This window comes from Nesoenas mayeri, assembly GCF_963082525.1.
Source record: "Nesoenas mayeri genome assembly, chromosome: 9".
Lineage (NCBI taxonomy): Eukaryota > Metazoa > Chordata > Aves > Columbiformes > Columbidae > Nesoenas > Nesoenas mayeri.
Window position 1 is genome coordinate 961,282 of NC_137557.1, and position 144,179 is coordinate 1,105,460.

Below are 144,179 nucleotides of genomic sequence, written 5' to 3' on the forward strand. Positions count from 1 at the left end.
CAGTGGCTTTCTCTAGACCACGACCTGATCCCAGGTCTCTGCAAGTCCTGGATCGTGGCTCCTTGTTCTCATTCTCCCCACGTGCTGGGTTCTCTTTCTTGTATCTCCTTTCTGAAGTTCCAACTCAGGTCTCCCTCTGTGTGCTGGTTGGCAGCTCCGGCGCCGTCTGCCCGCCCGGGCGCTGCGCTCCCGCTCGCTGCTGCTCGCGCTGCGTCTCTTGAGCGCTCGCCAGCTCTGCGGCTCCCAACGCCAGCACTTCCAGGATCTGCTCTGCTGGGACTTTTTGCCTGTTCTATTTCTTCTCCTTTTTTAATATTTCTCATCACTTCTCTTTGGTCCTGCGTTGAGCTCTCTCTAGGCACAAGGAAAATCAGAATTGTTTTTACAACCTGACTTGGAGCACATTGGGTTCAGAAGAGCAGCACAGAGGTTTGTTCAAATAGGCTCCTGGAGGCCTTATTCAAATTGCAAGGGTCTCTCAGCTGCCCCTTCAAAGAGCAAGGTCTGCAAATAACCCAGAATGCAAAGTTTCAATATGCTGCAATGATAGATACATGCTAAACACGTGCGTTTGTTGTTGAGTTTCAGGAAGGGAAGAGACGTTATTGTGGCGTTTGCTCTTGCTCTTCGCTCTCCGGGCGTTCCCAGAGCCGCCGCTGTCCCAAAATCCTGAGGGCAGCATAGTGGGGAGGAGGCCTGGGAGCTTTTTCCATGCCAACACTTTGATAAGTGTTGCAAATTTGAAACAAGTATTTCAATTAAGGTGTTCACATCTGTACCTCCCTGCTAATGGCTCTTTTATTCTTGTTACAAAGACATTTCTAAGCCTTCCTTTAAGTTTACTGCTGTTCTGAAATTGTATTGCTGTTCTTGTGGTTCCAGTTTGTGTCAAATGGCTGTTTCACCTGTTTTTTTAATAGATAAAAAGAAATGATATGTCGATAACATAGAAAACAAACTTGCGGGTGTCCCTGCCCATGGAGGGGGTTGGGCCAGGTGACCTTCAGAGGTCCCTTCCAACCCAAATCGTTCTGTGATAAATGGTCACAGTTGCTGTCTCGTGCTCTTCCTTTGTCGCTGTTTTCCGTGGGAAACGGGCACACAGAGCCATTAGGACTGGATCTAGAAACCCACCTGTGCTCGCAGAAGAACTTGCAGGTCTGTCCGTGAACTGCTCCAGTCTGCATGAGGAGTCGGGCTCAGGCTTAGGAGCCAGACTAACCTTCGTTGCAGGCTTGGTTTTTAACCTGTAAGATTAAGGCAGTAACTTCTCATGTCATATTTGCCAATTATATCTTAATCATACACTGACATGTACAAATAGAGGGAAAGACTCATCTCATTCTTAGGCTGGAATATTGTGTTATTCATTAATCTATTTATACATTTGTATAAATAGGCCATATAGACATGTGATAATGAATGTTCTTTGCCGATTTAACCCCTTGTTTCTCCATGTACTAAGTCAGTCTTGACTTCTGCAAAGTATTTGCACTATTAGAAGAAACTCATGTGCTGGACTAAAAAATTAAGCCAAGGAGAAGCCATTAGTCCTTCCACTGAGCTGAGCTGGGTTGTATTCATATACAGCATAGATATATTTATAATCAGGTCTTTCTGTCTATGGACTTTCTGCATAATTTTGATCATATTGGTCACTAACGATAAATGACTGATCATGTAAGTCAGACATTACTTTTTATTTTTTACTTGATTAGGTCTTGATAACTCTTTTTATAGTAAAGTTACCCTCATCAAACTGCCTGGGTAAGGATGTGTGTGTGTGTATATATATATATATATATATAAAAATCTATGTTTGTGTGTGTATATTTTTGAAAACACAGATTCCATTCTACGTATGCAGTTTCTGTGCAGGCAGAAAAATACTGTTCACAGATCATTGATCTTTGGCTCAGCGCTCACAGAAACTAGAAGTCCAGTGAGAAACTGTGCACGTTCCTGTGTTGCAGCCTCTTGAGCACCCTCCCTGATTCAGTGTTTTTATAAATAACTGTTTTCTGTTACTTCCCCGAGTTCCAGTTGACAGCAGTGGCACTCGGCACAGCCTGTAATGTTTCTTATTAAAACCAGATGTTCATCACAGTGAAAACACTGCGGTGAATACCAAAGGAGTTCTGCCTGGAGTCTGACACGTGAATCTCAGCGCACTGTTCTCCAGTGCTTCACGTCAACTGGCTCTCATTTGTTTGCTCCCTAAATTCTTGTATTAAAGACACCCCAGTCTGTGAGTAGAGGTGTGGCTTAGCAAGGCTGACATGGAGAGCGCTGCTAAGGATCGCTGCTCATCGCAGCGTGGTGCCAGGCGCTGGGCTTTGCTGAAGGGGGAGTCTGAAGACGCCGTAGATGTTGTCGGAGGGTTTGCAGGCAGAGGCAGTAACGGCACCAGAGCCGCAGCGAGCGGTGCTAACCCTGCGCTGCGCACGGCGACGGGCGCAGGAGACGCGGCTCCCCCGTGTCTGCTGGCGCGGGAGCGAGCCCGGCACGGGCAGGCAGCAGGAGCTCAGGAGTCCGGGGCAAGGAGAGGAGAAGCAGCCTCTGGCGCGCAGGGTCAGCTGGTGTGTTTCAAATAACATGTGTTGCTTGTTGGATCTCTTTGAAGTAGTTGATCTCTTACAGGCCAATTTTTTGCACGTGATTTAATTGCTGGTTGGATGAATGCTTGTAACGGCACATCAGTCACTGTTTAAAGAGTTGTTGGCATTTTGCTCCCTCAAATATCTAGCATTAATTCTGGACCAGTATGGTTGGCAAGCTCACGTGTATATTATTCTGATCTGTAAATGAAAATAGCTATTAATTAATGTCCAATAGTGATTATCACAGCTCTGTTTTATGTAGGCAGAACTTAAATGGGATTGGGTCAGCAGTGATTTAGTCTGATGAAGAACGTGGGGTTTGGCCTCTTGGACGGAGCCTCATTGCTGCCCTGTGTGCGGATTTGAACGGGACGCGGGGCCGCTGCCCCGTCCCGTCCTGCCCTGCGGAGCGTCCGGAGGGCACAGGAGCCCTGCAGACCCAGACAGAGGCCTCATTTAGTGAAATGATTAAGTCATGTATTCATGTTCACTGACGGGGTCGCTGGCCTGTGAACACAGAATTTGGAACTGCCTGTTCTTCACTTGTTTTTCCATGTCTTGGACATTCTCACCCCGTCGTGTTTGTTCCATCTACGTCCTTTTCCCCATCAGAACAGTGTCTGTGAGCAGCGCCTTTAGGAGACAAATGAACCTCTAAGGCAGGGCACTTGTGCTTTCTGTCACCTTCAGTAGGTGTGGAAATGTACGAAATAATTCCTAGTTTTTTTAAGAATCATGGCATCTATCCCTCCTTTCCATGTTATTATTTTTTAAAAGGACTCTTTTACTAATTTTACTCTTTATTAAGAGAACACTCTTTAATAGCCTTTATCACAAATGCACATTTAAATCTATTCCGTTCCATTCTGGGGCATCAGAACAGTATTTTCATTTCTCCAAGGAAAAGGAGAATGGAGAAAACGTGAAGCACGTGTAAGTGAGATGATGGTGTATGGCCTGGGGGAGGAAAAAACCCTAAGTCTTGAACTCTGTCTCTGAATGGATTCCGAGCTGCCCGCTTCCTTGCTTGTTAATGCGGCTCTATTGTGGCTGCTGGCTCGGCCGCCTCTCTTTAGCTCTGAGAAGAGCTTTTCATGCTGTACTTTTTAAACACAGAACTCAAGCCATGCTGAGCTTTTCTGCTGCCCGACAAGAGCGTTTCTGTGTGCCCTGCCCGCCTTCCCTCGCCACCCTGTCCTGCCGCCCCGGGCAGAGCTCCGCGTGGACCAGGCGCAGCGCGGCCGTGCCGGCAGCACCTCCTGCAGCACACGGTTCGGGGTCCCTACTGGCCTGTGCTCCCTGCACAGAAATAAGAGCAATAAGAGCAATGGCTGTTCCTTCGGGAGGGACAGGGACAGTGGAAACTGGTCCCATCCGAGGAGACCTCGGAGCCTGTGTCAGGGAGGACTCAGCTGGGAATGTTGGGAACTGCCCGTGGCGGCTGAGGAACGTAACCTGTGACGGGGGTGCTAAGGCAGCTGTTCTACTGAGAAAGGAGCGCGTGAAGATGGGGGTACATACAGGGACAAGACTAAGGAAAATGAACACGCTAGAGGAGGAAGAGAACTTGCCGTAACCTTTACTTGCTCAGCAGTGTGGTTGGCAGCGTTTTGTTATCACGCGAGTGAGATGCCCAGAAAAAGATGGAGCCAAAGGCTCACAATTTATTAATAAAAACCATTTTAAAAAAGAACTAAAATAACAAAAATCCGATTTAATGTTTTGAATGGATTGAGGCCATACTTTTATTGTGCTTTCTGCCAAGGGCAAACAGAGCTGGAATTGCTCTGTGTGAAGCAGAGTGAGTGATGAGGTTGGAGGCGGCTCAGGGTGCTGTTCTCAAGCAGCCGTCATGTGGCGCAGGGGCAGAGGGGCTGCAGGCCAGGGCGCCGCTTTTCGGAACACTGGGCTATTAACTGAAATACGTTCTTCGTACGGGCTTTGCAAAAGCACGGTCTCGAGATGCATGGAACCAGAAAGAGGCTTTTCCTCATCGCTACCTTCTCCCCTCCCATATCCATTTCCTAGTCGTGCAGACCGTCACATAAGCAATGCAGATTCTTAAACTGAAGGTTTAATTTCCCTACTATGTTTGAACTGTGTGTATAGTGACATAAAATAGAAGAAAACTGAGAAACCCTGGGGTTTAATTGTTTGTTTTCCCCACAAACTGTTTGGTTCCAAACACAAATAGTGTATATAGTGCCAAATATGTGTATACTTAAAATCCCTCCAGGTGCAGTAAAGCGAGGAATTAATTAAAACAGGTATGGACCGTAGTTAAAATACAGTTTTCTTTCTGAAATCCTAACCACGACTTAAATCAGTTGGGTAATGATCAGAATTTGACTGTGCAAAGGGCAAAGAGAGGTTTCTAGTTCTATTGTCATTTCAATGCATCCTTCACTCGCAGCAGGACTCTGTGAGAAAGGCTATTTATAGATGTCTTTTGTTGGAATATAACGTGCTACTAATAAAACTCCTGCGTTTCCAAGATGAGCTTTCAGAACCTTTACGTCGCAGCAACTTGCTCTGTATGGAAGTTGGAACTTGCTCTGTTGGAAGTGTCTCTGTAGCCCCAGCCGTGGCTGGCCGCTTGCAGTGAGGTGCTTCAGTCCAAGAGCATCGGTGTGGTTTCTGTCATTGTGTCTGGGCTGTTCTGCTAATGGTTTACTTAAAACAAACCACGTCTTTGCCGTGCAGTTTGCTGGCCAGCCGTAACTATCTGGAGTATTTCAAATATTTCTAGGTTTCCCTGTCAGGGATAAGAGCATCTGCAGCTGGCGGCCCCTGCTGTGCCTCTTACTTCTGGCTTCAGTATTTCTCTTGCAGTTCCCAGGGGATTTGGGAATGGCTGTTTGAACTCGGGACCAGTGATTAGCGGCGGCTCGGCCCTCGCGGGCTGTTTGACTCAGACCGTGCAGAACGACTGCGCCGCAAAGCCCAGTAACACGCGGGAGGAGGCTGGGGCGCCTGCACGGGCTCATCCGCGCGGCCCCTCAGCTCCCGGTGCCAGAAAATCGTTCATTTCCAGCTCCTCGCAGAAGGTTTTGCTGATCGTTACCAACGTGCCACATTAGCAAGGGCCCTCTGGACTTTTTTACCATGCAGGGATCATGAACACAGCTGCCATTTGCAAAGGGCTCTTGGGAACGCAGCCGGATCCTGCCCTCGGGTTTATGATTTGGGGCATTTACGATTTGGGGCATTTACAGTTTGGGGCATTTTCGATTTGGAGCATTTATAGTCTGGGGCATTTATGACTTGGGGCAGCGCTCAATAACCCGCAGGGCAGGGAGCAGCGCGCTGTGGCTGGGTGTTTGCAGCCCCGGTGCCCTGGTGGTGCTGCAGACGGCTGTTCAGAATGCGGTTCCACGTGCTCTGCGGTGCCACCGTGGACGTTATCGTTAACAGAAATAGAGTTAAACATCGACAGCGAAGACAAGGGAATCAGGGAGCAAGGGAAGGATCATGTGTCTGGGTTGTTAAGGCACCTGCGTGTCTTTGTGTTCTGCAGAAAACTTTCATACATTTGTGTAGCGGTTTAATTTTTCTTCAGATCGTTAGCTCCTCTGGGAAGGTATTTGTTTGTATCCCACTGAAAGTGAAATTTTAAAAAAAGCTGTCATACTGTTCATGGTGGATGGTAGTTGATTTGCACTTGGCTGTTTCTCTAATGGGTTCAGTTCAGTGCTGACACTGCTGCAGGACTCCCCTCCACATCCCAGCTGTACACGGTGAACTGTAATTGTTATTGTATCCCCATTGGATGCACTTAAGTCTCTATAAAACTGGCATGTATAAGTTGAGCTTAAAAATTAATTCTAAATCAGTAAACTCATTTGGAGTGTTTACAAAGGAGTTTGGACAGCTCAACTGGATGCATCGTAACGAGTTGTGGGTTCCACAGCTGCCGGGGCGCGGATTGTGCCGCGGCTCAGCCGAAAGTCAGAGCTGGTTCTTTGCCAGGTCCCAGGAGTCTCTGCGGGTGGCGAGGGCAGCGCACAGTGCACAGCACACAGCGCACAGCACACAGCTCACAGCGCACGGCGCACAGCTCACAGCACACAGCGCACGGCGCACAGCTCACAGCGCACAGCACACAGCTCACAGCGCACAGCTCACAGCGCACAGCACACAGCGCACAGCACACAGCTCACAGCGCACAGCGCACGGCGCACAGCACACAGCTCACAGCGCACAGCTCACAGCGCACAGCACACAGCTCACAGCGCACAGCTCACAGCGCACAGCACACAGCGCACAGCACACAGCTCACAGCGCACAGCGCACGGCGCACAGCACACAGCTCACAGCGCACAGCTCACAGCGCACAGCATACAGCGCACGGCGCACAGCGCACAGCACACAGCTCACAGCGCACAGCACACAGCGCACAGCTCACAGCTCACAGCGCACAGCATACAGCGCACAGCTCACAGCGCACAGCACACAGCGCACAGCTCACAGTGCACAGCACACAGCGCACAGCGCACAGCACACAGCTCACAGCGCACAGCGCACAGCGCACAGCGCACAGCACCGTCCCGGCAGGCACTGCACCGGGAAGCGTCTCGCGGGACAAAAATGGACATTTTGTGCCATTCAGCACATGAGAGTTCACCACTTGCAAGCCTTTCTATCTGAATGTAACATCCCTGAGCTAGGTCTTAAAAACAATTGCTCTTACCAAAGAGCCGGTGTAACTCAAAGTGAGACGAATAAGATAGTGTATTTTGGTTATTTTGCTACCTGAAGATTTGATTAATTATGATACAGAACAAGTAGGAATCAGAGCAGGTAAACGGGCTTGTAACGTGTTCTTCTCTTTTCTCTTAGCGAGAAAAACATGTTCTCTATTTCCTTCTGGCTTCTGCCTTTTATCATGGAAAGAAGCCAGAACATCAAATGCATTGTAACCATGCCTGGGAGCGTTCCCAGCACTGCGGGGACCTCCCGTGAGGAGCAAACACCGATACTGGTGCCGACACTGACACACTGACATGGACACTGACACACTGACATTGACACTGACACACTGACTCGGACACTGACATGGACACTGACACGGACACTGACACGGACACTGACACACTGACTCGGACACTGACATGGACACTGACACGGACACTGACACACTGACTCGGACACTGACATGGACACTGACATGGACACTGACACATTGACATGGACACTGACACTGACACATTGACATGGACATGGACACACTGACACGGACATGGACACGGACACTGACACACTGACACGGACACTGACATGGACACTGACACACTGACAAGGACACGGACACTGACACGGACACTGACGCACTGACACACTGATAAGGACACGGACACTGACAGACTGACACACTGACAGACTGACACACTGACACGGACACTGACATGGACACTGACGCCACAGTGGTTGGTCAGAATGTCGGCCTGAGCAGTGCCAGCTCAACCCAGCACTGTAGGACAGAGGACACCAGCGCTTTAGTACCTGTTATTTGTCCAGTTTTTAAGGGAGAAAGGACATGCAGAAACAAGAACAGGAAGCACTTTACAGTATCACAGACAAACTGCTGCTTGCAGTTCTCCTTTTAGGTTTTCCAAGTAATGACACAAAGGCTGAAATTCTTTTATCTTGCTTTCAGGCTGCTTTTTGAAATATTTTCAGCCACTTTATTTGTCTTTCACCTCCTTAGAAACCTTGAATAAACCTGTAAAGACTTTGAAATCACACATGAATCCAGACACGTGGACTTAACAGCACAAAGCTCGCCAGGCAAAACTTGGTGAGAGTTCTGCAGTGACAGCCTTGCTCTGGTCCTGCACCTTACCTCCCACTCTTACCTTTTTCTTCTTCTATACCCCAGAAGAGCGTAATTCAACATTAAAAACATCGGTACAAAATGCATAATATCAGCCTGTAAAACTAAAACCCCAAAGCACGGTAGGCAAGACCGTGCACAAATACCAGCAGCGTTGGAACAGGAACCACAACCCACAGGCTCCTTCAGTTCACTCAGAAGCCCACAGCGCGTTGTCTCCTCGGCTGGAAAACCATCAGTAAATCTCAAATGACATTTTCCAGCTCCCTCCATCCGGTTGAAAACCAGCGCTGCTAGAGCTGCTGCTCGGCTTAATGGTCACGAACATGTCCCAGTGCATTTGGGGCAGCTCGTGTTTTGTCTCTGCAGCCAGCGAGTGCAACGTTCCTCTCCAGCTTCAGCTGCTGTAAGGCCTTCACAAACTCCATAGAACTCAGCTGAGTAAGTCCTTGTCCTTTGAGAAGGGCTCCCACTTACTAAAGCTCTTCCCAACTAGGTAAAGTATGTGGACTTGGAGCTGCCTGGGCAGTCTGCTCTTTGTTAGGCCAGGCTTAAGCACGCTGGCCAGCTGACCTGCTGCAGTAAGTAAGTTTGTGTGACTTTCATGCTACATTTTTTCAGAGTAACTTGAAAAGTATTTAAACTCTTTATTAACGTTAGTAAAACAGCTTTTCCTCCACGGCAGCTGTGCTGGGAAGGTTTCTGCTGATTGGGGGTGCAGCCCTGCCTGGCTGGAAGAATGCCTTTTTCAGGGTCTCGATCACCTTCAGCTTGATTTACGGGATAAAATTAGTTTGTGACTAATTTTGAAACCAGCTGAAAAGCAATAAAAATGTTTTGTCTGTGGGGGCTTGTTTCACAGATAAAATTACTAATCTCAGCCAGATTCGCCATTGGGCAGAGCGCGCTGTTCCCCGTCGGAGCCCGGCCCTTGGCACGCCGCCCCGTGTCTGGCCGCTGCTTTTCGTCCTGCCCTTTGAATCCCGAGTTCTCTTTGAGATTCTGCTCTGTTCTTGGCTCGGTCACTGAGCCAAAACCCCCATCTTCTCTCTCTCTGTAGTCTTGTTCAAGCGTGGTACAAATTCTCAGACTTCTCACGCTGCTGCTGACTTGCTGTTGTTTCAGCTGATGGTCTGGCTTTTCTTTCCTGCAATACTGAGTGTCACATACCCCCGTCCTTCTTGTCTTCCTCGTGACTGCACCTACCAGTTCTAGAATTTCAGTTGCCAGAACCACCATCTACAAACCGTGCAGTAAATGTGCTTTGTAAATTATTCTTTGGTAGCTCTTCATGGTGCTGAGCCCATGCAAGCACGTTACTGTCTGCGCTTTGCTGCTGCAGGACTGAGCCCCATGCAAGCACGTTACTGTCTGCGCTTTGCTGCTGCAGGACTGAGCCCCGTGCAAACATGTTACCATCTGCGCTTTGCTGCTGCAGGACTGAGACCCGTGCAAGCACGTTACCGTCTGCATTTGCTGCTGCAGGACGTGCCCGTTACAGCGGGAGCCGCAGCGCTGGTGGGGTGGTGTTTGAAAACCACCCCGGATTCTCTGCTGTCGGTTTGCTGATCACAGGCCATGGGAGGGCAGGTCTGCAGGGACCCAGAGGTGTGTGAACAGGAGACGCCGGGCTCTGGGAGGCTCCGGTGTGGCCAGCGGTGTTTGCGAGCGCAGCGGGGACGTGGCTGAACCGGGGCTGACGTGCAGGATCCTGAGCAGTCCCGCTCCACACCGGCACTGCTGGCGGTCAGGGGAGCGTCTCTTCTGTGTCCTGACCTGACAGGGGACGCTCCGGTGACAGCCCCAAGCTGGCCAGCCACCACCACAAGTAGTTTTAAGAGATACTGGAGTTGCTTAGTTGATGCTTGTGCTGTCAACGTAGAAATGCTGCCCCTGAGTGCTGACATGTGCTTTAGGGTTTTGTGTACTTGTTTTATGTACACACATGGACGGACATATATATATGCACATAGAACATGTAGAATTTAAGAATTCTTTTGGTAGATCTGTGCAGATTCTTGTGCATAACATATCTGCATTCACTATTATTAGGCTACTATCTTAATTAACATAAAGTTGAGAGAAATGAATTATGCAAATTATTTCAGAAGGGCTGAAGAAGAAAGATCATCAGCTCTGAAAATGATGGTGTAGGGGACGAGCAAATGGAAGGTTCGCTCTAGGATGAGCCTTTTCATTATGCTGAGAAGCAGGGATATAAATGAACTTTGAAGTTCTCTATGGTAGGTTAGGAAATAAGTCACAGTCGAGGTGAAGGGTGAAAAAAGGACTGAGATAATACAATAGGAGGTGTTTCCAAATGAAAACACTTCAGTGACTGCTGGAAAATACGAGCGTGAATCTGCCTGGAAAAGAGACAACTGCAGAAAAGCCGAGCTTAGAGAAACCACATAGCTGAATTTTGGCACACACACCAGACTAAATCCCACTAATTAAAATGTATTCTATGTAATTAGTGGGTTCAGCTTTGGATTAGGAACACTTCTAATAGCTTGAAAAGGAAAGATAATAAAAGAAGTGCCAATTTTTCAAAGTGTTGAGGAAAGGAACAATCTTAGTATACTGCTGTTGACCAAAAAACCTTATTACAGAAGGACTCCTTGCACATCATCTGGACACTGTTGTGCACAGGACACACAGGACACCGAGAAGGGCTGGGGTAACGCGAGAGCGGCCTCTCACTAAGCAGATCGGGGGATTCTGTCAGACTCACGGGTGTTCAGATCCAGTTAGTCCTATTGCAGCCGAAATCACGGTCCTGTTGCAGTAGCAGAACTGGCGCGGCGTGTCGCGGAGCCGGGTCTCGCCCGCCCGCGTGCCGAGGCAGAGTTTCCACTGCGGGAGCCGCGGCCCAGAGGCCGAGCGGAGCGAGGAGTCCCAGCGTGGAGGGACAGCCCTTGGCTTTAAGGAGGAACGGGGCACTGTGGAGCTTCAGCTGCTCGGACACAGACAGACAGACAGACAGACACACCAGTGCCTGTGCCTCACGCTCCGGATTTCCTCATCTGCTGATGCTGTCGCTATGGCATTTGTAAAACTCCAGCATTTTAATGCAGCAACAGAGAAATCTGGCGCATAACTGTGGGTTAATCAGTTGTCAGGTTGTTCAAAACTAAACCAGGTTTCACAAAATGAGCCCAGCTTAGGTGAGCCATTAAGAACAGGTGACTGTCCTGCTCCGGCTGCCCCGCGTGACAGCCCTGAGCCCAAGCTGTCCATGGGCCGCTGTCGTTAAGGCAGCGGATCAAAACCAGAGTGGTTCTCCGGATTTCTGGTCCATTTCTGCATGAGCAGAATGTTCATTCCTTAAAAAAAAATCCCCAGACTTGCAGAATAAGCAGCAGCTCTTTGGAGACGTGCCCAGAGTCACCTGGTGAGGCATTTTCTGTGCACATGCAGACAAAGAGTAAGGCGCGAGCGGAGCTCAACAGCATCCTTCAGCTGCCGGGACGCGCTCTGCAGGCCCCGAGCTCGCTTTGATTTCCAGTAGCAACCACAAAATGTCTTCAGCTCTGGCGAGCAAAGCTGCGGTCCTTTGGCAGGGAACGTTTGAAGTGCCCTATCTTCCTGCTTAACTGTTGAATAGCAGCATTTTATGAACTATAGTCATCAATTGAAAGAGTTCATACCTGCATTTTTCAGAGACTTTTCCTTAACTGTTCTCCCACAGAAAGGATGTTCTCACAATTACGGAGATGGAATTCACTGTCGGAATTTCGAACATGTAAGTGGAATCCTGAAACTGGACGAACAATGTACATAAATGAACTGGAGATGAAGGGACTCCGGTTTCCGTTTCACAAGTCTCCTGTAAAATTCAGATTCATTACACATTTGCAGAACAAAAATTAGAAGTAGATGTTACTTTTGGAAAGTTTGATAAACTTTTACAGAAATTACCTTCTTTAACAATAGGCCTAATCCTACTGGGCCTAATTATCTACATTGAAGCCTGTAGGAGTTTTATTAGTGAAAGTATTGCAGGTATAAACTTTTTTGTGAAATAAAACGTAACAGCAAAGGAGGACATATGATTCAAGCAAGACAGGAAATGATTTTCACATCCAAATTTAAAATCCCCCACATGCACACGGTTTGGTTGCTGCAGGTGATCTGGAGCCGCTCCTGCTGCGGTTGGTGCATGAGGAGCCGCTCCAGGAGAGGAACCCGGGTGGGCAGGAGCAGCGGCCGCGGTGCCAGTGACCCGGGGATCCCTCTGGTCTGCAGACACGGTGTCCCCAGCTCCCAGCGCGGGTCAGGAGCAGCGCTGCCTGGGCCTGCTGCTCAGGCGCTCTGTCCTCGGCTCGCGGTGACCGCTGGCACTGCCGTTGCAGGGGTTGGGTTTCTGTGAGACGCTAAGAGTCTTACTGCTCCGGGCACGCTAATGGTGAGACGGAGACTTGCGCTGATCTGCTGAGAGCAGCTGGCTCTTCCTCAGCTGCCTGTAAACAGACCGGCCCAGTCCTGACAAGAAGAGTTTAAAAAGAATGTTATTTATATTAATATTTCAGAGCTGCCAGTTAATAGAGCTGGGATGTACAGTCCATTTCTTTGCGGATTAAACAGCAGTGAGACAGTTCCCTGAGAGCCTCCAGCCCTTCTCTGCTCATGGGGACCCATGGGGACAGATGTTACACCCAATTCCAGGGTTCCTGGCCATCTCTAGGTGTTCAGCTGGAGCCCAGCACACAGCAGAGAGACAGCCCGGAGCTCCATGGTAGATTCTAAACATGTTTGACATTGAACATACAGTGTCCAGGTACTTCTGTTCCTCTTGTGGTGTTGGTCAGAAAGCACAGCTTCAACTCGGGAGTTTTTAGACATCTCCCGTAAATTACTGCATGAATGTTTCCATTTGATTTTTACATTGAGATCTTACAAAAAGGTACCTATTAAAACCTGTCAGGTTTCTAAAGCCGTGTTTAGCCTCGCTGACTGATACTTGTTGGCTTGTTACCATGAGACAATCTCTCATTTGTATCCAAGTGAGAACTGCAATTCTGCTGTACTGAGTTGGAGAGAAGAAAATGGTGTACTTAATATATCTAAAATACATAGAGTATGATAGTGATTAGACTGCCATGTATTAAGAATTCTCCTGCAGGACACATATGGTGACCACGGCATTTGGGGCTGTGAAGAACAGACGTTTAGTTCACAAATAAAGCCACAATCTCACTAATGTGTTTTCTCTTTGATTTCACAAAGAGGAAATGTATGCTTTAGGTTTGGATGTGTGGAAAAGGAGAATAATCCACCATTTTCCTAGTTCGATTTTCAAGAAATAACCACATTAACTGCTGAGGATACCTGCATCTCTTTTAGTCTGTCCCATGCTGGCTCTGCTAAGCGTGGTGCGGATGTGAAGGGAGGTCGGGGCCGGCAGGGACAGAGGTGCTTTCTGCTTTGGTGCGAATTCATAACACTGGCTTTTAGATCTTCTGTACTAGGTAGGAAATGGTGGATCGACTTAAGCCTCTCACTAGGAAATGCTCAAGGTCACTAACTGGATTGACCTGAGTGCAGCGGAGACCCGGCCGAGAGCTTTACACGTCTGGAAAATACCTCGGGGACTTAATACCGAGACCTTGCTCTGTGTGAGGTGTTAGTAACTGCGTTTCATTTCATTTCTTCTCTTAAAATATGTAGTTGATTTTGCTTTTCTTATGATGGCAATTTTATTGTAGTTATTTTTTAGTGTATATGAAATCGAACGACCAAGGTAGCTGTTCAGAAACATTGTTCTTGTAATTGCATCATACTTAATAAGTATGTGGAAGGGAATAATCTTGTAAAAGCTGATTAGCTCAGTTATTAATAATTAGGATTTACGAGTCAAGTAATATGCTGCAACTATATCCAATTCCTTGGCAATTTCATGTGGAAAGCCGAGAGATTATTTGAGAAATAATCCTGTGTGTGACTTTTCTTTACGACGAACGCGCAGGCTGTGGAACCCCGCGCCACGGCGGAACCTGCGCTCTGTGGCGCCCGCGGCCTCTGCTCGTGTGCGCGGCCGCTCGGGGCTGCTGCGCAGTCTCAGGTGTTGTCTCACTGGTGAGACATACAAATTTGTCAATTTTAATTCCATTGTACTTTGCTTAATTTTATTCTTAGTAAGACCTGTTTTGCCTGCATTCTTCCGGCAGAAGAGTTAATGCACCTGAAGTTCATGTGTGCACACCTATGGTTGGCTGTTCCTTACATTATTTTCTCTATTTTTTCTGATTGCTTACTACCTACTAAACAGGCTTAGCAGAAATAATATTTTTAGTATCTTTAAAAAGATAATAGAGCACTTTTAACCTACTGCATTTTTTCTGATTCAGTGATATATGAACTCTTGCAAGTCTGGAGGGAGCAGTTACAAATCACTGTGTTTTCTCTGCCCCTTGTCCCTTTGGGTTTAGGCAGGAGCTTGAGTGGGTGCCCAGCTCCAAATGAGCGAGTTACTGTGTTGAACGTGCGTTGGACAGTTTGCACTGTAGAAGTCGGGCTTGTGTTGATGCACCCGAGTGAATTCTTGCCCGTGAGGCTTCCCCTGGTCCTTCCTGCTCCCAGTCCGTGCTTACCTGTCTGTTGGGGCATCGCTTGGACAGCCCTTGCCATAGTTGCCAAATATTTAGCCCTTGCTAAATAGTTGCCATCAGGTCTGATGACAGCCCTTTTTTTGGTGATAGTTCTCTCCTCTGATTAAATTCCTTTCTTGCAACAAATGCAATCATCGCCTCAGCTTTCAGACTGCCTAGTTATCGCTTCAGGATTTGGCATCTGCCAGAGAGAAACCCAGTGGGGATTTTGGTTGAACAATGAAGTGTCCCCCTTGCTCCTGCCAGCCGTGGGGACTTGAGCAGCGCTACAGACCTCTGTGCTTTCCTGTCACAGCTGCTCGGCGCAGGGCTGCTCTGCACCCCAAAATCCCCCGCAGCCCCCGGCCGGGCTGCAGCGCTGGGGAGAGGCCTGGGGGGCTGCCAGGGGGCACCTGCCTGGTGCTGTGGTGCTGGTGGTGTCCCAGGCCCATTCTCCACATCAAAGCTTTGTGTGTTCCTTTCTTCCAGGTAAAATCTGTGGGGAAATCAAGCTGGCATCTTGCAGGTAATGAAAGCAAAGTGCCCTCTCAGCCAGGGGGAGGAAGCAGTTCAGCCTAACAAAGCCGGCCTGGCCCCAGCCGCTTCACGGCTTCCTGAAGCTCAGTTAGATGTAAATGACCTCAATGTTTCAGCACTAATTTGGGCGGCACAAAACTGCAGAGCAAAGGCCAAGATTATCAGGAATAGGGATGTCCTCTGGTGCCTCACTGTGCCGTCTCCAAGCCTCTGGATCGCAGAGTGGAGCATCCTCAAGTATTCGAGGTATTTCTGTTCTGCTGATCCGATCAGATGCATCACCCAGGAACAGCAATCGCACCTAGAGTGGATCTTCTATGCATTTGAGGGAAGCCTGACAAATAATTCAGTTTTGTGGTTCAATACTAGGAAAGCATTCTAAATGATTTTTGATGTATCCAATGTGACAATTAATAGCAGAGCTAAATAATTACTCATGCTAAATTGTCCACATATTGCGACAAGATGGCTTTGAAAATATTGGGAAAATTATGTTTTTACAACAGAAGTGGAGACAAATTTAACTGCAGAGAAGCAGATAGTGAAGTGAGCGCATGTTGTAATCATTACTAAATGTAATAGCACACGAAAAGCGTCTGTATGCTGAACTCAGGGCCGCGGCGGGGGCAGCGCTGGCCTTGGCGGGCGGCAGGACGGGGCCTTGGCAGAAACGCCAGCACGGCTTCTGTTGTACTTTTTAGAACCTACTCTGTTCTCCTTTTATCTGTTTATATAACGTACCCAAGTCACAGTTAAGTTTCAACGTTTTTACGGGCGCAGGCTTTTCAGGGTGATGTCATTTGTCAGAACCGACAGCAGATTCATGGTTTATGTCCTATTTTCTTACCAAAAGCTGCTCCTTTTCCCAGCTGTGCTTCATTAGCAAACAATACACCAGCCCTAGCTGGCCAAGTCCAGCACCTCGTTAGACTAAGGAGCAGGTGTGTGGGCACGGCTGAGGTGGCACATGGGATGGCATGGCCAGACACAACTCCTGTTCACGGGCACACGGCAAGTGTAAAATCAAACGTTGTCCTTGTGTGGAGGGTGCTGGTGCGTTCCCGCAGCGAGAAGCCCGGAGGGGTCATTATTCGGGACTGCAGGGGCTGGAAAAGGCCTGGAGGCCGCTGCGCTTCCCTGTGCGCCCCCACGGCTCCAGAGGTGGGTGCTGCCCGCGGCAGCCCACGCTGCACACGAGCGGCCGCTCTCGAGCTCAGCCGAGCTCAGCCGAGCTCAGCCTTGGCCGCGGCGCCTCCGGCCGCGGCGCTTCGCCCGGGCTGCGTTTCGCTGCGGCCGGGCGGGCCCAGCGCCGGCCCTGCCCGCGGCTCCGGCTCCTCCCGCCGCCCGCTACCTGCGCGCCCGGCGCTGCCCGCGCTGTGCGGGCGTTGGGGGCGGAGGGCAGGGGAGGGGCCGGCGGCGGGGCCGGGCCGGGCCGGGGCAGCACGGCGGTGGCCGCGGCCGCAGGGGCCGGTGGGGGCTGCGAGCGGGCTCGGCGCCGCAGGGGGCGCGGGGAGGCGGCCGTGCCCCCCTCCCCGGGGACGCTGCCATGAGGTGAGGCCCCGGGCGCTGCGGGCGGGACCGAGACCGGGAACGGGCCCTCCCCTCCCCTCCCCGCCGCCGGGCGGCCCCGCGCGGGCTCCCGGCAGGTGGGAGCGGCGGCCGCGGGAAGCGCGGCCCGGGCTGCTCTGCCCCGGCCCGGCCCGCCGCGGCCCTGCCGAGCGCTGCCGTTCGCTCCCCCCTCGCCGAACCGCAGGGAGCGGGCGGCGGAGAGCGGCGCCGGGCGGGAGGTGCTGCCGCCGCCCTGAGGTCGCGGCGGCGCCGGCAGCGGGCGATGGATGGGGGCGGCGAGGCGGATCTCCCCCAGCGCAGCGCGGCGCCGCGGTGGCAGCGGAGATCGACCCCCCGGCCGCAGCCCCGCGCCCGGAGCAAACCGCGGCCCCAGTCCTACCAGAGCCCCAGCGGACTGCTCGTCACCGACTTCCCCGTGGAGGACAGGTGCAGCTTCCCCGGCAGCCAGCCCGCCGGCACCGCCAGCGCCTGCCCGGGCAGCGGAGCGCTCCGGAGGCACCCCGCGTTTTTTGGTTCCAGCATGGGATCGGTGTCCAACGGGAAGGTGCGACCACCAGCCTGCAAAGCCGTGACCCCCGAGCTGTCTCCTGAGCGGCCCTCCCAGGTGCTGGCTCTGGTTTCCACCAGTTCCGTCGGTTTTACCGCCAACGGCACCGTTCCCTCCGCAGGCGGCCAGCCGGGCCCCCCGCGGGTCTGCAGTCAGCCAGCGCTCGCACCGCAGCGGGAGCGGGTTGTTTGTGCGGCCGGCCCGCAGCCCTCGCCCGCTGCCAACGCACCTTCCCCCAGGAACAGCACCGCACCAGCGCTGCCCTTGCAGGGCAGCTGCGTTTCCAAAATACCAGAGAAAGTGTCGCTGGGACCCTCCACGGTTTCCTCGGCGATGTCACCAGAACAAGGGCTGGCTCCCCAGCGGCCGGTGTCCCCTCCGGAGCAGCCCGCCGAGCAGCCCGTGGTCCTGAGCACCCACAGCCCCGCTGCGCTCAAGGTGGGCACGCAGCAGATCATCCCCAAGAGTTTGGCTTCGGAAACAAAGGTGACGAGCAAAGCCAACGGGCAGAATGCGGCGACGAGCAAGAGGGTGCTGAAGGTCCGCAGCATGGTGGAGAGCTTGAGCCTGCCCTTGGTGGGCGACGGCGAGGACGAGCCCGAGGGCGACCTGGACAGCCCGGGGGCGCTGAGGCGAGGCCTGCGGTCCACGTCCTACCGCAGGGCCGTGGTGAGCGGCGTGGACTTCGACAGCTCTTCGGATTTTAAGAAGAAAAACAGAATGTCCCAGCCCATACTCAAAGCGGTTGTTGAAGATAAAGAGAAATTTTCGAGCCTGGGGAGGATAAAGGTAAGTGGTGCTGGTTGGTGATGTGTTGATTTGAATGGTGTAGGCTACACAGGAGCGGGATTTTTTTCAGGTTTTTTTTGATGTTTTCAGTTTGCTTTTTGCTGCCACTAAACTTTCTGTAGGTATTGGTGGGTCTCGCAGATCACTTACAAGTGTGGTTTGTGAAGTGAAGTGGTGGAGGCTTCAAGAGTGGGATTCTGTGGAAATCAAGACTGTGCTGATGGCAGCCCCGCGTTTGCATTTCCTGCTGGATTTCCAGCACACCGAGGTTTTGCTTTCACAATCAAATTGACATTTTAAAACTTGCTTCCCAGAAAGTAGTAAACAGGAAAAAAAGAGGCGTTGGCCTAATGAAGTCTGCCCCATAGAGTAAACAGGCTGGCTAAACGATGAGCTGAGCTTCCTCCCTCCTTCCTCTATCTGCGACTTGACTTTGAAAGCACTTTTAAAAATCAGGGAGTGATTTTTAAGTTTATAGAGGCCACTGCGGGTATCTTTTTGTAGCTTCATTTTAATGCCTGCAAGCAGAAGCAGAATGCCTGTATTTATTTTTGATTGCAGTCCCTTAGGACTAGTAGGTTTATGCTGAATGTTAACATATTAAAATTATATTATGAAGACTTACTGAAAATATTATTTTACCTGAACATATTGTAATCTTCTATTTCCTTTTTTTAAAATATAATTTGTTACTTTTAAAAAAGTATATTAGTAGGTACTGCAGAGCGTTTGGAATTGTGTGATAAAGTGCTCCGGGCTGAGGGCTAATGCCGGAGCTGCTAAAATAATGAGCAGCTTTGTGACAATTTTCTGCCGAACTAGAAATGATGGTTATGGGAGCTTTTGTGGAAGCGCTCCAAGTGGTGAAGCAGCAGCAGCTGCGGCGGTGAGCTGCTGGGGAGGGGCGTTGTTTGGGTTTGTGGAGGCTCTAACAGTAAGTTATGTTTAAAACAGGAGGACGTGACATTGTCCTGTCTTTACACACACAGCTCTTTTTGCTACTAGCTTTTTTTTTTTAATACACTTCTTAGCTACTTGTTACACCAAAACAGCTGGTCTGTGTCACAGGTTTGGTTTGGCCTCGGAAGGCTGGTTACAGAATCCGAGCGGGCTGGTGTGGGTGCAGGGGCGGCGCGCGGTGCCGTGTGTCCCCGCCAGCGGTGCCGTGCGTCCCCGCCAGCGGTGCCGTGCGTCCCCGCCGGCGGTGCCGTGCTCTCGGGACACGGGAGCAGCGACACACTCGGACAAGTGCAGATAAACAATGCACAGGAGAGGGAAACCAGAGGAACTTTCACTGTCTGTGATGGAGCAATTGTTTTCATGAATACTTGTCCAACATCAGATGTTTATAGATTAGGGCCTGTTATTTGCTGCATAAATATCAAGTAAATAAAAGTTCTTGTTACTGTTGGTTATTTTGTGTTCTTCTAATGTGCATATATCTCTTTTCTGTTAAAATTGTCAGAAGAAAGTGCTGAAAGGACAAGGGACATTTGATGGGGAAGGTAAGTCCTGTTCTGTGCAAACTTTTATGCTCAGTCACAAGAGAAATTAACTTGAGGATCATTTTACATACACCTTTCATATGTAGTCCAGGACTAAGTACCTTGATTTCAGCCAACTGACTGAAATAGGGAGCCATAACTTTGGCCCTAGACATACTTTAGGGAATGTTTTAAAGATTACAGGATGTCAGGCTAAAAATGGGGTTTTGCTTGAAGGGCTTCTTTTAAACTTAAACCCCCTGTCCCTCCTAAAAGATGAGCTGGTGGGTGTCTCCATGGCAGGTCTGTGCGGTGCCACAGCCGAGGCTGTTCCTGCCCGTCCCTGCACTGTCCCCAGGTGCAGCTCGTGGCTTCTGTGGCTCAGCTTAGGGGTTTGGGCTCCTCACCTGCAGCAAACACGTGAATCGTTATTCTCCGAGTTCATGGTTCATGCAGCGATTTTTGCATTGCACATAATCAAGGGTGCTGGGATGAATTCCATGACTTTGTAATCCTTTTTTGGGCTTCAAGTTTAAGTGTCAGAAAAACATTGTCCATGTGTCTGCTCTTTTATGTTGCTCGTTAATTCGGGGCTTTGCCAACTTTGCTTCTTTTCCCACTATTCAACAACAACAACAAAAATCTTTCCTGGCTACAAGTCCATGGAAGTTTTATTATAATAACTGCTACTCTCTTGGCTTTTTTCTGCTTAATGCCTCCTTAAGGTCATCTCAGCTGCTCTATTACCTTCCTTTTCCTCTTGTTTCCATTTTTGAAACTTTCCACTTTGTTCTGTTTGCATCACCCCATCTTACTCTTTTCGTCTTTTCTCGCAGTCTCCTGATGACATTTTCTAGGTTCTCTTCCAACGGCTTCCCTTCGTCTGGGACTCATCCCAGCTAAAAACCTTGTGTAATGCCTCTCAGAATTCAGTTACTGTGCACAATTTTCTGTCTTAAAAGTGTATAAAGACACGTTCTAGAGAACAAACGCAGAAGGCCAGACCTTGTGTAATGGTCAGCCAGGGCTGTGTGTCCCAGTGGGTGGAACAGCCCCCAGCCCGGTCAGAGCCCGGGAGCCGCAGCTGGACCTCCGCAGCTGGACCTCCGCAGCTGGACCTCCGCAGCTGGACCTCCGCAGCTGGACCTCCGCCGCCTTCCCCGTGCGCTGCCGGGAGAGCTGGGGGCTCCCGGAGCCCGGCCCGTCTCACGCACCTCGTGGAGCTTGCTTTCTTACCCGCTTCAGCCAGCTGGGGGGTGTTCTGGTCTGAGCTTCTCTGTCCTTCTCTGTCTGCTTTTGAGAAGGGGGTGTGGTGGGGATGGTGGGAAATGGGAAGGCGTGCTCCACACCTGCCCTTCTTTGCCATTGGTATTGTTGAATTCATAGTGGCAGTACTGAACTATCTAAAGAGTGTATTTTGGTTTAAGGTTCATAGGCCTCACGCTTATTCTATTTGGAATAGTTCCGACCTCAAATTTCTGAAATTTGGATCGTTTCCTTGTTGAGTGAAGTGTGAAGACAGTATTTAGAGCTGGCAGAGTAGAAGTTGGCGTGGACAGTGGACTTAAAATGGTCTTGTAAATTGAAACAGCTAGAGCTCCCGATGAGTGACTCTGCGCTACTGACACGCGTGTTCCATTTCTAAATTGCTGGCTGATTATGAAACATTGCACAGCAAACAGAGGAAGAAAAAATTGTTTTCTGTTTTTTCTTGACAAAGGACACATCTGTTCCTTAATTCAGGCAGTGAGGATGGCTTTGGGAGCGGTACAGTGATCCGTTGTTCTGCACCGCGCCATTGTCCGTCCTAAACACGATACTATCTTTGTCTCTTGGAGTTTGTGAACGGCACAGTGACATTTTCCTTTCGTTCATTGTTTAAATGTTGCTTATGATTTTTGTGAAAGCAGCTAAGCTAACTTCCTAGCAATTAATGACATACTATTGTTGTTTTATAGAAAACGCTGTATTATATCAGAACTATAAAGAGAAAGCTCTGGACATAGATTCTGATGAAGAGACTGAGCCCCGAGAGCAGAAGTCGGATGACAAGGTTGTTTTCCACTATAAGCCCCTGAGGTCCACGTGGAGTCAACTGTCTGTTGTGAGTATTCGATAGCTCAATAGCCACACAAAGAGTAGCTACAAATGTACTGAGACGAGTCTCTTTACTTGCTGCTGGAGCTGTTGGCTGCAGTTTGTCATCTTCTTTGCCCTTACAAACTGTGAGTTATCTCCAAATATTTTTTTAATTGACAAGTTTGCAACTATTCAGACATTACTGATCCAAACGCAGATGGCTCAATTTAGCTTTTTTTTGTAGGTTTTATGTGAAGTAACTTCAACAGCTTAAAGAAAGTGTAAATCATGGGGTTTTGGTCAATTTTAGTAGGGATGGGCTGATGCTCCTGCCAGAATCAGTTCCCCTGCTTACCTGACACCTCCCTTTTTCTAACACAAGTGTTTGGAGGCTCCTGTGGCCCCATAACAGACTGGTGAGAGCAGCTGACTTGAAATCACCAAGGAAAAGAATTGGGTGTAGCTTAAGATGAAATGAAATACAACTTTGAAGTATGAAGGAATTACTGTTTCATAATTTTACACAGTAAGGTGCATTTCGGATGCGGGTCCCTGGAAGAGCTGCCGTCTGTGCCTGCTGTACGTTACTGTGTCTGCTCGCAATGCGGCACTATCAGAAAGCCCGAAAAGACAGATTTAATCCCCAGCACCTCTTAAACTCAAGAGTGAAATCTATACTTAAATAGGATTTAGTGCTGTTCATTTTTTCAGTAAGCTTTGTTTTTCATTTGACAAGAGCAACATGGAAGTCCTGATCAGTTGCTGGACTTTGTTTTACATAAACACAGTGCAGTTGCAAAAGTTCATTTTAGGGTCCTGCTTAATTATACGAAAGAAAAGCTTCAGTGAGTTACAAACAAATTTCTGCTGAATTGTTTTAAATCACTGCGAGCCAACTCTAAGTCGATTTGACTGCATATATTTAATCAAAACCATTTTAAAAGGTTTCAGATGGTGGTATTCTGTTACCCTGAGCACGGTCTGGGAAGCACCCGCAGGGGCTTTTTCTTAGTAGCTTTGTTAAAGAAAGTAGAATTGAGCTGTTTGAATCAGTCCTGTAACCCTGCTAGCACCCCTGCTAATAAGCTGACAAACTGATGATAGCAGTTGGTATTTCTCCAGGCTCTCCTGGTGCGTGTGCTTTCGGGACCAGAGGAACCATGAACGTTCTGTGTGTCTGGGGTGGATTTTGTCTTGGGATGGTTCCTGTGGGCTCTGGAGGGATATCCCTGCAAGGAAAGGCTTGGGATTTTTTTGGTTTTTGTTAGTGTGACTTGTACAGTGCTGTAGAACCTCATCTCTATATGTGGTGTAGGGGAGGATTATTGTTACGTGACATGATCACCTGGAGTATCTGGGCTGTTGGCTGCGTGTCCCTGTCAGCCGTTCAGCCTCAGCAAGGTCTCGTGAGGCTGTTCGTGTTGTGGGGCTACGAGAGCTCTTACAGCTGTTGGTGACCTTCTGCGCCTCCAAGTATTGAAATAGGAATCCTTCTGATTCAATAAGTATAAAGAAGGCGAGACAACGTGGTTTTGAAAATATTTGCTTTAGATTTTCTTTCATCAAGTCAAATACTGTAAATGTAATTAATGTGCTTCATGTTGCAGGAGAGTTTGTTTCTAATGAAGTCAAATTGGGTTTTTTCTGCTTTCTAGGCAAACTAGCAGTTAAATGTTCAGCCACTGAGGTACTTTGGAAGGAATGCTGTTCAGTAATAATAACAATAATTTCAATAACACTAATTTGTCAGGAGACTAAAACAGTATAAAGAACATCCCAGCAAGAGAACCATTCCTGTGCCATACTTAGAGATACAGAAACCAGCTCGGTTTTTATGATTTCTAGCACGGCAAACTTGTTCAATGTCTTTACTTGATTTACAGGGTTGGAAGTGAGGAGTGTATGGGAAAAGGTAGTGAACTGTGGAGACAAAGTATGAATCTCGTAGTGTCCGTGTTTATAACGCTGGAAAAGTTACGTGCTGTCAATGTGTATTACAAAGTGAGTATGGAATTGTAACAGGAGCTCAGCTGGAAAGTGTCAAAATAGTGGGTGTCAACATAGGTTAGGAAAGGAGAATAATATGTTAATGTCATTGATGAGCAGGGGCTGTGGTAGGAAATGGGGCGCAAGGCAGCAGCCGAACCTGCTCTTTCTGCAGGGTGGTCCTTGGGCCGCACGGGCCTGGCGGCTGCTGCAGCTCCGACCAGCCCTGCTGTTCGAGGGACGCGGTGACACCTGCCTGCGTGGGACTGTCAGATCCTCCCCAGGAAGGATAATTTGAACAGGGTGCTTCTGTCTCCTGTGGTGTCTGCATGCGTGAAATAAAGACTGAGATCTTCAGAGAATGTTTAAAGACTCTGGAATAGAGTGCTGTTGAAATCCAGTTCCTTTCAATCTCCTCTGCTCCTCCTTAGATTGCGCTTGCGGGTGAGGCAGCAGTAGGAAGCTGTGACCGGGTAAAGAGCTAGCTGAGCTCCTGCCTCTGTTCTCCCAGCCTTCAGCTGCTACGTCAAACATTTGATTTAGGGAGGATAACAGATTTTTCCAAGATAACAGTCCAAAAACATCTTCCCGTATTTGGCAGAATTTCCAGCAGATCACAGGCAGTGATCCTAACTTGTACACTGTATTAAATGAATTTACTTCCCAACAAATGCGGGCTCCAGCAGCAGTTAGGTTGGAAGGGACCTCTGGAGACGGTGCTGGTCAGAGCAGGCCCTCAGGGTGGTGTCCCTCAGGCCCTGCCGCGTCTCCCGCCTCCTGGCAATCTGTTGCTGCCTTTGACCGCAGCGTCCGGCGGGTGGACTTTGGATGGAAAGGTCTGTTTTTCCTTAGAGTTCAGCCTGCAGTGTATGGAGCGTGTTCACTTCTCATTAGGACTGTCAGTGCTTGAGATCTGGCACTGGAAGCAGATGTCCCGTAGCATAAGTAATGCTCACGATTGTTGAAGTATTTAATATTAAATGGGTGTTTTAGCATAGATTCTCCATTTCATGTCCTGTAGATTCAGTGTGTTTATGCAGTGGTGCTTTGAGATTGTCCATGTTCTCCAGACTGCTGTCTAGCCTGGAGCTCTTGCAAGCTTTAGCCATCTCGTGTTTCATTTTTCAATCGTGTCTTTCCCCAGTTTGGGACAAGCACGGTTGTGATCTTTCCTGTTGATTTAAAAACTGCCACAGGTTGATGTCTGAGCCTCTCCCACTGTCACCTTTCCCTGGCCACCTCTTGTCTGTGCTGTCAGACACCACCCACCTGGTGGTACTGTCGGGGATCTCTCGGGCTGGTCTCTGCATTGCCCCTCATTTCTCTCACCGTATCAAAGGGTTTCTGTTGGTTTGGTTTATGGTGCAGCCACTTACTGTATTTCTCAAAGGAATCTCTGTGCTCGGTTCCCCCTGCAGCATGTCTGTGCCTTGAGGAACTTGTAGGTAACCACAGCGCCAACCTGTCCCTCTGTCATTGTTCCTCCCCATCTCCGCGGTTGAATGAGTCAGAACTGCGTGGCTGGAGCAAAGCCGTCTGGTGGCACCATCGGACGTTAGTAGCTTATATTAAGTTTTTGGTTGCGTGGTATCACGTGTGTTTTCTAGGCTATTTCAGCTATATTATTTTGGATGCCTCACAAATAGGATGTATGCCGAAAATAGTCTCAATTTTTGGGCCTCTTTGTAAATGTTACCATGGATTAAGAATATAAGTTTGACCCAGTTGCATATGTGAGGATTTTCTCTGTGTATTTTGTATGTACACATCCATATATGACAAAATAATAATCACACAACACAGCTGCAGGTTTTTGACCGTGAATACGGCAGTTGCCACATGGACCTCATGGGGAATTTGCAGTCGCCGTATTAACGGGAAGCACAGAAATCTCTGGGATGTGTTCAGAGGCATTTCCTGCGTCAGTGTGTTCTCAGCAAAGTCCTCCACTGCATCCAGAAGAAAGTGACATGTGCTTCCCAGTGCGTGCTCTAAAACGTTCAGGTCGTTGATTGAAAGGTACTTTGGTAGCTTAGTAGAGAGGCATCTAATTGGTTCTTGTGTGGTATTTTGAAAAGTGTACTTGTGGTGATGTAGGAATCTGTTCAAAAGAATAGCTGCTCGAACACTGGATTATTTCATTTTTATAAATATGTGTATATAGTTGGATGTGCATGCAAACCAAAGTGCAGCGCTCCTTGATGTTCTGCCGTCGTTACTCTTGAGCCTGCTCTCCGGCTTTGTGGTGCCTGCTATGCAGGAATAATATATCCTCTAAAATTCCAGGGAGCAAGTGGAGTGAGAAGAGAAAGCTGTTGATGGCAGCGCCTTAGGAGCTTTCGCAGGAGATGGCAGAGGGACAGGAGGATGCAGCGTGTGTGCCGGGTGTCCCGTCCCGCGCTGCTGCTGCGGCAGAGCAGGGGCTGTTCCCCGGCTGTTCCCCTGGCTCCGCACCGGGGGAGCCTCCTCATCCCAGGTCCTGCGTTCAACACTCCTCTGGGAAATATAGAAACCCCTCCTTGGTGCTTCGCTTTCTGCTGTTTAGTGGTATTCCGTTCAATTACACAATGCATGTGATTTGCACCAGGAAAGAAGCAGCTTCAGGGGGCTCTGGTGTGGAAGGTGGGGGCTGAGTGTGTGGCTTGGGGCCGTGGAAGACACGGCGTGGCCGGGGTTTGTGCCGCTGTGTGTGCAGAGCTGGGCGAGCCTGGCTGGGCTGAGCGGCCCCGAGGGCGCGGAGTGGAAACAGGCGGCGTCGTAGGGCTGGGGATTGACATGTAGGGATATTTGCTCGGGACTTTGCTGTGTCTGGTAAGCGTGAAGCTCGAGCGCCTCTGGAATATTTTCTTGGCCAACAAACTGCCTGTCAGGGTTGTTTGTCTGCGCCTTTAGGTGTGTTTGACAAATGGAGATACTACGGTTCTTCATGCTGACTCAGCAAACAACCCTTGTGATGTAATCGTGTCCGTCAAGAAATTGAACTCAAGCGGAGAAAGCAGCTTTCGTGCTGCTGTGTGTTACAACAGCCAGGGAGGTTGTGCAGGGTGCCTGTGGGTCAAGTGTGCGTGCGTTTGCTGCAGTAGTTCTGCGTTTGTGTCTTGGGATAGTTTTTAATGAAACTACTTAGTTCTTTTTAATAAGTCACTGATTATTATTGACTTTTTTATTGCTTCTTGTTCGTTACTGTGTCTTTCTGAGCTGGATAGATTCTTTAGCTATGATTTGATTTAGCAATGATTTGATAGTCCTGTGGTGGTAGTTTTTAAATCACTTTTTTTTTTTTTACAAAAGATGCTAAAAATACTTCTTTTTTCAGGTAAAGAAGAACGGATTGTCAGAAGCGATCAGCCAGGAAGAAAGAAAAAGACAGGAGGTACTCTTTAAAGTAACACATGACTTTTCGTTGTTTGTTTAGGGATGCACTGCATGCCTGGTTTAATATCTGTGTGTGTTGATGAGGAGATAAGCCATCACAGCGCAGTGTCCTGGAGTGAGGTGTCTCCCCTCGCAGGGAGCATCGCTAAACCAAAGCTCTCTGGTGCTGCTGCGTGTCCTGCGGGTGCTGCTGGTCCCTGGGTGTCCCCTGGAAGCTGCAGGCGGTCCCGGCTCTGTGCTCTGTGGGCAAGGTGTCACATTCACCTGGCAGTTGGCACGTACATTTCTAAAGGCAGCAAGGAGCAAAGAGCAGCTTTGTACAATGCCACTTATTAGTTATAATTAATCCTGGGAACAATCCTGCAGGTGCAAGCGCTGTGGATCTGGTGTAAGCTTTTTCCTTTCACACTGAAATGGAGCAGGGGCATCCCTGCTGTCAGCAGGACACACAACAGCAGCAATTACTGATGTAGTTCTCTTATCTCCCTGTCCCTTTCCCCTTTGCTCCTTCTGTCATCTTATCCGCTTTCCTCTTTCCTCCTTTTGTCCGCTTGATCTGCTTTACCCTCCTTCTTACTTACAGGGCCTATATCAAAATGAATGAGAGGTGTTGAAAAGAATAGCCTGACCTAGCCAACTATATACCTGCAGTTCTTGAGGTATGTCCCTCAAAAGGAAAAAACAAACCACAACCAGGTCTTTTTTTGAATAGAAACACTGCTGTGGTAATGTGTTGCGGTATCATTTCGCTGCAGGACGTACCGCGGTGCGTGTGCCCACGTGAGCCCTGACGGGTGTTCTGTGAAGTTCACGGGTGTGTGTAGCAAACCTCAGATGTTCATGTAGCTGCACGACCTACAGCTGTTGTGTCCACACATGAAATACAGAAATATCTTCTATTGCATACGTGAGATTTGGACAACAGTTTGGCTGTTTTTATAATGCTGTTTGACGTTCTTTTGCATTTTGGGGAAGAGGCCGTGCAGCAGCTCTGGCCACGTGTTGTGCTTTTCGGCCTCCTCCTGCTGGGAAGCTTTTGAGGCACAAGGCATTTATTTCAGATGGATCCTTTAGGAGCCTTTAGTCATGTTTCCCGGAGTCACATTTACATCCCTTCAAAGAGAACAAGTTCTTTAGATGCTTCCTAAATGTAAAGGCTTTAGTATTACCCAAAAGGTTTTCAAGCCTGCGGGGCTTTTCATTTGAATGTTAGCTGGCCCATTCTTTCAGAGGGAGGCCAGATAAATATTCTTAAGATGTAGTTGTACTACCGAGTCGTGCTTTTGCTGTATTTCTTTTAAATTGCTATTTATCGATTATCTTTAATCTATTATTTCAATTGCTTTTTAGAGCACATGAGATTATTTTTGCCATCATAATATATTGTCACTGCAGAAAAATGGATTTTTTTGCTTCCTGCCTTGATGAAATGTTAATGCCATGCATGCGTACACATCCCATCTTCTAGAGCACATTAGTGAGATGGATCTGTGTGCATCTTTTGCCTAAAGAACATTTGTCATATAGACAGACTGATTTGAACTAAAGTAATTTTCAATAGGTCTTTCCTTGCAAGCTGGAAACTCTCCCTGCCTGTGTGTACAAACGGCAGCGTGCACAAGGGCTCGCGCAGGCGTTCCTGCCCGGCTCGGTTCCTGCCCGCGGGGATGCGGAGCCGCGCGGCTCGGTTCCTGCCCGTGGGGATGCAGCGCTGCTCAGCCCGGTTCCTGCCCGTGGGGATGCAGCGCTGCTCAGCCCGGTTCCTGCCCGCGGGGATGCGGAGCCGCCCGGCTCGGTTCCTGCCCGTGGGGATGCAGCGCTGCTCAGCCCGGTTCCTGCCCGCGGGGATGCGGAGCCGCCTGGCTCGGTTCCTGCCCGTGGGGATGCAGCGCTGCTCAACCCGGTTCCTGCCCGCGGGGATGCGGAGCCACCCGGCTCAGTTCCTGCCCGTGGGGATGCAGCGCTGCTCAACCCGGTTCCTGCCTGCGGGGATGCGGAGCCACCCGGCTCGGTTCTTGGCCACGGGGATGCAGCGCTGCTCAGCCCGGTTCCTGCTCGCGGGGATGCGGAGCCGCCCGGCTCGGTTCCTGCCCGTGGGGATGCAGCGCTGCTCAGCCCGGTTCCTGCCCGTGGGGATGCGCAGCCGCTCGGCTCGGTTCCTGCCCGCGGGATGCGGAGCCGCCCGGCTCGGTTCCTGCCCGTGGGGATGCGGAGCCGCCCGGCTCGGTTCCTGCCCGTGGGGAGGCAGCGCTGCTCAGCCCGGTTCCTGCCCGTGGGGATGCACAGCTGCTCGGCTCGGTTCCTGCCCGTGGGGATGCGGAGCCGCCCGGCTCGGTTCCTGCCCGTGGGGATGCAGCGCTGCTCAGCCCGGTTCCTGCCCTTGGGGATGCGCAGCCGCTCGGCTCGGTTCCTGCCCGTGGGGATGCGCAGCCGCTCGGCTCGGTTCCTGCCCGTGGGGATGCGGAGCCGCCCGGCTCGGTTCCTGCCTGCAGGGATGCAGCGCTGCTCAGCCCGGTTCCTGCAGGCGTTCCTGCCCGTGGGGATGCAGCGCTGCTCAGCCCGGTTCCTGCCCGTGGGGATGCAGCGCTGCTCAGCCCGGTTCCTGCCCGTGGGGATGCAGCGCTGCTCAGCCCGGTTCCTGCCCGTGGGGATGCAGCGCTGCTCAGCCCGGTTCCTGCCCGTGGGGATGCAGCGCTGCTCAGCCCGGTTCCTGCTCGTGGGGATGCAGCGCTGCTCAGCCTGGTTCCTGCAGGCACAGCTCAGTCTGGGCTCAGCTGTCACACAGAAACTGTCACAGGCACTGGGGAACACCTCCCAGCCCCTGAATGGGGGGAGTTACTGTAAGTCAAAGTCAAGGTTGTTTCTTAGTCCTTTTTTATTCTCCTAAATACATTTGGGTCATGGTAAAATGATATTCTCTCCCTTCCTTACACTGTAGAAGCACAGTATCTGCCTTTGCCCCATTTATTTCTGACTGTGCTAATAACTTTGTTACCAAACTAGAAGTCGTCCATGAGGGCCCTCAGTAAAAGCACAACAAAACTTCTCCAAAACAATAATAATAGTCATGTCTGGGTAGAAACTAATGAGCCGTGGAACTCTGGAGCAGTCCCTGCGTCAGTGCTCCCTTGGCGAGCGCAGCTGGGAGCAGCACACGCGCTGCGCTTTGCGGGCGCCGTTGGGCAGCAGGTCGCGTTGCCGCTGGGTTCCTGCCGTGTGTAGATGTTCTCTGGGTTGTGGCGGCTGGTGGAGTTGGCATGCGGGCTGTTGGACGCGGTTGTAAGCGTCACCTCTGCACGTGTCCTCGCACAGCAGGATCCGTTCTCGCGCGTCCCCTGCGTGGCGTGGCTGTTACCTCGCTGCTGGATCTCACCAGATCCCTTCAGCTTTTCAGGCAGCTCGTAGCATGGAGAGGCTGCTGATACGTAGATCAGACTTCCTTTCCTTCTAAGTATAATGGCCCTGTAGGTTTTCTGTGGAGCTGATAAGTCTTTGTATGGTATAAACCTTTGAGGCTTCAGCTAAGTAGATGTTTTGTTTTGTTCTGAGAAATCCAAAACTTGTTATTTTGTTGTGAAAATCTCAGTTCTTTGAGGAAGCCTTTTTAGATGGGCAAGAATAATTTTGGGAGCACAGTTTGGGAGCACTGAGATTCAGGCTGCCCAAGAGAAACTGTATTTGATCAAATGCTGATACCTTAGTAGCACCGGCAGAATTCACTGGACTTGAACTCTTGAACTCTTGAACTCTGGACTTGAATGCTGTCACTGCTCAGAGATCACTAAACCCGGCTTTGCCTCTGGGCCTGCTCCCAGGGCTTTCCAGAGCAGCCGCCGTCGCTGCGCAGAGATCGCTAGGCCCGGCGTTGCCCGGGGTTTAGCTGCTCCGCAGGTGCTTGGAAGCAGAGTTCTGGTGCCCAAGGAATCTTTCAAGTAAATAACTTAGCAGCTGCTGTTGGGAAAGAGCAGAAGCAAATACTGGCTGGTCAACAGTATGAGACTGATACGGGGCTTCCAGTCAGACCACAGGAACAGATGTGGTTTGGGTTTTTTAGATTTAAAAAACCCCAAACAAACCAAAAGCCGCTTCTCAGGACTGTGAATGGGGAGTGATCGCAGCTGGTGGTAAATGTTGTCTTCAAACTGTTGGCAGTTGTGTTGAAAAGGCATTTGAAAGAGTCTTCTTTTCTACTATTAAACCACTTATTTCTAAGTAAATAAAGCAACTAGCATGGAAAAGAATATTTATGTTATACTTACATTATGTTAGCTTACATTACATCCAGTAGCTTTTCTTTTTCCCCCCTCCACTTGTTTTAAAGCCCTCTCAACAGTCTGTTCTTTCCCTTCCCCTTCTCAGGCAATATTCGAGGTGATATCTTCCGAACATTCTTATTTGCTGAGCTTGGAGATTCTGATCCGGATGTTTAAAAACTCCAGGGAGCTGAGCGTCACGATGACCAAAACGGAGAGCCATCACCTCTTCTCCAACATCGCCGATGTTTATGAAGCAAGTAAGAAGTAAGTGTAACAATGCATTTCGCATTTTTTTTAATGTACCTTTTTTGTAAGTTACAAATTTTAAATTGAGTAATTATAGCTTTAAATTACTTACAATACTTTTTTTGAAATGATAAGTGAGGGCTGATTGCTGGTTGTCAAAATGTCTTTCAAACAGGTAATGAAATGCAGTGTACAAAATAGTGTCTGGTGTTGCCGCAAAGTAAAGGAACATCTGCAAGGTGGCAAAAATGTAGGCCTGGCAGTTGAAGAATGAGAAGTCAACTGTTGCATGTGGTAGTATGTGGAGTCTTAGTCTTTTTATAAGCTGCGAATAAATTAGAGTGGAATTTGATTCTCTGTTCTGTGAGAGTACCAAAACATGTGCCCTGCGGTGCTGAAGAATCATTTAATGTAGTGTAAACAGCAAAGGTTTTATTTTGCTAATCATAAGTTTTGGTTTTGTAAGCTGAGTAAGCCCGTGTTTATTTGGGTTCTGTTTTCCTTACACCCCTCCCGGCCTGTCCTGGGCTGGTGGTGCTGTGGTTAGTGCTGTGCTGTGGTTAGTGCTGTGCTGTGCTGTGCTGTGTGGTGGTGCCTGCGGGCCCTGCCTCTTCTCTCCGGCCTCTTGCTCGTGTTTGTCAGAATACTCCCTATTTTTGAAGTCGAGCAGTTGCCGACGTTTCTGGCCGTACTGATTTAGTACTACTGCAGGTGGGCTGAACTGGACGTGGCTGGTTATTCCTTTAATACCTGTTTGAACATAAAGCAGGTTCTTTATTGGAATCTGAAGGAACCGTTTGAGAGTGGGAACCATTTCTTCCAGAACTGTCACACCAGTTTAAGGTGGAAAACACAGAGAGCAGTGGACGTGCACATGAGTTTGGCTGACTCATCTCTCCGTTACGTTTGAGCTCGTATTTAATGGGATAGGCATGGGGTTAGTTCTATCTAAATCTGTAGGGAAGGAAAGAACATAGTGTATTTTAGTGGAATTAAGCATCCTTCAAATCCAAACAGTTGGGAAGCTAAGTGTTGGTACATTAAACATTCATACCTAATGTTGGCAGTCTGTCAGTTGGGCTTCGTGTGCCCTTACTAAATGTTGAACACGGGGCAGGAGTTTGATCCTTGCCCTGAGGAGCTCTGGCCAGGTTTGCTCCCTCGCGCGCACCCGTTTGCTGTCCCCGAGGGCTCGGTGCGCGGGGCCGGGTGACGGGCGTTGTTGTGTACGCAGCGCTGGCGTTGGCTCTGCACGCCGTGGCTCCTCGTGCCAGAGACCTGTATTTCTGATACAGAGAAGATCTGCTGTGCTTTAGAGGTTGGGTTTGCTTTTAAGTTTTTAATAAGTTTCTTCCATACAGATTCAATAAGAAAAAAAGACACAGTACGAATAGTGCGTAATGAAATGGAAATGCTGGCAGACCGTACATGACACAAATGCTGAAGAGGCTGGTTTGTGATTGCTGGTAACTATTTACATGGTACCTGTGTGTGTCTGTGCGCTCCTGCTGCTCTTCAGGGTTACGAATACTTCACACTCTATTTCAAAAAGTTGTGTAATGAGGCTTTGCTTTGTTATAATTTGTTTGTTATCCTAGCCCGGTTAATAGCAAGGTCAGCAGGTGAATTACTGTGATCTACATAACTCAGAAATAGTGTCTGTGCTTCTTAGACCTCATTTCTAGTTTGAGATGAAGCATAATGGCTGAAGGATGTTCATGGCCTAGTTAAGATACCAACTGATCTTAACTGTAGAGCTGTACAACTTTAAACAGGCCTGTGTTTCCCTGGGGAGCAGAATATCGGTCTCATTTCAGAAATGGGGCTAATGGCTGGATGCGGGACCTGTCAGGCCAGGACCGTTTCTGAACCAGTCCTTCCCACCCTTGCAGCTTTGGGTTTGTTCCCTTTTCTTTTGTCCCCTTTCTTTCCTTCTTGTAGAAACTGTGATGTTCTGAATTCTTTAGCATTAAACCTGCATTTACCTTTGTGGGACTCGTCAAGTTCCACGTTCCCAGTCATGGTCATGTCATTTCTCGGCTTCTTTCTTTGAAGCCTCATGCAGCCCGTGGAGTTTTCCACCTGTTGCGCAGCAGGTTGACTTTGTCTCCTGCAGTTTATGAAGGAATAAGGTTTTGTTTCACAGACCGTATGTGCGAGAGTCTTGGTGCGTTGTTGCTGATGTCCCAGACCCGTCGTGCACTGCAGGTGAATTGCCGTCTTTTCTGGAGAGCCGAATGGAAGTGCAGCGTTTCACCGCTGTTTGAGAGGTGTGGGCTCCACCTTTCCCTCTTGAATCAACCTGCCAGCTTGTTAAATCCACTTCTGAATTTCTCACTTGAAATGTTTAAAGCAGAGATGGGGCTGGGGAGAGCAATGTTTAGGGGAATTCTTCCAATCCTTCTGGTAACAGGCTGCAAGGGAAGTGGGGGGAGTAAGAAGGAATGGGAAAATACCACGCTAACCTAAAATTATAATGTTGTTTTCTCTCTGGAGAGTCTAATGGATTAAGAACTTGGTTTTTTGTAACTTGGAGTAAAAAACAAAATTTGAAACTCTTTTTTTAAACTTAAATGAAAACATATTTTGTTTCCTGGGTTGTGCAATGCTGTTAAACTATAACAAACTTTGGGCTGGCTTCCTACACCCTCCGTTGTGTAAATAGCGATTCCAGAACAGAAACCTCTGCCTCGCTCTCTCCAAACTATCGCTTCCCATTGTCAAGGTAGCAACCCCCATCCTGTTGTTATAAAATTGTAATTAAATACAGCATCTGTCCCATTGTACTATATTTTAAGCAGCCTTTCCTTAAAAATACACAGTCTGAATAGAAGTGTAGGAGTGTAGTTATCAGTGGGTTTGGTTGCTCAGGGAAAAGTTTGAGTTAAAGAACAAGAGCTGATAGAAATCCTGTCTCTAGTCAGAATAGCCCAGAGCTTGTATCGGGGCACGCTGAGTTGGACCCTGCTCAGTGCGGCTCCAGAGCCCCCGGCTGGGCCTGTCCTGCCCCCGGGGCCATTGCTGGAACAAAGGCGCCTCTGTTGGCAGCAGAACACAGACAGCAAGGGCCGTCTCTGCTCTCGGGAGCTCAGCGCAGCGTCTCTGGCAAAGACGAGCAGATTGGAATAATTTGCACAGCGTACAGTATGTTTGCTTACGAAGACATCTTGTAAGGTGCCTTCAGAAAGCTTCAGTCTTTTACTTTGCGTTTTCCCGTGTGTGTAACATGGGAGTTGGTAATGGAGAGAACGCGGGATGACACCGGTTGCCGCCGGGACGAGCTGTTCTGTGGCGGAGGCTCGTGGGGCCGCCCCGGGCGGCTGCTCCAGAACCCAAGGGCCGTGCAGCCTGCAGCGCCGCAGGGTCAGCCTGCGAGCGTCCCTGTGCCCAGCACTGCCCGGGGAATGGTGACACGTCCTCGGCAGCTGCTCCCACAGGTCCGGTCACCCCATTTAGAGCAGACAGGAAAGCTTGAGCGTTGCGTTTCTCTGCCAGTGGGGCAGCAAAAGGCAAAAAGCTTGTGGACTATCAGGAGATAAGTGTTAGCTGAAAAAGACACAACCAAAAACATTTTGACGGGTTCTTGCTGGTTTAAAACTGCGTCTTGATTTCAGCAGAGAAGCCTGTGTGGGTTTGGGAAGGAAGTTAATGGCTTATCTGAGGATCTTAATTTAATTTTGTATGTGTCACTATATATTGGGAACTGGGTAAACTTTCTCATAGCATTTCTTTGTAAATTAGATTAATGTTTCGCCTCTTTCCAACATACTTTAAATGATTCAGCTTCATCTTCATCTTTTTTCCATAGGAAAATGCAGTCTTAGTGTTTGGTAGAGAAGTGTGTGTACTGGATCGGTTAACCAGGCGTTAAAAACAGTACTAGTAGAGAATGCGGTTCTGTTGTTCAGTTTCTTTGGAGGGTCGAACACACCACCCCTACAACCTGCATATAGTACACATGTCAATAGTGTGAGTAGACCGTGAGTGATTCAGGTGAACTATAATGAAAGAGAATTATGTGTAAGTTATAGATCACTGATTTGATTTCCAGGTAAGACAGTGATAGAAGTCATTAACATCCTTTTCCCCTCTTTGGTCTAGACTGATAGTCTCTGTGTTTTATCCATTCTTACTGTTAGCAGTTTCTGATGAAAGCTGAGCAGTGTCCCGAGGGTGGTTACCCCGCTGGTGACACCGAGGGGCGAGCTGGGCAGAACTGGTGTGTTCAGAGAACACTTCATACTGGCCATTTCGAAGCAGATCAGCGGCTTCCTTGTCAGCGAGGCCGAGGGCTTGTGTTGGAAATGGTGACAGAGAGATGGGAACAAGAGGGAGAAGAGCCTCGCAGATGCTCTGGAGCAGGACGTGAGGACCGGTGGCGCTGTGACCTGCAGCAGGTGCTGGGAGCGCTCACACCGTGCTGGGGTTGGCTTTCCAGGTGTTGCAGAGCTGCTGAATCCACCCTTTGTGAGGTTCGTCCTTCTCGCAGCCTTGCTGCACAATCTGCTTTTCTGACCATCAGGCCTGTTCTGATAGTCGGGAGATCCCAGGGATTCTGGAGGACACAGAGCAGTGACTCCAAAATATGTTGGTAAGGGACGAAGCAGCAACTTTCCTTAGCTGAGACCAGGCGCAAGTCTTCCAGCGGTCCGTCTGGCTTCAGAGAACTGCCATTGCCCTTCTTGCATAGGAAGATGTGTAGCTTTGAAAAGGCACCAAGTTGTTAGTAAGCCTAGAAATATCTGTGTTTAGCAAGGCTGTCACGGCGGGAGGATTTGTGTGTGTTCCCTTGGCTGCTCTCAGGACTCGCTGGGTCAGTGCGCTTTGAGTGCGGTGTGAAGCTGGGGCTGCGGAGCGGGAGGCGCTGGGTGCAGACGCGCTGCAGGGCTCCGCTCTGGAGAGACCCCGCGTGGGCTGGGCAGCTCCGCCCGGGCGTGTTTCGTGTCCTGTGCATCGTGCTGTGATTCCTGCCCTGGATGTGGCTGGATCAGTGTGACAACCGTGTATACAGATGGGGCTTTTGAGCCTGGAGAAGCTGAGAGGGATGTGATCAATGGGATCGGTATGTCAGGGTGGGTGTCGGGATGGACCAGACTCTGTTCAGTGGTGCCCAATGCCAGAGTGAGGGGCAACGGGCACAGACTGAAACACAGGAGGTTCCATCTGACTATGAGGAGAAACTTGTTTGCTGGAGGTGGCAGAGCCTGGCCCAGGCTGCCCAGAGCGGCTGTGGAGTCTCCTGCGCTGAGACGTTCAGACCCTGCGTGATCTGCTCTGTGACCCCGCGTGAGCAGGTGGGGCTGGGGCTCTGCAGGGGCCCTGCAGCCAGCCGGGCTGGGGTGCTGGGATTTCATAGGAAAAGCAGGTCTATGTGCAGCATATAAAAACCCGCAGCTTTCTCCTGCCGTTCCGCGGGTGTGACGGTTTGCTGCCCCGGGTAACGTCACGTCGGTGCGCGGGGAAGGCCGAGGTGCCCGTGCTGACGCGCCGGGCAGCGCGGGGTCTGCGCCGTGCCGCCCTGGCCTCCCCCTGCTCCGCCCCGGCCGCCCGCGGGGCTGCGGGACAGCCTGCCTGCCGCTCACGCCTTGCACTTTGGACTTGTTTTCCATGCATTTTGACATTAGGCGGTTGCCAACTTGGCACTGGTGCCCATGTGACAAAGATTAACCTGGGAGTGCCGGTGTTCTCCCTCCAGTGGCCGTACCTGCTGGGCTCCCAGAGGGAGGGGATGGAGCCCTGGGGGGGGTTTTGTCATTTGAAATGAAATGACAAACTGCAGACTGCCTGTGGAGAATGTCCTGGGCACTCTCTAATCACTGATATTTCCGGGCTGTGGGGACAGTTGTCTGGCCCCTCCGTCAGGACTAAGCAATGCTTCATTTATGCTTTTCTGTGGTTCATATTTTTATATTAACAAAAATTTCTCCTCAGATATCAAGACTAGTTTGTTCTCTTGCATATAGTAACAAGATCAGCACTAACGCGTGGTAATGGCAAAGCTGGGGCTGGCAGGTGACAGCCCAGCTTTGTAGAGTGTGACACGAGTTCTGTGTCCGGTCGTTGTCCCTTCTCCAGGGTCTTCGTGTGCTGGGTGTGTTAGTTTGGCTGTTCTAGCAATCGTGTAACATGGTAACGGCCTCATCCCCATTGCTGGAAATGTTCACAGGATGATTTATAAATGTGTTGTTTGTGACATGCAAGAGATGGTTTTGTCCTGTGACAAACGAATGTGCAGGTAGGGTTGCAGGCCCGGGGAGCCAGACAGGAGCACCCGCTCTCCTTGGGGCATCACACTTTCCTCTCTTCAGCATTTGCAAGGGTTGCAAACGATGACTCCTGTTGCGATGTCTTCGTAACTTACCAAAAAGATTTACGCTTCCAGTGCCACAGAATGTTCTTTGTGGTTCATTTGTCAGTGGGTGTTAATTGGTGGAATCAAGATGGGTTTTTCTGGCCCATTGAGCTGGGTGCAGTGAGCACTGACACGCTGTCTCCAGGCCCCCCCGTAGCAGAAGGTGCGCAGGGTGCCCTGGGGCGCTGCCGGAGCTCTGGAAATGCTTGGGAAGGCAGGTGGTGCCCCGTAGGGGCGGCTCAGGTGAAGTGTAAAATGTTGTGAGAGAAAGTCTGCTGGTTTTGTTGGAAAAACAAGCAATTTCTTTTTTTTCTGCAGGTTCTTTAAGGAACTTGAAGAGAGACATCAGAACAACATCTTTATTGATGACATCAGTGATATAGTTGAGAAGCACGCTTCTTCAACCTTTGATCCCTACGTGAAATACTGCACCAACGAGGTCTATCAGCAGCGAACGCTGCAGAAATTGCTGTAAGGATGGATTTAAAGCAGGGTTTGTGGCGCTGGGGGTGAGCCCTGTGCTCCCCGGGAGTCGCGGTCACCGCTGGCTCCACGTGTGCGGGTGCTGGGGGCCCTGCGCTCCCCGGGAGCCGCGGTCACCGCTGGCTCCACGTGTGCGGGTGCTGGGGGCCCTGCGCTCCCCGGGAGTCGCGGTCACCGCTGGCTCCATGTGTGCGGGTGCTGGGGGCCCTGTGCTCCCCGGGAGTCGCGGTCACCGCTGGCTCCACGTGTGCGGGTGCTGGGGGCCCTGCGCTCCCCGGGAGCCGCGGTCACCGCTGGCTCCACGTGTGCGGGTGCTGGGGGCCCTGCGCTCCCCGGGAGCCGCGGTCACCGCTGGCTCCACGTGTGCGGGTGCTGGGGGCCCTGCGCTCCCCGGGAGTCGCGGTCACCGCTGGCTCCACGTGTGCGGGTGCTGGGGGCCCTGCGCTCCCCGGGAGCCGCGGTCACCGCTGGCTCCACGTGTGCGGGTGCTGGGGGCCCTGCGCTCCCCGGGAGCCGCGGTCACCGCTGGCTCCATGTGTGCGGGTGCTGGGGGCCCTGCGCTCCCCGGGAGCCGCTGTCACCGCTGGCTCCACGCGCGCGGCTCCCGCGGAGCAATGGACAGTGCGCGCGGCGTCCGGCTCCTTCCCTCCAATTATCCCAGTTTAATTAATGGCCGTCAGACGTACTTTCCCCGTGTGTTACATATGGGTCTGCTGGCACTCACCTTCATGTATCTGAGACAGGACTCTAGGTTTCTAAATGTCAGTACTGGTTTTGCACATCTAAATAAATAAAGCTGAAGGTTTAGTTGAGGTGACTTACTCAAATCACACTTTGCTATTAATAAAATCAAGATTTATTTAAAATATAGCAACTTTCACAATTCTTTAGTAAAACATACTGTTTAATTCTCTCTCCCTTTTTCCCCCCAAGAGCCACAAATCCAGCGTTTAAGGAGGCGTTATCACGGATCGAGTCCCACGAAGAGTGCCGGAATTTGCCGATGATCTCCTTCCTCATCCTGCCCATGCAGAGGGTCACTCGGCTGCCCTTACTGATGGATGTGAGAACAGTTATTTTTCTCTTTTTCCTTGATGCATATTCTTTTCACGTTAACATTCTTTGATAGTCGATTCCTAGTTCATTCCAGTTGCTTCATGTATTCTTGCACCAGGCTCCAGGCTGTAGATCCTGGTCTGTTGATTACGAAGTACTGTACAGTTTGATTGCTGTGATTGGTACCTCCCGATCCGCTATTCAGAAGTTAAATACTTAGACATTCTAATAGAAAAATTGGACAGTAAATGGTCAAAATGATTCTGAAACCAAAGAGGAACCTAGCACCAGAATTCTCTATAGTGTTAGGATTAGAACTGAACCCAAGAGGCTCACGTAGCTGAGCTGATGGGGGTCCTGCCGCAGTCGGTGTTTCAGGCCCCTGGGTGTGCAGGTGTCGGTGTGACCCCCAGCGCCCGCTGTGCTGATACGCTCGCGCTCCCCCCGGCGCGGGGTGCTGCGAGGCCTGACCTCGCCCCTTCGATTTTGATGAACATGCCTGTAAAACTCGGGATTTGCTGCAATCTGTGCTGCTCCGTCCTCTGAAGTAACTGACCTTCTGTTTCAGACTATTTGTCAGAAGACTCCGAAGGATTCATCCAAATATGAGAACTGTAAGCAAGCTCTGAAAGAAGTGAGCAAGGTATGTTCCTAAAAGCTTCATCTGGATACAGAATATTTTCTGCTTTGACCGTTTTCCTTCCCAGTGGCACCGGCTGCTTCCATCATTGCAGAAATCCGCGGGGAGCAGGGGCTGCTCCTGGCCTTTGTTAGTCATTGAGAATTCGTTTTCATGGTTATTGCTCATTTTGTTGACCTGTTTGATTGTGTAGTTGGGCAAACGTGCTGTTTGCTGCCAGTCATTGCAACAGAAAAGCCTACGGTGAACCACACGTACAAAAAAGCCAGCACACTGTCCTGACAGTACAAAGTCTGAGCATTCCAAGCAAACGTAAGCGTTGTTTCTACGTTTGGTGTAAGTTAACCACATCACCTGCTGTCAGTTGTTTTCTGCTCCCATAGTCATGCCTTTTTGCCAAAAATTGGTGGAGGAAGAAGAGCACAAATCCATTTCCTTGCAGAGATTATGAATTTGAACAGCACTTCCTTGTGTAGCAAATTTTGGTTCCTTCTATGTGAACCTGAGTTATCAGATCACCATTTTCTTTAATGGGTAGGAAATTCCAGTCTGTTTAATATTCTGGAAACAGAAAACTCTTTAAACAGAACATGGTGGTGTGAAAAGAAAACCTAAGGATCTAAGAGTGTGTATTTTTTTGCCTCCAAGATCTCAGAGTGTCAGGAACTCCGGTGCATGGCAGCCCCTTGGGAAACGCGCAGCACTGGGCATGCTTTATGGAAACAAGAGGCTTCTCTGTGCGTGGGGACTGGATGTCACCTTGGGCCTTGGGCGTTCTTGTCTGCGTTAAGGGAAAAATGGATGTTCTCCATGTGTAAATAACGCAAACGGGAAGAGCACTGAAGCATAAAAACTCTCAAATGTTTTATTTAGGAAAGGTGGCTAGGGATGGTTTTTAAGCCTAAATGACTGTTTATTCCCTGGGGACTCTCCTCCAGTGGCAGCGCGGGGGCTCTGGAGGCGCGGGGGCTGTGCGGTGTTTGGTTATGGAAGGGGCCGGGGGGTGGTTGGTGATGGGGACACGATGGTGCAGGGTCGGGGCAAATGCGTTTTCACGCCTTTCAGTCTCTGCCCCCGTTTTGATGTGCACAGGCTCAGTAAAGCGTAGCATGCTTGAAAATGGCATTTGAAAGGGGCGCTCAGGCCACGTTCAGTCCAGGCTTGAAAACATCGTGTGTGACCCGGCCTGAAAGCATCAGTTCCTTTCTAAGTGTTGTGTTTCCCCAGAAGTGCGTTTTAGAAACAAACCCAAGTTTGTATTCCAAGTCTTGAGTACATTAAATGTGTTAAATCAATGTCTGGTTTCCAGCTGGTGCGTTTGTGCAACGAAGGTGCTCGGAAGATGGAGAGGACAGAAATGATGTACACAATTAACTCCCAGCTGGAGTTTAAAATCAAGGTATGACGATGATATTTGACTGTGGATCATGTAGCATTTCAGTAGCTTTGACTGCATATGAAGTTTTGGTGGGTTTGTTGCCAGCACAAAGTAAATGATCATGGGCTGCAGGGCTGATGGGACTTTCCCATCCGGGAGGACAAGTCGATGCTCTGGGGCAGCTGAGGCCCTGGGAGCTCGGAGAGTAACCAGGGACTGGCACGTCTCACCGATGGATTCAGCACCAGTGTGAGGCCTTTGGGGACAGAGACTATTGGGATAGATACATTTTAAAGAGAATAAATCAATATTCATTACTGAAAAATGAGCTATGTCCAGACTCTGGGTTTGTCTTTGTGGAGTCGCCCCCATCCCTCTTGGAGTGACAGCACCCAGGATGTCACACACAACAGTTTTATGCAATGGTGTGCGTGCTGGTGCTGTCACCGCTCGCGCAGAATCGCACAGCGTGCGGGTGGTTAAATGGTTTGTAGGTGTTTCCTTCCCCCCGGCGCTGCCCCCCGCTGCCTTTGCTGTATTTTTATGTGTATTTTTTCCTTTGTGCATCTTGACAGAAGCCACGTAGAGGTTTGAGCCCTGTCTGCAGCGGCGAGCTGGCCAGCTGGCGTGGAAAGGCTGCTTTGGCCACGCTTCAATACATTTTTAAGTTCTGACAGCTTGTTTTCTATAGAGAGGAGATGGTATTACACACCATATACTCTTGGCAATTAAGGAAAAATTAATATTGAAATAAAACCAAGCTGCCTCTGGAATACAGGCCATTAGGCACATGTGGTGAACTCGCAGGACAGATTACAGGAGTTTTTAGTTCATAGTCAAATAGAAGTTTTTAAAGTACTTTTTGTCTGTAAAACCATCACCATGGTGCTCTAATTGTGTTTTCTATCCATTATAAATTAGGTAAACTATTTCTGTTCTTGCTCAACCTCACAGTGTTTTGGGGCTTTTGTTTTACTTTGTTCTTTTGTTCGATGTAACTGTGGAGTATTTAATGGGAATACAAGAGACGCTGCTCACATACTGTGTCACTTTTCTACATGGCCAATCTGTAGGATTTAATTTTTAATTAAGATTCAGAAGTTTTGGCACCAGAAGAGTTGTGGTGGTGTTTTGGGGGTTAGTGTTTGTCTGGGTGTGTTGTTGGTGTGTTCTGGGTGTGTTGGTGAGCGAGCTGCTGTGCGGCTGGTGCGGTCGGGACCGTCCCGCCCGCTGTCCCTGCTCTGCGGAGCCACAGGCAGCGGGACGGTGTCACCAACACACCTCACACCCCCGGAACCGCTGTCCTGTGCTTGTGCTCTTCGTGGCTGAGCCTCCGGTGTCCGGTCAGCCATTCTTCCCCAAATGTAGAGAACTCTGTTATCTGATTTATTTTTAAAAAAAAATTTCTACTTTTGAAGGATTACAATGTTATTTTCTTGCTTTGCAGCCGTTTCCCCTGGTTTCCTCTTCACGGTGGTTGGTGAAAAGAGGTGAATTAACAGCCTATGTAGAAGACACTGGACTGTTTTCTAAAAGGACTTCGAAGCAGCAGGTGTATTTCTTCCTCTTCAACGATGTCCTCATTATCACCAAGAAGAAGAGGTAAGAGCGGGACCATCGGAGGGTCCGTGTCCATTGTGTTCCTCACCCCGGGAAAGGAACACCCAGCTTCTGGCTCTGGAGTGACGAAGTTGGTCACATCCACAGCATTTCCATGTATTTTCTAGATATTTGTGTGTTTGAAAGATCGAAGGAGGTTCTGAGAGAAGTAAGTGGACCTGGTACCTTTGCAGCATAAACCAAGAGGAAACACGGACTAAACGTGTTTTCAGTCCAGCAAACATTTGCGAAGCCGTTTCTGTGTGGTAACGTGCTGTGTCTGAGACAGAGCAGCTGAATTCCGGAGTTAGTGGAGTTTCTCCTATTGCTCTGTCAGACTGCATTTAGAAATGAGAAATGACTCCTTGTCAACAGGTTTTATTTTTGGCAAATGCAATGGAAATTCTAAATTGTTAAAAAGTTCATCCTTAATACCTTACAAAGGGAGAAGTTTTGGAAGGATGGAGGAGGGGTAGTTTTCATCCTCCACGCTTTCCACAGGGCTTGGTGTTCACAGTGTGGTAATGGACACAACTTCTAGCAGCGTCCAGTTACAGTTTTATCACTACTTTATAGGGTAAGTTTAGAACAATCAAATTCAATCGCATTTACATCCTCTGCTTTTAGATGATACTTGATAGATAAACCTTATTCCTGTGGTTAAAAACTGTTTTGAAGACCAATTATTTTGCGTGTGGGTTGGCCACTTTAAAAGATACCCATCTGTGAAACTTCAAATCCATAGCTTAAATAAATTTGGAGGAACAAGGTATGGTGCAGAATGTGGGAAGAAAAGGCTAATGTTCAAGCAAAGAGAAACCGAAATGAAAATGGAGGGGGAAAATACTGAAGTGAAAGGGTTTTTGTAATGAATACGGGAAGAGAAGTGAACAGGTTTCTGCCAGCATGTTCCTGACGTGTTTCTGAGGTTCAGAGTTGTCGAAAGCTGGTGCTGAACCGCTGCTCTCCTGGTCCCAAGAAGTCACTGCAGGACATCCCAGTGGTGTCACCCTTTTTGAGTCAGCGTTTGAGCTGGGAAAACAGTGGGAAAATCTATTATCTGTGTTGTTACATTGTTTATTGGTTTCCTATGTGATGGCTTGTCCAGATTATAAAACAGATTTTTATAACAACGTATCTTATCCAAACTTCGGGGTTTGATGTATAACAGCTTCCAGCTGTTGGCAGCAAATGTTGCCGGGGGCCCAGAAGCCCCTCGGTGCCGGTCGCGCTGGGTGTCGCGCTCCAGGACCCCAGACGAGCGCACGGGCGACTCCACGGGCTCACAGAGAACACTGGAGCCGCTGGTGTGTGTGCTCCCACCCGCCGTGTTCCCATGGACACCGCAGCCCTGCTCCCAAATATTTGTTGCTAGTTGAGTTTAAATGTTTGTATTTTTACTTGAGCAGTTGCGTTTCAGAAGATTCTTAACATTGCACAAAATCACTCCTCGCTACTGTGCTAAAAATACTAATTACTTAGTGCTCCAGTCATGCTGTTTAATCTTCACCCCAAAGCGAATCCCCAGCTCTCCCGTCTGAGCAGTTTGCCATATATGCAGAACCTCAGGCACACAGCTGGGAACGGCTCAGTCCTGACCTAGTAAAGCCAGGCTTGGTGCCTGCCAGAGGAGCCACCGGTACCCGGTAACTGCGGCCAGCGCGGCCGGGCCCGCGTGCGGTGCCGCTCGCGGCCGCGGCGCCGGGGCCTTTCCAAACGCCACAATCGTCACCGAACAACCACATTGTAAATACGGAGTGAGCGCGTGTTCCAGGAGCCTTTTCCTAATGAGAACAGATACATTCTAGCTGTAAAAAGATCAAAGGAGCTCTCGTGTTGGTGGATGCCCAGGCGTGCTCCGGGCTTCTTATGGTGTAATTGTAATGAGGCTTCTTTCATCCTCATAATCTTCTTCAGCTACAAGTTCACCTCCTGATAGGAAATTGCAAGGTTTAACTGCTTTCTCTTGCTCATTAAGTAGGTTAAATGGAATTTAGATTTTTTCAATATGTCATTTAAAAAATAGGCTCTTTTAATAGCTCTAAAATGTGAATGCGTTGCCTTGGAGAGAACAGCGGTGCAGGTGTGTGTCGGGGTGGCAGACCCGGTGTCAGGGCCGGTTTGGCAGCGCGGTGCCCAGCTGTCGGTTCTGCCCCGACACGGGTGGCCGTGGCCGCCAAGCGCTGGGTCACATCCAGGCTGCTCCACGACCCCCAGCGTCGCCCGGGCAGGCCCTTGGGGCGCAGCGCCAAGGCCTCATCCAGCTCCACAAGAGCACCTGTCTGGTTGGTACGTGTGACTCATCTGCAAAGAGTGTAGCCTGACTCTAAGGAACCTGAACATCCATGTATTATTCTTTCAGCTTTGTAGTAGTTTTTTACCCTTCCATTTGATTCTCTTTACTCCTTTTCTGGCCTCTTCTCTTCTGTCACCGTTCTGGCCGTGCCATCCAGCACAGGAGCCTGTGCTGCCGCTGCCATTTGAAGGCAGCATTCTCAGATTAGGAGTAACACGCAATGTAAGTTCCACAAAGTATGATGAAGTTAGTGCTTAATTAGAACATAGAATACTTAGTACACATGCTACTTGTATGTTCATGTGCGTGTCCTCTTGCTGAGTTTGCTGGTGTCCCGTGTGGGAGCCGCGGTCTGGCTGTGGCACGCTGTGGCTGGCTCTGGACTCTGCCAAAGGCAAACGCTTCCCTCTGTTCCACAGCCCCTCCTGGGACCACAGAGATCTGGTTACACGTTTCAGTTGTTAATGTGGGCGAGCGCTGTGTTCTGCAGAGAACTCCACAATTAATAAAGGTCTGTTATATACAGCTGAGAAGCTGCTTTATCCAGGTGTTCAGAAAATCCACCAGGTTACATCCTGAGTGCTTTTAGAGGATCGCGGGTGAACTCCAGAGAGGCTTTTGTTTTTGAATGGGTGTCCATGTATTGAATATTCTGTTCTCCATCATCCCCTAAGGATACGGCTGGAACCCTGTCCGTTTTAGTGGCTCTGAGCCCTGTCAGACAGTGGAATGCAGCTGGAGTTCATACCACAAAGCGCCCCGAGGGCCAGTGCAGCTCGGAATGCTCCCTGTTCCCGGTGCTGGAGTTGTACCTGAAGGCACCCACACGCACGGGAGCTGCTGCGCAACACCCAGGATTTGGGAGCAGCGCAGCTGGAAGGAGGAAAGCACACAGGGAGACTGACCGTGTGCGCTCTGTTCCAGTGCAGGTGGCCTGGAACAGCTGCTATGGCACCCGTAGATACCTGATCTTCATCAAAGTGTCTTTGAAATGTGCAGGCATTCCCTGCAGAGTGTTCTAAAACAGTCCTGTTGTTTCATGTTCCAAACCTGAAATAAAACTTCAGCAAAGGAGATCAATTCTGAATTGAAAATGAAGTTGCCCTGCTGGATTAGCTGAGCACAGCAGTTTTAAAGAAGGTGTTAGTTGTCCTTCCCGTTACCCGCCGTGCCCGTGCTCAGCGCCTGCGTGTCTGGGAAGGGCAGAGCCGGGGGCATCATCACAGAGCAGGGGCCAAACCAGAACTGCGCGGCAGCCTCACGTCACACTGTGCTGTTGAATGGAAGAAGAAACAGGAAGGATTCGTAGAGGTTTTTGTCTGTTGATTAGTGAGTAAGGGCTTTGTTATTAGTTACGCAAGTGTATGGACTGGTTGCTCGGTAAGGAACGCAGCATGTATAGATGACTCTTCCTTTTCCCACAGAGCCCCAGCAGCCTCCCCGCCGGCTCTGCCCGCGGCCCAGCGCCGGGACTGCTCAGACTGCACCCCTGACTGACCAGAACCAGCCACCTACTCCACACCAAAACAACCCTTTCTGTTCCATATTATGTATAAGAGGGAGAGTCAGATAACTCTTAGACACAGAAGTTTTTTCTTCTACTGCAGCTGGCACTCAAAACCGCTGTTGTCAATGACCAGTAGCATCTCTGTACAGAAGTGAATTCATTTGAATCTGGAGCTGGATTCAGGGGACTCTGCTCCTGCCCCTCTTCAGACACCTCCACTTCTCTTTGAGAATGTACAAACCTGTACTGCACAACACCCCATTTCAGGTATTTAATTCACAGACCGAATGTAAAATCATCCCCTGCTGTTCAAACGAGAACTTTGTTTTTACACTAGATGCACAGCCAGAAACTATTAATGCCCAAAAATCCACAACTAAATATGATCTGTAAACCTGTTGCCAATTGACTAGAGAAATTCTTCCACTGCTGTATGAGTCATGGGAATCAGCAACAGCTCCTGGTTTCAGTCATAATGTCGCTCAGTTGTGTTTCAGCAATTCTTTTCTGAAGGATTAAACCCAAGAATTACAGAGACCATTATACCAGCTCCTGAGGTGTCTGCGGGTGTTTCCTTGACATATATATATCCCAACAGAGTGGAGTGCTCAGCTCCATTTCTCACGCCGTGGTCACCCACACGTGCAGCTGCCGGAACGGGGACCGTCCCGTCGGGGCCTCGGGAGCTTCAGCTCCAGGTGGTTGGGGTTTGGTTTCTCGCTCAGTGCTCAGCTTTCTGTGCACCTCTGGCACCAAAATTCATCTCCTCAAGTATTTTTTTCAATGTAAAGTATTTTCATGAACTGTAGCAATGTGAGGGTTTTGCATAGCTTTTCTTTGCTTGAGACTGGGCTATAAATGGATTTTAGCTTCAGGTGGAGTATGTGTAGTTGCACCTTAAAGTTGGATGTATTTGGTGTACTGCAAAATGTGACAAATGAGCAGGATTTGGGCAGGGTGGGGGAACTGCCTTTGTGCCCGTGTAAGCACGTTTCCTCTGTCTTCTTGTACCAGTGTAGGACACTAAATCTGAACAACTCTACAAGTGTGTGTGAAATGAAGTCATGGGGTGATTAGTTTATCGGTGTTCTAGGCGGCTGCTGTCACCTGGTAAAGTGCATGTAAGACAATTGTAGGAAATACCCTCACAAGTTTCAGTAGAATCAAAAGGCCTTTCCAGCTGGCTGCTCGTTCCTTCTCATCAGCTGCTAGTTCTTGATTAAGTGGTGTAAATTCTTGTAGTTGTTTCTTTGATGATGTTTCATGGCTTCAAGAGTTTGGAAACGCACGATGTTTATTAATATGCCTTAGAGCGGTGTGTTTATTTGCAGAGCGCTGTCTGCAAGGTGAGGTGTGCGGTGCGTTCGCCAGGCCCGTCGTGTGTGAGGAGCCTTCGCCCGCTTTTGAAATGCACAGTTAGCTCAGGTTGTGTTTCAGAATATTGTAAAATAGCTTCTGGACTAGACTGTGTACCCGCAGATGGACAGTGATTGTCCTGCATTTAAAATAGAATCAAGGGCGTTTGGAGGCAGTGTACGTACCTGGAGGCAGTGTACATACCTGGAGGCAGTGTACATACCTGGAGCTCACAGGCACAGGGAAAGGAAACTACTTTTTTTCCCTATAAAATTCTAAAATTAAGGTCAGTTGTTCATTTGAAGCTACAGAAGAAAAAAAAGAGCACAATTCTATACAACCACTGTGCCTGCTTTCAGATTTAATGGAGTGAAGTTGAACTGACACCCTGTCAAGGACACCAAAGTAATTTAACTGAGTCACTAAATGAAATTTTGCAGGCTTTAAAAACTGACATCATTTATATTTTGGAAAATTGGTAGCTTTGAAAACAAATGGAAAAGATGCAGATCTGAGGTGTCAGGAGAGTTGTGCCATGCTGCACAGTAAGAAGTGGGTTCTGCGACTCGAGTTTGCTTCCAGACGTACTTAGTGGAACATCAAACATTGACCTTTTTTCCTCCTGTCTTTGTTGCAGCGAGGACAGTTACAACGTCACGGACTACGCGCTGCGGGAGCAGCTGGCGGTGCAGGCGTGCGCCGAGGACGCGGCGCTGGCTCCGGCGCGGAACGCTGCGGCGCTGTCTCCGGCGCGGAACGTCCCGGCGCTGGCCCCGGCGCTGGCCCCGGCCGCGCTGTCCTCGGCCACGCGGCAGGGCCACGGCACGGCCCAGCTCTTCCGGCTGCTGGTGCGCAGCAACCACGCCGGGGACAGCGTGGAGCTACTCCTGGGCGCGGACACGCAGTGAGTGCACCCGACTGCTTCTCTGGCGCGGGAATGATGGAAAATTGAGCTGGTGTGCTGCAATTCTAGAAACTGGGGTATCTGTTACAATGTGCTACTATTTTGGCTCTTACGGCCAAGAATTGCAATGCCATAGAGATCGCCAGGCCCCCAATCGGGTTGCTGGATCCTCTCTGGTTGTTACTGGTGAGGCAAACAAGGGCTTCAGGACAGGTACTCAAGTGGTTTGGGTTTCTGGGGATTCCGAGGGGTTCTGGAAGGAACTCCATAGCGACCTGGGGCTGCACTGCAGTTCCCAGGTGTCTTAGACAAGTATTTAAAAGACATTGTATTCCTGCTACAACAAACCCCAGGGATGACTCAGATGCTCAGGTCTTTTTTGTAGTTCAGATTATCACTAAGAACCATCCATCTGGCAATAGGTCCTCGTTAGATTGTGTTTAACATGTGCGTTATGTGGCACAACTTTCATTTCCTTTATTTTTTTTAAACCATAATATCACTTAGGTTGTAAATGACTGAAATGCGATGGGGGTTCTGTGGTTCTGTGCTGGTTTGTTCCTCGTTGGTTTGAAGCATCTTGTTCTGATGGTCAGTTCTTTCAGCAGTTTGGGTTCACACCATGTTGTCTGTAGAGCGTGGGATCAGGAGGAAACAGGCAGAACGGTGGTAGCAGGCAAACGTTGTTGGGGTCTGGGTGCAGAATGCTCTTGTCCCGGAGCAGCCATTAGTGAGTTATTAATTAGAACAGGACGGTTGGACGGGGCAGGGTGGGAGCAGCCCTGACAAGCTGGGAGGTGCTGCGCGGGACAGACGTGCCCCCGGTGCTGGGACGGACGTGCCCCTGGTCCCGGTGCCGCTTGGAGCGCTCTGCGCTGGGAACAGCAACAACAGGCGTCTTGTTGTGGCGCTGCCCGTGCCCCAACTGAAAGGTTCTGTGTGTTGGGGTGCAGGACGCGGAGCAGAGTCCTCCAGACAGCCCAGCCTGGAAAAACTTAATGGTTTTGGGTTTGCTTTCAAAGTTTAGAATAACCCTGAAAGAAACTACAGATCATGAATGATTTCTATTAAAGATCTCGTTATAAAGCAAGATGATTCAGACTTGTTTGGAAATGCATTTTTATTGGGAAAAAATGCAGTGCATTTTTAGTTGTCTGGGCTTCTTATCAAAAGACAGTTTGTTCTGCAGATTTATTATTGATTTGCTCTATACTGTTTGTAATATAAATAGCAGTCTGGCAGATTGCCACTCAGAGGAACAGATCCGGAAAATGACTTTATTTGAAACTTACCTATTTGTATAGAGTATTCTTATTTACTATAGAGTATTATTTATTATCATTATTTATTATTTATAGAGTATTAGTCTAGCACAGTTTGCTGGTGTTTGTCACTTCACGTGCTGTGTGGTTCCCAAGGACAGAAGTCTCTGTGTTAGGCCAGGAGCCTTATATTGCCCTGTGAATAAGGCACAAAATGCATGCTATAAACAGATGATGAAGAAATATGTATTTAAACGTGGAGATGGTCTGGCCTTAGTCCGTTTTTCTTAGAGCTGTCTGAGAGAAATGTAGTTTTCCTGTTAAGAACGGTTGCAAGGAAAGGAAAAGAGGAGTCTAAATAACCTCGGTTCCTAACAAAAGGCCAGAAAGTCAAGCTCGTACAAAACTGTACATGGACTTTCTTGTTCTGGTTGAAGCACAAGTTTAGTACCACCCACTTTGAATGACCGAAATGTCTGAAGTAGCTCGTGTTGTAGTTCTGGCCGCTGGCAGGAGACAGCAGGTATCAGGTGTCGGGAGGATGGGCGGGTGTTTCATCTTGGAGAAAGAATATGTATTGGGGATTTTGTTTTTTTTAAACCCCATTTTCTCACTAAATGCCACTAAACTGTACATGTATTAGTACTCAGAGTAGTGCGTGGGACATTTCCCCTCGGATGCTCAGTGCCTGGTGCGGGCGGGCGATGACGCGTTGGAGCAGGACGCCACGGGCACCGTCCCATTCCCGAGGCGGCTGCAGCCCCCGCGGGCTGTTCCCAAACCGAACCTGCTGCTGCGTTCACGTGCTTCTGAATTTTGACAAAAAGGGGGCTCGGCACAATGCAGATGTTACTCTAGTTAAAAACTGAAGTTATCCAAAGATAGCAACAAACCTTTAGCTTCGGGAAGGGGAATCAAAGAATCCTACCCTGCAGCTCCCTCGTGTGATTCTGACGGTTCTGACAGCAAAGCCCTTCAGCAAACGTGAGAAAATCTGGGTTTTTTTCTGAAATGTTTGGGTTGGGAATCAAGTTCAAATTTTATTTGCAGGAATTCAAAGTTTCAGTCATTAACGTGTTACAGCTCAGCCATTTATAGGGGATCGAGGATTAGTTTTCTTTTTCCTTTAGCTTGTTCCACTCCCTCCCAAAATCAGTTGTCCGTGATTTGCACTCTGTGATTTATCATGTAGTGCTCAGAACCTCAGATGTGTGACAGTGCGGTGCGCCCGTGGTTTGCTTTGCCTGGTTCGTTTTGCTTTGGTGGTTTTTTCATGCTAAGTGCATGTTACAGGTTCTTACAGGCAGCCCGTGGTACTGTATATTACAATTGTTGTATTACATTTGTCAGATGCTTTGTACATTAGATGATAGGTTTGGGTTTTAATAAGGCTACTAAGAAGTATGAGTTACAGACACTAGTGGAGAAGTTTATCTGCGTTACTTAAAAATAATTAAAATTAAAGGTATATGAGCCATGAAGCTGGTAGATCCAATGCATATAAGCTTTGTTTTTTCCTAATTGACCATGTTTAAAATAGTTTAATATGTCTGAATAATCTATTACTAGAAGTAGTATCAAACTTCTGGGCATATTTTGAGAGAGGAGAAAGGAAGTTTTGGGTCGTCTGTATCCAAAGCAGGAAAAACTTCCATAATCTCAGCGGGGGAGCAGCCTGGAGCCGACGGAGAGCACGAGCTGGGGAGCTGAGCTGTGTGTTTGCTTTGCAGGAGCGACAGAGCGCGGTGGGTGACGGCGCTGGGGCAGGACCGGGCCGCGCCGGACACCAACAGGGACCGGGACCGCACCAGTAAGTGCCGGGGGCTGAGCGGGGCGGGCAGCGCGCGGGGGCTGTTCCGCACGCCCTTCGCAGCCTTTAACACCCGTTGTCGGTTGTTTCGGTCTGTTAACCAGAACTGCAAAGCCCGTTCCCTTGTGTTTATCCCATGTGTGTTTATCCTGTGTATGCTTATCCCGTGTATATTTATCTCATATATGTTTATCGCACATTTTCGTGTGATTATCAGGTATGGAGCCATTTGCATGATTTCCTGCATCCTTTGGGTTTTTTTGAGGGGTGTATATTCTAGAATGGAAATTTTTAGAATAAATGACATATATATTTTAATAAAAGCTAAGATGAATTGTTTAATTCAGCCTGGCTCGTTTCTCCCACAGCTTTGACTCAGGTGGAGATCATCAGAACTTACACAGCGAAGCAGTCCGATGAACTCTCTCTTCAAGTTGCGGACGTCGTTTTGGTTTATCAAAAAGTCAATGACGGTGAGTGGAAATTTTGCTGTTAATAACCATCTGTGAGCCCTGCGGGTGAATCCAGCTAGAAAAACATGCTTGCAAATGGCGCTGGCCATGCCATGAACAAAGGTTGAGTGCCAAGAAAAACCGAGCGTCTGTGTGGGGTTTGTGCGGGGCGGGCTCTGCCCCGGCCGCAGAGGGGCAGTCTCGCATCGCCTCTCAGGTGATACAATCCATACAGGTGAAGAGCTGCAGCAGGTGTGTGCTGGCTGCTTTGGCATGTGAATGTCCACAAATACGAAACTGAATTTTGCCTAAAAAACACAGAGCTCAGAGGTTTTAATAAGTTTGTCTGAGTAGGAGAAATGGACATAATTACCCATGTCCCGCACTGTGTCCCTGCCTGCTGAGTACGGGGCTGGCACACGGCTGTGCTCAAGTTTTCTACAGCAGCAGCTTCCCTGAGGTTAAAATGGTTTTCTGCCTGGACACACACATGATTTGACCGATACCTCCAGCCGCAGGGATGCTTGATGCACTAAGTCCTCTTTTACAATGTCAATTCTACATTGCAAATGAAATCAAAGATCCTGTCACCTGTGCTGCATGGCTTCCTGCAGATTGCAATTATATTATATTCTTTATATTATTTCAAACAATATATTTGAATTACAATACAAAAATGTATCACACTTGTTTCATATAGTATTTATTTTTTTGCATACTGTTTTGTTCTGGCCATATGAAAAACCAATCTGCTGAACCTTCCTTAATCTGGTACCTTGTTCACTACAGAGGTGAACGTAGCATGTACATGAGGACTAAGTGCACCGCACAGAGTTCTGACAAAGTACCTTTGCCATGACTTGAAAAGGTTTGTTACTCCGCTCTGTTCCCCTGCAGGCTGGTACGAAGGGGAACGGCTGCGGGATGGCGAAAGAGGCTGGTTTCCCATGGAGTGCGCTAAAGAAATCACGTGTCGGGCCACGCTTGACAAGAACATGGAACGGATGGGACGCTTACTGGGACTTGAAACCAACGTGTAGCCGCATCCTGCTCCTCCATCCTGCACCCCAGCATTTGCACCGACGGCTGGCAGCGGGCACGGCCGCCCGCACACAGCGCTCGCGGGGAGACCTGGGGCACCAGCGCGAAGAACCCAGTGGCAGAGCACTGATACTCACATACTCATCCTATCGTTTTGCATTTTGAGAGCTCTGAACTGAGACCTGGGCGCAACCAGCAGCAGATTTTAACCAGTTTCTTAGGCACTGTGTCAAAACCTGTGTGTAACCTGAGTGAGAATAGCCAAGCCTGTAACTGAGAAAGGCCTGCCTGTCCAGCACAGACCCAGGGCCACGCTTCATAAGAAGTAATCGGCTCTCTAACCCATGCCAGCCAAGCCGGCAGCAGCCGCAGAGTGGGGCGCAGAGCGGGGCCAGAGCGGGGCAGGACACAGAGCGGGGTGCAGAGCAGAGCAGGACACAGAGCAGGGCCAGAGTGGTGCCTCCCGTGGCGCTCCAGGACCGCGCCATTCCCATTCAGGCAGCTCCGACTTGTTCTCCTCTTTGTGCTGCAGCGTGAAAGGGTTTCTGAAAGCAAGAAAGAGGTACCCAACTCTGCAGAACAGGCAATGTTCATTAGCCCATTTTAAAATCCATTTCAGCAGAGGTATTTTAAAGGAGTATAACAGCTGGAAATGTGTCTATTTTGTTCCTGTTTCCCTTGTGTTTAACTAGGTCTTCATGTTAAGTCATTGCTTCAGAGCAAGAGTTTTGATGGGGCTGCAGAATACATGAAATACATTGTTCTGGGTTTTGTTCTTAGTGTCTCTGCTCTCCTGTACTAGAGGAGATTGATCACTTCCTTTCTGGAGCCAGAAGGTTCAACTGAACTGCAGTTCACCTCCATCTTCAGCAGCTGTTAGCATCGTGCTCCATCCACAGGAAAAATAAGGAGACGATTGAGCTGTAGATGTTGGTTAAGGTGCCAGGTGTTCTCAGCTGGAGCAGACAGCAGGCGATGGGACCAGTCCCGGCTGTGACAGCGCTGGGCCTCCCGCTGCCCCGCACGCTGCCATTCAGCTTTGCAATTCCACAGCAAAAAACAACCACTTAAGGTGTGAACACAACACACCCAACACAACGTAAATTTCAGTGCATCTTCTCTGTATACAGCTGTGACAGTCTGTATTCCAAACACCTTCCCCTTCCTAAGGACCAGCTGCCACCTCGGCAGGTAGAACACGTGTTCAGTGCAAGTGAGGGAAACACTTATACAAGACTCGGCTTTGTTCCATTCCCTGTCTTTTTTAAAGGGGCTGTATGTTTTATATACTGTAATATGTTGATTTGTGAATGAATTGGATGTTTATAAAGATCTATCTCTGTAACAATTTAAAAGATATTAGGATAGCAATAATTTTGTACCAAAGTACTTACCTTGGTGGTCTTGACAGTGGTTATACAGCCTTGTAAATTAATTTATAAGTGGACTGATAAAGTAGTAATGAGAGAAACTGTAAATTGAACAAAAACCTTATTTAACATAGTGAAAATACTGCTTATAAATTTTTAACAAATTTTATTGTACACAGGCAGATGTTTAACACAACTGAATGTATAAATCCAGAGATTGTTATTCAGATTTTTTTAATACATTGTATATATTTTTCATATCTAGTTTTTCCAAAAATGCTGTAATTTTTTTTAAAGGCATTTTCCAGTTTTCAGACACAGTTCTTCAGGGATTAAAGACTTCTATGATTTTATAGGACAACAATCAATAAAATACTTTTAAATCTTTACTAAAAAAAGCTTCAGTTTTTCTTTAACAAATACTGTTAAACTGCAAGTTGTGTCATTCTTGTCAGAGAAACCACATCTGTTCTGTAAAGACAAACAGCCCAATCCTCTGTCCACCTCGTCTGGTACATATACAGGTTACAGCAAAGCCCATGGAGCTGCAGCAATTGCACTGAACCCAGGCCGAGGAGAGCAGCTCGTGTCTCACACTAAACCAGCCAAGAACAAAAGGTTCTTCAAGATCTGTGCGTTGGAGTGGAGCTGTATGAACAGCTTCCCAAACCCCGGGGGTTTGCACAGTGTGGTTCGGTTTTGGTTTTGTAGCAACTCCACCATATTTTCATTACCAAAAATGTTTCAACTCTGAGTTGCTCCTAGACAAACAATTCTGCAGTGGGAATCGGCTGCAAAGCCCATCCCTTGCTGTCACTGACCAGCACACACTCGCTGTCCCTGCCGCCCGAGGACAACGAGGTGACACTAGTGCCTCCTTTCAATTAAACAGCCCAGCAGTGACAGAACAGAGCTGGGAGTTCGTTACTGGTAAATTAACTCTCATTTTTGCAGGGCTTGGAATGTGCACCCCTTCCTTACAGAACTTCTCTCATAGGTTTTGACAAGCTGACCAAAACTAAAAGGCTCTCAGTTCCCTGAACCAAAATTTAATTTTACATGCTGCAATTAAAGAGAGATTATTTAAGGTGTGCAGAAGCCATGCGGAGTCCAACATGTGTGTCTGGCAGCTAAAGCTGTGCAGATGAGAACCAGGAGCCCACCGAGACCCCTCCAGGAACCTGGTGCCCCCGGCCCGACCTGTCTCAGCACTGCCAAATGCTCACTCGACACCACTAAACAACAGGTATTAACACCGTACTTCTACTTCTTTATCTCATCCCTGCACCATAACAAATAGTACGTTTGTCTGCTGAACGCCTTTAAAAGTAATGTGATACTGCAGTGTTGTTCTTGACTTTCACATCAAAGAATACATTTGTTCTCCATTATGCAAAGCTAATGGGCTGCAAACAAACTAGCAGAAGTAGGATCACTTTAAACAACCTCCAGGCCATGAACCGCAGTCTTTGTGCAGCACCAAAATTACGTGCGCATACCTTAACTGTATCTATAGAATATATTCACATGACCTTTCTTTTCTTGCGTATCCTGTTTCTACACTTAGTCAAAACAAGCAGAGGGAACACAAGTGTTAGAAACAAGCCCAGAGTGAACTTTGATGCCAAGATTGAGGAAGAAGCCTTGTTTCCTCAAACGACAGAGACCGTTCTCAGTGGTGCTCTGTGCTCTGCAGAAGATCTTCAACAGCTGTATCGTAACAACCACATCACTTAGGCAAACTGGAAATAACACGATGGTCAGGAAGAATTAATTACCACCAACGATTTCTGTTTTATTCCATAACCTGGAGCTCCAGAAGATGCTAGAAACTAACACATGGACAGAAACAGCCTTTGTTAAGTGCACTATGAACTGTGGAGAGAAACATCCCTGATCTCTGGCCAGCGCATCCAAAGGGAAGTTGAAAGGCCTCACAGCAGCATCACCGCATAGACCGTGTGATAACCCGATGCTGTAGATTAAGCTGCTCGCATCATGGGAGGGGGAAGAGAATTGGAAGGGTAGAAGACAGAAAACTTGGGGTTCAGATAAAGACAGTTGAACAGGTAAAGAAAAAGCCATGCGCACAAGCAAAGCAAAATGAGGGATTTATGTTGAGCCGTCTCCAGGAAAACGGGCTCCACCACACACAGATGACTTGGGAAGACACCCGCAGCTCCACATGTCCCCCTTGTCCTGCAGCTCCGGCTGCCGAGCAGCACGGCTGCGGGGGACAACCCCTCTGCGCACCGGGGTCCCCCCTCACAGCACCCCGAACGGCCCCCTTATCCACTCTGTGCACCACAATGCCGGACCCGGCACAGGACCCGGCACAGGACCCGGCACAGGACCCGGCGGGACCGTAACTCCCCAGCCAAACCAGAACACCGAGAGCGGGAAACGGCTCATTTTCCAACTCAGGAACATGGAGGTTTTTGATACATTGATGCTTAAAAGGATTTGTTGAGCACAGTTGGGGAAAGTGTAACTAGTACCATTTTTTTTCACAACAGTCACATTATGATTAAGGCTGAGACCAAACCAGCCCGTGACCTTTTGTTCTGGTGGAGGCCTCAACGCCACAGCCCGATCCTCCACAATTCGGAGGGACGGCCGTCTGAAAGAACTGCCACCCATATTTAATTTGTTCCATCTATGCTGCTCCTGTTACCATTTCTTTCCACCCTCAGTGCTGTGCAGCAGAAATCCAGCCACAACTTAAGTACTGCAGAAAACCCAGAACAAAGAGTACGACTGGTATCGCTCGCCAGCCTTTACTTTCTTCCTGACTTTAACCCAACCCTGTTGTCTTCCAGACTTATAATCCAACCACCCTTCCCCAAAAACGGGCGTTTTGTGACGCGGAGCGGCCGCCCCCCCCATGTCCGACCGCCCCCAAACCTTGGCTCCGGGCGCCATCTTGTGTCCTCCCGCCCGCCGCACCTGTCCCAGCGCGCCGCCCTTTGTTCCAACGGCGCCACACCAAGCGACGTCACCGCCACACCAAGCGACGTCACCGCCATTTCCTCACACAGCGCCGCTCATCCCGCTTCTTTCCCGCCGCGCTGATTCCGGGCTCACCTGCAGCTCCCGCGCTCGCTCACCGCCGGTCGCGCGGCCCTGAGGTGGATGGAGCGGCCGCCTCCGCGCGTACCCGATCCCGCGGGGCCGGGGGGGGTCCCGCAGCCCCGGGGGGGATCCCGCAGCCCCGGTCCTTCCCGCACAACCGGGCCGGGCCGGGGCTCCAGCCGAGCGGTGTGGGCCGGTCCCGGTCCCGCGGGCGCGCACGATCCTGTGTCGCCGCCCCTCGTTAACGCAGCACAGCTGCGGCGAAGCCGTTAGGGACCGGGGGGAGGGCGCTGAACGACACGTGCCTGTTGCAGCTGTGCTGGGCAAATAACGAGCTCGGCGTCCTTGTTAGCCCACCGAAAGCTCAGAATAGCCACTAACGCTTATTTCTGCACAGGATAATTTCAACTGAGCAGTTCACAGCATTTCTCAAGCTAGTCACCTTACCTGAAATCCTAAACAATGTTCTTACAGAGCTGGAAGCATTCAAAGCGTTAACAACTAAGAACAGATGAAATAACACTGTAAATAAAAGACCTTTAATGTAATCCTATAACCCATACACGGCCTGCTTTAAAAGCCTGGGAAAGCAATGCAAGCTGGCAGCGTGTTCCAATACAACCTCTAACTGACCCCGGTTCCTGCAGCCTCAGATTTTTGTCGGTGTGATGATGGATGGGCGCAGAAAATGAACAAAAATTAACTGAAGGGGATGAAAGGCAGAAGAGGAGAATATTTCTGAAGATGATTGTTTCCTCCCACATACAAATTGGAAAAGTGTTTTCAAGTTTAGTTTAATTAAGCTGTAATTGCTTTCCGTGGAAGTGTTGGTGAGCAGACTGTGGCGCAGCTGGAATAACACACTAAGTATAACTATTCACCACCCCCAATTAAAAAAACCTTCTTTTGAGATGTTTCTACCAATAGCGAGAGCAGTTCAGGTGTTATTAAGCAGCATTTTAGCAGGTTTCTTTAATATTTGTTACCTGGTGGGTAAAAAACAAACAAACTACAGCAGGACAAGAACCGTACATCAACTGACACTGCTAGCATTGCGTCTTCCCTTGGAAAGCTACACTGAACACAGAACACCATGCATATACAGATATTACCGACTGGTTCAAAATAACTGGTCCTCAGCCTGAGGGCATGAGCAGCTTACCCTAGAAAAGTTTTTCCTTTAGCTAAATAAATGTTATAGAAAAAAAAACAAAACAAGAAACAAAACAAAAGAGGTGAAGATGTTGGTTTTATGGATCCAGAAGGAACTGTGTCAACTATAGCGCTCGCTCTGGAACCGCGGAGCATAGTTCCTGGCACTTTCGTTCTCCTGGGTTGTGATTAAGTCTATAATAGCTGTCAGCACTGCCGTGTCCCTGCATTTCACGTCATTCCAGTCCACGGGACGTGGGTTTTCTATTTTTTCCTGTAGAAGATCATCGAGCTCTTTTCTTAAATTCTGCAAAGAGTTTGTTGGAGTGAAGAAAAAAGAAAAAAAATATTAAAAAACAAAACCAAAAAAACACAACAACAAACAGAAAAGAGAAACGAGAAAAGAAAAAAGAAAAAAGAGAGAGGCCATTAGAGCAACACCCAGCATTACCATAGCACCTTCAAACCCCTTGGGTTCTCATCTTCACACCTGCTCTTCTATCGATTCATTGCAGCGTTGCTGTCTTTGGGATCAAAAGCTGCTTCTCAAAAATGATCAGTTTTACCTGTTATGGCAGGTGACAATCTCGGGATGCGATGGCCTTTAACAGGCTACATTACATGTCCCTTAGCTGGCTATTTCAGGATTAGGAATGTTTGACTTAAAAGAAGAATCAGATACGATTTCTAGGATCCAACATTACACAAAGCTCCAGGCAGCTCCTCCTGCACCGGGACTCATCAGCGCTGGCTGAGAAGCCCCAGCCTCACGTTTCCACACCCACGTGGACATCCCGTGGGCTGATCACAGAATCACAGATCAAGTAAACCTACAGCTCTTGCTATGGATGACTAGAGATTAAGCTCTTCAAATCTCTCACTGTAAAACATGTTTATAAATCCTTTAAATCCACCCCATGACTCTTCCCTGAAGCTTCTGCAGTTTTTCAATATTCCCATGAATTTTTCAGCAGAGGCTGCGCCGACTGAAGAACATCACAGCCACGTTTCTGATGCCTCAACAGGGACACGCCCTCATTAAATCAATTACATCAGATAAATAAATAAACCTGACTGCTCCTACGGGCAAACAGACGGGAGTACATTGCTGTCTGCTCCTGCCCAGTTCACCATGGGATACAGACTGTTCAGAATGTTATTTTTACTACTGTGTGTTAACTTGTGTTCATCTCCACACCTTCAGTAGGTCTCTCGTTTACTTTGTGTACTTAAACTGCTTATTGGGAATACATTTAAAACACTATTATCTCCCTACAGTGAAAACTCTGTAGGTAGACAGTAATTTCAATATGCAGATATCTCTAAGAAGAATCAGTGTTATGCCAAGCCTTCCATATACTTGATTACCACACACAGTCACCTTAACTAAGTTGGCTATTCTTGCTGGAGACTGGAAAACAATCCATTCATCCACAGCGATGGTGTCCTGATCTTTGTCCTTCTGAATGGATATATCTCCTCCGAAGAACAAGAGACAGTATGGAGACACCTCTGTACAGTCATACAAGTAAATCTGCAAGACAACAGAATTGCCCAGTCACCCTTCAAAACATCTGAAACGGCTTCAGTAACCCTTAATGGAACTCGTAAGTTTCAGAATGTCATTATTCAGAGTCATTCATAAATTTGCAAGACATATCTGAAGCAACTCCTAAGTTACATGAAATCAGATTAAACAGGAGCAAAAACGGCTCCGGATTCCACCACACAAGTGGTGAAATGAAACCAACTATTCTGTAACAGAGGGAAAAAAAGTTTCAGCATATTCAAAAGTACAACGCTGGATTGAAAAACATAATAATAATGAAAAAATGACACCTGTCATTGCCAGAACCTTTCAAACAAACATAAAAACCCCCACCCAACCAAAAACTCATAAGTTAATATAAATTATTTATGGAACAATACCACCAGTATGACAAAGAACAAAATGTGACGGCATGTAAAAGGAATGACCCGAGACAGGAAGAGTGCAGACGAAGGCACTGCTCACATCCCCCTCGAGCCCTGAGCCAACCTGCTCCAAGAGCTGCGGCAATACACTACACAAATACAAACATCCACGTACGCTGCTCGTTCTCATCTTCAAGTGGTACACAAGCCAGTTATAATGGAACTCTGTTTCTTCCACATTAACGGATTTCGGATGAATATTAACTGTTCCATCTGTCTTGGTGCAAACTTTCACCCTTAAGAGAAAAAAAAGCTTTTATTTTAGGATTAAGATCTTGGAAGTTTAGCACAATCATGCTCCAAATTCAAAACCATTCCAATTACCCACTAGTGTTCTAAACTCTGAAAGTACACAGATATTCAAAGAGACTTTAACTCCTTTCCCACAAGATTACAACTGAATCTACAGGATGAATTTTTAGACATCTCTCTCTGCATTGAAGAAGTTTGAATTCTTTGCCAAATTTACCCTCTTAATAAACCCTGTTGTTCTCTCAAGTAGAACAAATGAGTGGCGTTCTTCTTCCAAATGAGTGACTCTGAGTTACTGAATCTGGTGCCACACACCAAGTTTCAAGCAATGTCTTGCAAACACCACATAAGGAACCTGCCCATCTGAATTCTTTGCTGAGCGTGGAGCAGTGTCAGTGTGGAACAAGGGAGCAGTTCCACCCTGTCACCAGTCTGGACGGGGGTCTCTCTGTTGTACCATGTGCCTTGGAACAGATTTGACTCCAGGGACAACAATCAACCGCTTTGGTTATATTAATACTTCCTGCCCGAAATCACATTTCCCTTCTAACATTATAGTGTTGTCAGCCAAGAAAAAGCAGAACCCAAGTATAAATGCATGAAGCACAACCGTCGTTCTCCTTCCCACATTTCAGAGATGTGATCCTCTGGGTGCGGATCACTGAGTGCCTGCTCCCTATGTGCACAAGTGTTCTGCAAAACACGGAGTCCAGCGTTCTGAGAGAGACGCAGGGTGGGGAGAGCCCCTGCACCAAAGCGCTCAGTGTGACAAACCTCCCGTGTAGTGCATCATAAAACGGAGCCTTCCTGGGCAGCTTCACCTCAAACTACCCAATGTGAAACACACCTCCAACACAAACCAACATTATACCAAATCCTTACATTTTTCTCTTTTTGCTAAAGCTTGGACGGATCTTTGCAACTTTGGGATATAAACCAGCGCAGATGACCGCTTTGAGCAACTTCTCGTTATCTGTAGAAGACAGCAAATAACACAGTTCTTTAAACTCAGATTTCAGCTATCAGAGATTTCCCATTTCCTCCCACTGCTTGCCTGAGTTGGTATTAGATTTGGGATCCTTGGGGTCTCTGCTGTTCACAAATCCAGCCGCAAGGAGATGCTCAGCAAACTGTCCTTTCATGTTATGCAGCATCTAGGAAACAACAGAAGTTGTCCCAGAATGACGCTGTGCCAACAGCTTCCCCCCCTCCCCACAGACACGATCCTCTTCTAACCTGTCAGATCTTACCTGGAGGGTGTTTGACGACAGGAAATACTCCCAGCAATAGTCTTTCTCAGTTCGGAAACCACGACGCCGAGTCTCTTCCCAGCCCTAAAAATAAAAACCATAAAGACATTTTTAAATGAACACCTACTAAAAAATTAAGGACAACAAAAACTGGAGGCCAACAAACAATATAGTTCATTTTTTTTCTACAAGTGAGAAAGCAAATCCTTCGACCTCTTTGTATTATGCACACATAGCACAGAGCAGCAAAACGCAACTTCACATTTTGAATCAAAACCTTCTTTTTCTATGGTGAGGAATAAAATCCAGCTGAATTTTCCAGGACTCCATTTGCTGCTGTTAACAGACCTGGGCAGAAACTGCATTCCAGGCCATTGATTTCTTCCTCTTCTCGCTCCAACACTATCCAGCACCTGCAGTACTTCTGAAGTCAGCGTCAACCTCTTGGAGAGGCCAGAAGGACAACAATTAATGGCTTCAGCAAAGGAACTATAACACGGTTTTCTTGGTCTGCTCTTACAGGCCTGTCCTCAAGAAATTAGGTTAATGAGCCTGAAGACAAGACACCTCAACACTAAAAGAGTGAAAATTAATTTCGTTTTATGTTTCTGTAGAAGCCAAGATAAAAATATTTCCGAACATAAACTCATCAGTAATAAACCATATTACTCAAAATTCTAGAAGAAAAAAACCAAAAACCCAAACTTAAGCCATGCCTACCGTGAACGCATTCACCACAGTCAGATGATCGCTTTTAGTATTCTTCGACAGCTCCTTTCTTCTTGCATCTGCTACTTTCTCTTTGCCCTAAGAATAATTAGAACCTATAAAATAGTCACGACTGACACGTCAGTTCTCTTTCCCTAATTCAGGTACATATACAGAGCGGTATTTTGTATGCCACATACATGAAAATTAAAGCTACATGCACTATTCTGTAGGCAAAGACAATACCTTCATAGTATGCGAAGGCAATATGTCACTAATAAAAATGTAATTCATGTGAAAATAAGACTAAATGCTTTTGAACATCTCAATAAGTCCAACTATCCTTCTGAGCTTCTTAAACTCTTATGTGTAACTGTCCTCTGAGGAGCTTTACCAGCGGAATGACGAAGGGGTCCTTGAAGCTGAGGCTGGCTGCGATGGTCAGCACGGGGTCCAGGCAGCAGAACAAGGCTCCAAAGAGGATCATTTTTCCAATGTGCGGTTCGACTGGTAATCGTGCTAAGTGGACACCCAGTGGAGTCAGCTCTTCTTGTCTGTCCAAAGCATTCTGTCGGGAGAGGAAAGTTAAATAAAAGCAGTGTTTGGAATTCCTGGAAACAGGCACTATGGCTGAGAACAAGGGCAGCCCAGCGCGGCAGAGCACAGCCAGATGTAACGAGCCGCGGCAGGAAAACGACCAAGCAAGTTATGGAGAAAAAGAAACATTTAATTAGAGCCAAGAAAATGGCAATAAGCTTCAACTGTGTTTCAAGTGGTTTACTAGGGCTCAGGGTCTTTCTGGGTGACAGAAATACTTGAGTGTTTAACACTTAATTCTCCCGATCAAGACTATTTTTAGATTCACATCTTACCCACAATATCAATTCTGTTTTTGTTTACTCTACCCTTTGCCACTATACAGCACTGCCACAGAACACCAAGTGTATGGCTGAACTTCAGTTTTATCTAAACTTGTATAGAATCAGGCCAGTCTAAATATTACTCTTCACCTAAATCAGATGTTTCAATTTATTGCTACAATTGATTTGTACAAATAGTACCAGGGCAAGAAATCAGCAGTACAAAGTGTCACCAGTGTCTTCCCCAGCATGCAAAGGGGCGATGACATCCAAGATCCGTCTCCTTTATACTGATTTTTCCACGGAAAAGGCATCTCACCTCTCCACTGATCTGACTGTGGTAAGAAGGCTCGGTGGACGCAGCTACGAGCAGCAGAGTACAGAAGCAGTGAGGTAAATATCTGCAGGGGGAACTTAAATGCAAGCTGCAGGAACTACTCTATGCAGCTCATAAACATCATCTGTTATGTAAAATTATTTTCTCTGGTCAGTGAAGATATGTATCTATATATCTATAGCTATATATATACACACAAAGGGTCTGCCACAACAAGGAGTTGTCAGACCTGGACAGTCAGAACTGTCCGACACCAAAAAAGGGCAGTAACATGGTTCTCAACAGATTCTTTTTCCCGTGTACATCGAGCAATACTTTACCAGCTCCATTAGATGATTGATGGCCAACATTACAGCATCACGAGATGGGGGATCCATTAGTTTGCTCAGAAAATAAGCAATTCCACCAAGCTTTAGAATCTGAAAGAAAGAACAAAATCCTAGAGTAAGTGGAGAAAGATGGCCAACTAAAATCCATGGGCAGTGACCACATTCACTTTAAAAAGTGTGAGTAATTCACAGCTCGAGTTAGATTTTCATTAATTAAGAACTAATGGCAAAAATTTAAAAATGTATTAAAAATGAAATTTGAAACTAAGCACCTACTCTTCGTTCAGCAGGCATACCCATGTATTCCTTATGCGTACACAAGGAATTCAATACAAACTGCCAAAAAGGAAACTCACATCAGTTCTAAACCTACTTTTTAGTGAAATTATTTTAAGACACCCTGTCCCTCCACTCACTGGCATCACCCACGCTCCTCTGATTGAACAATATCTGGGGGCAGAGGGGAGGAAGCATGGTCTCAATTGTTGTTAATAGACTTGAGCTTTTATTTCTACCAGACAATCTTATTTTTCCTGGGTTTGTTGCATCTAGATACAAGTATGCATCTTGCAAAAGTTGCTGCAATGAGCTAAATATATTGTACTTCTGGGCTCACAGTTGCATTAACCTCATCTCTCAGTCTCTTACTGCAATGGAAAAGTAGATAACAGATGTGTTGGAAGGTTCCTATGTTTACCTTGATTTGTAAACAGAGCTCTTCCAGAGGCGTCCTCAGGATCTCCGGTAACTGATAATCGTCCAGAAGGCTTGCGCGCAGCCCGTTGTAGAGATGGTAACAGTGGCCTGGTTGAACTCTGGAATTATTTAAAGAAACAATTGTATTCTTTTTTGCCCTGTGAATTTATGATTGTGTTTGTTTATAAAGAGCTTTCCAAAACACCTCAAGGAATCAGAAATGAAGTGTATTCAATTGTTAAAGCCGTTTCAGCTTTCTGAAGCACAGGCCCGTCCACAGGAGCAAACGCACGCGGAGCACAGACCCCTCATCAACTGCCCAAATGAGTCATGAAGAGACCAGAGAAGAACTAAAGTCTGAACAGGAGAAAACAATTCCACAAGGTATTTTGAGAAGAGGGAGAGAAATTGTTAAAAAAACTGGTATCTAGCTTATGGATAATAACTTGCAGGCAGTTTTCACTGTAATGTACCATAGCCTCATAAATCAGGTGTGAAGGCAAGCACCACCAACAGAAATTTTTAAAAATATGGGACTTCTCCTATAAAAAAGCAGGAAACTCATGAGGTAAAGGCAGCACAAGTTGGTTTCCTAGGAAGACAAAGTAACCACTCTTTCCCTAAGGCAAGAGGGGCTGTGTCAGCATCTGCTTCTGGACATAAGAATAACAAAGTAGTATCTTTAGTATCTTTTCTGACTATGCCATTATTCTTACCTTCCTGCTCGGCCTTTCCTCTGCTTGGCGTTAGCTTTACTAACCCACTCTGCTGCCATTGTGCTAATGTTGTTCTGCGTGTCAAAGTGAGTTTCCTTGATTTTGCCACCGTCTATAACGAACACGACATCATCTATTGTGATGCTGTTTAAAAAAAGAGAGAAGAAACATTGCAACTCTTCACCTTTGCAAGCTTGACCTAGGATTTCAGAGCCTCTCTCTACCCCCATCCAAATTGGGAACCACAATTAAAAGAAATTGTTTGTAATTTCATGAAGAATTCCATTACCATGCAGTTCAGAAAAGAGCCTGATTTATCCTGCTAAGTCTGGCAAAAGTCAGCCCATGAGGTCCAAAGCCTGCAGGAGACAGGCAGCTCGCATTCCGCATGGACAACAAAGGCCAGTCTTTGTAGCAACATCCACCATGTTTTAATTGTTTAAAACAATGAAAGGAAAACTCCTGTTTAGTCTACAAAGATCTCTAAAGTGTTATAAATAAATGGTACAAATACAAAAGCAGATATTTTAGGTGTATAGTTTAGATTACCACTTTTGTTCACTTGGTTAACCACAGAGCTTTTCCAGTGGGCACAGCTAGCCGTTTACCTCGTCTCTGCAATGTTGGTAGCAATCACGATTTTCCGTACTCCTGGAGGGGTCTTCTTAAAAACCTGTAATTATCCATGGCCCGTTTATATGTTTGCCAAAACCAAACACATGCTTAATTCATTTTTTTGTAGTTGCAAAATGTTACTTTATCGCGTAACAACAAAAGAGGAGCATACCTGAGTCTGGTTAACAGTCGGCATCAATGAATGTAAAGGTATGATAATAAACCTATCTGAAAATTAAAAATCAGTAAAAGATATGGTGTAAGCACAGAAAATTTAATTTTACAGGAAAATCAAGTATGCAACTAAGTCTACTGTCTGACTCTGAATTCACATGTATATTTATTGTAATGGCAAATTCTAAAGTAACAAGCTATAAAGGGCTTTTTTTTAATTACACTATGATGACTTGACAAGAAGTTATGGATTTATGTACAATAATTTTTATTTCATTTTAAAACTCTCAAATTATTTAATTGCCGAGGTTCAACAAATAAACTGACACTCAATTTTTCAATAAATTGCAATTCTTTCTGGAATTTTTACAACATCAAGTACAAGACGACTATGTGAACAGCCAAGAGCACAGTCAGACACGTCAGCTGAAACTATCAGTGATGTAAACAGGACAGAATAAAGCGTATTGTATAGGCACAGAGTGTTTTAGTGTCCAATTAAAAAAGCTACGAGAAATAAACAGGCCATAAAGTAGCAGACAGCAGCAGACAGGGAAAGAGGAAATGAACACAGAGTGAAGAAAGAGATTAATCTGGGGTGGAAGTCACAGCTACATGAAAGGACACAAGGAAAAAGATGCAGGTCAGACTCTCAGCTGTTCACTCCTGCACTGAGGAAAATGAGTGATTATCATTAGCAGACGAAATGCAGAAAATGCAAAATACAGAAATACAGAAAGTGCTGAACACACAACAATCACCTCGAGAAACAAGAAGAGCCCCACAGTGTAACACCAGCAGCCACGTGCAAAAATTAAGAGTTTGCCACTAATGCCACTGACAGAACTTCCATGTAGAATTTTGGTCTTACCTGACTTGAACATGACTTGTGACATCAAGAGATCATGCAGAGTGCTGATATTGTCCCAGCCTGGAAGAAACACCAGAATTGCTCCCTCCTATACACAGAAGAGGCAGTGAAAGGAAAAGGGGTTAGAATAAGTTATATGCTATGAAAAGAACCAGCTACTTGCACACTAGTACAGGTATGCTGGACAGGTGATATTTGAAACCACAAAATTTGACTCAAATTTGGAGCAAAGTTTGTAAGATTGCTTTTTAGAAGAGTTAGCTACTTATATTTATCTGAACATAACAGATAAAAATTGGACTTTCAACATTTTTCCCCTGCAGTGTTTTAAACGTTGCCATGTCAACACTAGAGGAATTTGAGCTGCAAGTAAAACAGAGAGAAACTAACGTATAATTTTCAACACAGGAAGGACAAAATATGAAAAGAGCAACTCATGCTTGTTATCCGCAGCTTAATATCAACTTAAATATTATTTAGTATTTTCAATAGTAAAAATTCTCTTTAAGGAATCAGCCAATGTGTCAGCTTTTCCACAGATGTTTTTGAGCTCAGAAACAAATATATAGGTTATGACAATCTACATATGTTATGCCTATGGTAACAGACTGTTCTTCCTTCATCTTTGTCACTGCTTCGGGCGCAGGACCCTTCTGATATTAGTATTCTGTTAATGTTAGTAATAACTGACAAGGTAAGGCACATTTGGGGAGAACTATTACTGCAGCTGTAATTAACTACTCCTCTTGACAAGCTGAAAGCAGGAAGAGTCTCCAAGCTGCGTGCTTGGTAAATGGGACCGGATTTTGCTGGGCTGGATACAAACCCAGGCCCCACAGCATCCCAGTCATGTCTGGATCACCCAGGCACAAAACCCCTTAAAGCCAAGTGCACGGTGCAGGTATGAGGCCGTGAACATCAACTCCAACAACTGCTCTTCCCCTTCCCTCATCGCTGAGGAACTAAGAACAGACGTTCAGTTGTACACTGAAGAGGTTTTCAGACAGTTTCTACTGCAATTTCACAAAACGTTAACTATCACTGCACGCTACAAAGAATATCACCTTTGACAAACGTGCCATCACAGAAAGAACGACGAGTTAAAATTTCATTTGTAATTATATTACTTTCCATCAAATAACTAAGGTCTATAATTAACTTGAAAGTTTCTTTAAAAGCTTATTCAAAAGAAAAAGAAAATATAGCAATCTGAATCCGAACAGCACCCAAACCTTCAGATATCTGTCCTGTTTTATTTAGAAGACAGTCCCTACTGCCAGGGAAAGAATTCAGGCTCTTTTTTCCCCTTGCTCAGAAGGAACCACAAAGGAGTGTATGGATCACATCTGTAAGTTTTCCAGGTTTCCCCTGCACACAGCTCCCCTCAACGCCCACTCCCCTCTTCCAGAAACGCTTAGATGCATGCTCCCCTTTAAACGGGGATTCTATCCCATCACTTCAATAAACACAGGAGCTAACTACATTCTAAATTCAGGGCTTAAAGAGTAATTAGATATTTAAAGCTGTTAATGACTTCTCAAAAGAGCAAAAGAAAAAACTCTTCTTTGTATCATAAGCCGAAATAACTATCAGCTCCGATGTTCCCAACAGTCACAGACCACAATTCAGTCACATCATTAGAATACGGTGATAGGAGAGAGAAACCCACCTCTTCTTCCAAAACAATGTGCCTGATAAGTGCTGCTATAAGATCAAGGTCAACCTTGTCATCATCCATCATTTCCAAGGCATCTATGGTACTTGCTGAATACCTACAGCATTGAAAGCAAACACGTCGGTAAGTACTAACACCAAGTCATGCAGCCCCGTTTCTGTTACGAGGCTCTGCAATCATGCATCTACATAACCCACTGCTGTTCAACTTATTCTTTGTCCAGCTACACCTCCGATGTACTCTTTAGTTTAGAATGATTATCGTCAGTTTAGAACAGGAAGTTTAAGAAACACCATGTTATGACTGAACTGCATTTGAAGCATTTACACCATCTCTCTCCCCCTCATGAGTTATGTGGGACCTGAGCAATCTCAGTTTACCCTTCAATTTATCCCTCACAGCAAGTACAGGAGGCACCTCATCTGTTCAGCCTTTTGCTTTCACAGAAACCAACACTATGGAAAGAACTGCCAGTTGATTCAAAGGATGTGGTGGGAGCGGGCAGGAGTGCAAAGCAGGGAGCACAGCACAGGCCAGACAGACACAGCATCGAGGACTCTGCCCTTGGAAAAGGGAGATGCAACCAAGCCTACGTTCACTATTGTTGCCATATTATAGACAGTCCCAAAATGCAGAGGACAAATAAGACAGGAGGAAGAACAGGAAAATGTTGTTCCTGAAATGAATCAGCCAGGCTATCTAATTAATCATCTTGTCCAGATTACCAAACTAGTCAAATGCTGGCAATCAATAGAATGTTTCAAGTGGAAAATCTCTACTGGGTACCGAAGGGGCAAAATTATTTAGCTTGGTTTTAAATCACCACAGAGGAATATGAAACCATTCTGAGGAAAAGGTCGTGGTGGGGTTTTTTTGTTTTGTTGGGTTTTGTTTGTTTTTGGTTTGGGTTTGTTGTTTTATTGGGGTTTTGTTTGTTCTTTTAAAAACCAGCACATTTAAAATCCAGCATATTTAAAAACCAGCAATTCCAGCAACTATCACCTTCCACAGCAGCAACAATCACATTGTTAATAGAAACACGGTAGTATAATACAGCATTAACTTATGTTTCTCAGCTAAGACGTGTCTAAAAACTTAAAACAAAAGAGTAAGCTGAGAACAACCTGCCCCGTAGCTGCCGCAGGTACTCTGGCCACCGCTCCCGGTACAGCTCCTCTTTTTCTTCTTTCTCTGGTCTGCTAACATGTCCCTGCATGAAGCCTTTCTTCCACCGCGGGCGCCGATCGCTGCTCTCCGGGGTATACCTTTACATTTCAACAGCAAACATAACCACATTCGGAAACCAAAGTCATTTAAAGCCAGCTGCATGGCAGTTTTCACAGCTTGGGAAAACATGCAGCGCTTTAGCTATATGATGTAAGGTAGATACTTGAATTTCTTTTCTGTAAGAAATCTTACTTATAAAAATAGGTACCATTTCTAGCAAGCATGAGAATGCGTAGGAAGAAGTGACTAGCTTGATTTAGTAGCCTGAAAATTCACCACGCCAAAAGCAAAAAGAGACAAGTTTTCTTCCTCCTCAAGCCAACATTTCCAGTTCGCTATGTGCCATTTTTAATTACTGTTAAACTTACTAAACATCCCTTGAAGGTTTTCTGTTGCAAATGACAATTTTCCCACAGGTTATTCATACCAAGATAATATTTGAAAAGGCATTCTGTGCAAAACAAACAAAAAACCAACCATCTCTAAGGGTGTTCAGAACACACACTTACCTCAACTTCTCAATGACATCTTCAAGAAGGTATTCTACCACAGGGAACGTGAAGCCAGGTATGTGAATCATGGGACAGTTGTCTGTCAAGGAAGGCATAACTCACTTTTTAAACAGCAAATAAAATACTGAACTGAAATAACAGAGGCAATAAGCATTCTTCACTACTTTTGCAATACAGTTGCCAAGTCCATAGGGTTTTTCTGTTTCTTTTGAAATTATCGTGGAAGACGCCAAATTCAATTCCAAATAAAGTTGCTGAATAAAAAAATACAAAGGTAGCAAGCAGCATATTGTTCTCCAACATGTTCACCTTGTTGCAGCTACAGGATAAAGCTGGAAGACTGAACAACTAAAGGCTTCAATCTTGTTGTGCACTCACACCCAGACTTCTAAACCAGAGTAAATACTAGTAAATATTTAATATGAAAACACTGTCTGAAAAGCAGATACAGAAGCAATGTATGCTCATGATCAGACAAAACTAAGAGAACAGGCATCTCCAGCAGCTGGCAACTATTTGTAAAATTGAAGCCATCACCTCTTTCGATAAAAATCAATCCTAAAATTTGACTAATGCATTGCACTGTAGAGGCCTAAATTACTGAAGAAGAATATTCATAGGAAGCTTTTCACCTACCAAAATACTCCGAAAACTTCTCTGCATTTAAAGTAGCACTCATTAGTATGACTTTCAGATCCAAACGAATATTCAAAAGATCTTTAATAATGCTCATTAAAACATCTGACTGAAGATTCCTCTCGTGGATTTCATCAAGGACTACATGACTAATGCTGGACAAGTGCCTAAAATAGAAGAGCAGGAAGTTAAATATTCGGTATTAGCAAAATTAAAGAAACAGAGCCAAGACTGTTAGAAAGTAGTCATTTCATAATTGTATTCAGTCTCTTATTAAATAGGAAAACTTACTTATCTGACTGGAGCCACTGCAGGACAATTCCTGTGGTACAGTATAAGATGGAACCTTGTTTCCTCGGTAACCGGCTGCAAGAGATGCATTAAGAATGCCTCAGTTGTCTCCTGCATTTTCCAAGTACTCTAAAAACCTGAAGTGCAGACAGTCATTACAGACACTGTGAAGTGCCCCATGCTCCACCTGCCCACAGTTCAACGGGAGAAAAGAGACCAGGCACTGCTGCGGCATCTCTGCAGATGGGGAATGATCCACTGGTACCCTGACTTCCCAGACATCATTTGTACATTGATCTGCTGACCCCAAATTCTTGCAGCTACCTAAGCTCAGCACAGATGACACCTACATATACACCAGTATGACATTATTGATTAAATAGTATAGAAAAATAGAGCTGAGACTCTATAAACTCAAATTAAAATGCTGAAATTACTAAACTGTCATCTCTCACCAGCATTTTTATTTCAACGATAACTGAGATTCCATTATTTGCTGGTAACATCTCAGTTTTTTTTTTTTTAATTATAGATGACTCCAAACTTAACAGCTTTTGCTCTGCAGCACTAGGGCTACAGACTCTTGTCAGTGTCCCTAACTGTATTACCCGATTCCAGCAGGACTGATCAATACCTAAGTAGTAACAACTACATAGTGTTCCACAGAAACACAACTTACAGCATCTGCTCCTTTAACATTTCAATTTTTCCTTCAAATTCCTGATCAGGGACACCAGTTTTATCTCTATCTATAGTAGAACCTTTTAGAAGAGCTGAAAAAAGGACTTACTAGACAAAGGACATTCTGGTGCCAGCCATTGTTACACGCTGCATAAAACACAATAATGGCGCACAAACTTTTTGGTAAATTTCAAAAACCTTCTTCCCTACTCCAGTTACTCACAGGAATTCCTTCTGGAGAAATGATCAGAATGAAAGCAGTCTCCTATGTTAAGAAGTACTTTTTGAGTTTGCTTGCTTGACCACCAATAGATACTACTCTACATGAGCACACGACACCTGCCTCTCTTACCTCTGCAGCCGAATCTGGTATCCTGTGCTCTTGCCATTACCACAAGCTTCTGCCCTTTCTGCAGCAACTCTCTCAGCCACCTTAGAAAAAGAAATAAAAATCAAAACAGTGCAATAAAGACATTTTTTTAAAAATCCCACAAGGCTGATCTATGATTTAGACATCAGCATGGAATACCTAGAGCCAAGATGTTATGTCAACAAGGAACACCCTGAAAATCACTTTCTCCTGCACTAAGAACAGTGTTTCCTGTCAGCGACCCAAGCACAGGTTTGTGACCCAGGACATGTTTGAAAGGAACACAACCGTCCAGGCATTAGCAACACACTTCCCTTTGAGCAGGTGAGCTTTTCCTCATGGGAAGGAAGGCTCTATAATCATTTGATACGTAACTCTAAAGAAGAGTAATTACGGTGCACTTAAAAGCCAACTTCTTTCTTGCTCATTAATGTACCTCTAAAGAGTCTGACCCAACATTAATTCACATTTGCACTGCCTAAATCCATTAAAATCACAACATTAGCGTTTACCTTAATTCACATTTGCAGCGCTCAAACCCATTAAAATCACAGATAAAAGCCACGATTAAACTGAAGGAAGAATAAGACTTGCAGTGCTGGTATTCCACTAACGACCAGAACTTATGAAATATCGCATTAGTGTATATTATTAACACTATTGTTACTTGCAATAGAATCCAAAGTGACTGAAAACAAACACACAAAAAACCATCTTCACTGTCCACCACAGGCTGAACACTCATCTTGATCTCCCCATTTTGTGTGGCTACACGTGAGGGCAGAGCAGTTGAGAGATGCACAGCACCCATCTGCTCATTTGGTGGTTTTCCAGATCTTAATTTCATATAGTCTAGCAGACTGTCTACTCAGTTCATAAGCTCGCCTGTGGATCCTAGGCCCAGTAAATGTACATTTTCATTCCAGTATTTTAAGTAAGGCAGTAATTTTTCCTCAGTCTTACTGGGAATAAAGATAATCCCAAGAACTAAGTTACCATGTTTGTGAAAACGGCACTTACGGAGATAGCGCTGATCCTCCTGGGCTGCGTGCACACGATCCTGCACGTCGAGCCCTTCCCTCGCTCGATGTAATCATCCAAGATGAACTGTGTGACTTGCGTTGTCTTTCCACAACCGGTTTCACCACTTATCACAGTTACTCTGTTGTTGTTTATAAGGTTTACAAGTTCCTGTTTCCAAACAAAAAGAAAACATTTACTGTATTATTATTCAACACAGATTTCAGAAGGATTTTGACAATTCTCTGCTACTGTGCTGCAAACTTAGAAGATAATATCATAGCAACTAAAGAGACAGATACTTATCTGTTCCTCATAATACTAAAAGTTTAGCTTAAACCACACAGAAGTAATTTCTACACGTTTACATCTACAATCTGTAAGGTTTAAAACACGTAAAACCTGAATACTAGTTTTAAGTCTTTAAGATCCTATATGAAAACACAAAATAACTAAAATGAAAGCCTGAAATATGTTTTTTAACCTTCCTCCCTCTCACTTGCCTGCTGTGTATCTTTGGTGACTGCAAGCAAGCATTTTCTGTTGGACTGCAAGACTGTAATAACTGAACATTTTCAGTGCAACACTGTAATGTTTCTTATACCAATAGCGACAATTTTTTTACGCTTTAGAAAGGAAGCTCACTAAGCGTTCATTTAACCTACAAAAAACACCATAACAGAATACTCATATCACCTCTTTCATACTGGTGGCATCAAATGAAGAATTAACCTCCATTTATAATAACCTACACTGTCATTGATTTGATATTTGACTGAGAAATTAATGGCAGTAACAGCCAGCAGTACAGCCATAAAGTCCGTGATTAAAGAGGTCTAACCTGCGTTATATCCCATCCTAAATTGGGCAAACATTCAACAAACGGCCACAATTTTATATATATAAGAAAAAGAAAGCACGACAATTACTCTATATAATAAAGTCCAATAACTAGGAATGTTCTGTAAGTTTAACGGACAGAGAAAGAATAAAGGACCTACACTTAAAAAAAGAAGAAGAAAGTACTCAAACACGCATAGCATTCCACACCGCTTCCACCACCAGTGCTGCCCCTGCTGCCAGAGCCGCACGCAGCTCCGCAGGAACTCGGGCACATCATGAACCGGCGAACCTGAGCTACTTTCTGCAGAGAACCCAAAGCCAGGGTCAGAACCTGGGATGCTTCAGCACCTTCATAGAAGGCAACAAGGGTTTCCTGTCTGTCCCAGCTGTTTTATCCTGTTTTACAACAGGGCAACAGTAACACATGTTCTTTCCAATTAAATACATATTTACCTGTCTCATCCCGTATGAAGGAAGCTTCTCTCGGAATCTCTGGGGAAAAAGAAAGTAACAGTACATAACTTTAAACACCTTTACAGCAATGAAGTAATATACCTAGTTTAATCTATGACCTAAGCTAAACCAAGAAATAACACGACAAACTATTAGGTTAACACACAAACACGGGCCCACTAGAAATAAGTTAAATTCCATGCATGTTTTCAGTTTCATTTAATTTAGCAGAATTATTTTGAACCAACAGCCCCGTACGTGAAGAGGTACGTGTGTGCAGCTGCAAGACCAGGGCCTTGGATCAAAGAGAGAATGGTAAGACTGTTTTATTTGACAACTTTACATATAGCCATTAAACAACATAACTACATAACAACATAACTACATTAAACAACATAAACTACATTTTTTAGAGGCAATTCCTTCAGAGCCCATTTTTGGGCTGTTTTAGACATAAATGCAGGCAGATAATATGTTTAAAACAACCAAACAAAACACAAACAAAAACAACCAAAAACCCCCACAGAAACTAAACAATGTGTAAGCTTAAAACGTTAGATTTTATGGAATCAGAAGTTGTCACCGAAAGCCTGATTTTTAATCACTGTCCTACTGACAGATACGTATTTTATAAATTCTGAACATCATTTTTAGCCAAAATAGCATCATGACAACTTCCCAATATAAACCTCAAGAAGTTATGTTTTCTGGTTAGCTTAATTAAAACAAACCTCAACAAAATTGACAATCAAAAGCTTCCTACATAGCACATGGAAAAGTACCTGCATTTCAATGTATCTTGGATCAGATTTCTTCTTTCTTAAGTCTTCTTTAAGCTGCTCGTCTAAATCAGTATCTTGCTCATTTTTTTCAAAGAGATACTCCACATCCCGATCAAGGAATGTTTGCTCTACGACTGGTCTCTGTCTCACAGGAGCTTTTTCAGCCTCTGGTTTCACTTTTGCAGGCTCTTCTGGAGTGGGTCTGGAATGAGCACAGAGAACAGGAACTTCAAAGGTTATCCAAGAAGTGCTTGGCCACACTGACCCATTCACGGCAAACCTGAAATCTGCTTTTGAGACATGACACCCACAAGCTGCTTGATGGGAATACGGAGTATGTCACTAAAACAATTCAAGTCTGGAAACTAACAGCCACCGTAAGTTTTTCATCCGTATATAGAAATGTACCATGTTTTGTTAGCTTTGTATAATACAAAAGGACATCCCGAGACAACGATCACTTAACCCGCAGGCAGAACCGCTGCCCTGTAACGGGATCACTCAGCAGAATGGAATCCGGACACCTCATTTTAGTGGCCTCTGAGTAACAACCTGACTGCCCATTTCACTGCTATTTAAAATCCGTTACGTGCTCAGAATGGACCATAACTCACAGAGGCTGAGAAAACATTCCAAGACTGCACAACACCTGAAAAATGGAGTCGAATGCCACCTCTGGAAGAGTAATTCCACTTGCCAGGGGAGCTTAAAAGTTCTGTGTATCTACTTTAACAGGCCTGGAGTTCACTTACAGGATTGTACAATTTTAAGTAAAAATATAACACCCCAAACTCAACGATAATCTGGAACAGGGTTTTACAGCAACAGTTATAACCATTTCAGTATGACAATATATGGGGGAAAAACTGACTATATTTCTTAACCTAAATCACTTACTAAATGTAAATATTTCCTGATGTATCTTTCTGCCAGTCTGCGGGAAGTTTCTTCAACCCAAAGTAAATAAAAGTATTAGTAATTCTTTCTCCTTACCCTTCTTCATCCCCAGACCACCAGGACATGGCTTCTTGCTCTTTTTCGTTTTTGGTTTGGACAGTATTCAACAGCTGCACAATTTGCTCTTCCCTGCGTTCATCCATACGCACAACAGCTCTCTAGTTAAAATAAAAACCAGTTTTCATCAACACGTACTCAGCATACCTACAGATACGTTATTAACACTTAAATATCAAACTAGTGAGACTCTTTGGTATGATGAGGAACTTTTAAAGTTTCGCCTTAGAAGGCATTTCGACACGCAGAAACAAACATATGCAAATTCTGCTGGGTCTCTTTAGCTTGGAAGAGACTGAGGGTGACTCATTCCTGGGGATCAATATGGAAAGGGGGAGTGTCAGGAGGATGGAGCCAGGCTCTGCTGGTGACAACCAGGGACAGGACAAGGGGCAATGGGTGCAAACTGGAACACAGGAGGTTCCACTTAAATGTGAGAAGAAACTTGTTGGGGTGAGGGTGTCAGAGCCTGGCCCAGGCTGCCCAGGGGGTTGTGGAGTCTCCTTCTGTGCAGACATTCCAACCCGCCTGGACACCTTCCTGTGTAACCTCATCTGGGTGTTCCTGCTCCATGGGGGGATTGCACTGGATGAGCTTTCCAGGGCCCTTCAACCCCTGACCCTCTGGGATCCTGTGAAATTTCTCATCACAAAGTGCCCGTTTCTCGGAGCAGGGCAGCCCCGGGGAGCCCGTCAGAGGCGGCTCTGCCCCGCAACCGCTGCCCAGTTAACGGGATCCATTAGGCCGCAGACGGCCCCGGGCATCTCCAGCTCCCCTCCGCGCTGCCCCGGACGGATCGTGCCCGCGGGGAGCGGCCCGGGGGCGCTCAAAGGCCGGCCCGGGGGGCGCTCAAAGGCCGGCCCGGGGGCGCTCAAAGGCCGGCCCGGGGGCGCTCAAAGGCCGGCCCGGGGGGCGCTCAAAGGCCGGCCCGGGGGGCGCTCAAAGGCCGGCCCGGGGGGCGCTCAAAGGCCGGCCCGGGGGGCGCTCAAAGGCCGGCCCGGGGGCGCTCAAAGGCCGGCCCGGCCCCTCACCTGCTGCCGGTCCGTCTCCTTGCTCTTCTGGCCCTGCTTCCGCGCGTACCACAGCCCGATCTCGCGGCCCTTGAGGTGGCTGGGGTGGCGCCCCCGGCCGCCGCCGCGCCCCCCGTGTCCCCCCGCGGACGAGGAGGAGGCGGAGGAGCCGCCATCGCCGCCGCGGCCGCGGCCCCGCTCCCGGCGGTGCTCGTAGCTCATGGCCGCCCGGCAGCCGGCTCGCAGCGCCGCCGCCACCCGCCTCATCCGCCGCCTCACTTCCGCCCGCCGGCCCGCCCGCCCCTCCGCTCCGCGGGTTCGAGTCCCGCCCCGAGCAGCCCGGCCCGACGCCGCCCAGCACCGGGACACCGGCACGACCGCCACACACCCGCGAGTGAAGCGCGACAGACACTAAATAAGGAAATATATTCACCGCAGTATGCCACTGAAGTTCATCCTGCTCGAATCTCTCTCCTTGTTTCAATGTACAGATCTAGGTTCTGACGTCCCTTCCTGAGGCTGTGGATAAGATTTTGAGAAAACATGAAAAGCGGTCTCCAGCACTACGTACAGCGTTATTACCCATACTTCTGTGAACCAGATGGCTATTCCTATTGTTTCTTTTTAAAACAGAACATACATCTTCAAATACCTACCAGTCTGGGTCTGCTGGCTGCTGTATGGGGTGTTTACTTTGTCCAGCTTGTCTTGATTGTTAAATGAAACCTTTATAATTAGATAAAATAATTCACAGAATTCTTTGTCAACAGTTAATTGATGTTTTTTTTGTTTCTTTACCATTGTGCACCTAAAAATGCTTCTTCAATCTCATTTCTTGACATTTTCTTTTGCCTTTTCTTCTTCCCTGGTAAGATGTACACAAGTTTTGAAATTATTAGTGTTGAGATCTCTGAAATACAACGTTACACAGTGGTTTCCAAACTTCTTCCAGGCACAGGACTGCTTCTGTCAAAGGAAACCATCTTCTCTTTTCTCCTCTGCCGACAGTTCACCCAGTTAGCCCAACACCTCCCAGCCATGGGCTATGTAAAGAAATAAGAACTGGGTATTCAAGTCAAAGATCTGTGCATTTTCTTTCCTTTCCCCTCACAAAACACTTTATGCACCTGAGTAGTGCTTGTTTTGCTGCCAGGCTTATCCTTTGCCAGGGTATCTCAGAGGAGCTCGGATTTTAATTTGCATAAAAAGGAATAGAGAGCAAGATCTGAGACATCCAGAGCGCGAGCTGACCAGAGCAAAGAGGGAAACGAGGGGACCAAGAACAGAGAGAGCAGGGACCGGAGGATACGGGGATCACTGAAAGGCAGATGATGGGAAGGAGCGTGGCAGAAAATGAGAAATCCAGCAGGCAACGTCCTCCTGCCTTACACGTCCACATCCTGCACCCGTCATTCACGCAGCCTCGAGAAGGACACGCCAGGGCTGCTGCGAGATACACTCGCTAGCAACATTAGTACAGAAAATTCACATTTCAGCATCTGGCCGTATGTTTTATTTCAAGAAGCACAATCCTTGAAGGCATTTGGGATTCCTGGGCCTGGCCCTGCGCATTACAGATTTATTTTCCTATAGCTCTGCTAATGTAACGTTATTCTCAGTGTACGCAAGTGCCACTGGAAGGAAGCTCTGACCGCTGCATACACTGCTTACCAAACGTGATCTCACCAATTATTTTCCAGCTCCTTGCTTTCTGTCCTCGGCATCATCCAGCACCCCGTGTGCTGAGCAGGGAAGCCGCGGCGCTCACTCAAGTCACCTCTTCCAAGGGATTTTCTCAGCCAGCCGCCGTGGTGTCTGAGCACAATGAGTCTCTTTCAAGTCACCCCCAACACTTTGCTCCCAAATGTCAAGCTGCTGCTGAAACACATCAAAGGTCAGACGGGGAAAAACAACAGAAGCAGAAGAAATTTTTTTTTCCTTAAAAACTGCTATAACGGAATTGTTTCAAAAATCACGTCCAAATGCATTTCATCAAATGATGAATGCAGACAGCTTAATGCATGAATAAACAAGCCAGGAGCAAATTTCCTCAAACAGCGAGTTTTCCTGTACTTTGTGCAAGGAGCTGAAATCTAGTCAGTAACTACAACTTGGGTTTTCAGACACTTTAAATTGTTTAATGATGTGAGTCATTTAGAGCGAAAAGTAAAATCATCTGACATTTGTACATAATCAAATTTACAGATTCAATAAAAACGTATGTTCTACTACAGCAGCAAGACAACGCTCTACAATCAGGCCAAGCTCTGGGTCACAGCTACGCAGAATTTTAATGCCTCCAAATGTTAACTCTTTGTAAATATATCCATCAGAGATTAAACACATCAGCACATAACCCTGTTAACACCATCCAAATCATTCCCAGGAAAACAGAACAGCGACCACACTGCAGTTGTGACGGACAATATCCTCCACCACAGCTTTGCCACCCTGATCTGGACTGTGTCCCTTGCTATAAGGACACTTTCTGTGTTCCTTCTACAGAACATGAAAAAAAGCAAGATATTCAGAGCAAAACGCCTCTTTGCTGTCTGTGTATGGCTATAGATTTATTCCATCAACTTACCACTGACAGTTCCTTCTGCTGTAGGTTCCTGTTGAATCTGAAATGTAACAGCGTCTTAGTGGAACTAAGAGCCTTGAGGTGATCCCAGAGAGCCCGTTTCCACCTTGGCAAGGCAGCCCGCGACAGCACAGCCCGCAGAGCGATCCGCTCCACCTCAGCACTTCCAGCCTCCGGCGCCGATGTGGCCCAGCGCCACACCGCTGCCCCGCGGCACACCGCTGCCCCGCGGCACACCGCGCCGCTCGCCACGCCGGGCTCGCTCCCGCCGCTCAAGTCGGCAGGCAGCGCGCCCGCTTGCTTCCGTGACTCCATCTCCAACGCTGCATTCAAACAGACACGAGACTTGGCCCTTTTGCTCTGTCGGTTCACAACCCACAACGGAATCCTGAACATGGTTGTGCTTATTTTCCCCTGCACGTTCCCACCAAGGGGAAAACTGCGGACACCTAAATGATGATGTTGTCACGCACACCACTGGAAAGTAAATCTATTCGGTAAAGCAGCAGAATCATTTTAATTCAACCGCTGCAAGTCCTGGGAGTATATTTACCTCTGTCTGACTGCATGACAAACCCTCAGAAAAAAAAGCTCTCAGTCAAAATGCACAATCATTTCAAGCATATGCAGCATATTTAATGTAAGGCCTGAGGACTCCATTGCTTCCACCTTGGCTTGTGTGAATTTGTCACAAAATAAGAGCATTCACTGGTTTAAGGTTGGTTTTAGACTTAGTTCTCGGTTCCTCATAAGTCAGTAGGGAGCTTTATTCAAATCACTTTTGACATCTCACCTCTTCAAACGTTTCAAATGCTGCTTCACCTGGACCGGGTGCAAGTATTCTGTATGGCTGGGAAACCTCTTCACTTGGTCAGAGATCATGGAGGCAACAAAGGGAACTCTCCCCAGTAACGGGCAGAAAATTCATCAACATCTGTCACATTCGATCAAAGAAATGTCAGACCATCAGCACATTTCAGTTTCACAATGTCACATGTACACAATGTGCACCCTTGTATTTCAGCCACCCATGTTCCAATGTCTATACAATGGTATTACATACAAATCACGTACACATGAGAAAATTAAACCATTTACATATCTTTTAATCCTGTAGTCAACTAAATGAGCTACTCTTAGGTTTGGGCCACAGCGTTTCAGACGGATGTTCCAAGTGCAGCACGTCGGTAAGAGCAGAACTCAGGTCAGCCCAAACCGCCCCGACTTCCCTCGTTATCCGCAGGTTCCCACTCTCAGCCCCCCCGGGGCCAACAACCGACCAAAGCTGCTTCTGGGACTCTGGTTCGGATTCCTTTTAGACACGAGTGTTCCTCAAATAAATAGATCTATAAATAACTTGAAATAAACAACGGAAAGCTGTAAAGCGCTGAAGTATTTGTTATCCCATCCATGTATCATTAAAAGTTTTAATCCATTTAACAGCGTACTGAAATAAGATTAATTTATGTTAGCAAAAAGTTGGCATTGTATTTGCCAGAGTACCTTGAGTCAAGAGGAGCAACGGCTATCAGTTTAAATACCTAAATTAAATGCCTTTTAATTGCTGTTGCCATCTTCTTCCCGTTTTCTGTATGCTTTATTCAACATCTGAATTTCTTCCTGATACCCATCTCTTTCCTTCTGCTGTTTTTTACTGTTCTGTCGATGAGCTTCGACAGTGTCTGGAATGGAGATGTTAATATCGCTGCCGGGATTGTTTGACGGGATGAAGAGGGAGTAGGAGGCGGTTTCCCCTAAATCGCACGAGACAAACCTGTTTTCTTTCCGTGAGTAGCGCAGGGACGGGGACCTGACCTGCGCGGAGGACTGGCTGATGTTGCTGATGATCGACACCGTGTCCAGGGCCTCTTCATTGTCACAAATCTCAAGAACCTCTAAATGAATTTTAACACTCGTGTCAGCGAATCTATTAGGAGACTCCTCTGGGTCTGGCTCATGACCAACACTTTTAGATCGATACACTTCGATTTTCTTTGCCGTGGGTGTTATTTTTTGCCCTTCCGTGCTTACCTCGTACGTCGACAAGGAGAGCGTTTTTCCCGTGGGTGCCTGAAGAGATACAGTTCCTTGGAATGCACACAGAGGGATGGCTAAGGCCCCGCCTGACCGCTGCACAAAGAAACAATGACCATTGTTTAATGCTAATTTTTGAAGTTAGAATCATTTTAAATAAGCCAATTATGCTTATTTTATTAACTTATTTTACCCTTGTAGATTTTCCCTTGCACTATTTTAGAAACCTGGAATTCACGACTTTAAAGAGTAAAAAGAAGTGGTTTTAATTCTACACTTCAGTATAAAACACGAAGTCCCAAGGACTCAGGCACAGCTCCTGGACAGACACGGTGTCAGCACAGTCTACACGGACCGTCCCGTTGCAGCCCACGGGCACCGCGGCACTGCTCTCCCTCTGCCTACCCCAGACCAACACACTGATCCCCACAGCTCCCCACCCAGTGACCAAGAGAAACGAGCATGGACTGGTTTCTGCAGGTTTGCACCACAGAAACAGCACGTTGGTCATTTTCAAAGTACACATCCACGTTTCAGCAGCCGAGCCCCTTGCAGCACCACCAACGCTGCCACGTTTGCCCCAGTCCCTGCCTGCGGGCGCCGGCCCTTCCCTCGCCCTGTTTTACTGTCTGTGGCCGGTGTTATCCATCCCGTCCCCCCCGAGGGCTCCCCAGGGCACAGCTCCTGCCCGCCAGAATCTGGGACAGGGACTTCGCTGGAGAACTGCACGTACCGGCACATGCATTTTTAACAAGCACAGACAAATATTACAATGAAATACACCACAAATGTACTCGTTCCTTAAGGAGTGTTGATGCATTCTGAACAGAGAAGTCTGTGCATAATTGATCAAGCAAATTCTTTCTTTATTGAACTAAATTATCCACCTTCCAGATTTCAGAGAAGAGAGAGAGCAGCTGTTGCTGTGAGGCAAACTCTGCCCTGTCCCCTCCTCACTGCCAGTGTTCAAATGCTCCTACTAAGGCTGTTTATGGAACGCAGTAACCTCAGGGCCTTCCCTGAATAGGAAATCAGTCTGTCCCTATGGCTTTTCTGGGAGGGAAGGGGAACGTAACTTCACCGAATCTGTTATTGCAAACTGGCAGAAACCAAACAGAAACACCCTTTTTATCTGGTTTGCCATGAAATAGTTATACTTACGTGAAATATTAATAAATGCGTATTAAGCTGCAAGTACACTTGGAGAAAAGTGCCCTGCAGCGCGGGCCGTAGGGCTCCGTGCACGCGCTCCCTCGGCCGCCCTCGCGTCTGCGGCAGCCGAGCAGCGGTTTGCTGAGCTGGGCGCTCGGAGCAAAGTCAGGAACCAGCTCCCAGTGCTGCTTCTGATGTATTTACACGTCATGTTCAAAATAACTTCAAACTCTGGTTCACAAGCGATCAAGAATTTATTCTGCTAGAGGAAACCTAGAAAATTCCGTAAGGCTAACGTATGAATAATTCAAGCACCAAACATTTCTACATACTTTTTGCATTTTATATTGAGCGTAACTGGATTAATCCCGTTACAAGGATCTTAAACTCAGCGGTCCCAGTTCTCCAGCGCTCAGAGCCTGCAGAGACCAGCGTCCAGGCCGGATAAGCTCACCCTTCCCAGCATTGCCTGGCAATGTGTTGTTTCGGGGAGCAGATGACTGCACAGTGGGGCAAGGAAAGCAGGAGCAGCTCTGTTCTCCAAACGTGGTGATCAATGAATACTTCATCTCCTGAGAACAAAGCTGAGAGCCTTAGCTGGGTAACACTTGTGAGCAGCGGCCATCAAAGAGAGACCGTTCAGAGCCACAGGACCTGAATGGTGGCTCACGTAGCTCACGCCTCGCTGCAAGGATGATAAATCCCCATTGCAACGTGGTAAAGGCCAGTGGAGGGAAAAAAGGTTAAACAGAGGAAGAAAGGAAACACCTAAGAGCCTGGAATTCCCACATGATCAAGGGGAAGAAGGACATTTATTTGGAGGGTAGTCCAGAGCTGCCCTCCCTGACTGTGCACGACGGCCGAGGACTCAGACACCCCAAGCCTGACCCGCTGCCCAGACGCGGCTGCCTAGCGCCAGCCGAGATGCCAGAGCATCCCAGATAGCCTCAAAAACCCTTCAAATATAGCAGAGGACTATTGGGAGACCTCCAGAGGCGGCAGCTGGTGGCCAAGCGGGACAGACACCCTCTCCGCTGGTTCCACACGCCCGCGTCTGGGCAGATGGACTCCAGCGCAAGGCAGCTTGTAGACTCCCTCACGATCCCTAGTTTTCCAATGTTGGGAGTCCCAGGCTCTGGAGTAAGAAGACAGGTGTAACATTAGTGTTGCAGCGAAGCAGAGATCACACCGGAGTGTGCATGGTGTCCCTGGGGAAGGCAGGAGGTCCCAGAACGGAGAGCGGCTCCCGCCTGGTGTGGGGGCACAGCCGAACACAGCTGCACACAGCCGCACACAGCTGAACACACCCGCACACAGCCGCACACGGCCGCACACAGCCGCACACAGCCGAACACACCCGCATACAGCCGAACACAGCCGCACACAGCCGAACACAGCCGAACACACCCGCACACAGCCGCACACGGCCGCACACACCCGCACACAGCCGCACACGGCCGCACACGGCCGCACACGGCCGCACACAGCCGAACACAGCCGCACACAGCCGAACACAGCCGAACACACCCGCACACAGCCGCACACGGCCGCACACGGCCGAACACACCCGCACACAGCCGCACACAGCCGCACACGGCCGCACACAGCCGCACACAGCCGAACACGGCCAAACACGGCCGAACACGGCCGCACACGGCCGCACACAGCCGAACACAGCCGCACACAGCCGAACACAGCCGCACACGGCCGAACACACCTGCACACAGCCGCACACAGCCGCACACAGCCGAACACAGCCGCACACAGCCGCACACAGCCGAACACACCCGCACACAGCCACACACAGCCGCACACAGCCGAACACGGCCGAACACGGCCGTACACGGCCGCACACAGCCGAACACAGCCGCACACAGCCGAACACAGCCGCACACGGCCGAACACACCCGCACACAGCCGCACACAGCCGCGGGCTCTGCCGCATCCCGTGGGGCCACACCGCCCTGCCAAACACAAATATCAGCCATCTAAATAAAGCCCTAATGAGTTTGCATTCCTAATTACTTCGGTGGAATACAGCTCTAGCTGAAAAGTTCTATTTTTAGAATGTTTCCAGGAAGGATCCCGACGTTTCTTTCCAGAGACAATGTGTTTTCTGTTTGCTTTAAAATAGATGCAAAGTCTTCCACTTCCCTAAAAATCAAGATTAGCTGCAGTAAAATTAATAACTGCAATGATTTGCCCTTTGAGAAGCTGCCTGCAGTAAATTTAGAGCTAATAGGGTATGACAAGAACAGCCAAGCTCACCTCAGGCGACCCTAAAAACCAGTATTTGTCTTTGGCCTGCCTGGCATGGCCAGACCCTTATTCGGAGCAAACCAGTAACAGAACGTGCCACAGAGGCACCCGCGCAGGAACACTCGCACCTGCACGCCAGAACTTGTGCACTCAGTTGTCGGGGCTGACGTGAATGACCCCAACAGAAATCCCTTGAATATTCCCCAAATAAAGCGTGCGGCAGCTCCATGACCGCCCGCCACGTGGGTGCAGATCTATTGCGTTCAGATCTATTGCGTTTCCACCATCTTCCCCACACATGGCATAGCTGGGTTTAGGAGAAACAACCCTCTTTAATGCGGAAAGAGGCTTGCCTGGCGGATTTGCTGAAATGTCTGCGTTCACCCAAGCTCTTGCCTTGCGGACACGTGTCTCACATCCTGCACTGACCTTTCAAAAGTAGCTGTGAAAACAGTAGTGCCCGTTTTGATGAAAATGTTTGTTATTTTTAATAAGATTTTCAGAACAAGTACAGACTTGGTCCTTACGTAATTTTGTGCATTTGTTCTCCAGCACAGTGTGAGATATTTATGACCATTTCTAATAATTTATTTGCACTTCCAGGTAAAAAAGAGTGCTCAGAATTAAAATTTCAGTGTTGGTTTTCATTATTTGCATGAAGATAAATATTTGGAGTGTGTGCAAGAAACACAGATATTATCAAAAATCTACACTAGAGCAACATTTAAATCGTGAAGTCATGCACCTGCAAGTGTAACGATGCCAGTGCCGTGGCTACCTGATGAATGAACCGTGGCTACCTGATAAATGAACCATGGCTACCTCATAAATGAACTGCGGCTCTTGCATTTCTACCTCGTGCGGCTCCTCCTGTGGCATGGGGAAGATGGGTGGGCAACCACCCCCACGCGATCCAAGGCCAAGCTGATGGCCCACGTGTCCACCTCTGGAGAAGCTGCCTGAGGTCTCGAAGCAGAACGCGGGGGCGAGCAGGTCCCTCCAAGCCACAGAGACGGCTCCAGCTCTGCGGCTCCGCTGCACAGCACCACGGACACCGAGTGACGAGGCGTCTGTCGGCTGGACCACAATTAAAGCAGTGTTGGCATCCACAGAACTGACGTTTCCTCCTTTACAATTTCGCACTCTTACACATCCCAGTCTAAAGAACATTGCTTTTGCATAGTTATACACATTTGCCAAAGCCTTCCAGGCACCAGTGTTTGACAACGAGTTCCCAGGGTGCTGAGTGACAGGGCTAATTGCACCGTTAACTGGCCGCAGGTCAGCTCTGCAGGACAGAGGTGAACTGGGCAGCACGTGGTGGGTACAGAAATCAGAGCCTGGGATGTCTGGTCCAGCTCCTCCATCATGCCGCTACCAAGAAGGTCACACTTCGCACAGATGATCTGCTGACGTCCATTCTCTTATTTGTAGTAACTGCAGAACTGGCCTCACCCTTTCACCAGACTCAATGAAGTTTATTTGACATGTACTGCCAGTCCCGGGAAAAAGTATCTGAGTTCATTTGCAAGCATCATACTAACAGGCTTTCTGCTGAGCTGCAGCTATTGTAAACTGAAACTGAAATGGTGCTTTTGCTGGCTAGGAAAACATAATGAAGAAAAATATGTTGAAGAACAGCACAAGCCTTTAAAGAATGGAGAACATATCAGGCTGGAGTGTAATGGCTTTATTGGAAGGTGTCTAAATTGCACTGCTTTTGTAACTCATATTCCATTAAGTGGCATTAGGGCCAATGTACAAAGATCCCTTGGTCAGTGTGATATTGACTGTTTGCAGCATTGTCTGCTCTCTCAGAAAAGGAACATTGATATCAATCAGTGGCGGCTGTTTGCGGGACTGATTCCTGCAAGAGTCTGCGACACAGCGTCATGGTCAGCTCCACAAGGCTTCTTCATCCTCATTATGTCTCCTCAGCCCAGTTTTTATTTCGTTTCTCTAGTTCCACGTGTGCATGTGAACTTGTACCCAGCATTCATCAAGACCTGCAGAGCAACAGCTCTGGAAGCTGTTGCTTATGTAGGTGAAGCAGCCAGGACACGCAGTGGGCACAGGAAGGCCAACGCTCCCGTGGGAGCCGCTGTGTCCAGCCCGACCTGCCGGGCAAGAGCTGCTGCTCTCAGTGATTCTCCTGTCTCCCGGGCAAGCGCTTCTGCTCTCCGTGTTTCTCCTGTCCCTGCAAATCAACAGAGCGCCGGCTGAAGTTCAGGCGCAAGCACAGAGTCAGCAAACATGGCAAGGACCGCACCGCTCTGCCCGCTTGGAGCAAAGCCAGAGGACGGTGGGAAATGCTACACTGATTGTTAACCACGGGAAAACCACCCACAGGCAGAGACCAGCCGAGACCATCACAGCAGATACGTGTGGGACGGCTGTAGAGGCCACTGGAAAGCAAATATCTCCAAGTCCAGTTGCAACCCAGCCTCTATGTCATGCCTGGTGCTTACTGGAACCTCTAGAGCTTTCCTGGAGTGAGAGAGATCCCGTGCATTTATCACTGCTGGAAAAACTTCACAGGACCTGCAGACACACAGAGATCCAGCGCTGACTCCTCTGGACTGAAATCATTACACCGCCTCCCCCTCCTTCCCTTCGCAGGGCACACACACAGGTTCTACAGAGAGAGCCTGTTCAAAGAGTTTGCTGGAGGCAACCCATAGATAGCAAGTCAGAGAAAAAAAATCATCAGAAAGCCCACAACATATTGCAAGCCTGGGAGATTTCTGTTGCCTAAAGGCACTTAACGATGGGCAAAAAGTACATGACATATTCACACCCAGTCTCTTCTGGGAAGGCAGATACACTGGTATCTTATGAGATGTAAACGTATCTTTCAAAAATGCAGCTGAGCAAGGGTTAGAAATGACAAGTACCATTTTTTCTCTCCGTCTCTATCATAGGAAGCCAGTGTAGGTACTAAATAAAACCCGCTGCCTCGTTCTCCTCTCATGCCACTTCTATTGCAGAGAAACCCCTGTGATGGAGTAAGTGTGCTCCCGGAGCAGACCATGAGGAGACAGCCGCGCCGGGGCGGTGCCGCTGCCCTCTGGTCACCAGAGATTTGGTGCTGGGTGAGCAAGCAGACTGCTGCTGATTGAGAAGAAAGCTGGAAGTACTCTAATGAGAACAGCTCTATTTACTTCTGTGATCAAGCACTGAGAGTCTGAAAGTGTTGAGGATGAAGAACTTTTATCCTATTAGGATGATAATCCACTTCTTTATAAGGTCTGGTATTTTCTCCCCGTTGGATAGCTTCATTGACAAATGAAGCAGAAGTACATGGCCAATGAATACTAGGGAAAGACCCCCTTTTTAACAAAGGCGAGAAATGGACAGTGATGGGGAGAAAGTGACTTTTCTTAGATACTTTGGGACTTCCAGACAGGGTAAGTGAAAGGAGCGGTTTTCAGCTTATTTAATTTTTGGCCCAAATTGATCCTTCATCCCCCATACATCTGAGAAATGCATTCAGGTTATTTTTACAATGCTTGCTGGAGTTTCATACTCTGCCCTTTCTCAGCAGCAAAGCAAATGTCAGCGCTGCGCAGCTCGCCAAGCCCGTGCTGAATGTCAGAAACACCGAGATCTGCCACTGAGAAGCCTTGAACTTTCAGATCACAGGAGCCTTAACGCCCGGCGACTGCACCGAGGTTACAGCTTGGAAAATGTCACAGAAGGAAGAACTGGGATTCCCCGTAATGCAAGTAGTGAAGAACTATGTCCAAAAGTGACATATAAAGGCCCAAGGCAAATAAAGGCGCCGACACGAAGTCACTGCCAGCTGCTGCCCAGGGAGATGCTGGTACCTGCTGGAATCAAGCACAGGTCTCGCCATTTCAAACCGCAGACACGGGAGCGGGAAAAGGGATATTTCATGGCTTTTTTTTAAACACCATCTGGAAACTCCCGCAAGGAGAGCCATGGGTAACGATGAACCTGGTGATACACCGACGCTATTAACCAAACTGCACATGGCACAGGAGGAGTTAGCAAGAAAGAGCAGATTAAAACCAGGCTGAGTCATCATTTACTTTTGCCCACTAACACAGGAATTCACCACTGCAACAGAGCCAACGTCTGCCTTTTCAGGAGAGCGATGATCAATCAGATCTGAAAGATCAAACCAATTCCTACTTTGACCCAATTTACCAAATTGTCTCGTTCAGAGGGAGAAGGGATTCCCCTATTCAGATATAAAATCCCTCTTACACATCTCACCTCCGTACGTGCCACAGGTGGCTGTAGCTCTGCGGTCAGCCCTGCCTGGGCACGAGCTTGGCCAAGGTGACTTTAAAGTTAACTCCTTTAATGCAAGTATCCCCTTCCAAACACTGGCAGGACAGCCTGGGAAAAACTAAGGCTTCCAGGAAAATTACTGACCATCCCTTGTCCATAAATGGGGCATAAACACGCAGCTACACCACCTGGAAATGTGGTTCTCAGACTGGGAGACTTCTACTTATTTCAACAGAGACATTTAAACTCCTTTGATGGGCAACTGACACTTCAGTGTGGGCAAGCGATGTTTTGCAGTTCTCTTTCTCGCCCTACCCATAAGGTAAGCATGACAAAACCGTCACCAGATGCCTGGAAATACTCTTGAAAACATCATCCTTGGGGAGGTTTTAGAGAGAAAATTCATATTCATGAAGATGATTTAATGTAATCCATAGTGCAATGTTATCATATACAGATCATGCAGGTGCACACAAAATATCAATAATTAAAACCCTAGGATTAAGACGACACATGAGAAATCACTGTAGGAACAGAATCTGCAAATGTGTGTGGTTACTAACACACAGAATGCTAAGTATGGTTTTTACTACAAGTAACTACTCTACCAATAGCAATTTCAATGTAAGTAGAAACTATCCTTATTGTTTTGTAAGGTAATTCTTGCAATTAGAGAAAAACAAGGCAAGCTGGTATTTTACCTGGCGAGGGGTCCTCTCCGACCTGCTCCTGCACCACTCCCAGTCGCTGAGCTCGGCGCTGCGGCTTTCCTCGTGAGACAACCTCCGCTCGGCTCCCGCGGGGCCGTGTCCCCCCGCGTGGCCCCGCGCGCCGTCCGACGCAGCTGCGGCGCCAGGTGCCACCGCCGCGGCCCCGCCGGCGCAGCCCTGGCTGCCCAGGGTGCCGCAGGACGTGGAGCTGCCGTCCCCGGCGCAGTGGTTCCCACGGGAGATTCTGTAGATGCCGTAACCCTGCTGGAAGGACACGTTGAACTCGAACGCCCGACGTTTGGCTGAGCAGAAGGGAAAGAAACGTCATATTGAGGAGTCGAAACCAGGAAGAAAAATGAGATTACACACACAACGAAAATGAAATGGGATGAATTATTAACTGCTGCTAGAAACAGGCAATGTTCTACCCACAGAAAGAATGAACTGCTGAGAAGAAAGACTTCTCAGGTAGTGTGTTATTATACCGCCTTCTTCACGGATTCTAAATGACACATTCTGAAGTTAACGTATTCCTGGAAACCGGGAGATTATCTGCCATTTCCAAAAACACAGGATATATGCTGGTTTATGGGATACACACGAGTACAAAATGCACACATTTGCAATGCTCTCGTTTCCAGAGCCTGTTTCAGCTGTATCCCTACAGGTGAAAAACTGTACAAAACGATCAAACATGTCTGAGAATACATATAACTAACCCTCAATATCGACAGTCAAGCAAGAAAAACAGAATTCTACAACTAAAAAATATTTGAAATATTTACACAACAAAATCTGTGTATCTTGTCCATTCTAAATTCAGTGCTCCAACTAATCTGAAACAGGAATTGAACTAAATACAAATTCTCAATCATTATTTATACCCTTTCATTCTTCCTCTTTCCTAACACAAACCACCTGCCATTCTTTATCTTCCTCCTTCTCCTCTCACATTTGTAGTAACTAAATAAGTGTCTTTTATTTAACTAATGAAATCATCTTCCTACCAGGCCTTTCAGGCTAAATTATGAACTAAAAAGGTACAGGGATATATTTATACAACCTCTATTTCTACTCAACAATTTGTATGCTTAGAGACCGAATACAATGGTGGATGAAATTCTGGCCTTAGCAGCCACGGCATTAGTACCTGAGAACAGTCTTTAGTACAAATATCTAACAGTCACATTTTTAACAATAGTTTTCTAATTGCTACTTTTCTATCTGTTGTACATTTATCTCCCTATTTATCTATCATATTCCATTCCATTCCATTCCATTCCAAACTTCCTAAATAGATCTTGCCAGCACTTTTGGTTCCCGTTGGGCCAGGCCCCAAGGGACACCTGCATTAAACATTAGCACTGCAGCTCTCACTTCTGAATGATTAATGCATAGATCTATCATTTTTATATACGAATATAATTGCAGTCTCATAAATAGGAAATTTTAATTGTTTTTCTGTTAAGTTATTCTTGATAATAATTATGAAAGTAAATTTAAAAGACAGACTATTGCTCCATCTTCCCTTCTTCCAGGTTTCTTTACTGGTATTTTTACCAGAAGATATTTATTGTATGTCGACAGAGACCTAACGGATAGAAATGTATGGAATATGCTGTGGCAGATTTCTATCCTTCAAACTTTGCACAATTACCTATTGTTGAGTTTTTTAAATTAATATGTCCCAGATAGCAAACGTACAAACACATACGCATACACTTGCGTGTAATTAATGTAAATTAATCACTAATAAAGATACTGAAGTTACATTACCAGGTATAATAAGCTTCAATAAAACATTTAATACCAAACACGTCTCAGAACAATACTGGAAATGTATTTTCCTTTGTAATCCAAAGCGCAATCCCTCTGTGCAGACACGTGAACACTGGAGATGGAGGTCTTTTCTAAGTAACCGTGGCCACGACGATGCCAACGTTGTTCACGTTCACAGACGCCTAAACGTGTGTTTCACGAGGGACAAGCTGATGGAGTGAGAGCTGTATTTCTTGCCTCCTGTTGCTCTGAGTGTCGCCCCACGGTCACGCTCTTACGGCAGCACACGGGGGTGCCGGTGCGGAGCCAGGCTGGCAGGCAGTGCGCACCGCGCACCTCTCCAGCCGTGCACACGGAGCCCAGGGGAAACGGGCCTTCCCCATACCCGAGGAGGGGGCCAGCTGAGCTCTGGCATCCTCTGCTACACCAAGATAAACTTCATAAACATGCACGGAAATACTTCTAGGCAGAAGCTGTGTAGGAGCTGCTCAGCTTCCACGGCGCTGCACCAGTGTGCTGAGACACCGGCCCTCCCATACACCACAGCCTTTGCTTTCGCTTACTGGTGTCACTGGGATTTCTGGTCAGCAGTCACAGTGCAGGGGTACAAACAACAGCTTCTCTCCTTAGAATTTGCTCTCCGTTAGCATGTTTTGTTTCCCCCACGACATTAAACATGTTTAGTATGGTCCATGCATCTGATTAGTAAAAGGCAGATTTTGGGAGATCCATTTTTCCCAGGGTAGGAGAGTGAAACCAGGACTCAGACCCCATGGGACTCTGCTGAAAGATCTGACAGTGACCCGTGGAAATCAGCCAAGCTTCCGTGCCTCGGCATCCACTATTTCCACCCAGCTGTCTCACACGAATGTTGCGAGTCTCATATATTGTTCTGAATCATGTCTATATAATTCAAGTAAAGGACTTCAAGGAGTACAAAGTACTGTAACTAACCTCCTATTCTGTTCAAGATACATTCCAGCTTTGCATCACCCTTCCATACTTACTTTTGAGCTCTTCTGAAGACACCGCATACGAATTCCTCCTGCAATTGATGACGCAGCCGCAGGGCAGGTGGACCCAGCGTTCCGACAGGACGAACACGGGGGTGACGGTGGCAGCCAGCAAAGTCAGCAGGAAGCTCAGCGTCTCCAGCGAAAGGCTTTGGAAGCCCGTGATGTGCTGGACAACCATCTGTATCTGAAAGGCACAGCATTTTGAAATTTACATTGCTTCGGGCACACGAAATGCTTCCAGGAATAAACAAAACATCGCGCTATGAATAAAGACACAGGTTGTCATTACTGCTTGCTGAGCCTAATAATTTTGTGCCTAAGGGAGAGCGGAGAAAACACACTGACACAGGCTCTCCTCATCCTGCATTTCTCAGAAAAACCCTTATTTAAGGTCAATATAGATGCCTGAACACTAATAAAAGAAGGAACTGTCAGTCCAAGCGACTTAGCAGAGACTGCCAGCTGTGTCTGTCTGTCTGTCCTGCACAGACTGAGGAACCCCGACTCCTGAAGGGTCACAGAGAGAAGCCGGGCGCAGCCAGGGCTGCCCGCAGACGCTCTGCAACGCTCCCTCCGCCGAGAGCAGCTCAGGGGCTGAGCCTACACACCTGGGGACAGGGATGACACAGCCCAACGACCCATGTTCTCTACACAATCCTTTCTAATTATACCAATATGTTCCCAATATACCAATATGCACGCACAAGGACAGCCCTCCCTCCACCCCCTGCTGTTACAGAGATTACAAAGATGCAAGCAAACCTCAGTGTTCTAACAAACTCCTGGTTTTTAACCAGTCTGGCAAAGGACGGGACTCCCAGCCGTGAGGAGGGGCAGAGGAGCCTGCTCAGTACAACTCACACACCCCATCATGATGAAAAAATGCTTATCAGACAGCTGGCAGCACAGACGGGCGGACCTTATTCATCCCTGTGTTCAGGTGATACAAACGATGTGATGACAGTAACACACTGAGCAACAGGGCTCTGCTCACAGCCCGCTACATAAATGTGGTGACACAGACCTGCTTAGAGGGATTTTTGCCAGCACAAACTACAGTATAAGGAACAATTGCAATGGCTACCGTTCATCTGCTTCAATTCACGGCACACCAACTCACACGCCATTTACACGTCAGAAAACATGAGAAAGTAAAGCAGCCTGACAATTTACCATCATCGGAAGCCAGAGAATGACTTTTGTCAATGCAAGAATCAGCGAGAAGCGCTTCTGGGCGAAGGCCACTGTGGAGTTCCTGCTCTGGGTGCTGCTCACGCCATGGGGCTCGGCCGCACCGCTCTCAGCCACATCTGTCCCAACAACTGCCCCCGAGCTCGGGCACACGGCTCGGAAACGCTGCAGGGCTCTGTCCACGGGCTCTGGCGCTGACAGCGAGGGGGTGGCAGCGCTGCAGCCCACGGGTGTCCCAGGGGTGACGCAGCCTCCAGAGATCTCCTGGTAGTCAATGTGCAATAGCTGCTGCTCGTCGGAGCACAGCAGCTGGTAAGTTAGAGGAACAGACAGCACGGTAAGAAGGCAGAAGCACAGCGAGTAGACAATGAATAAGAACAGGACGTAGGAGCTGGCGCAGTCAGTGAAGCAGCCCCAGGAGGTGGGGATGTACTTGCCCCAGCCACAAAGAGGCAAAATGCAGATCAGCAAACAGACAATCCAAATGGTAAGAACGGCCCACACCACGTTCACTCGTCGCTTGGAAGTGCTGCAGCTCACTGTCTCAGTTTTGTTGATGGTGTAGAAGTTGTAAGAAACTATAAGAGATCCTTTCAGGTTGCTAGAAATGCCCTGGAATAAATACATAAGCGCTGAGGTGGTGCACAGAGGCTGGGGGAGGACATCACTTGACCACTGGGCGAGCATGAAAATAATCACTGGCACAATGCTGATCAAATCAGCTATTGACAACGAGGTCACAATCATTGAAACCGTGGTTTTGGTTTGCATTTTCAGCAGGGAAACTAGTGAATAAATGCTGCCCAGAAGTGCTGCGAATGCAATGATACAAGTCAAGCAGAACAGAAAGACATTCCAAGTTCTCTGCTCACTAGGCTTACCCGTGATGCCATGATTTTCAGCAAAGAAGCTTGTCCCATTGAGTGATAAATTATTAGGCGCTTCCGACATGGTCCCTGGCAATTTGTTTGTCTAAGCCTTCTCACTGACTCTGCAGGTTTTCACTAGCTGAAACCACAACTGTTAGCTCCACATCACAAGTTTCTTCTCCCAGAGTCTCTTTTGTGACATCTGATGAAGAAATATCCAGGTGAGAGCACCCTTGATAACCAGAGCAACTCAGGCTCTCGAAAAATCAGGAAACAATGAAGTATCAAAGGTGCTGAAAAAAATGCAGTTCTTCATAATCCTTTCAGTACTGGCAGCTGGTTCGTTCAGGCTCTTCAGGTAATAACATGCCGTTCACTTTTGACAGATCTCAGGCAACGCGCCTTACTCAGGAGTTCAGCTGGAATGAAGGCACAGTATCACAGATGTTCAAGCTCTAGTAGCTCCAGGAGAAACATAGTAGGAAAGAGAGGCTGTGGATTCACCCTGCGCTGTTCGGAGCTGCAGGAGGGAGGAGTCGGATGCAAGCAGGATAGCGGAGCCTGGGCAGCGAGTGTCTCCTCAGAGGGAGCTGCCTCTTGGCTGGGTGAGGAGCCTGGAACCGCGTCCCTGCGAAGCCACACCCCCGATGCTGACACCCAAATCCAATGCAAATACTCACATCTGATGTCAGCCGTAAATGTCATTCCCGTAAAGCCCACGGCTGCTCCCGGGCTGTGCATCGCAAGCCAGAGCACTGCTTTTATTCCTCAGCACTTCTGCACGCCCAGCTTAGCGAGGGGAAAAGCCGCAGAAGCCTGTTCTGAAGATGGAACAGAGGGGAGTGTCTGCTCTGCCTCTGCATTCCTGCTCCCGCTGCGAGCGCCCGCGTACGCGCACACGCCGATGCCAGCCCTGCGTGACCTGGTGACAACCTGCCCTTCCTGGCGGTAACTGCCGTGCACGTTAACCAGGTGCCCTCTGCCTGCGCGGGATCTCAACTCAGTTTGGGGTTTATGAAACTTCCATTCCCTGCAGGATTCAAATCTGAGCCACATCAGATGTCATCTGCACCAGCGGAACACACAGACGGAATCACAGCCAAACGCACTTTGGCACCTTACCAGTGTTTTCTCTAGAGAAAGTGAAACTTAGAAGCTGACAGAATTTCCAACGCTCAGATGTTAAGTGGACAGGCAGGTTCAACGCAACCTTCTCGGAGCACTCTGCCTCTCTTCTCTTTTTGGCACCACCTGCAGTTCAAATACACGACGGGGATGCAAGACAAATATCTTCTGATTAAATATTGTAAGGCTGCTGCAATTACTCGCTAGTCTGGGTAACATTACAAATGCACTCGGTTAGAAACCTGTGTTGTTAACCACCCAGCCCTTGCTCAGCCCTCCGAACAGCAGCAGCTGTGTGAAGCGCCAGCCCGGTGCTGTCCCTCCGGCGGCGATGCGGGTGCTGGAGCCCAAATGGACAGGGAGCAGAACAGACGGCACGGCTGCAGCTGTGTCGTGGGGCAAGGACAAGGATCAGAGCTCAGGGCAATGGCAACTTGTCTGAATAAGCCGTCATGTCCCACTTCCACGCTGCCCCGCCGTGGCTCTGGGAAGGGCTATGCCCCAAAACAGGCTCTGTCTTCCCCTCGGCCCCGCGTGCCCCGTGCAGCCGCAGAACCGTCCTTGTGGCAGGACCTGCCGCAGAGCCACGCTCCTCCGGCAGCCCGAGCAGAGCCCTTCCCTCTCTGGCCTCCCCTTCACACCGCAGCTGCCTCTGCTTCAAGGATTCTGCATTATTTATCAGGACCATCAACCCCCATGTCAGAAATGTGACAAGGAGAGGAGCATCCATCCTGCCTGCATATGAGGCACAGCCCTGGAGCTGGACCATCCATCTGGCCTTTAACCGTACACGATTTGATGTGGCTTTTGTGATTTATCTGTCCTGCTGGACTACTGATTGTTAATCTGTGCTGTGCGGGCTAACGGCCAGGGCTCATTTCCTCCTATTTACAAATCACAGTCACCTCTGCCCCCACGAGTCAACTTTAAATTAAGGACAGTGCTCTAAATCTTAACAGTGTGAGCTGGCAAAAGTACAGCCAAGAGGTGAGGAGAGAAAGGTGCACCACTCATCCTTGTTTGGCTTCCTCGGGAAACACAACCACGCTGCCTGCATGTGGAGATGTGCCTGCACATGCCTCTCTCTTCCATATTGCTGCTGGCTGTCTAGAAACAATGTCAATGATGCTCGAGAAATTTATCTTCCCTGCTTTGGGAGGTTTTTTCTCGCGTACCCTCAGTCACTGTACCCACACGAGGTGCCCAACAGCCCCGGCTGCAGACACCAACCACAAACTGCCTGGAAGTTCCCTCCATACGATCCTCTTCCCACCCCCGGCCCGGCTTTGCTGGCTGTGCGGCACAGCCCTGTGCCTCTCGGTAGGTGTCTGGACACTTTGGTCAGAGCAGTTCATCCTGTGCCTTCCCGTTGTATTCAAAATGAAATGCTCATCGGTGTTATAAAAGGAAAGTCACTTCTCTTTACCATCATGCCCATTCAAGGCAGATGATGTATTACTCACTTCAGTTTCCCTTCCCTCAGAATGTACTTTATTGCAGGAGCTGCGCCTTGCCATGCCCTGTGTCAGCTTTACCATCACTCACAATATCGTGAAATGCTCCTTCCTCTGGTCATTTGACAGTTATAACCCAAAGGTTTATGTTCCTTTAACATGACTGAAAAATTCTCATAAAACATGTACAGAAAGATCAGTTTCATCTTAAAACTAAAGAGATAAAGCAACCACAGTAAGGAACAAGCAAAGAGCAGCAGGATTTTCCAGAGCTGTGCCGCCGGGTATTTGACTTGCACAGCCAGCAAGGTCTAAGCTCTGAAACTTCTCTTGTGCTGGGGCAAACGAACCTCAGCTGGATTCTCTGAGCCCTTCTAAAGGATGAGGTTATATTGCAGTCTTTCAAAACGTACAGGAACATTATCTTTGCAGTTGTAACTTCACCCTGAAATTCGTGAACAGACTCAACTAGAGCAGGGGGTGGCAAGGCCAAGCAGGCAGGCAGAGAGAGACGGAGTCAGCACAACCCTCTTCTCCAAATTTTCCAAAGGAACCGTGCTGGAATGGAGTAATATAGCACTGCCACAAAGCCATGGGCAACGACCTTGCAGAAACCAAGAGAAGAAGAAGACACCTTTACCTGCTGCCGTGTCCCGGGGCTGGACTGTGCCAAGGCAGGCAGGGAGCTGGGCTGGACATCCTCACGCCCAGGTCCTTCTCCTCCACTCCGCGCCTCTGAACCATGAGCTCCCTAACACCAACACTGCTCCTTCCACGTAGGAATAGATTCTTTATCCTGGTGTGACTTCTCTCTGCTAAGGAATGATCACAAACACAAAACACATTACGCGTGGAAATGTCTCTGGCCTCTTTTCCAGCACACAGCACAACCATTTCTCGCCAGAGGAAGAGTCAGCCCTACTCAACAGACTGTGAAAGCATTTCCAAGAGACACGCTGCATGTAACAATTCAGAAATCCTTGTAAAGAGAATGAAATATTCAGCATTCATGAAATGCAGTCAACAAATAGGGTATTGAAAATGGATCCTATTTAGTGTGTGAGTCACATTTTCTTTTCATACCTTGCACTAAGCTCAGCTTTGACTTACTGTTTTGCTTCCTTTTGTCACTCAAGAGAGACAAGGTTATTACAGCAGCTGTACAAATACTTCATTTCAGAAGGTGACATAACCTCTGTGCTGGGCATAAATGTAGATCTATAAAATCCCATAAATGTCTTTGTAATTTATTCCTCAAGAGGATGCAAGAGAAAAGCTTTTCTTTTTTTTTTTTCCTAGATTTTTTTAATAGACTTTTAAAAAGATGTCAAAATACATGATAATTTTTGGTCTATGAGATTCAGACATCGCTCTCAGACACAAGATGGTTAAACTGTAGCTAATTATTTCATCTAGTTATTTGCCTCAGATGAATTAAATCTACGGTGGCTTCTAATAAAAGGCAGATACTCTTATACTGAATCCGTGTCCGCTGCAGCTGTATGGCTGCGCTGTAGGAAAGGCTGCTTACTGATTAGGAGCAATTAGAGCAATGTAAATCAGGAGTAATTCCATTAAACCTAAAAATATGATTGAACGTATGCGCTCGCTACGGGCAGGACTGCGCCAGCTCCAACTCCAGCCAAACAGCCCCTGCTGCGCAGATGCTCCCCCGGGAACCAGCGGCTGCCGTCACCCCCGCAGCGTCACAGCCCCTGCCCCGCCACGTCCTCGCCCTCTCTGAGCACATGGGCCAGCACCGCATTCATGGGCATCAGTATGGAAAGGGGGAGTGTCAGGAGGATGGAGCCAGGCTCTTCTGGTGACAACCAGTGACAGGACAAGGGGCAATGGGTGCCAACTGGAACACAGGAGGTTCCATTTAAATAGGAGAAGAAACTTGTTCCCGGTGAGGGTGTCAGAGCCTGGCCCAGGCTGCCCAGGGGGTTGTGGAGTCTCCTTCTGTGCAGACATTCCAACCCGCCTGGACGCCTTCCTGTGTAACCTCATCTGGGTGTTCCTGCTCCATGGGGGGATTGCACTGGGTGAGCTTTCCAGGACCCTCCAACCCCTGACACTCTGGGATCCTGTGACGGAGCAGCGCCCACTGCAGAGCTCCCAGCTCCAGGGTCTGCTGCTGTTCTGTGAATACAAACCACAGACTGAGACTGCAATGAACTGAACATTTCTGGAGAATTACAGGATTAGTAAAAGACAACTGCAGCTAAAGGTGAGCAAGCCCCACGCGTGCACCGGGTCAGGTGTAATCACGGTGTGTGCTGTTCCCCAAGACTGTCACAAGTCTATAAACTGTGTGCGAATGAAAAACCAAAACAGTGCCTGCACTTGAGTGAATTTGGCAATAAACAAGATGGCTGAGAGATGAGAATGGATCCGTCTGGGTTGTGCTGTACACACACTGCCAGCGACGATTATGTGCTGTTCCTCAGGAAATGTCCAAAGTGGGACCACCTACAAGAAAAACAAACAACTATAAAATAATAATTCCAAAATGGCAAAGCTGAAAGGCAAGAGGTTTTAAGTACACAGTGTACACAAGGAGAGAAAGGAACAGTCCATCAGGAAGGCGCTGTTTCAGTGTACACAGGAGAAAGGGACAGTCCATCAGGAAGGCGCTGTTTCAGCGTACACAAGGAGAAAGGGACAGTCCATCAGGAAGGCGCCGTTTCTCTGATGGACGGCAAGACAGAGACGGCAGCAAGATCTGCAGGCACCGAAGAGGAGAGCAGCTCAGCTCCAGCGAGCACCGAGAGGACGATGTTCTCTTGAGACAACACACTTCAAAATGTCCCTTCCACGGAGCAGGCGCAGGCTCAGGGCATTGCTGGGAGCAGCCGGCGGGAAGCAGCTCCAGTCCACCTCCCGTCACTGTTTGCTTTCCGACAGACAGCACAGCAGGCTATGAATACAATTCATGGAACAGCATGATATGAACACTTTTAATTTTGCTGCACAGCTCTACTAGCAGTAGAACACCTGTAACGCAGCTGCACTAGCGTGATCATACCCAATCTCAGAACAAATCCAGTAAACGTAACATTGTGCTCAACAGTCACTGTTATTTTAGACACTGCAAAATGTGTGTAGCATATAGGAGAAAAAGCAACTGTTGAGCAATGTAGCGGGAGCTGGGCAGCAGTAACACCACACCAGGGAAAACGGCACTGAGAGAGTTAACTGGAAAATCCAAACAGCTGGGAAGAAATAATGATCCCTTTGGGAAGGGAGGGAGGGAAAAAAGGAAGAAGGCATATGCCTCCGAGTGACCCGGCTATGACCCCGTCTGGAAGCAGCAGGAAAATCAGCTGTACATGTAGAACCTTCACCAATAGTAATTAAATTAATGACCACAAGAGCCATTTGTAATGCCGGGTGCAGGTTGCAGTGCCTGCTGTACCGTGTCGAGCTCTACCGCCGGTTGCCTTAGCCCTTTGGTTCTCTTTCCATCGGTACTTCCCCAGCACCTTCTCTTGTGCTGACCTCCAAGCAAAGCTGACGAGAGCAGGAACCTCAGCCCCAGGAGCCACCATGAAACCAAGTTTTAATGAGTGAAGACTGAAAGCTCTGGAACCAAACTCTGCCTCCAGGGCACAAAGAACTTGCATTTGCTGGTTAACTAAGGTGTTAACTAACACCTTTCTAGCACTGACCTGTTTCCTGAAAAGATACTACTATTCAAGAAAACCTATATTTCAAGTGTTGCTTTACCCTGAAACCACCAACATAAATGCTATCATAAATGACAGCCGAAGAATATGGACAAACCTGGGACGCAGGTGCCGGCAGAGCAGCAGCAACGTGCAGCGGGGCAGCTGGAGATCCCAGCTGCAGGAACAGCAGGAGATCCCAGCTGCAGGAACCAACCCCAACCAAACCCCCATTTTCTTTCCCACAGCGTTAATAAATTTAAAAGGATGTCATATGGGCTGCGAATTCATGTGCCAGGTCCAGGCGCTGCTTTCTGCCATACCTGGGTGCTCGTGTCCCTGATAATCACACTTTATATCACAACCATATCCTCTAACTTCTTCCCCAAAGAGTAACCAAATGTGCATGTGTTTCTGAAGTGTTTTCAGAGCACGAAACAAAGAAAGGGCTCCTAATGAATTCTGAGTGGCAGTAAGCAGGTCTGCTGGCCTTGCCGATGTACAGCATGACTGAGTTTGCATTGGAAAGAGTGAAACAGGTAGTAAAAGATGATACTGGAATACAAAATGAAATATTTCCTCTTATCGAAGAATTTAAGCTGTTTTAATGGAAAGGTTTAATTGAAGTATGTGCTCACCCAAAGGACGGTGCTTTCACCAAAGCTGAGGCGTGCAAGGCACGAATCCTGCAGACTGTGCAGGAATCACCTGGACTGCCCAGCTGTCCCCCACCCGCTGGTACGTGCGTGACACAAAAAACGTTCACTGCAGATTATAATATTATTTTCAGATTCTTCTAAATCAATGCCACTTTTCACTAATTGGATTTTGGCTGTAAATGCTGATAAGGCAGCAGGCGTGTGGAGCCACGGTGCCCGACGGCGCTGCGCTGCTTTGTGCTCTGGTGCTACACACCTCCAGCTGCTGCTCCCAGCTCCAGCTGTTCCAGCTCCAGCTGTTTCAGCTCCAGCTTTTCCTGGCTCCAGCTGTTCCCCCAGCTCCAGCAGTTCCTAGCTCCAGCTGTTCCCAGCTCCAGTTGTCCCCAGCTCCAGCTGTTCCCAGCTCCAGCATCTCCACACAGCATTAACATTCCAGGCCATGGACATCAGCATTCCTCCCCTGTACGGTCCACAAAACCTTTGCCAACAGACAAACGGTTAAATCCCAAAGCGATCCGGGGTTCTTTCCACTCCTCAGGAATATTCCCCTAAGCCTATCAAAGCTCCCATCAATTTCAATATTCACGCGGTGGGTGATGCGGCCCCCAGAGCAGCAGCAAAACCAGTTTGGTGTGGAGATGCTGGGAATTGCCCGAGTGCCTCTGCCTGTAACGATCAGCTCAAAATTCAGGTCACACAGAACACCTTCCCTTTAAAAGCAAGCAGTATAATCTGATGTTTGCTATCACCTCAGATATTCACCCAAACAAAGCAAACTAAGATGGACGCTGACAACAAATGTTTACTAGCTGAGCTTCAGATAATGCATTATTTAAGAAAAACCATACATTTCTTCCAAAACCTGCTTCCCTTGTTCACTCATTCTCTGATTCACGTCACAAACTCCCAGATCAACATCCCTATTTATGGCAGATGTCTGGAGTTCAGGTTGTTTCTGGAATGTATGTATTATGTACATACCTAAAATTCTGCTGCTTCCTTTCATACCTGACCCAAGCCGCGTAGGTTCCTGCACGTATCTCCAGACGAGAGAGGAGAACATCTGCTCCGCCGCGGGAGCTCCGTGCCCAGTGCGGTCCCGTGTTAACTGAAGATGGACCCAAGTGCTTGGGCTCTGCAAATACCAGAAAAGCATCGACCGCCGCTCATGCCAGGAAGGGAATGACGCTTTGCTCCTCACCACTGGATGTTTGCTGTCCTTACTGATTATATACCGATCCATAAATCTACCATTTTTAACTATCTGACTACTACGTTTTGCTCGGAAAGAAGGGTAATGTTGACCACAGATGTTTCCAGTCTGTAGGCAGAAAGACTATTATTCTGCTCCAAGAGGCGCTTATTGGACACCACTGAAGACCCAGCAGAGGGGAATGAGCTCCCAGCAGTCCCGTTCCCGGGGCTGTGTAGCTGCTGGCTCTGGAGCACTTTGCCTACTTTGTGCGGTAACTCACCTTCTTGAGATGAGAGAAATCAGTGTGTCTTCTCTCCTTGTTCGCAAACACACAGCACAGTCTCATTCCACCAGAGATTCAGCACAGCACTATCCTAACACTCCAGTGCTAAACGCAGGCTAAGATTTTTTTAAAGTTATTTTACATAAACTATTATTTGGTGAGATCATTTACCAAAAGCCTGTGAATTAGATCAGAACAAATATTTAGAAACAGTAATGACAGGGGAAAAATAATTCAAGATAAAGGCATAATACTGACTGTAAGGCAACCTGGGAAAATGCTCCTGCAAATACATGGAATTTAACACATGGATATATCCATCTAAAAAGTCCCTTGGGCCACACAGTGTCCCACAGACTGATTTCCAGTCAATTAAGATTTAAATGTTGAGGTTTGGTTGATGTATTATAAATATCCCAATCTGAGGGTCAGCAGTATGCAAGAAATTGCTTAAAGCCTGCTCTTATATACTGACAGCAGCTTGCTTTTCTCGTACGCATTTTGTTGATTTTGGTTTGCTAAAACGATTCTGAAGGAATATTAAAAACCCCCCCAATTCAGTTGTCTATGTCCAAACACGTTCAGGTCTCACGAGGAGTACAAACTACTCTCACTGCCACCACGTGTGTCTTTGGCAAGCACGCAACGGGGATCTTTGGACTGCAACAGGAAGAAACATGCTGCAATGAACATAAGGACTGGTTCAAGATCAGGCTCATCATCCGTTTCCTAATGAAGTTACAATGCGAATGGTGTTTCACGGAGGCGCAGCAGAGGCCACGCGGACCCCAGGACCCCAGCAATGCCCTTACATGCATTTGCAGTCAAAACCTTTTCTGTTCATAGTGGAAGTTTGCAACATAAGGAGTAAAATATGCATTAATATTTTTGCCAGTGAAAAGGATTCAGTTCCTTCGGGATTTGCCCGGCAGACAGCGCCAGCTCCTTCTGTTCATTATGAATACAAACTGTGTTCCAACTGCAATAAGAAGGTTTAAGAATCAGCTGTTTCCCGGCTCAGCGTGCAGTGAAACAGCCGCTGCCAACCGCTGTCCTGGTCAAACACGGCGCTGGGTGCTCGTACAAGACACTGTACAAGGACAGAGAAAAACGAAACGGAAGATGTAACACAGTAAGAGGAACCTTCAGAAGATTGGGAAGGTAAGAGGAGATGGGAAGAAGAAGAAAACTCCTGTTCTCAGTGTTGCACACTAGCAGACTTCTGTCCCCCCACATCCTTACTTTGATCTTTTCACAGTGGTTTCTCAGAGATTTTCCATCCCTCACTCCTGAACGACTCTTGGTCTCACTCCTCCGTTTCATTTTCCCGCGTATCTCGTTATTTTCCTTTCTTTTTTGCTGTTTCCTGTTACTTTTCACCCTTCCACCTTTTCTGTTCTTTCTCTGCCTCTCTGTATTCTGTTCATCTTCTCTTCCCCATTTTCCACACTCCGATTCACAGGGTTTATTTCATGGCACTGAGCAACCTGACGATCATTCAAACACGCTACAATTCAACATCGTGCACCACATGCAATTCTAGAAAGAAAAATTGGATAAAATGATTGATAGCCGTCTTGTGCAGCGCTAGATGCAGGGCCCACGCTGCCATCCCTACTGCATTCTTGCTTTTCAATAACCAAGGCTACTGATTTCCGTACAGATCACAAGGCTGAGACTCACACGTGTATCGGGGAGGAGGAACACGGTTCTCTCCTGCTGATGAAATGGAGCTCTGTGACAACACACCAAAAATGAACCATTCCACACAAAGGAAACAGTTGTTTCCTAATCTTCACACCTGCTTAAAGAAACTGCAAGAAAAGGTATAAGAACTGTACTAGTAAAGATGATTTTCTAATGTCGATAAACAAGAAGAATATTCCAGATAGTCAGGTTTCATAAAAGCATGATTAAGAGCATAAAACCAGAAAAATGCAAGCTTATTGCAGAGCATGACGACTTCAGATCTGAAGCTTACTCAGACTTTTCTCTGATTTAGAGTGTTCTTACGATGCCAAATTGGCAAAAGGACGTGAATGCATCATTAGTTTAACTCAAGACAATTCTTGTAGCCTTATTTAATGACAATGCTGTAATGCAGAACTTGAAAGAAAATCACAGGAGTTGTCCTTAAAAGCCCAGAACAGGTGGAGAGTCCAGATGTGTCGTGGGGGGAACCCCAAGGGCTGGGAAACCAAGTGCACGAACCCCAAGAGCTGTGAACCCCAAGAGCTGTGAACCCCACGTGCAGTGAACCCCGAAAGCCATGAACCCCGAGAGCCATGAACCCCAAGAGCCGTGAACCCCACGTGCAGTGAACCCCAAAAGCCATGAACTCCATGTGCAGTGAACCCCGAGAGCTGTTCTTGCTTCACGTTCCTTTGATTTTGTGATGAATTCCCACTGACTGTGATTAAAGAGCATTTGCCCCTCATTAATTTACCTTTCTCACAAAACAGAACTCACCAAACAATCAAAGGCACGTGAAGCAACAACATCAGCTGCAATTTAGAGCCTCCCACTTCTGATCAAACTAAAAATACTTTTTCATCAACAAAGTGTCTAAAGAGGAAAAAACCTGGCAGAGTGTGGGTGACAAGTGGGAATCCTTTTGAGGAAAACCACAGCGGACAGGAACAGCAGAAACAGCACCGCCATCCCCAGTGGCGCTGGAGCAGGAGCAGGAGCCGGGCGAGGAGCCCAGCAGATGCAGGAAGAACCCGCAGTGACCACGGACCTTCCAGGATGAGCGCGGCGGATCTCGGGTTCCTGACGTTGTTCTGCACCTTCTGAACCTTCTTCCTTCACGCAGCAGCGGGTGACGTCTCAGTTTTGAGAATGAAGCAGCACGTTACCTCCAGGGAAAGAACGCTGGTAAAGCCGAAGCTCGTAAAGGAAGTTTTGGACAAATCCATTCACATAACAAAGAGAACAAGAACCTTGGCCAGAGAGCAACATGAGACAAGAGCAAAGGAACGCACAACTGCATTACCACAAGGAAACAAGTTCATTGCTATCGCTTCTGGGTCCACCTGGGTGTTCTGGTCAGAATCTTTTTGCTTTTGGCATTTATTGTAATACAGCCCAGTGAGACTTAGGACACTGAGAAAGCTCTAGATCATCTTCCAAATGGGAGACTGCAGCGTGCCAGCAAAGCTGCCTGGAGTTCCCACACTCCGACCCACACCAGCCCCGGTAACTCAGGGCTTCCCCGCTCAACGACTTGCTCCATGGATGGCTTCTTTTCTTTTCTTTTTTCTTTTCTTTTTCAGAGAAAGTGGCAGAATCATATTAAGGTAATTAATGTGTTGGAGTCAAAATGCAAAGTCAGGTATTGTGCAATAAAAGCAGCAGACAAAGCTCCTTCTGGTAGCTTGGTAGAAAACCAAGGTCTTCTCTAGTCCGATAAAGGCTGGGATTTGGCCTTGTGTCAATTCAATTACAGCAGGTATTTGATTTGCCCCATTTCAAGCGGAATTAATGTGTCACATACTATTTCAAACTCCATATTATACAGAACGTTGATCAATTTATCAGCCACTTATTAGAAACCACTAAACTAATGTAGGAAAGAGTGAATAAATGCAAGATTCCTATTGTTTTCACTGTGTTTTGTGGTCCACTCAGCAAGTTCTATTGAGTGGTTGGGAAACTGGAATCTTCTTGTCTCCGGTAGCTAATTTAGAGTGAAATAATGCTCCAAGGTAACTGAACCTGTAACTGCAAGTTTCAGGACACCAAGACCCGTGTACAGTGCTTCCCTCTGAACACAAAGAAATATTGTCAAACATGCTGGGGAAAAGAAATGGAACTGAAAAAAGAACTTACTCGGGAAAATGACGACTGGATCAGAAGGAACTCAATCCACAGAACCAACTGCACCGTGAGCCGCCCTGGCTGCAGCAACCTGAGAGGGCCCAGCGTCATTGCTAGGAAATGGTTGTTCTCTCAAAAATCCAGCTGGCCGTTAAGGAATGAGCATCAGACCTCAAGCACACACACACTGTCTCTCCTCAGGATCTCATCTCTATTTTCCACATAAATTTAAAAACATGGATCACATCACAATGTGATTATAATATCTGCAGTGACGGTCTGGTTTGGGGTGAAGAAGCAAAGCAGATCAGATCGGGTGTACCAGCGATCCCTTCGACGGTATTTGCTTTGCAGAAAATGCACTTATGAAATATACATGTGCCGAGGATTAGGATGCAGTTCTGCATTCTGATTAAAATGCGGCTTCCTCTGTGTTTACTGAGCTTCAAAACCAGCCTGATTTGTAGGCTTATGTGGTATTTTCTATCTTTTTTTTAAAGCGGGACTAAATTTAACTTCATTGTTATGTATAGGAAAAGGAACGCAAATCTGGAACTTCCTTTAGCTCACGATTATTAACGTGAGAGCTGAAGGAGGCGGCCGTTAGCGCCAAGCCCAGCTGGCGAGTCCAAGTGAGTGTACCAAGTGAGTGCAGCTCCACAAACCAATGATGCCCTGATTCTCTTCTGTGGAGACAGGACCTGACATTTTTGGGGGGTGATGGTATTATTTTTAATCACTTGGAACTTTTTTGCCCAGAACGACATGCACAGGTACTGCCAGAGCGCTGGTCCTGGAAAATGAGGTTACTGTCAGACCTACTGGCTGGATGTAGAGACTTTTATTTTAGGTTCTTCTCACCACGTTCTTACAGCCCCTGATGCAAAGGCTTTCAGGTGAGCTCAGAGTTCAAATAAGGAGACTGGAAAGGAGACGTTGGAGCCCAAGTAATCTAGTTAAGACTCTTCTCTCATTTCCATCTCTTAGCCCTGGGTCTGGGGTGCCAGACACCTCTCGTTCCCCAGCAATGCAGCGTGTCCCTTCCTCCTGGCCAGAGCTCCCACCACACAGCACCAAAGTGGTTTAACGTGATTCAGTCATTAACTTTTCAAGTATGAACAGACGATTTATATGATGAAAAAGATAAATAACGGGAACTTTTAAGGTTAGCAGGAAAAAAAAGACCTAGAAATGTATCTGAAGAGGCAGCAGAGGAGTGAACGTGGCGATGCACACTTACCCCATGCTGCCATCCCCCAGCCCCGATGGGCTGTTAGGGCAATGCACACCCATCCGTGCTGAGAGCTCTACAAAGGGTACTGCATCTTGTAGCTTCTGCAAACAGAAAACAAAAGCCCCCTTATCCAATCTGCGAGACGTGTTCAAGGTGAATATTTAAACCGGTCAAGGCAGATGTAAGTTCAAGGGCTCGTTTGTGCAGCACCTGTCACACCGGCATGTGCTCAGCCCTGCTTTGCTCCAAGGGTACGAACGGCACATGGCAGGGGCGTCCCCAAAACTGCACTGGTTTTGCACATTCACCATCCTGCTAAAGAAAAAGTCTCTTCTCATGTGAAACTACTGCATCAAGACCAAAGAGATGTAAAAACCACCTCAGAATGTACCCGAAATACACTCAGGTGAACTAGCAAAATAATGCTCCCTTTCCACAAAAACCTCACTCCACCCCAAAAGCTTAGCTTTGATTAGAGATAACAAAGAGCATTTCAAAGGCTCATATGTACTCGGTAAGAACTAATGAGCTGAATGATATAGCACACTCCAAAATAATGAACTAGTCAATAAGTCAGTTTAACCATAACTAGTAAGGAGCTGCTTTAGGATTCAGTCATAACTGCATCATTAGCTTAATGCAATGTTTTCAGGGAGCTCAAGTCATGACTCAAGCCAAGGAGCTCTGCTGCGTTCAGCTGGGGTAAGTAAATACATATTACATTATGTCCTGGAGATTAACAAATCCTGGTTAAAATTTTCAACCTTTTAACGTAAAGACAATCGCTTGCTTTATATTCATCGCCCTTGTGAAGTGCCAATGATCACAGAACAGTAATTAATATAAACCTCCTTTGGGCCATATGCATGTATCTGTCAATACGAAGTCTTGTGGTGTCAAGAAGCAGCCTAAATGCTAAACAGCTACAGCTCTACCTCTGAATTTTGGCAGGAATAGCTCAGAGGACAGTGAGTTCTCAGCATAACGAGCTCTGCAGGGTCCCCAGCGGCGTCAGTCACAGGCAGGGACGCGGACGCGGGCCGACGCCAGGCTCAGCACACAGACCCGGCTCTGGCAAACCCGCTCCTAAACTCACAGCACTTCCCACTCCCCACAGGGTCCTTCCCCCCCAGCAGAGCACAGGGAGCACAGACACACACCACCAGTTCCACGCAGCGTTTACAAATGCGGCTCTCGTGCCCGTAACCGTCCCTGAGCAGCACCAGCGGCGCTCGGGGCGGACAGAGGGGCGAGGGAGGGGAGAGCACTGCTGACCTCGGGAGATGTGTCTGCTCCACGGTGCCGCTCCGCAGCCCTCCCCGGGTACACGGCCGAGAGCCACGGAGAATGTTATGTATGAGGATCACTGTTGTACATCAACTAAATTCCTGTTGGCAATTTATATTCCAGTACAATGCACTTCACCAGCAGGGAATCTGTCCATTAGGAATTTATAAAATACACTGCTTTATCAAAGTAATTCAGACATTTGCTTAGGAAACTATTTATCATATTCATGCTCCTCATCAACTACTATTTCTACAGAAACAGTGGGAGCAGAAGGCGTCATTTGTGATTCATACGCAGATCTTCACAATGAAACAAAAATGGTAATTCATTGCCATTAACACCATCCTGCATTCTGGTACCAGGAAAGTCAAACTGAAATAAATATTCTGACATAAAATCACAGAGTAATCACACATTTAATCCCCCTTAAATATGCAGACTAATCAAACAGTAGTAAGAACATGCTACCAAATAGTGTTTTTTAAAACTGATTCGTAATGCTTATTTCTGTAACTTCTGAGTTACACAGGAATGTGGCATTAAAGAAAAAAACCATTACAAGTTAGACCTAGAGCTGATTGTGCTGGAGCAGCAGTGACACGTCACTGCTCTGCATTACAAGCAATATTACAGTTAATATTCAGTAGCAGGCAATGTAATTTGACATTCTAATAGCTGCTATGCTGGGTTTAGCAAAGATCCAATCCATGTGGAAGTTAACTGCATATCAGAGAGATTTTATCATGTAAAGCTGAGGTTAAAGCGAGATGGGCCTCGGCAAGAGCCCAGAGCGCCTGGGAAGGAAAGCGATGGGATGGGTGCTCCGGCACCAGCAGACGTGCCGCCGGCACAGGATGGACTGAGCAGGAGTCCCAACGTCCCTGCACCAGGCTGTGGACGTACCCTCCACCCTCACTCTGCAAAGCACCGCCGCCTGCACAGGACCTGCTGAATGCCCTCCCCTACCAGGGCTGGTACGGGGAGCAACTGAGCAAACCACCCCTGCCCTGGGAGGCTGCGCTGTTCCTCAAGCGGCTGGCACCAGTTCTGGCCAAGGCCCCTAGAATAACTGACAGCACAGGGCAGAGCGTGCTCTCCAGCACCAGCCCCACACGCCGCTCCTGCGCAGCACCGCTCCAGCCCCACACGCCGCTCCTGCCCAGCACCGCTCCAGCCCCACACGCCGCTCCTGCCCAGCACCGCTCCAGCCCCACATGCTGCTCCTGCCCAGCACCGCTCCAGCCCCACACGCCGCTCCTGCCCAGCACCGCTCCAGCCCCACACGCCGCTCCTGCCCAGCACCGCTCCAGCCCCACATGCCGCTCCTGCCCAGTACCGCTCCAGCCCCACACGCCGCTCCTGCCCAGTACCGCTCCGGCCCCACACGCCACTCCTGCCCAGCACCACTTCATCCCCACACGCCACTCCTGCCCAGCACCGCGCCATCCTCACACACCCCTCCTGTCCAGCACCGCTCCATCCCCACACACCACTCCTGCCCAGCACCGCTCCGGCCCCACACGCTGCTCCTGCCCAGCACCGCGCCATCCCACGCCAAGGGCACTGACGGTGCTCAGCGAGCTCGGCTCAGCGCTGAGCGGGGTCACAGCCTCGCCTCTGCCACCACGCTCCTCTCACCCACTGACTATGGACTCCCACAGCACTTCTTCTCTTTTCCTTTGCCAGATCCAACGCGATTTGGCCTTTGCAATTATCTTTTACCCCTAAACTTCCTGAACTCCAAGATCTAGTACTTGGAATTAACGCCTTTTTCCATTCCTCGTGAACTCCTTGTTCACTCCTAACAAGTTTCACCCTGAACTTGCTTTGCCTCAGGAAGGTCACTGTCCTGTCCCGCATTTAAGACCACGAGGTGAGGCAAACAAAAAGAACATCAAACTCATCCTTATGCTGGAAGTACCAGCGTTCAGAGGCGAAAAGCACTCAGAAAAATTCTCCTTTAAGCGCAAAAAGATAATGGATGGTAACAGCCTTGGACCAAGCACTGCACTGTCCAGAGTTCCTGCCAGAAAGTAAATGCATTTGCTCTGTACTTTTTACGTACTCACATTTTTAAGGATCCAATTATTTTTCTTGGGAGTATGTTGTCTACACCTGAATATAAAGTATGCAGCGAGTCCAAACCATAGTGGCAAGAGCTGCTGCATCACACACAGAATTACTTTGTGTCTCATTTTCTTATATTAAAAAGAAGCCAATTATACCGCAGGCAGGATGAGACCTGGATTCCAAAGGAAAAGTCCCATTTATTAATCCATAAGAACCTCTTCAGAGATCTCAGGCATTTTGCTCCTCCCTCCGTGTCTAGTATGATTTGCCACTATCTTATCCCAAATATAATAATAATTTAAAAATCATAATAATTAAAAAAATCACGAGTTCCTTAGTTGCCTTTAAAAACACACCAGGCCAATTTCAGTGGTTATTAAGGAGTAGTGGGGACAGCCTGGCTAACCCAGGTTTTTAATGGAATCATTAATTTGGCATTCACTGAATGATACGTCTTGGATTACTTTTACACTTTGCTTGAAAAAGCAAATGAAAAGACGCGGATGAGAGGTGAGAGGGGAGGTGTCACAGCCCCATTCCTAGACATCTTTTAATGAAAGAGAACACTGGACAGTACCCGGGACCTGTGCACGGCTGAGGTTTAACAACTTGCTCTTTAAAATATGTTCCCAAATAAATTTTTGGCAAGATAGATGGATTTCTAAACTTCTTTCTGCAAAGAAATCTCTGTAAGAAAGTAGTTCTGAGTGAATACAATAAAAACAGAAAATGAGGCAAATGAAGACAAGATTTGCAGTCATCTAAGGCAGCTTCGAGCGATCAGCTGGTTGTCTGGGTATCACCTCACTACCTAATTCTAACAGTAGCTGCATGCACTGAATTTCTGCACATCTGTCACAGTTTCCCAAACACGCAGGATTTTGGGACCAGCATCCTGCAACGTCATCCCTTGGAGCACAAGGGCAAACGTGAGCCCTGATTGCTGTTGTTCCTGTCGCACTGGAGATCAGTCTCAGCCTGTTGATCTGAATGAAATGGTGCTTCTGTAAGTAACTAATAAAACTCAATCACATCACTCAAGACGCATTAGGGTCCCAGGGCGTGCAGACAGCTGTGTGAGCAACGCGGCCTTCGCCGAGCTCCGCTGCTCCGAGCAGTATCTCACCCCACGCTTGCACTCGGTGTGGTTTCACTTCATGAATTTTTAATCTCTCCAAACCACTTGAAAATGCAGAAAGAAAATGTTAAAATTCAACGTTTAGCAATTAGCCGTCCTTGCAAATTGCTTTTAAATATTTTAGATCGTTCCCATCTAATACAACACAGAACAACCACTCTGAAATCTACAAACGAGAAACGTATCTATCAGGAACTGTTGTTGCTGTGCAGCAAACAGCATTGTCCTTACCTGGCAAGAAGCCTAGTGCTTCACCTCAGTCCTTCGGAAGGTGACAAAGGACAAGAAGGTGGCCAGGAGCAGCATGTGGGCTTGCCGAGTGAATTCCCCTCTGCTCCAGCACTGCTGACAACGCCTTAAACCATGAAAACCCTCCAATAAAGGACTAAAATTAATCCTACATGACTTCAGAGCTTGGGAAGCATTTCTCCTAATAACTTGCTTTCTATTCTGTCCCCTTTCTTGCTTTCCACTCAACATAAAAAAGATCCCAAGTTTAAATTTAGGCGCTTAATTAGGTACGTAGAGTGACGCGGGCTGAACCCAGACCTATGGATGACATCCGGGACAACTACATAGGGTTCTAGGGAAAAGAAGGCTGGGGGTAAAATCCAACCCATCTTCACTAGACAGCTCCGCAGCTCAGCACAGACACCACGGATCCTGAAACCCCCTGCGGACGCAATTCCCCAGAGCGTTCCCATACCAGACAAATAAACCTACATCCAGCAGCACTTACAAACCAGGAGCAAGCAGAACAATACAGAAGTATCATCACCACCTACCAAGGAGGTGACTGAGCAGTACCAAGGACTTGGGTGCTCTGCACACACATGGAATCACCGACTGACGACAAGACAGCGGAGCACAAGCTCTCCTTCGTACATGGGAATGGGGAAAGCCTACGTTTACAGCCTTTGTGAGAAGCGATTCAATTCTACTGGCTTTAGTTTTCTGCTGTTGTTTTTCAGTAGAGGCATTATCATAACGCTACTAGTTCTGAAAAAGTGACGGTACTTTACCTGTGATTTATATGGGCTTTTCTATAACTTGCAAGGGCATGCGGGGATCTTGCAAATGACTTGAAATGTTCAGGAAAATACCACCCTTTCAATATGTTGGGAATTATGGAGAAACCATTTTAAAAACAGTTTCAACATTACTCAAATTTATTATCAATTTGATATCAAAAATAATGCAACAATTTAGCCCGTTTACCATCTAAATGAACAGCAAGGTATTCTTTTCATCAAGCTGAGAGATGAATGAGAATGGGGTTATTACTGACAAAAATGGACGGATACTAATTTCGTAATTCTTGCACTGTGACACCCAATATTCCCATTAATATGCCCTATTTGTCGACACATTTGAATCGCATTAGAAAGAGAATCTAATTAACGCTTCATAAATAAAACATGTTCTGTGAGATGAACAGAGATCATCTGGAGACAAGAACTGCCAGGAAACAGGGTCTGTCCCAGCTGCCGCTCACTGAGCTTCCACAACAAAACACAGCCGGGCTCCCATCTTTCCAAAACTTGGCTGTGCTGAACTTCATGGGGAACGGCTGTTCACCTTTTTATTCATGTTTCACTACTAAATGTAATTATTTCTTTTATAAAAACATGGATTTTATTACAACAAAAAATGAAATCACACGAAATCTTATTAACTCTCCAGCCTATGGAACATAACACCTTGGAGGGAATGCTCATCTTCCCGAAAGCGCAGTGGGCAGCGTGTAAAGCAGATACGCTTGTGTGAATAGCAGGTCCAGTACAGTAATATTGGATATAATTTTGTAAGAGTATTAAAATATAATCCTATTTATTGGGCAATTTTGGTTAATTACATTTATTCATTAAAAGAATAACATGAAATGTGTTCTGGAGTTGCAGGTGTTGGCATGCATAGCACTGAGCCTTGCAAAGCAACCACTAATGGAAGACGGGAAGAATTAACATTAACATTCTTATATACAAGGGGCAGAAAATTCTCCATGTGGGTTTTGGGGGGAAAGCTTGGGCTGGTTTATGCTCATTTTCCAAGCAAACTGTAAAAATGACCCATTTGCACAGGCGCTCTTCCCCAGAGAACGCTTTTTCAGAGGCTGATTGTTTAGTGAGAAATACGCAATTTGGAAGTTCTTTTGAGTCAAATGGAGTATTATCTGAAAAGCACTGACCCAGATTCAGTGCCAGCACGAAAGGCAGTCTTATGAATACATTTCCGAGCAGATGGCGTTTTTAAAGCTATTTACCTGCCTCCTAAAACAAGCCTGTTTCTGACCTTCCTCATCCCGCCTGCCCGGGATGGAACGCGGCTGACAACTGGTGCCACCAGCTTCTCATTTAGAGATTAAAACAGTTGAAGCAAAAAGCAGAATAGCTTCATTATTACAGGACATAAATCATGATTAAATATAAGATGAGAAAGTACATCCAATCCTGAAACTCTCCTGGCTTAATTGAGCATTTCTGTTTCTCCAGCTATAACCCAGGCAAAAGGAATGGGCAGTACCTGGGAATCAGAGCGTCTGGGAAAAGGAGTTTCATGGAAATGGTGCTGGGCTGAGCAAAAACAGCGTCAAGTTAATCCCCAGATCTTCTCAGAGTGTAGAGTAAACCAAGGGAAGACAGAGCAGTGCTCTGGATGGATCTGTGGACGGACAACAGCAATGGGACTAAGTGTGCCCAGGAGGAAAATGCCGGTCAATTATTATGACATTTTCAGTGACAATATCACAGCTGAGAAGGACGACGACAGGAGCGCCCCCACCTGCACCCCGATCCCGGACCTGCGCCAGGCTGCAGCTACAGGCGCCAACACCACCGCGCCCCAGCACTAACACTGGCCTGAACTTCTTCCAAGATGGCCAATATTGGGAATTTCTATAGGCAAAGCCAAATATTTTGCCCAAAGCCGCCACAGTTCCTGCGGTGGCTGCGCTGCAGACCATGCTCCTGCGGCTGGTACTTCGCCCTGAGTCTCCCCTTCTCTCGGATGCGAACTGCCCCCGCTGCGGGTTCCTCTCAGCCACGGAAGAGCAGCAGATGTTCAGCGGGAGATGTCAGCAACGGAAAGTCTAATATAAAGCAAGACTTCTCCCTTCATAATGGCTTTTCCTGAAACGCACCCTGCTCCTATGCACGAAATTAGAACCAATTTCCCCTTCCAAGACAAGCCAGTTGAAACCTTACAACGTCAATCTTCCCAAAGCTGACAGCGATCTCTGACGGTTACAGAGCACTTTACAAACGGCCTTTCCCAACTGTTATTGTCCATTTTTTCTGAGCATCTTCCATATAATTTTTTGAGCCGACTTTAAGAGTGGCTTCTGAACAGAACTTGAGGAGGAGCTCTGACCCAGGAACACACACGTTCTCCATCGAAAGGAACAACTTCTTCATTTAGCGTTAAAAAATCTAAGGGAATTTACAGGCTACAGAAGTGTTGAACTCAGACAATTCCAGCAGCCTAGGAAAGGCACACCGAGCAACAGATTTTACTGAAAAGAAAGCGTGCTAGGTTTGCTTAAACTAAAGCAAGAAAGTGCCTGAGTGATCTGCAGCTACCGCAGGAGCCAGCAGCACCGCAGCGGCCGCAATGGGCCAAGGACCCGTCCCGTGTGTGCGGCTGGTGATGGCGTTTGGATGTTCCCTCACCCACCTGCCAAAAACACATCGTGCTCTCCAGTGCACTCCAGCCTGTGCTTCAGCAAGGAACTCACCTGTGTCAAAGAGACCGAAACACAGAATGGTGGCTAAATTGCTTTTTGGGTGTACCAGTATTATTGTCAAATATACGAGCTAAGAAAGCTGCAGGCCACGAGAGGAACAGAACATTGCACAATACACACAGGGCTTTGCTTCATCTCCTACGTTTTTCCCTTCACAAACCCAAGTCTTTAATGAAAGAACACGGAGCACAGTTCACGCACAGGGCGGCAGCTCCGCCAGCCGGGACTCATTCTGGCTCTTCAATCAGACTGAAGACCCCAAAACAACTCAGGATTCAATTACATTTTCAGCAATCTCTCAATAGCTTCTACAGCCTTCTGAGAAGCACCTCAGAGAAGGCTTCTAAGAATGAAGCAGAAACACGAGGTTAGATTCTACCGTGAGCACATACCCGGTGTACCAACAGAGAACCTGCTGGAGCTATTTCAGAATTACAGCACGGCAAAATCCAACAGCCTCTGGCCTGTCCGCAGCGCAACGGAGCATCAGTTCAGCACTCGCCATCTCCCTGACACGTCTGCTTCCCTTCTTGGCACAACAACCTAATGAAGCCCAAATTAATGGATGACAGTAGCTCAAGTCCCACTGCTGGAGCTTATGCTGCCCACAGGTTACTCAACATAATTACAGCTCTAAGAATCACAGTTTATTTTCTGATGTAAAAATTCATGGTAAATGTATTCATTAAAGAGTGACGCAGTCCTGAAGGAGCAGCTGATGGCGTGATAAAGGGCCCTTCCCAACCAAAATTCACTGGTGTTCTTTTATCTGTTACTTCCTTCTGATCGTAGTACTTAGAACCTGTGCACTACCCAAGCCTGAGCAAGGCCCAGCTTAGTGCCCATCCACACAGCATTTTCTCACTGAAATTTCACAGAAATTACTCTCAGTCATCAAACACGTTCCTGGTACCAAAATCAGACATTGTGTTTTAACAAGAACTCCATGTTTATTAGTTAATACTTGTATTCGGGTGGCAATCCAAGGTCTAACAGGTCAAAGACAAGTTGTGCTGTGCTGGGCTGCAGTTTGGGCTTCAGCATTCATGCACAGAACATTATTCAGCACTAGCTACTAGAAGCCGTGGGATTAGCCCTGGGAATTAGCTATTTGCACACCGCGTATCCGAGTGTATGTGAAGTGCGACTTGCCAGCAACAGGAAGGGATGAGCAAGTCCCTGGAGAGCTCCCAGCCTGGGACGGCCCTGCGCAGACAGCAGGTCCAACGCTAACCCCGCGGGTACTTGCCAACAACAAGACCCAACAGCTTCAGACGCTCGAGAGCTGCTGAAGGATTTTCATATTCCTTGCGGTGAAGCTGGTGAAGAAACAATGAAGATGGGCTGTGGCGCCGTGTGAGAGGCGAGGGATTTAAACACCGCAATAACGTCGTCAGAAATACCCATCATTCACACGTAGGAGTGGTACAAGGGATGTGATCCCTAATTACATAGGAAAAGTGTACAAGCAGATCAGAGATGTTAGGGTAAGATGGTGTTTCTCACTACAGGAGCAGCTCATTCCGTGCTAGGACTGCACTGTGCTGCGAAGGATCCGCTGGGAGAAACACATCGCAGGAGCTGTTCCAGTTCATTTTTTGCTTTCATATACACAAAATAAATCCTACAAAATCATTTGAAACTCTTTGTGTGTCATTTCCAGACTCGGTCTCTTCTTGTTTTGATCAATAGCTCTGGGTGTCCTGCCCGCCCGAAGCTCATCCCAGCGAGTGTTTGTGTGCACACACTGTCCCTCCCCAGCACAACTCGCTGCAAAGCTCCCGGCTCGGGCTCCGCTCCCCGCGCGGTCCAGGAGACGCGCTCACAACCCCACCGTAACTGCGTATGTACATCATCACTGAAGGGCTCACAGCGTTTGAACAGAATTCCTATACAGTTCTAAGCAGGTCACAGTGGCTTCTCTTGTAACACCATTCTTGAAAAGACTGAGTCAGTAACTACCCTTCTAGAAGAGAATAATAGTAATAGTAGGGAGGGTTGTTATTTCCATTTGTACAGACAGACAGCCTACAGTAAGAGGATGAAGGGGGTGCCAGAACGACGAGGCAGCTTCAGAGACACGTTTTCTTACAACCCACAGGTACAGAGACTCTGTCCAAACACACAGGGAGATTCTCCCGCTTTCCATGCAGTGAAATGTGTCACCAAGGAAGCGTGTAGAAGACTTGAACTTCTGGCTCCATGCAGATGTATCGAATTGATTCAATTGAATTTTCATTATTTCAACGACAGCAAATTAACTCCAAAACCAGAAACTCTCCCTGAGAGTAATTACTGGTCACTGTTTTGCCAAGAGAACAGGAAAGAATAGGAAGGTCAGAAAAAATGTGCTGGAATTTGATCCTTTATACTGCCCCATTTCTGCCAGGCGTTCTGGGGCAGGATTATCCCACGTCCTCCTCTCCCTGCTCACAATGGGAAGAAATAGAATCTTCAGAGTAGCCAAACCAGATTTACCTATTGTCATTTCAGAAGCTTTACGGACCGAAAAATAAGAGAAGTGTTTATTTTCTCATTAATAAGCTGTACTGCTCTAAAACTAATCTGTCAATAAGAAAAAAAGGGCAAGTTTTACTGCAATAGTGGTGGAACATTCAGCTGAACTGTATGTTCACAGTAGCGAGCGACTGTGGTGCACGTCAGCTATTTAATGAGAGTGCAGTAATGCAGCCACAAGCACACAATAAATCTTGGTCTAGATATATACGGTGAAGATATTTAAGAGAAACAAGACATTCAAGTAGCAAAAAAAGGAACAATATAACTAAGAGAAAATGGCAGATGTCCCAGAGCTGCAAAACCACCGGTACTGCGAAGCGGAGTGAACACCTACAGTAGGAATGAACAAGCACTTGTGCCCAAGGCCTGGGCTGAACGACGGCGCTCTGCCTGCTCCACGAGCGCCGATCCATCTTGTCTGTTTAATGAAAGGCACGTGCGTCAGCAGGATGCACATGTGGAAGGGACTGACATCAATGAGAAATCCACCGCTCCCTTGGCAGCCGCTGTCGTAAGACGTGCACGGAAACTGCAGCGCCGGGGAAAACCGACATCGGGAAAACGACCTTTTCCCCAACATACTAAGAACAATTGAAAGAAAGATCCTTCGCTTATTTACTGTCTTCCTAGAAAACAAAACCAAAGCCAAACCACACCACCAAAGCCCAAACTGCATTCTCCAAACCAAGTATAAACTTCTTATGCTTATATCACAGATGATGAACACTTCAGTAATTATCATTACTATTCTTTCCTTCCCTCTTCTGTTCACAGGCTGTATGGGAGCAAACTGCAGAGTCTCCCCCTCAGTCACCACACACACTAGGCAGGGCTTGTGTGAGTGCAGACCTAACAGTGGGGGGGCACTTTTGCTTCTGCTTACCTTTATCCCCCCCGATTTTCCCATACCGTCTCATTTTTCTTATCTGTTTTGTACTTAATAGGCCACGAAGATATCCCTGAATTCCAGAGCTTCCAGCCACTCGCAATACAAATACTTGCAAAGTCAGATTATCATAATGCTTCGTAAAGCACGTCTGCGAACAGGAGCTCAACACACATAGGCTTTCTTTATCCAAGAGAACAGCAGGTGCAAGTCCCGCTCACCTCCTTTCTCCTGAGCACACATAATCCCGTTTATTGACTCGGTGATTCCATTCAGGAAAGTACAACTACAAACATGTCTCCAGGGTTCTGCAGTACCTGGCTTTGCACAGAGCTGCTTGCTGGCTGACACTAACGCTTATTTACACGCACAAACACTATTTTAATTAAATACCTTAATTTGCAGTTTATAGTAAGTTATCTTTGGGGAAAAAAAGGGTGGCACCTTACACTGTCAGCGTCCTGGCACAGGAGCCTGGCCTGGAGAAGTCTGGCCTGGAGGAGCCTGGCCTGGAGGAGCCTGGCCTGGAGGAGCCTGGCCAGGAGAAGCCTGGCCTGGAGGAGCCTGGCCTGGAGAAGCCTGGCCTGGAGGAGCCTGGCCAGGAGAAGCCTGGCCTGGAGGAGCCTAGCCTGGAGGAAACTGGCCTGGAAGGGCCTGGCCTGGAGGAGCCTGGCCTGGAGGAGCCTGGCCTGGAGGAGCCTGGCCGGGAGAAGCCTGGCCTGGAGGAGCCTGGCCTGGAGGAGCCTGGCCGGGAGAAGCCTGGCCGGGAGGAGCCTGGCCTGGAGGAAACCGGCCTGGAGAAGCCCGGCCTGGAAGGGTCCGGCCTGGAGGAGCCCGGCCTGGAGATCTGCTGCAAACACCCTGAGGGTGAGCGGAGCGGGCACTGCAGAGCAGCCCAGCCCAGCCCCAGGTGCTTTTTGAGCAGCACGCTCTTCAGAGCTTCTGCCACCAAAACTGAAGCTCAGCAGCCTCTATCTATTAATAACCACTTAGTTTTCAGCCAGCAGGGTCTAATAAAATTGTGTCAAGCTCAGTTTGTTCTGAACGTAACCTTTAAATCATTAAAGAAAAGTTCAGATGTTCATTCCCTTTTGAAAGCAGACAATTCTTACCCTCATTTGGGAGAAGAGAGCTGCAAACGCTGACCCTGGCTCTATGCTCAGGGCTGCAGGAGCGTGTCCTCCTCCTAAAAACACCGTGTGAGCCCCCCAACAGGGCCCTTTTTCTGCTGGGTGGGCAAAACACAGTTGCAGAGTTGGTGTTAATTTTGTGACAAGGAGACAAACGGTACGATTTCCTGCGTCAGCCGAGCGTTAACAGCTGCTCCTCTACACAATTCTTGCCAAGTCAGTTTGACATCTCAGTTTCTTCATTCTGGAACGAAACATCACCATTTGAGAAGCTTCCAAACAAGGGGCTACAGAGCGCACAGAGCTCCTGCTTGCTCCGCTGAGGGGCAGGGATGGCCACGCAAACCGCAAGAAGGGCAGCGAGTGACAAGAAAATGACATCTGATGTTTTATGCTGAATCATCAGTAGCATCCCCCATGTTTCCTGTTTATGCCTTTGTCCCATATGAGTTTTTATCCACATGGTGTTTGAACAATAGAAATCAATGTGGACCTACAAATACCACAGAGATAAAAGTTTCCATATATTAAGTTGCACATTTCTCCCACGATCCACCATTTACTCCAGAAAAGAAATCTAAGAAATACCATTTACACTATGTGCCGTTTGCTGACCAAATGAGAAATCGCTCCACGTTTAGTCCCAAGTAGAACCTGAAGCAGTAAAAGCATCGCTGTCACCGCTGCCCTGCTTCCCTCCAACGCCACGGGCAACGACTCGCTGCTGATTTAAAAATAGCTTTTATCTTGAATAAAACATACGAGTCCAGCTGCTTATTTACAGGCAGCTTCTGTTTGAACAGAAATGATTTGCTGGCAGGAGTGATCTCATAAAAAACGTGTTGGACCTGAACCAAAGGAACCTTTCCAAGCCCTCAATGCTGGACCATCAGCAGCCACACGGACACAGGTCTATAGCCTGGGTGACACAGAATCACACAACAGCCGATGGTACCGGCTGCACTCCAAGGTGTATTTCTCAATTTACCTCAAAGTTTCCTGAGTATCTTTTGTTTTCTCGGCAGGTCTGACATGGGACAGGCTGGATATTCACACCCACCGTGTGCAGGGTGAGCTCCCCGTTGCTCCTGACAGTCACACACTGCTTTGTGCAGACTATGTAACGGTGAGCGCAAGTGGCCTTTTTTATAAAACCAAGCCATAATCTGCTGCAGATTGGGTAAATTCATCAGCCAGTGAGACTTACACTATTTTATATGCACATCTGTAATGCCCGTCTTTGCAACCTTGGTTTTGGCTATTTGTGTACTGTTGATACACAATTCAACTACAGTGGAATTTATTAGTGGCATGATTGGTTAAAGGGAGCTGAGAGCAAAAGAAGAGCCAAACCTTAGGTTTTGGACACAAATGGTTCCAACACATCTGGTTCGCAATTCCAAACCTATTAACATACCAAACATATTCAAGACTATCACAAGACCTTCTCTCTTGCTCTCCTTTGTGTTTCACAGCTGCTCTCCACTTAAACGTAGAATCTTGATGTCCTTGAAAAGAAACAGGACTGCTATCGCCAGCTGTGCGCTCTGCTTTGGAAACAACGACTGAAAGTATAAGGTCTCCTGCTCTGTTATGCAGAAAACTCCTGTGTCTTAAGCACTGGGTACAGGTTGTACGGTACGGCTGGTTAACCGCATATATAGGTGACAAATACAGCTTACTGTCCCATCCCTCTGTCTGTTCTAGGTATATGGCTGCTAAATTCAGTTATTCCAATAGTGTTTCCTACAGGAAAAGAAGTGCTAGCTTCTCATCAGCATCCCCGCAGCCTCATTTAATCCCATCTTTGAGCCGTCAACTTTATTAACAAGAATAAACTAATACCATACTGTGCAGAACTCTGCCTCCTTTGGATCCGGTTTTAGAAGTTGTGCACCATGTGGAGGAATAAAACAGGAATTCACGTCCTTGAGTTTAAGAGAAACAACATGCCTTGTGTGTTCAATAGCACAGCTGAAGAGGCGAGCGAGCACTGTCCCCCAGCGTCTGCGAGCGCAAACACAGGGCGCGGAGCAGCGGCACAGCCAGGGAGCAGCACTGACACTGCCGGCTGACCCATGGCACTGACACTGCTGACCCGTGGCACTGGCACTGCTGACCCGCGGCGCTGGCACTGCTGACCCGCGGCACTGGCACTGCTGACCCGCGGTGCTGGCACTGCCGGCTGGCCCGCGGCACTGGCACTGCCAGCTGACCCGCGGCACTGGCATTGCTGACCCACAGCGCTGGCACTGCTGACCCACGGCATTGGCACTGCTGACCCGCGGCGCTGGCACTGCTGACCCACAGCACTGGCACTGCTGACCCGCGGCGCTGGCACTGCTGACCCATGGTGCTGGCACTGCTGACCCGTGGCTCTGGGACTGCTGACCCGTGGCACTGGCACTGCTGACCCGCGGCACTGACACTGCTGACCCAAAGGACTGGCACTGCTGACCCACGGCACTGGCACTGCTGACCCGCGGCGCTGGCACTGCTGATCCGCGGTGCTGGCTCTGCTGACCGGCGGTGCTGGCACTGCTGACCCGCGGCGCTGGCACTGCCTGCTGACCCGCGGCACTGGCACTGCTGACCCGCGGCACTGGCACTGCCTGCTGACCCAAAGGACTGGCACTGCTGACCCGCGGCACTGGCACCGCTGACCCGCGGCACTGGCACTGCTGACCCGCGGTGCTGGCTCTGCTGACCGGCGGTGCTGGCACTGCTGACCCACGGCACTGGCACTGCTGACCCGCGGCACTGGCACTGCCTGCTGACCCAAAGGACTGGCACTGCTGACCCGCGGCACTGGCACTGCTGACCCGCGGCACTGGCACCGCTGACCCGCGGCACTGGCACTGCCTACTGACCCACTTCATATTAGCTGCATTTTCCTGGAGAGCCAGATCCACGCTTTGGTAACCATAGCAATGGAATGCGAAGTTATTGATAATAAATGGATGCGCCTCTCACGAGAGGGGCAACCAACAGGTGACCAAGAAACTGACCAAGGGAGTATAACATTCCACTCACGTGATACTTCATATAAAAGTGGGAGATCATGAGGATCTCAGCCCCTTTCCCTTTTTGGTTATGGCCGACATCAGGAGAGGACCTTGCTAGTCATGCCTGTGAACTGAGGCCAGTGACAGACTGAATCCAGCTCCGGTTGGCTGCAGAGTCCAGTCCAGGACTTGAGGTGCGGCTCTGCAGTTCCTGGGACTTTCCAGATTGGTTTTGTATATTTTGTATTATTTTCTCTATTCTTATTAGTAGCATTAGTAAAACATTTTCATTTTTCTCACTCTCTTCTCTCTGTCCTTCTTTCCCTCCCGATCGCCTGTCCTGAGTGGGAAGGGGGGAGAAGGGGGGCTGAAGGGTAAGGGGGGGAGAGGGGGTTAACAATACATCTGCCAGGGTTTTACTGTCACCCCGCAATCTAAATCCTCCACAGTGACTCCCAAAACAAACCAGATCTTGCTCACACGCCCTGTGCCAAAAAAAAAAAGCCAAGTTCTGCTCTTAGTTGCCCCTTCACAGGGGTGACAGACACCCCAACCTTACAAAGGCTCATATCCCCATTGGAGACAATGGAGTCCACATTCATTCTCACAACTGAACACTGAAATGGGTCTGAACAGCTCTGGCTGAGTAAGGACGGGCAGAGCGAGAGCTGGGTGTATTTCTTTGCCAGAGGCAGCTTTTTCTTAATGAAATGAAATCCTCTGGTCACAACTGAGGTGTGAACCTGGTAACCACCCTGGAAAACAAGCCCTGCTAACAGTCAAGTCAACCACACGTTCCTAATTGAGACACGTCCATTTTCCAAGTGCACGTGTAGTTGCCCACGGTCATCTGACATCCCGATCCAGTTAACAAATCCTTCCACGTGATCCAGTGCAGACAAAATGGAATGACTGTCTGAGCAGTCACGGGAACCACCAGGATGGGTGTTCCCGACAGCAGCTTCAGTGCACAGGGCGGGGGGGCAGGAGGGACTCAAAACCGACGAGCAGCGATGGAGCTAGAAAAGCTGCTCGGATTCACCGGCTGGCCTAAACACATCGCTGCTTCCACACTAACAAATAAACAGCGCCTTCCACGTTGCGCTGCGTGAACTGTGGATGGGCAAGCACAGAACCCACCTCGGCAGCCACGTGAAAGCGGTGCATGTGTGAAAGTGGCGCATGTGTGAAAGCGGCAGCTGTGTGAAAGTGGCGCACATGTGAAAGCGGCGCACATGTGAAAGCGGCGCACACGTGAAAGCAGTGCACACGTGAAAGCAGCGCACACATGAAAGCGGCGCACGTGTGAAAGCGGCACATGCGGTGGACGAGCAGAAGGTGGCTGGCGAGAACACGAAGCGCGGCCGCAGAGCCACACACGGGCGCTCCCTCCAGCTCCCGGCACAGCTCAGTAACTGAGTCATACGTCCATTAGATTAACAGAGCAACTACATCTTTCCTCTTATCGCTCAGCAAATCGTATTACTGTAATGAATCAGGTATACTCTTCAGACTAAACTACAGTCACCAATAATCTTCATCCTGGAATTACTTAAGTGCTTCCTCTGGAATTAGTGCTAGTTATCAGTACAGCTAATGGCGAGTGGTTTGACTGATATAACCACATACTTCTTGTCTTATGTTTGGCTTTATATAATGAAATGAAAACAACACTTTGACACAGTATGAGTTAAAACACCTTCTCTCTCAGTGTCTACCCAATTTAAGTATCTCCTCTATGTATTTCCCAGAGCGGGTGTTTGATCATGTTTTTCCATGTTTAGCAGTGAATGATCAGCTGGCACAGCACAAAAGTAGAGCAGCAATCACGGTAAAGACTAATGGTGCTTCAAAGGACTGCTAATAAATATACACAGGAGGAAACACTGCTCTGAATCGGCAGAAACCAGGCTGAGCAGCCACGGCTCCGCGGGTTTCAGCCACGTCTCAGATATAACGGCACCCGTGTTCACGATGGGACACACAGAAAGGGCCTGACAGCAGAGTATTTTTTCCCATGTACCGCCAGGAGCCGTCATTCTTGTTAGTGATAAGAACAAGATAAAAGGTATCACCTTCACCACAGAGAAACAGTCTACATGTATTTCTTACCAAGCGTACCATTATTTACATATATGCATCCGAAAGAAATTTAAAATTTAATAGTGAATATAACTTAGGTAACAAGTAAGTTTGTACTATGACAGAGCAGAAAAACACTAACAGGAAAAATAAAAAGTTTCATGCATAAACTGACATATTCCTGACGAGGGGTACTGACGTGAGCTTAAAATGTTCAAGGGTGAAACGTCAGTGTGCAAATGACTTTTGAAGCCTCGGGAAGGTGCTCTGGGGAAACGGAGCCATGGTAACTACAGGCAGTTTCAACCCCAGGAACACACTGAGCCAGCAAACCAGCAAACTTCTCTGGTACTGCTGGATGAGGGAGCAAAGCTACAGAAGCCAGCTCAGGAAAACATGAGAAAGTAGAGAGTACAGAAAGCACTGAAGATTCTTGTCCTAACGTTAGTACAATTAACATTCCGTTTTGAATTATTTTTTCAATTCCACATGCACTATAGTACTGCACTAATTAACAATGAAGAGTGTGAACTCTTGGGTTCCAGCAAGTCACATCAGCATGAACGCAACCCCTGGAAGTCACCGTGTCTTTCAATGAGCCACATGTACACCTGTGGAACCAATGTCACCGCTGCCAAACTTTTTGTTACTCAACTGCATGTGCGCTGGGCAGCTGGATTGTGAACGTTTCCGATCACCAGAGGGCGCTGCAGCCCCGCGGTCACACACAGACCCGCCAGCGCTCCGCGGAACCAGCTGAGCTCCGCCGACCCCAAGGCATGCCGGCTGGTGCCAGCTCGGCCGAGCGGGGCCCGAGGATAACGTCCATGCCCTCTGACTTTGAAAAGGGGCTTTACAAGGTAAAAGCTGTGGATGTTTTTTATGGCTCTCCTGTCCTTCCTGCTTGTTTTCGTTTAGCAGTAAGCAATGCACCATGGCTGGCTGTCCCTACATGTTACAGATCATCCTCAGTGTGCTGCACTCAGACACCACAAGGGACAACTTATGATGACCAAACATAGAGAAACTGGCCAGTTATTGATTGCTAAACATGTCAAACTACATCTTCCTCATTCTTCTCATTTTCTGTAGCGCACACTCTCGGCCAGCTTTCCCCCTTCCCCATCGTACACAAAACTTAACTCGCGCCCCTCTCCACTGCGGCCAGAAGCCCAAGCAGCTGAGGGTCAACCACTGTTTTTTCTGCAGGCAATAATGAAATTACTATAATAATGACTGTTTTTCTACAGGCAATAACAACATGCATTGGTGGTTTCCACCCCAGCACACAGAACAAGCAGTAAACAAATACACAAGTTAAATTCAACAAGACTGTCAGCTGCTCCTTTATGCTTGAGCAGGGCTTATTTTCTTTGCCCCGTAAGACACTTCTGTGACTTCTAAACACATAATGAAGATGAGTGGCACAAGAAAGAACTTCTAGACTGACTTCTCAGGCTGTATGCAGCCTGAGGCCTGGCTCTAGCTGTTCGGATGTGGGTTTCCCGAGGTCAGTTTGTCACCACATGACACATCGATGACATTCAATCACTGAACTTTACCCCCAACTCTCACTCTTGAACTTGAATTTTCCAAGCAACACAAATCAAACTTATACAAGGTTAGTACAGGGTGAACAACTGATCTAATTCCTCTGAGCCTCATTATACAAAGTTAGGCAGCAGGGAAATCACTCAACATGGCACAGGAGGATTAGGGAGCACACACTACGCTGGGTTTGGATGCTGAGGAGTCTAACCCAGCTATCTCCTCATCTCATCGTGACAGGGATGAGGAGCTGCAGGATGCCATGCCTACACCCTCTCCTTCAGCTACTTCATCAGGAAAAATGTGACACTCAACATGTTTTCTCCACACCCAGAGAGCAGATCATTTAAGCAGGCTCCAGCTCACCCAAGGAAAGCAAGAGGAAAGGCTGAGTTATTTCCTACTCCCTGCATCTTAGAGATGATACGATGCACTTACTGGGACATATTGACTTAGACTGCAGGTTATCTTGAGTAATGGATCTCATGATGTCCAGCAGACGAGCTCTGCGGTGGCTGCGTGCCGTGCTGAAATGCTGCCGAACCGACTAACTCGGGGTTTGTTTGCATTGCAACACAGATTTCTCCAAGCACAGCAAGACTCAGTCTGCTGCTTGGCCCCTCTGCGCTTACATCAGTGAACCACTTTCTGTCTCCCTGGCCCTGCCAACAGTACAGAGATAGCCTTCAGGATCCATGGAGTTAAAACGCTTTCTCTCAGTGCTGCTGCTGGTGCTGCGCTGGCCTGGGTGGGTTTGCAGGGCTGGGGAGGAGGACTCGCCTGCAGGCTCCTTTTGTTTCCTTGTGGCATTGAGGCTGCTCACCCCACAGCAAGAGCAAAACAAAACCAGTTTGTGAAGTCAATTCTTAAAAACTCATCTCTGCCAAAGCAGAGATGCCTGTGTTGTGCAAGTCCTGAAGGCACTTGGGGGAGTTCAGCAATACAAACAAGTATTTGTTTTAAATGCACTCCCTTTGCTTCAAGAGAACAGTGTCAACAAGGATCTCAGAGGCTCTGGCAAGGCGGGTCTGGTCCCTCTGGGGCTCAGCAGGGATCAGGGATGCCCAGGGGACATGTGTCTCAAACCAACATGCCCAGGCATGTCCGTGAGACCTCTGGTGTCTCTCAGTTCCTAAAGCAAAGCCCAACTGCCATCACTTCAGGTGGACTGACTGCCCCTGGAATGCAGGCAGAGGTTGTGCTGTGGCAAAATCAAGTATGAACAAGAACTGAAATAAGCCTGGAGAGGACAAGAAATTTGCTTAAAATCAACATTTTCTGTGTATTTTGTCTTCCCATTGGTGTGTGTTCATTCTTCTGGATAAGCAGATGGGAAAGGTCATTTCTGGGCCTTTTTTCAGGAGCACACTGATCTTTGTCTGGTGGAGTTTTCTGCCCTTTGGCACGGTATCTGCTATACACTGCTGTGGTTTCTTCTCACCTTCTTAAGAGAAGCTTCACATGCCACAGGTATAAACCTGAAGCCTGAGCTGAACCTCTAGTGAGAATGGGAAAGAGTCTGGGGACGGAAAGCTTTTAAACCCGGATTCACACACATCCTGGCCTAAAGGCTCCCGGGTCTCTCCCAGAGACTCCTCTTGGTGCCCCCGTGCACCCCTGCTCCCTCCTTCCCTCAGGGTAAGTACAGAACTCCCTTCCTAATTAACACATCCCTTGCAAATCACACATGTTAAAAGACACAACCGCAACATGAAAGTGAAGGCAGATCAAACACCTTCCCTCTCACCACCACCTCAAACAGAGCAGGTTTTCCTGCCTCTTCTGGGCTAACACAGGTAATTACTGCATGTCTTTAATTTCATTACTGAACGTCAGCTAATGCTACACATCATACACAAATCTCCTGAACAAGCTGGGGTGTTCATACCTCAGGAGAATTTCCAGGTGACCAACACTGTGGTTTTTTTACACAGGTAACTATGAATTAAATACTTTTTCATACGGGAAGAAATCTGGATATTCTTACGTCCACGAGGCCTTATGCTCCCTAACATGTGGTAGTTTCTTATTGCTGCCAGAAAGGACTCAGCACATGCAGCAACACAGAGACAAAGGTCTCGACCGGGGTGAGGAAACACCGCTGAGGTCTCCCCTGCTCTGGGGAGCCGAAGGACCCGCCGCTGCGACCGCTCGGCGTCCGGCCTGTCCAGCCCCAGCCTCCTGGCCTTACAGTGGCTGCCTTAGTGATTCAGTGTGTTTGTTGTTTTTAAGAAGGAATCCTGCAGTCTCTCATCTACTTTTAGGCCACCGTGTTGCTTTTTTTACACTTCATTATGGAAACAAGTAATTGTTTCTAACAAAACCTTGGCAATTTCTGCATGTGCTTTAACCTGGCCCTAAAAGAACGCTGAAGCACTGACAAGGACTTGAGGAGATTGAAAGCAATGATAAAAGACTCAGCGACTCTGTACCTTTGATCCCAAATGATACTCTAAGCCATGTTATTAACTTAAATCTAACTTAAATCCCAAACGTATGCAATATTTTAATGGGATCAAGGTTAATATACATGAAAAAAAAATCTCCTGCAATGCTTTTTTAAACGGTGTATTCTATCAGAAATAAATCAACTTCACCCAGACTCCAACTCAATAATTCGTCCTCATGCGCAGCGCTCACTGGACTCTGGGTGAAGTGACGTGAGCTCCCCGCAGGCCAGCGGTGCTGCAGGGCGCCGCGGTGCGGGTGTCCGTCACCCTGCTCCCAGCGGCTGCTGTAAAAAGCCATTTCTAAGAGCCTCCGGCAGGTTTTTACGCACTGAAGATCCCCCTGCTTGTCCGCGCCAGCGCCGCCTGCCTTGTGCGGGTTTGATGGGGAATTCTACGGCAAGTAAATCTGCTGGTGCGGGAGAAGTTCCGTAGCACAGAACAGCATCACTGTGTACAGATGGGAGCAGCTGGAGCTCGAAACAGCAACAAGACTCTGCTAATGAGCACAAATCCTGCGAGAAGAAATAAATAGCACAGGCAGAATGTGTGGGAGAGAATGCTGCATGCCTGTAATTTCAGGCAGGAGCCAGCTTACTTTACTCCTCCTCTTTAAGGTCATGAGCCATTGAGACTCGATGTCATTTTGCCACCAAAACAAGAGGAAAAGATAAAAAGCAGGAAAATGCCGTGCGGAATTGCTGCAGACATAACATGGACAATTTTCAAAATTGCCAAACCGAATTACGGTGTCGTGAAATTCAAACAATGCAAGTCTGGTAAGAATGACTTTTACTGCTAAGTCCACTTCAAACAGGACACACCTCATGCATTTTCCTCCACACCAAGATCCACACCAAGATCCACGCCAGGATCCACACCAGGATCCACACCAAGATCCACGCTGCTGCCAAGTGCCTCGAAAGAGAAGAAAGAACAGCCCTAGGCTATCAGAGGGGTGAGGACAAACCTCTCATCGTTCTCTCAAACAGTCCCAGTTACTCTTGGACTGCGCAAACACATCCTTCCACCTGTCCACAGCCTTCTGAAGGCGAATGGAGGGAAAACCAGCAGAGACAAAGCACAAACAGGGCTGCATGGTATTGAAAGTGTATCTACTGCTACTGTATCTGCTTACAGGGATCTATAACGGCAAAATGGAAAAGAGAATGAAGGAAGAAGGACCAAGCATGTGGGAGTCAGGAGAAGGGAGAAAGATGAGCACAGAGTGACACTGCTGGAGAGACCAGCATGGGAAACGGGAGAAGAAAAACACTTAATGGATGGAAAGAGAGGGGGCAAGAGGTGGCTGCAACACCTAACTAGTAAAGGGACAAGTGTAATGCCCCATACACCTGATGTCATGATCTGCATCCTGACGTTCTCACAGGGCCTCGGCCAGACGTCCGCAGGGTCCTGCAGGATGAAATGCCACCAGTGCTGAGCAGCGGGGCGGGAAGCAGAGGCGGCTGCTGGGCTGTGCGTCCCTGCCAGGGGACGGCAGCACGTCCTTCATCGCTGCGGGGCCCTTTGATGCTCCAGCTGGACTGTCTCATCCACTTGCTTGCGTTACGCCCAAAGCCCTCATGGGTACTTGCACAAGGTCCTAATGACTGGCTGGCATAATTAGAATCCCTCCCTTCCACAGACATTTGCTGTACCAGCCAGAAAGTAAGTTTTAATTATCTTCTTGAACTCTCCAAAGACAGATTCCTGCCTTCCACCTGAGTTTCAAGCTCTACCGTGTGAGGAATAAAAGTAACATAAGCCAAGTGATCAGTATTCCCTCAAATACCTTCACACTGTCTCACAGTGTCTCAAGAGTTACATGGACTCGTGCAGTTTGGTTTCAACAGAGCACATCTGAACTGCGGTGCATGCACACGCATCCTGACTCATTTTTATGACAGATTATCACTCATTTTTTCTCACCAAATTCTGTAGGAATCTGACTGAATCAGACGTGAATAAGGACTGAATCAAAACCTCAGGACCTGGTTCACTGGAGACCCAAATTGCAGAAGTAGCACCCCTGAGTTCACTTCCAGAGTTCAAAACCATCTAAAATTAAACAGGAGTGTTTTCAGTGGAAGTTCATGCGACCAGCTCACTCCGGTAGGTCTGATCTTCCAGTATTGACACCAGAAGAATTGTGGTGAATGCAGCCCCCCCAGAGACCGCTCCCCGGCCGTTGAAACAGCACTGTCAGCCCACCCGGTACCGCATCGTCACACAGTGTGAACTGCAGAATCACCCCAGTCTGCCCGGTTCACTGCTGTTATCTCTGCTACCCATGCCAAGGTCTACACTGTATGCACGTGCATTTAATTTAGCTGGAACCACAGCAATATCCTCAATTACATGACTTTTAATCTCATATTCAGTAGCTGTGGAAAATGTCTTTGAACACAACAGCCCTGGTAGCATGCTACGAGGAACGTGGATTTCTAGAATTCTGCCTTCAGAGACCGCGTGTAATACCTGCTCACCTGAGGAATGTCCCCATGTTCTAGTCAGCTTTCATAGAACAGAATTTACTCTGATCGCCACCTCCCAGGAACTCTACAGCCATACCAATTAGTATGAGTTCAAGAATGCAACTTCCATTGGCAGCAACATTAATGAGGATCTATGTTTCTGCATCTTCCCCACCACGGGATATCAAAACTTCCAGGAGTTAATTCATTCCCGTCCATAAGGAGACAAAGCTCTATAAGCCCAACAACAGACCAAGGCAGCTGCTCTGAGCAAGGCGCTGAGGCCGGCACAGAGGGGCTGCGGCTGCTCCGCAGGAGGGTCCCGCTCCACTGCCCAGCAGTTCCTGAAGGGAGCAGTCCCGCTCGGGCATTTCTGTACAGGCCAGACGGAACAGCAGGAAGAACTGTTAGAAACCTCTTTCACCTTCACCCACCCGTGAACACACCGGCAGCAAAAGGTTATTTTCCAATAGGAAATAAGAGCAGTGCCGGTCAACACTGCTGCATTTTCAGTCAACAATTTAGAAAGCGAGGAAAAATACTCATGACCACTGTGTGTTATTTTCTGTTCCTTCATATTCTGATCAGCTTCAGATGAGGACAGACATGAGTCTAGATGACCTTAGCTGCACCCAGACGACGCTGCACACAGATCATGTCTCACAGCTATTTTCTGGTGGGACTCCAGTTACGTACACCAAGGTCTACCCCATCTACAAATACATGCAAGCTTACACTCTAAGCTGCCCTTTCGACTCCCTTTCTGTGCAGACAGTGACTGCAAAGGAAAGAGCGGCGCAGTCACAGCGTGTCCTTTGCGCAGCCGGGGAGCGGGAGCCCAGGCGCCGCGCACACAGCTCTCGCAGCGCTGGCAGCTCGGGAGAAGCCACCTCAAGCTGCAATCCAGCCCATTTATGTGTGGCCTAAGTGAGTACTGTCTTTGATTAAATATCCCATGCTGCTGCAAACTATTTCTGCTTCAAGCAGAGATTTCCTCAAGAATGTGTACATATGTGGGAGCCGGGGCGTAGGAGAATGTACGCGGGTTTGAAAACAGATGACTTGACTTTGCTTTTCATTCCAGCTCATCACAACTTGCCAGAAATCGCTGCCCCTTAACAGCTGTTTCAGAGCCCAGATGAAAAAGAGCTGGCAATTTCAAGGCGGGCAATGCTGACAACGCTAAGCGCCAACGGTACGGGCATGACCCTCGCTGGCAGCTGCACCGGGTGCTCAAAAATCCTGTGTGTGGAAGTAGAGGCTAATGAATTTTTCACTCAAATATTAAACCAAAGAACTTCAGCTGATTCTGATCTCAGCCTGTTTGAAGAAGTTGTGAGTAAAAGGACTTACCGGCTGTCAACAGAGATTCCGCACAGACTCGCAGCTCAAACAGAGGCATGTTGACTGAACTGTGAAATACTCACCAAAGCTGCTCGCTGTGCAAACAGAATTCGAGTCTCCAGTGCTGTGAAATCAGCCCTTCAGTAGCATCACATTCTCTCCTCTGTTTTCTACAAGGGGGGAAAAAAAAAGTCAAAGTTTGGAAATCATAAATGTGCAGTGAGCTCTGCTGGTGCAAGCGCTTCTCCATCAGCCCTTCTTTAAATGTTTCTAATAATGGGATACATGTACTCACTTCTGTTCAGTTACAGAGGTAATTTGCACCCACTCAGAGCTCCATTTGGAGAGGTATAAAAATAGCCTGGTAAGAGGAATCTGGCCCATGCCTTACAATGATTACTAGAAATATAACTAGAATAATTATCTTAGTCTCACTAATAACATGAGCATCAGACAGAAACGTGCCTCTGAACACTCTGTGGCAATCTCCTTAGCCATTAGAGATGCGAACGTGGCTCCTGCAGAAGTTCTGTTCGCCCCCTCACGCTACCCCTGCGCTCTTGAGCCGACTCTTCAAAACAAGAATGACTTGGGAAGGAAGGAAAATCTCCCAAGATTGTTCCAAGCCACCTCAAGACTGGGGTTCACCGAGCCGCCCGTTTCAATGACATGCTCGGTGACAGACCCTGCAGCTCTGCTGTGCTGATTTCACAGGGGTGTCAGTACACCTTCTGTGCTGCTTCTTCCATAGCTAATCTTGCTGTATACTGCCCACAAACATGGAATATTATGGGCACAGTAACCCAGCATTCAAAAGAAAGGGAACTGCATAATTAATAGTCTTCAGCACAAACAGCTCATTTGCGTCTGTCACTCCTAACTGGGTTACCGGATCAGAGCAGCAGTACTGATGCCTTTTCCTGCTGTATTGCTTCCCAATATGGTTCAGAACTTTGAGTTCTGGAATAATCCAGTTTCCATTTAGAGAAAATGTACTTCACCTATACTGTAGTTGTTCTATCCAGTTTCTGCTAGCTATTTTTATTTTCCTTGTAAACTGCTGGATACTTTGCCTATAATTGTACACATATGAAATTTGGTGATATGTGTTTTACTTTAAATAGGAGCTACAGCCTGTTCTTTGACTTGCAGTATTTTCTGCAGGAAATGCTTACAAATGACTTTCAGCACCTCAGCTCTTTGTAAACTTTCAGTTAAGCTGATTTTTCCACACAATGTTTCAACCTCGGTGCAGCATCCCAGCACAGCACATTTTCCATATTGAATAGTAAGATTTCTTCCCTGTTTAATACTTCTGGTGAGAACACGTTCAAGGAACATCTTCTAAATATTAAACACTTGATCACAGAGTTTGAGGGAGCTATACGTCTTTGTTGTGCTATATTGTAGCTTTTCAATATTTGCATCTATTTGCTTAAAGACTGTTTGGAGAAAAAGAAAAAGGAATAATTTGTATAATGTTAAACCCCAAATCATGCATTAATTTGTCAGTTTTATGTTTTTCTCAAAGATTCTGCAGAATGCGGTGCAGACATATCTGCAAAACTGAAGCAGCAATGTATGTGTAATGTGTACGGCTACCAATGAGAGCATCATGACATTTGCATATTATGACAACACGCTGCAAATATATACATCTTCACTAATACCTTATAAATAAACAAGCTGAAAATGTTCATACAGAAATACCCAGGGGATGATAGATCTTTTCGCCAAGGATTCCTCCACATCCCCTTTGCAATGCTCTGGAACCACACAGAATATTCTGGCAGTGGGAGTGCTGCTCCCTCTGTGAAATTCACTCGGAAATGTCTGTGGGAGCGCATTGCAGAGGGCAGGCACAGAGGGTCACCTGAGACTGTCCCAACGGATTCAGGAGAGCAGGAAAATGAAAGGGCTGGAAGCCAGACCGCCCGGGTGGTCCCTCTCTGCAGCCGGAGGTGCCACAGTCCACGTGGCACGTACAACCTCCATTTCTTGCAGCTCGATTTGATCCTCGTGTGACAATCCATCAATTTCAACAGTCAATACCACGATTGTGTCATAACTCTAAAATTAATGGAAATCACATTGTCCCTAGTCCTTTTAAAAGCAATGGCATGAAATTAAAACTTTCCGCAATATTTGATTATTATTTTCAGCAAGAACACAACACCTCCCAAAGCAAGTGAGGACTGGGACAGTGACATTCACACAGGCGGAGTTACCGCACTGGAGCTCTACTCACATCTTTTACATGCTCTGCCATTTTCTTTCCTGTTCTCCTCATTAACCACTTCTTTGAGATACTTGTGTGGTTTTTGACATCTCTCTGAAAGAAATCCTCTCTTCAGGGCACATCTGGAAAACAGTTAACAAAGAATTGTGACAAGAGTGATCACCGTACTTCGGGTGACAGATCGCTTGCTCCTCTCTGCCAAGCTGTCTGTACTTCACGAGTACCGTCAAGGTGTCCTGCAAGAACAGGGAGTCAGCAAAAGCACCCATCAGGGAAGGGAAGGTCAGAATTACTGCTTGCAGGCAGGCTGCTGTTGGTCTGGGAGGCAGAGCTGCAGTGTCCTCTGCAGAGAGCGCTGCCCACAGACACGAGAATGAGAGCACAAGGTCCCCAGGAATCCAGCCCTGAATAAGTTAACGCATGAAATTAAAGATTTAAGCAACATCTGTGCTGTGGAAGAATGCGGATGGTGATTAACACCAACCCTGGGCTCCCTGGCACGGCAGCTGTGCCAGCGGCAAAGCCCCGAGCCCCCCGTGTCGCCTGGGAACGAGCCAGCACTGCTGTCACTTCCCACCACAACACGATTGCTGGTGGGCACCCGTGACACACACAGTTCACTTCACAGTTTTGAGAATATATCTCTGATTTTAAACGGTGCTGTGATCCGGAGGATTGGGTTAGTGCTTCTGTCACCATCCCACCTCAGCAAAGTGGGTCCACATTCACGGAGAGGCCACAAAACCTCCGGTCCAGCCTTGCGCTCACCAGTACACAAGCCAGTACCAGCTCAGTTACAGCCACATCTCCCGAGGTCGCGTACGGGTGCTCCTGATCACCCGCAGATGTACGAACAAGGGAAAACAAGGAACCTCCTGGCTCAGCTCTCCTTGCAGAGAGCGCCTGCCCCAGGGATCCGCCGCTTCACCTGCGCAGCTCACACAGCCGGCAGAGCACCGAGCTCGGCGTGGGGGCAGCTCGGCCGGGTCCCCGGGAGCAGCGGGACCCCCGGGCTGGGGGCGCCAGTGTGCACCGGGGGGCTGCCCTGGCACAGCCCGGGCCCCAGCGCGCCGGGCCAAGGTCGGAGCATCCCCAGGGAGCAGCACGTCACCCAGGGTAGAGTCACGGAGAAGGCGCAGGTTTCTCCTTAATGCTACGCATGTTTCTGTGAATAAATCACTGCCGCGCGCTCCCCTCGGGTTCAGGCTGTCAGTCACGGCACAATAGCAGTGCCGCAAGTTAATCACCACCCTTCGCATCAGCTGCTGCGCTGGGGGCTCCCACAGCCACCAGCCCTTTCTGTGCTCTGCTCTCCTAAGATCTCTGCCCTCACTTCTTTACATCCGACATTACATTCCGCAGTTTCACTGAGGTAACCAGGAACCAAACCTTCGTGGAGGAGAAATTTAATAAAAATAAAATCTTTGCTTCAACTCCAGACCTCCTCAATACACAGGTATGTGCCTCCTCTCTCCTTGGCCTGAAACAAGAAGCAAATTCATCCATGTCAGTGCACACCACTAAGTAGAAAATAACGGGAGTAAGGCAATCAAACTTAATTTCAGCCCAGTGAAAACAAATCTAAATAATGAATTTAAATTACTGCAGATTATATGGAACAGTGTTGCACTACATGATCACTGGTACACTGCTTCCTTACAAACATGAAAAATCATTTCGTCAAAATCCATTCTTCACAATAATAAATACAGGAGATAACTATGGCACATCAGACCAATGTGTTCTCTTAAAATACCCCAGTGCGGTGATATAAACCAGTGGATGGTATTGTAGGATACAAAAACATTCTTCCATTATTTTTCTCTGTTCTTTGTTCAGGAGAACATCAAATGCATCAGCTTCATCAGTCACAATTCAACAGAATGGAAGTTGGATACGTTATGCAAATCAAGATTCATTTTCTTGGCAATGGCAGAGGAGCAAATATCCTGTCTGGACTTCTCCAAGTATGTGCTAAGAATTTGTTTACCATTTATTGTCATCTGATTACCACGAGCTCATAGTGCAGAAGCTGGTTCTGTGCTGCCTCTGTGCATCGTTCCAACGCACAAACCCAGCGGTTTGATAAGCGCCCTCCTGTGCCTTCGGGAGCAAGATCACCCCGCTGAGGAGGAGATGAACCCCCAAAACAGACGGCCAGGGAGCCACTTCATCTGAAGGAATTCCATCATACATCTGGCAAACAATCCAGAAAGCAAAAACCTGCCCAGAGTTAACTGTACTTTCTGCTTATGTGGGTACGGATATAAAAGCCAGAGATGGCAATTGAGGAAAAGCTAAACTGCTATCAAAGTGAAAAATCCCACTTCTAATTGTCATGCAACATTTATTAGGTTTTGATAGAGGTTTAATGCTTTTTAACACGGATGATTCTCATTCAGTAAATCTAAAATGCCCGTTATTTCCATACAAAATGTTTCTACCTGGGTGGTTGTATTACAGCAGCAGGAAGAGTTTCCTGGCATTAGACTGTAATGCACTTCAGAGGCTTCTCTTGGAGGAATGCGAAGATGCATCTCAGTCCATTTGCTCCGAGCTTCGGATCCAACGCCAGCTGAAAGCTGCAGCCACATCCCCGCAGCACCGCGGGAGAGCCCGGTGTGCAGCACACCGCGCACAAACCCCCACCCGAGCCCAGCAGGCTGAGCTCAGCAACAGCAAACACTCATGAGGCTTCTCCAAACTTGTACCAAGTGTGAGCTGAACACCGAGCCCTGAAGTCTGAAAATAAGGCAGTGGCGAGTTGTACTGCGCGCACTCTGAACAGCCTGAGCTGTTATTCCACAGGATTCAGAAAGTCAGAGGCTCCTCACATCTCTGGGATTTAAATGCATTAACAGCATTTTCTGGGCAAGCTTCTACAGAGCTCTCTGTATCGCAATTAGCTGTTTCCATTAGCCCTGTCTTTCTATAGGAGCCAAGCACATCCAGTTAAAAACAACGGAGTGAAAGTAAGAACCGTTATCAAATTATTCTCATTTTTAGTAACACTGTAATACGAGTCGTTCGATATTCGATTCTTATGGGATTTGTGGAGAAAGCCCCCCAGGAAGCAGGCGCTGCTGCCGGCGCTGGACCCCCAGCACGATGCTGGATGCGAACTGACCGGCCAGGCCACGCAACCCACGGGGCAGCTCACGGCACCTGCTGTTTGCCTCTCTGCGAGGGAACATCTCCCTCCCACGCTTGTCACTCATCTCGGTGTTTTACACAGGGAATTCACGCACCTGCTCCTTTCTGAGACCTAAACGGTAAACATTAGAAAAATAACCTCAATGCACAATCTGCTTGGGTACTAACTATGAGACTCGAAAATGTTTAGCAGGACAACAGAGGTGGGATGCTCCTAAATTCTGACTTCTATGGCAAGTTTCTAAGTGCAGTGGGATGCAGCCACTTCCGCCCTTGAAGACGGCCAAAGAGCTATAAGCTGCAAAAACTGCCTGACAAATGTTTTCTTTGCCTTTCTAGGTGTAACATTTTTTAGTAAAACTATCCTTAGAGCTCACAGTGAAACACTGTTTGCCAAAGTCAAAACATGTATGAAGAAAATCCTTAAATGTCTAGTTCATGCAAGATTCCCTCTAAATCCTTGGGTATAAAAATAATTTTGCTTTGCCAGTACACTGATTTAAGCATTTTAAAAGGGACTCTGGCGGTAACACAACGATGGTCGTTGTTTTTGGGAGCTCACCAGAGCTTTCCCCCTGCAACACAGGGAGCCGCAGTCAGCTCCTCCTCGAGCTGACAAATCTGTGAGATGCGGAGCAGGGACCAAACGTGACACTTGTCCACACCACCCTCACCAAAATTCTGTTTCTAGTCTTGGAAAAACCCAAAAACCTCTCCACAAAACCAACGAGCCACAGCAGCGTGAGACCTGCCCAGGTGCCATCAGTGCCTTCTGCGCCGGGCAGGCCCTGCACACGCAGCAGCGTCTGCGGACTCTGTCCAGACCCGGATGCCCACGATGACACGGGGACACAGAGCAGTGTCCGCTCCAGCTGCCGCTCGTCCCCCGTGTGCTGAGACAACACGTGTGTCACGCAGCGCATTATGCAACAGAGAAATGAAACACTGAAAGGCTCCTTCCCGGACTGCCCCTGTCTCCTAATTCATTCAGCAGCAATAATCTCCCAGGACTCTCTAGAAAAGTAAATGGGTTAAACTGATGAAGTATTTTTAATGTGTGTTGACAAAGGTTCAGAATGAATGTACAGTTACATTAGTTAAATTGGGGACTGCTCTGCTCATCCCCAGTAAAAATGTCTTTCTCTTTTATTATTTAAAGCTTCTACTTTTTAAACATTTTATTATGTGGAAGGAAGTGGTACATCACATGCTAATTCACTGGGAAAACACTGCTGCATTTTCTGCAAAATCACACTAGAGAAGCCATGGAAAATGTATTTGTTTCGTTTTCACGCTTCCTTTAAAATTAATTGATACACAATCTTTTTCCTTCTCTTTCCCTACTTCCTTTGTAGGGCCCCTACTAAAGATCCAGCCTAAGACAGCCCTGTTTAAGCCTCCTACCAGCTCTAAACCTGACCTAACAGACACGGCAGGGGTGACACACACTGCTCTAAAACTGACCTAACAGACACGGCAGGGGTGACACACACTGCTCTAAAACTGACCTAACAGACACGGCAGGGGTGCCAGGCGCTGCACAGCTGAGCACCACAGGGCCCTGGACAGCCCCGGTGTGTCCTGACACCCTGACCACACCTGCCCTGTTAGACACACAACATTCTCCAAGTTGTGCTGCTGTGTGTCCCTCCCAGACGCAGTGATCCCACCCGCATCCACCAGAGCCAAGAAGAGCTTCCAATGATCCACAGCAGCGACTGAAAACTGCTTTTCTCCTTGTGTTTCTCTGAGGTACAGGCTGAAAGCAACATCAGTTTTGCTTCCCATTGCTAATAAAAATGACAACGCTCTTCCATCGTTCACTTGTGTTCGCCCTATGTCAGGGGTGACGATCTGTTGCCATTTCTTGCCAGGCCGTGCGCTCCCGGTCCCTCGCAGACGGACAGACGGCGGCACAGGGGACGCCCGGCTGCACAGCACCGCAAGCTGCTCCCGGCCACGGCCCACTCGACTTCTTAGTGCATGCTCAACTCTCCGCTTGATGCTAAACTGAATTCAGCTCACCCAGCTATGTTGCAGCAACCTTTCGTTTAAATCTTAGCCAGCTCTGGGCTGATTTCTAACTATGCATCACTGAGACAGTCAATTGTGAACCCCATCCAGAGTGTCAGAAATCTGTAAGCCTACGCACAAGGCCTTTCATTTCAATATGTATTTGCAAGCAGATATTGTTTAGAGGTGGCTTTGCTCTTGAAACACCACTTTCTAATGACTGAAGCCATGGAAGCGCAGTTAACAGCCTCTCCAGTACAGCAACAAGGTGTTGTTAGATCAATGCTGTCTTGAAAAGGAGCTCGGACAGAGTTTCCGTTTATGTCAATGATCAAAATCAGGGGCTCAGTTTTCAATTCCTGTGTTTTCAGTCCCCACAATGACAAGCAGAGAGGTACAACCTAGAAGAAAAACTCCAGTTGTGATCCTCCGCAGGGATCAAGTGCCTGTCCCCCGAGAGCACACGCAGGGTCACAGCACCTTCCCCCTGGGGCTCACACTGACCTGCTGCAAATCCCGCAGCGATGCTAAAAATGGTCCAAAGCATGCAACAAACATCTATTTTTATTAAGCAAAACATCCTGCACGCTTGCAATGACTGATGGCAAACACAAGAGTCGGATGGCTGCTGAAATTGTTAAAAGACACAAGGAGATGCATTAGATTTATTTATTATTTATCATCAATCCTATTTAGAATGTATTGTTTCTGTTCATTGCAAGCTGACATTATATTCTCTGATTCCCTAACACATTCTTTTCTTGTTTCCATGCAGACCTACAATGTTTGTGAAGCCAGAAGTGCTTCCTTTTCAGAGCACCTATTTCCATTTCCCGTATCGTTGAACTGAAGTTCAGGTTAGTCTGTATTTTGATGTTAAGAAAGGCATT

The 144,179-nt window shown here is 47.6% G+C and overlaps 3 protein-coding genes across 3 annotated transcripts; 1 reads left to right on the forward strand and 2 right to left on the reverse strand.

Annotated features, from left to right (window-relative positions):
• Positions 1–17,391: 17,391 nt before the first annotated feature.
• ARHGEF26 (Rho guanine nucleotide exchange factor 26) lies at positions 17,392–54,026 on the forward strand (the record flags this gene model as incomplete). Its single annotated transcript, XM_080349994.1, has 14 exons — positions 17,392–18,465; positions 19,931–19,970; positions 21,908–22,053; positions 27,331–27,387; positions 31,749–31,909; positions 38,562–38,714; positions 39,660–39,789; positions 40,351–40,425; positions 41,732–41,821; positions 43,248–43,402; positions 49,196–49,462; positions 52,455–52,534; positions 52,903–53,007; positions 53,884–54,026. The coding sequence occupies 14 exons, from the start codon at positions 17,392–17,394 to the stop codon at positions 54,024–54,026; spliced, it is 2,676 nt and encodes an 891-aa protein (XP_080206120.1).
• A 5,430-nt stretch (positions 54,027–59,456) lies between these two features.
• On the reverse strand, positions 59,457–79,139 carry DHX36 (DEAH-box helicase 36; the record flags this gene model as incomplete). Its single annotated transcript, XM_080349322.1, has 25 exons — positions 59,457–59,928; positions 61,003–61,155; positions 61,711–61,831; positions 62,730–62,820; positions 62,902–63,001; positions 63,098–63,181; positions 63,818–63,904; positions 64,200–64,373; positions 65,323–65,421; positions 66,029–66,146; positions 66,744–66,887; positions 67,352–67,416; positions 67,531–67,586; positions 68,404–68,491; positions 70,073–70,175; positions 71,203–71,343; positions 71,815–71,896; positions 72,454–72,620; positions 72,745–72,819; positions 73,778–73,857; positions 74,816–74,986; positions 76,112–76,150; positions 76,894–77,095; positions 77,887–78,008; positions 78,939–79,139. The coding sequence occupies 25 exons, from the start codon at positions 79,137–79,139 to the stop codon at positions 59,743–59,745; spliced, it is 2,949 nt and encodes a 982-aa protein (XP_080205448.1). The 3' UTR covers positions 59,457–59,742.
• Positions 79,140–83,058: 3,919 nt separating this feature from the next.
• GPR149 (G protein-coupled receptor 149) lies at positions 83,059–96,850 on the reverse strand (the record flags this gene model as incomplete). The annotated part of the gene is made up of 4 exons (XM_080349677.1): positions 83,059–83,631; positions 91,905–92,215; positions 94,700–94,892; positions 95,882–96,850. 4 exons carry the CDS (start codon positions 96,848–96,850, stop codon positions 83,059–83,061), a joined length of 2,046 nt encoding a protein of 681 aa, XP_080205803.1.
• Positions 96,851–144,179: the final 47,329 nt, after the last annotated feature.